The sequence below is a fragment of the Lepidochelys olivacea genome (genome assembly GCF_965140295.1).
Source record: "Lepidochelys olivacea isolate rLepOli2 genome assembly, chromosome: 13".
NCBI classification, from domain to species: domain Eukaryota; kingdom Metazoa; phylum Chordata; order Testudines; family Cheloniidae; genus Lepidochelys; species Lepidochelys olivacea.
In genome coordinates, this window is record NC_140423.1 from 8,720,091 (window position 1) to 8,844,265 (window position 124,175).

The window sequence follows — 124,175 nt, forward strand, 5'->3', positions numbered from 1 at the left end:
CACACAACAGCTAGAAGTAGAAGCTATTCAAAATCAGCACTTTTGCTGATGGATGAAACATCTAGTAAAATTAGTACTTTCAGCTCCTTAAGGAAGGCAGGTGCAGTTAGTAGAATTCAGTAATCTTAGAGAAAGATCAGCCCTCCCCTCTTTTAAAATGGTTTTAATTCTAGAGCTGTAATGCTGAAGTCATCTAGCCCACTTTCTAATAAAAATGCAAGAAAGCTATGACCAGCTGCATGACAATTAGAAGTTATGCATTTGCATGTGCCCCACAACAGGGTTTTGCTTTAAGTGTGTAGAGTAACTGCCTAGTAAGTAAAATAATCCATATGCTGTATTACACAACAGTAGCAGATGCGTCAAATAGTAAAGACACTATTCTAACCCCAAGGTGAAAGATTTAAATTAGAATAGGACTGACGCGGATTCCCTTGAGACTAGGGCATTTAGTGCTAAGAAATAAGTTTAGTATAAGCCAGTCCAGGAACCATTAGATACTTCTTCCCCTTACACAAGGCTTATGGAACAATTTCTTTGTTCTTCTCAAAGAGATTTTATCTGGCATGAGCCTCCCACTTCAGGGTATTTGCATGAAGATAGCTGAATGCTTCAGGAGATCACTTATGAAGTTTAAGCTCACAGGGAAATGCAAAGGAGAAAGCCATTAGATTTTGTGTTAAAACATAAGGATATTTGATCCAGCCAGCTGGCCCTCTTATTAGTACAGAAAATAAGTTAGTTCAGCTGCTGCTTCTAATGGTTTCAGATGCATGATGCTCGGCCATGAGATGCTCCATCAAAGATGAACAGTAGTCAAACCGACTCTCCAAGGATAAGAAGTGCTGAAGTCTTCATTGCCACTGAAGCAAGAGAAGTGGTCATCCAAAATGAAGGGATGGAAATATGAAGCTGTGGAGGAAGTACAGATCTGTCGAGTGGTTTCATACAAATAAGTTACACAGTTCTAGCTGTGATTAACACTAAGCCCACCCTTCATTAGATACTAGGTCTCTGGCTTATTTCAAAGCAGAGGTTTCAGCCATATAGCCACTGAGTAACGCTCCTGCAAGCAACCAACCGTTAGCCGTTTACAGGAACAAAAATAGGAGAAGTGTTAAACATACACGTTTATTTATTACAATTTACATTACTCCATAGCAATGGGGCAGCTCTGTTCTAACTCTTAACAATGAGGTCCTAACAAAAATAAATCCAAGCTTTTACAGTAACTTAGTCGATGCATAAACTAAAACTCTGGCTATGTCATGGGTTCAGTTATCAAAGTGCTTTTTCAACAAAATTCCCCATCGTGAAAAGAACACATGCCTATAACTTATAAGCTTAACCCACTTATTCATGCAAACAAGTTTATAACCCCTCCCCCCAATTTTCCCCACACCTCAACAAAAAACAAGAACTATTTACAGTTTGGGGGGGTTAGAGAAATTAAAAAACACCCATCCGATAAGCTTCATTACATGGGTTCCCCTTCCTTAGTTTAGGGAAAGCAACGTTTTATAGTGTTCCATCACAGAGCCTACTAGTGTACATAAAACTGTTTGCAGTGTATACTGTTTACACAATCTGGTACTGTTGGGGGGGCAATAAGTCATTCCTCAAATTGCTCCTTTTGAGAGGTTTCTCCGCCTTTATTCTTGCTTAGTTTACAGGTAAGCTACTGCAAAAGCATTTAACAGAGTATTGAACACTGCATGTAGGAGATCACTTGCTGTTCTAGCACTGTTTTAATGAGTGAGGATACACAGCATAGCACTCTCCCCTACATAGAGCCTGGCTAGTTAGAGGCTTTGGGCTCTCTCCTCCAAACAGGACTTCAGAGACAGCCTCAAGTGACTGATCTTGTGCCATTGCATGGAATCATGCAGTACCCCTGAAAGAATAGTGGACTTGCAAATAACTGTACAACCTTTTTTCCCCCCCACTATCACATGATCAGCAGCCACCCAGTATTCCCAAGTCACACTATACACAACCCCCTTCAGCACTGGAAATCTGTATTTCCAGACACCACATAGTATTGAAGTTATGCTGCCTTAATGAGCAAGCAGCAGCAGCAAAGGGTACATTTGGTTGCTCAGAACAAACAAGTTAGCTGGTTTACTTCAAGTATGCTTTGGTTCTGTTTTAAAGAAAGTTAAAATAGCATGATCTTCAGGGTACAGAAAGGGAGTTTTACTTTGTTTCAACTACAGCATCCTTTTAGAGTCCCAGAAAAAACCACCATATTTTAAGTTAGCCTGCACTTCGGAAAATAAAAAAAAAAAAGACTCCAAAAGATAATCCTGAACACATTCCCTCTTCCAAAAACATTCCAGCTCTTAGACACTGGTTCAAATTAAGCTGAAGCCCAAAATACTAGTTGTACATGAACTTCTGTAATTGACTTTCAGACAGTAAACAAGGGCTTATTCTTATCCCACATTGGTGCAGCAGTTAGTTTTCATCCTATATACATAATTTTCACCTTCATGGCAGAGGAATTTAGAGCCTGCAGAGAAAGAGAGTATTCGGTATCAAATAAAGGAGACCAATCCCACCTCCTTCCCATCCCTGCCCACAGAAACACTAATCTGAGATTAGTTCCCCTGGTCAAGCTACACTTGCTTAACCAAAACACAACACACTGAGATTGCATTTGCATTCCATTATCTTGGAGGAAGGCAAGGGCCCCTTTTATTTAGACTTGGTCAGAATGTCAGCCCCAGCAAAGAATAACCACGAGTGGCATGATAATGATATTAAGACTGCTCTATCCAGATCCCACCTGATATGAAGAGAGCATGAAAGGTGCATCCATAAGGAATCACCTTAGGTCTGCTTGCAAAACTAGCAGCCAAGTTAAAAGTTGAACAGATATTTAGACACAACATTTGCTACAAAACTTGCCTCCATTACACTCTTCCAGTACCAGCTCTGTGAGTTGTTTGGTTTCGCCGTGCTGCTCCACTACCCCTTCCACCTCGAAACCCACCACGAAAGCTACGTCCACGAAGAAACCTGCCAGACACGCCAAATGTCTCTGTATTAAGCTTCCTTTCTTCAGCCCATGTTGTACGCCTGGAACTGAACAAGAGTCAAGCATGAACATTATTCAGAAGATGGTTCTGGGGAAAGTCCATACCACTTGGGCAGGAGCAAGGAACTCATTTTACAGAGATCTAGAAAGCCTAATGTACTGCAGTCTGCTTTCTCTGCACCCTTACTCAAGTCACATATTAAGTGATAGCTCAACTGTCTTCTTGTTAGTTACCATTTCATCCTAACTGGAAGCTGGAACCACAAGTGCCTTAAAAGGGACTGAACAGTCCTGTTTCCAATAGTGCTGCAGTACCCTCCACCTGTTTTCCTGAAATGCTATTGGTACTTTTAGAGCAATTAAGATCTACCAAGTTTCAATCATGACAGCCAGGAAAGGAGAGACTGTTTTAGACCAGCTTTAGTAACTAGAAAGCACTAGATTCCTCCTTCCCCACAAAAACGGTAACTCTAGATCACTATACAGAGACAGGATTATATTTCCTAGTCTCATTTGTTGAAAGTGGAACTAAAGTTGGGTTTGAGTGCTGACACAGATAGATCCTTCACTTAAGTAAAGTCTCATAGTTTAAAGATTCAGAATTACAGTAGCCCCTAGAATCAATCAAGATCACGGCTGTTGTGCAAGCTGTACAAGAACAGTTCCTGAACTCAGGAGCTTGCAGCCTAAATAAAGGGAAAAGAGGGTACAAGGAAACAGCTGAAGTGATCTGCCTAAGGTCCACACAAATTCAGCAGCAGAGCCTGGATTAAAGCATTAGAGGTCTGACTTCTACAATAGAGCTCTACTTTAGACCTTGCCACCCCTCCCCTGCAAGATAAAGATGAACATTGATTACTTTGCACAATTTATATAGGAAGAAAAATAGAGTGCAATTAGCGACTCAGAGGGATAAAAATGCAACTGTTAACCAAGGAAGTGCAGCATACAGTAATGGGAGAGGAGTGGGTTTAGAACTTCAGAAACAATCTAGGACAATCTAGCCACCACTTGTCTGTAAAGAGACAGGAATGGATAGGTGACCAGGGGATTAATATTTTAAAACCCAGGATAACTTTTTTTAAATAGACATTTAAGGGACACATAGTTTAGAGCCAATGTTTTAAATAAAATCCTTAAATTAAGGAATTATCTTTAGGAAATTCTAATGGAAGCATAGAACAGCTTGGATTTAGCCTTTCCCCTACGAACACTGCAGCACTTTTACATGGAAGAACAGCAAGCAACTCCATAGTCTTAATGGAACAAATGGTAAAGACTAAGCAGAAAAAAATTGGGTAAAGACGTTTTAAGGATATTTTAAAACGGTTTCTAGAATGTCTAAAAGATAGTTTATGATATTCCAATAGTTTACCATTTGGATGTCTTGTGTTCACATCTGTGTTTAAAGCTTTTGGCATATCAGATGTGAACAAGTGTTAGGTCAAGTGAATCCCCCCCCCCAAAAAAACAAACCAAGACTGCAATTTGTTCTAAGATCAGATATCAGTATTTGAAAGTTTAGTAGCATCTAGTGAGCTGTCAAATTCTGTGGCCACATGCCTTTCAAAGGCCTGGTTACTGATCATCCAAAACTGAATAGAAGCAGCCTTTCAAGACGCAGAGTTTCATTTATCCATGTTCTTACAAAGGGCTAGGCATTACCTAGCCTAGGACCTCTCTAAGATACTGCCTGCACTAAGTGGCATAAGACAGGCTGAGCTTCAGAAAGCTAATTACCTGGATTTTAGTTCTGAAGAGATGTTGTCAAAGAAAGACTTTGATTTATCATAATAGCAATTGGGTCCAAGGAGGTCTTCATCTGCATTGCCATCATTCTGAGTTGCTACTCCAGGATCACTCTTCTTTTCTTCCCCTGCCTCAGCTTTGTCATCTGAAGATAGAAGATTAATTACACACTTCCTTGCTGCGTACTGAAGAGCCATCAGTTTTCTTGCTCCTTCAAACTAGATTGAGATTCTTCCCTATGTTAATCAATCATGTAATTTCTCAGAGCAAGAGGTTGTCTATACGCCATCCTTAAAGTTATCAAATGTAAATGGCTTTACTAAAGACACAAACCTTTAAAGTTCAGTTTCTTCTTGAATTCTTTATCAAGTTCCTCTCGGTTGAACTGTGCATTTGCACTTTCAAAATCAAAGTCACCTTCAAACTTTATTGTGTTTTCCTTCACAGTGGCTGGTCTATTTTGTCCTCTAGAACGATTCCTGGTTCTCCTGTTTCCTGAAAGCAGGAGAGTTTAAACACTTGGTAACGCGTAGGAAGGTTAATGACTTGGTCAAGGCCAGAGAAAACCAGGATTAGAACTCAGGAGTTTCTGGCTTCCAGTCCTGTGATTATGCCACACCTCTTTGAAAGAGACGTCTGCTCTTCACTGTAGAAACACATTATAGCAATACTTTTAACATCCAAGAATGTTTTCCAAAAAGTTAGTCTTACTGTTAAGTTAGATGACTACAGCCAATTTTCCCTGCCAGCATTGCATTCAACTACTATAAAGATAATGCCAAACAGTCTGTGGTGAAAAAACTAAACAATTAAAGTTTCCCAAGGAATCTGAAGGAATTTCAGTCCATAAATCCACACACATTGGGATATGTACATATTTCAGGAAACCCACACAAGGCTGGAACCAGTTACATGGTTCTCTACAATACATGAGGAAGACAACTTAGATAAGCTGTGATAACATGGTCTGGCTGGTTATGGCTACCTCAAATCCCTTTTGAAGATCCTTACACAGTACGAGGGGTAGCCTGTGTAAAGGCAATAATTTATAGCAAGTTTACATGCTTAAACCTGAGTTTCAGGGGAGATGCAACAGAGCAATTCTCCCCTGGTATGTTCTCTATGGCTCTGCAAGGTTTTTGTAGAGTAACCTCTGGAGCTAAGAAAGCATTACTTCTGCATACCTGAATGCTCTTTTGGCTGTGTTTTGTTCCCCCTTTATTTTATTTATTAACATGGTGCTGCTCATAAACATCTTATGTTAGCCATTATTCTCAATTATATGAGCAGGGAATTGGAGTTCTATACAGCAGTTTGCATGTTTAAGGTCAAGTTAGCCTACCCGATCTTCTCCTTTGAGGTCTTCTGTTTTCATCATTCACCTGGCCCTGAGTTTGCACAGGTGGTGGCTGAACTGTATCTAAAGCAAACAGGGAAAGGAAGACTGTTTATAACCCAAGCATACAAGAACAAAGTTAGCTTACCTTAGAAGTTGAAAGTTAACTCATCAAGCAGGCTTAAGGACTGTACTAAGTTACTTCAACATTTTTCTGAAGGAAGCTCTACCAAATACCCATTTGAAAACAAGACTTGTATACCATTTGTCTTACTACTTTGCGGAATCTGCCGACCATTGCGTTGGATACCAGAAACTACTTTTGCTGGGGGTGGCTTTTTTTGATTCATGTTATCAACTGGACCAGTCTGAACAGCCTGCTCCACCATGGGGCTTTTGCGTACTTGGTGAACCAATGGGAAACCAGCACCTGGAAAAACAAAGGGGTTATTACAATAACTAGTTTTTTAGTTGCATTCCAGGAAGTACTGCATGCAAGAAATATGCCAACATTGCTCCTGAACCTCCATGATCAAAAACAGATTTAACAATACCTCCGCAGAACCTCCTAGGCACTTCCATTATTCTGCTATGGGGGTTTGCAATGCGTCACTACACATTTGAGTAAGTGTTGGCATACAAGTTTCGCCCCATGAGCTCAGGGCCATAAACCAAGTCAACAATGTCACTCCTGAAGAATGCAAAGTTACCAATTTGCTATGTTATAGTAATAGTTAAGGACAAAGTTAATATGCATATCAAATTAAGAAGTCACTATATATGCAATAAGCTTCCAAAACGTACGAATTCCCATTTCTCTTCATTAGGTATTCTTGTTTGTGTATAATTTTACAGAATAAGTACATTTTTTAGCTAAAAGAAGCTTGCTTCAGACTTTTCCTGAAAGTGCTTCGTTTTCAAAGTAGTTGAGAATGTCTCAATGTGCATAACCTTTACTCTATCAATAGCTTGGTCTTACTGTACTCAGCTTTTTGATAAGTAGAACCAGATTAACGTGGCATCCATGTCAGATCTATTGTTAAAATAAATGTTTAATGGCTCTAGTAGTTATGGTTCATCAAGTACAAGTCATATTTACATGCATTTGGAAGTCGTTCCATAAGGACACTACATCAAGTAGCTAGGTACTGTTAAAAAACCACCAAGAAAACCCAGAAACACGTTAAAACTAGTCCAGTCTCTCAATGTTTCCTAGATATTAAAGCATATAGTACAGGAGTTAGAGGGTAACATTTCAACCTTAACCAAGCTCCTGGACTTTTGTTTCAAGACTTTTTTTATACTATGGCACATTTAGGAATGTATCTTGATGGTGTGAAGTATAACAAGCCACATTAGAAAGTCAGACTAAGTGTTCAGACAAATACTCATTCCCTATGATTGCAAAGAAGTGAATATTTGGTACTTTGAGACATCACACACTTAACTCTTTATATGAACATAAAATTTGATGAACAGAATGTTAGGTAGTTTTGCATAAGTGAGGATAGAGATATTTTCTTCATGCAACTGGTTCAGTTTAAGATCAAGAAATGCATTACACCATTACATGAGCCAAGCCATTGCTTATTTTAGTGCATCCTGAATCTGCATTCTATTTCTAGGGTTCTCTATTGTGCCACATACTAATCTAGTATACACTTAAGACTGCCACAAGAAGAAATAATACCCTTAGAGTATGTCTAGATATTAAGCCTTCCCAGTAGTTACTGTCAGCAAGCAGCACTTTGAAGCTTACTTTAGTTGGATCTTTGATATGGTTCAGAGAGATAGAGATGGGCCAAAAAGAGGAGGGGAGCTACATGCATGCATGCTTTCCAACTTGACCCAAGCATTTTTTTAAGTGTAGATTATAAGATTCATGACAGCTACCTACACATGTGGATTGTACCCACATTATTTGCCCTGAAAACACTGCAAAGCTCTTCAACCTAGTTTTCCCCTTAACCTACTTTTGAACTGGATTCAATTTAGTGCATAAAATTTAAGATCAGACGGTCACATCTTAGCTCAGATATGATAGTTTTCATGAATCCAGATGGTCAAACAAGACGTTCAATCAGTAAAGCATGAAAACTGCATTCATGGCCCATGTCAAGTGTGGAATGCATTCAAAAATTCCTCTCCAACAACAAATGGGAGAAGGTGCTAGTATTTCCTTAAGGACCTAGCTAATTAGCAGTTACCCCACAACTTAGTATCATTATAGCCCTACCCGGAAACAAAATTTGTATCTGCATCTGATCCACAAAAATTATCTGTGGATATCCAGAGATATAGAGCAGATATCCACGGATTTGTAGGGCTCTAAGCATCATTCCTTCCTCTACAGAAAGGAAAGGTCTACTTCATGCCATTCTGTAAGTTGGCAATAAATATCCATTGGTATGTCCCAACAAGCAAACATCTTCTGCAGCCAGCCTTCCCTGCGAAGACTAACCACTATCCTGTACTTGTTCTCCTTCCCCAGCCCGCCAATCAATTCTTCTAGAGTAGTAGTAAGCCAGAGCGCTAACAAATGGTCAACAAAGCAAGAACTAAGAACGATGTATCCGTTTTGCTATAGTTACACATAAGTACTGTTATTTTGAGAGGGTTAACAAGCAGAACAGAATGTTTTGCAAACACCATGCAGGTTCTTCCAAATATTTAGAGTCCTCAAACTGCTGTTACCCTTGGAAGAGAGCTGATGTGGCTCGGAAGACATGTCAGGCTCTGAAACAGGTTGTGGAGACGGAGAAGAGCTAGGGCTGGAAGCAGCTGCTGATGTTGGAGGGCTTACCAATTTCTCTAAAGATACAGAGGGGAGAAGAGAAAGCAAAAAAGGTACACAAATAAGGCAAGGTAGTTGAGACACTGTGAGGACTTGGAAAGAGATACAAGAAGTTACCTAGAATAGTATTGAGATGCTACATATTTGGAGTCAATTTTCTTTACCAGAGTGCAGTATATGCAGGGCATCTTAAACTAGAAACAGACTATGTCCTCATTAAGTCAATAACCAAATGTTTAAGCTTATATACAGTACTTTCAAACAGATGCTAGTAGACTCATGCTGTTCTTACTGTCTCTACACACACACACACACTTCTTAAATTAAGATTTTTTAGAATGAAGCCTCATTTCATAAGGCTGGTTGCTTTAACTGCTGACAGAGGATACAAACAGTCAATTCAGAAAAATGTAGTTATTAGTAACACTAGGGCACAAACCATTGTGTAACCACGCCTTAAAGACGGGGTTACAATTTCAAAGAGTACATCTTCAAGCTTTTACTCACCTAAACCTAATGAAGCTGCATATTGCTGGCTAAGTAAAGAGCTGGCAGCAAGCTGGCTGTAGGGTTGCATGCCTCTAAATGGACTATAAGGCACATGTGGCTGGAAGGATGATGTAGAGGCAGAGCCCAGTGAAGACTGCATAACAAGATAATAGTGTAAGTACATTTTCACTGACTACCCAGCAGTTTCTGAACTCTTGTATTTCCTGTTTCCCCACTGTCCTTGCAGTGGGGGATTTAGTGCTTTTAAGGTACTAAAAGTAACAAGGTTGTTTAAAATGTAAATGAATTTATGAAAATATTTAAAGATAACTTACTGTGGTGATTACACCTGGGTCTATTAAAATCTGGACTGCTTACCAGGTTTTCAATGCTGCAATACTTTGGCCACAAAGATTGAAGGGAAGTATTTGGTTGAAAACCAGTGTTTCCGCTTGAATTATGAAAATTCTTGGAAACATTTACACTGACCTTCAGTTTTGTAACACCATCTTTATAACCTGAAGACTTGTTTAGGTCAAGCTTTGAACTGCTAGTATATTGCCTCAAAACTTTCCACCATCATTTAAAACTGAAATTCTTACTTGGACAATGGCAGGATCCTGAGGCAGAGTATGTTGAGCTTTAGGAGGTTCACATACAGTAATGTCTTTGATGTCACTTCCCCGGAAAATTATGTATTCATAAATCTCTTCTCTTGGAGGAGCAGGTCTGTCTGTGGGACGGTCTTCAGTACCAAATGACCGCACTTCAGCATTTAAGAGAGAAAGTAATAGATATTAGCCTCTACTAGTACTGCAACTTATTTCTCCAACACTATATAGTTTCAGGTGAAGTTTAGCTTTATGCCACAGCAAAGGGCATGTACTCAAGGCTATAAGTATCCCTCCTATATTTTTATTTATATATATACACATACACACACACACACCCCCCCCCCCCCCAAATAAATCAGGTCACAATGTTAGAACAAACTCTTCCTGATCCCCACACATCAGATTTTTCTAAAGCACAACTCAGCAGTAGTCTATGTAAACAGGTGATTCTTAAAGTCAATGACTTGGGCTATTTTGTATTGATGAAGCCTGTTTCTAAGGTGAGGTGCCATCGCCCCCTTACCCAAGGCTGCTCTACCATCAGCCTCCTCTTAAACTGGGATCGAGCTTGAGTTCCTCCAACCACCACAACTGTGGCAGAATAGCACAAGAGGGGCCATCTCAAGCAGCAAGGTCCCAACTACAGTTGAGCAAATAATGGATTCTTGTGTTCATTGGCAATTCCAAAAAAAATTAAAAAATAGTTTGGGGCCAAACATTTGCTGAATCTTTCCAAAGAGTCAAAAACATCCCAGCTTGATCCTGCAGCCACAATTTGGGCAATCTGACAAAAACAAAGGAGAACTAGATTCACAGAACACCTAGGAACAGCAGCTCCCTTATAACCTTTAGTCCAGTGGTTTGGGTATTCACCTGGGCTGTTCTTACAACTGTCACTGGGATAGGGAAAAAGCGAGGACAACTCTCGTCTGGTGGCTTATGCACCCACCTAGAATGAGGGATATTCAAGTTCTAGTTCCTACGCCAATGACCAGTTTCTTTATTGAGAGAGTGAACAGCTGCAACACAGGAGACGGACAGGTTTCAGAGGAGCAGCCCTGTTCGTCTGTATCCGCAAAAAGAAAAGGAGGACTTGCGGCACCTTAGAGACTAACATTTATTTCAGCATAAGCTTTCGTGGCATGCATGCGATGTGAGCCGTAGCTCACGAAAGCTTATGCTCAAATAAATGTGTTAGTCTCTAAGGTGCCACAAGTCCTGCTGTTCTTTTTGCAGATACAGACTGAGAAAGCCTCATATCAGAATCTGTCATAGACCAGTGGCAAGGGTACTGGCCTGTGATGTGGAAGGCAAATTAAAATCTCTCCTCCTACCCCTACAAGTATTTTGTGACACTAGTTTTCCTTTGCTTTTGGCAAAATGCCTCCCCCACAAAAAAGTCAAGTATAGCTGAAACAAAACATTTTGTTGACATCATCAAGATAGAGGTTTTTAAAGATTTTTTTTATTACTTGGTCAAAACTATTTGATGAACTCAGCACAAATTCATTAATATTTGTGGTCAATCCAAAATTGTTTTCCATAAAAAGATTTCACCTAGCTCTAGTCCCACTCCATTTAAAGCTTTAGAGTTCAAACCATGACCTTATATTTAATTTAGTTTTTCAAGAAAGAGTGTGGTAGCTACAGGTAAAACACAAGTTAACGCACATTATTCACCTCTCTCCACTCCCAGAGCGGAATGCCATTCGTTTCATGATTAATACATATACTGCCTACCTTACACCTTAAGCAAAGAACTCAAACTCAATTGAACTTCATTTTGTGAACACTGAGCTATCACTAAACTGCAAAGTTGCACTGAATGGACTTCTAGATTTGCAGTTTCTTGAAGCACAGACTAAGATGTTGCTCGTATTTGAGCAGGACTAGCGTCAATCATATTCTCCTTACAGGTCAATGCAGAGTACTACATTACCTGGCACATCCTTGGAACAGGGCTAGGACACTAGTAACTGATTAATGCTCCTCTGTTCCAGCACTGCTGAGTCTGCAAAAGCCTTTTAAGCTACTTCAAACACCATAAGCTAGAGGTGCGATTCTCCTGATTGAGTATACATGCTCATGCTAGTTCTCAGTGAGCTGGCACAAGTACAAATAGCAGTGTAGCCACAGTAGCATGGGAAGAGGATGCACAGCTCAGTCATGCCAAGTACATCCCCACCTGTTCCAGGCAGGTTCGTATTTGGCACAGCTCAGCGGTGTCCACTGCCATTACCAGAGCTACTGCAGCTATGCTATTAATACTCACGCTAGCCCAGTGAATGTTAGTGCAAGCATGTGCACATACGTGGAGGGAATCACACCTCTAGTCTGTAGTGTGGACATAGCTTCAGTTTGAACATGTCCCCCCACCCAAAGGGCGGAATAGCAAGATTCTACTTTATACTTCTCTCATGCACTATTCATGCAATTTGGACACTTGTTATGTAGCAAAATTTTGCTACCTAAAACGGATCTTCAAAAGATTAGCACAAGCTAGAGATTTTGTATTTTTCATACTCAGGAAGAGCAACTGAGACCTCTTATCTCATCCCATCTAACAGCTTATAAAAACCGACTGCTTGTCCACTTCCAGAGAAACAGTCTCAAACATAAGTGTTTTCAACTTAATCCCAGCATATAACTGAACTCTTGTTTATGTTTAGAAACTAACAAGTAAGGTATGTCATCCACCTTTTCTAAATGTAAAAGCCAGAAACCATGCTAAACAAAGTGGTGATAATACTGCAGCTTGATGCTGACAATCTAGCTAATTATCAACCAGCATCACCTCTCCACAGCCTTTCCTAAAAAAGGGAAGATAAAGGCATCTAGATAATGAATTATCACCTTAACCCTTGATCAACAGGGCTCTAGACTGGTACAGTAAGACTTGTGATGGATGAAGACTAGGTGTCCCATCAGGCATTAGATCAGCTGCCTCTGATACAGCTGATTACAGCCTGAATTGTTGTCTCACCAGCTAACCCTAGCAGAATAGACAGTGCTGCTTGTCAGTGGCTTTATTCCTTTCTCAGATGGCTCTCAAGAGCTAGTTGTAGGAAACTGCTCCTCTTCCTCAGAAGCAGTGAGGAGTGCTGCAGGTTGTCATTTGTCACCTTGTCCAATGCGTATATGGAGCCATATTTGGAACAGGGAGCAGAACTTTCAATAGACTGATGAGACTCACCTGTACATCTGTCTTGTCCAACTCTGCTCACGTGATTCTGTACTTAATCTGGTGTTTAGCTGAAACTGGAGCATGGATGAGAGTAAACTGACTGATGCTCAATGCACATAAGAGGTGATGATGGACTGGGGAAGCAGCCAGAGGTAACATCAATCTTTCTGAGTAACGCAGTAACCCAGGCAGCTTACCATCTACAGCTAACTAGAAGGCTGCAACCCTTCCTTTCAGATTTGTACTTTGCCACTGTTCTCCATGCATTTGTTACCTCAAGATCAGACTACTGCAGTGCATTCTACATGGGGCTATACTTATCAGGGCCTGTAGCTGGTGCAGAACACAGCAGCTTGCTTATTAAGTGGGGCATCTCACTGGGAGCATATGGTACAAGAGCTCTGGGATCTGCACTGGCTTCCCATCAGTCTCCAGGTGGAGTTTAACGTGTTTTGATGTTTAAAAGCTGAAAGGGTCTGAGACCAGCCTAACAGAGGGACTGCCTCTCACCCCATGCCATACTATTATATGTGCAGTCAGCAGGGGCTACCCAAGCTGGATCACCTCAGAGAGGTAGCAGCTTGCAGCGTGTGCTGCGATAGCCTCAAAACTCTAACTTGCTCCTCCCTTGGTCTGAAATAGCCTGAATGTGGTGACCTTCCAGACACACTGCAAAAGAAATGTCAGTTTTAGAGAAAATTGAGGAGATACATCCCAAAACGATAAGGGGGTGCAAAAGAGTTTCTATAGATGTCTGGGTTAGTTCCTGCTAACATGATTTCTGTACTGCTGAGATCTTACTGCTCTAAAATGATGTTAGGACACCTAGAACATTGGACAGAAGTCTGTTATTGCAAGTCTTTTAAATTGACATTGCTACATTTGCTAGTTATCTGCAATTTGAGAGAACCTGTAAAGAGTTCAAAATGCTTCTCTACTTCTCCAAACAAATCAATGTCTTATTTATGAGCTACACTTCTGTCACAATGGCATGGGTCTAAGTATGACTGCAGCACTATTATTGTGGTCAGGCATCAGAAAACACTTTTGACATAAATCCTGTAGTTTAAGAAATCTTAGTCTCAGCTCAAAAGCAAAATTTGATCTGAAAAACTTATAAAGTAGCATTTTAACAATGGAATATGAATCTGCCAATTTCCCAGTTAAGAAATTAAGTTACAACACAGATGCCAATACGCTGCAGGCAGTGCACCAAATTAAAAAGTGACCAACATCCAAAATACTTTTAAGACTTATAGACTTCTAAGGCAAACAGCATGTATTTTCCCCCACTAATTTAATACATATGAAGACATTCTTCTGGTAGAGGTCCTGTGAAAGGCACTCACTCCACTTAAGCACTGAAGTAGTGAATGCTAGGTGGAAAACAAAGGCTACAGAGGAGACTGCTGCATCCCACTCATTACAAAGGAGGCTCTGAATCAGCAGTGTAGATAGGACATAGGTAAAGAAATTGCATTTGTGTGTGTATATATATATATGGATGCTAGGACCCGCGCTTAAAGGGAAAAGCAGCCGCAGCCATAGCCCTGCTGTTCCAGTTGACAGACAGCCTTGTTGGCATCCAAATGAATTCCATTCTCTTCTCCTAGCTTCCTTACATACAATATGTTACTCAGGCTTTGTAAAGCATGTGATGAAGTACATAGTGTTAGACACATGCATGCTTTTGGGGAGGCAAATCCTGATCAGCTACATCTCATTATTTGAAATTAGTCCGATATCGGAAATTCAAAAAACTCATTTTAAGTAGGTTTCAAATGTCCAAGTTAGATTCTCTTTATCTGCAATTCGGCACATAGGAACTGTGGACCAGGAAAGACTGCCTGGATCCCCTGAATACTTCCTAGTATGGTAAGATGAGGTCCTTGAATCTGATGCAGTAAGACATTGCTAGTGGAAGGATTAACGTTTGAGAGACAGGAGGAGTTCAATGATTTTAGAAGTAATATTTTCAACAGACTGGAGAGGAAGAAGTGATAGCAAGGAAAGTTAGACATGACAAAGGGCACAAAATCTTTTCCCCTATTAGGGAAATGAGGAGAGGGTAAAATGTGAAGAGAGAGAAAGCAACAAAACTAAAGATACAAGGCAGAGACGAAGGAAGAAAAAGCTTACACTGAGATAGCAGGCTGGGAATAAAAGGAGGATAGTGGAGGTGATGGTTAGAAAAGCATCATGGAACAAATCTGGTTTGAGAGACTTATGAGATGGCAAACAGACTTAAGATTCTAGTCAGAAGCAAGTTTGAGAGTCACTTGTGTAGGTGGTAGATGAAAATAAGAGACAGCGAAAGTCTAGGAGAGAATCAAGATCAGTATGCCCAAGGACAAATAACAAAATAAGGAGTAAGTGAAGAAGCAGTCTGCAAGATAGGAGAACCAGAAAAGCATGGAGTGTCAAAAACCCAGGTAAACAGACTGAAGAGTATACACAGGATTTAAGGGCACTGCACAAGAGATTACTATTCCAGAATATTATACAGTTTGAATGTAGTCCAATTCTTGATCACAAGTATTAAAATGAGGAATCAAGATTTAGGTTTTGTACCTTATTTTACTAAAAAAATTAACAGAATTTAAGATTCTTCCATTTCCACAAACACTCTGATCGGTTACTGACCCAATCCAAACATTGCAGAATAATGCTATCATCCAAGTAATAGAAATTATACTGTTACAACAATTTAGTCATAAAATTCTGTTCTAAGAGAAGGAAGTGTGGTTGTTTAAGACTAACAGGGAAACTTCAGATACTAGCAGCTCTTTCACATATTTTCTTCACAAAAAAGCTGAATTGCTGCACTATGCTTGAGAAATTAAACAAGTGTCCAAAAAAGGCCTTGTAATATTCCCACCAGCCTCTAAGTAAGGTGTAGTATATCCAGCAGTTAGCTCTCTTGTGACTATTTGACTTTCTTGCATTGGACCATTTGCACTACAGGCCAGGCTCACTATGCTGCACGCTGTAGCTCTGACACTGCGAAGTAATTAATCAAATGCTGAATCACGAAAGGGGCCACAGCGAAATGAACCAGCCCCGGCTGTAATTAAGGCTTTGCGCCTCACTCGGCCCCCACACTTGAGCTTGGGCAGGTTGGTATTTCAGAGCTGGAGTCCGAGTCAGCCATCCCCAGACTGAAACAAGAGGCGGGGTCCCTGGGGCTTTCGCCAGACCACCGCGGCAAAGCAGCTTGGCTCCAGCTGCTGCCTGTTTACACCTCCCTCGCCAGGCTCATTGTTCAGGCGGGTGGGGGCTGAAAGAGCCTCCCAGACCCCGGGAGAGGGAGTGAACACGGAGTGAAGCCGCGGTCCAGGCAACATCGGGAGGGAGCCGCCTCGGAGCCACGGCAGGTTTCCCGGCCCCTGCTCAGCCGTCTCCCCGTAAATGAGCCCGGGCACGTCGACTCCGCAGCCCCCCCGCTGCCCCCGCATCGCTGCCGTCGTCGAGGCGGGAGGCGACTCTCGGCGCCTCCGCTATCCCGCACCAGGGGTCCCACCGCCCCCCGGTTCTCCCCCGCGCAGCCGGACGGACGCCTAGGCCCGACTCCCCCGTCCCTCCCAGGGCCGGCCCCGCGGTCTGCTCCGTGGGGAGAAGCCGCCCCCGCCGTGCGGAGGATGCCTGGCCCGGCCGCCCTCACCTTTGGCCAGCGCCACGGTGGAGTTCTCGGTGTCGATGGTGTAGAGGATGCCCTCGTAGCGGATCTGCGCCTTGGAAATGAGACTGATCTTGCTCCCGATGTAGGGGGTGCCCGAGCTCATGGCTCCGCCGGGGCCAGCCGCGCGGCCTGGCTAGGGGCTGAGGAGAAAGCGGCAGGAGGCTCCGCTCAGTGGTATAGGCCCTGGCGAGACGCGGGGGTGAGGCCGCTCAGGTAGCTGCGCTGCCCGCCCAGCCTCGCCCCCTCACACACTGCGGAGTCGGGAGCCCCGCCGCGGCCGTCGGCGCCTTATATAGGGCGGAGGGAGACTGGGGGTGGGGGGGGGGGTCTGGTGCGAGATCGCGCATGCGCCTCTCTCCATCACTGACCGGACGGGAGAAACCGGGTCAGACGGCAGTCACGTGATCCAGCCGGCTGTGCGTGCCACGTGCGCCGCGGGGCGGAGGGCGCGTGCCGGGACCCCGCGCCTGACCCCGCTGCGGTGCCGGCACAGGGCAAAGCGTAGGGCTGTGCAGGATCCCACTGTCAGCATGCACTCCAGAGGCGAGTACTCCCCCCCACCCCCTTTGGGACCCTCCGCGCTCCTCCCGTGCTCCAGGACCGCAGGGTGAGAAGCCCACCCACCCAGCCGTCCCCCACAAGCGTTAAAACCGTTGCTGGTCAGGCCCCCCCCCCCCGCTCGTGAGATTCTTAAGAGGATAAGTTTGGGGCTCTGTTTGTTTGCCTTCTGGTGGTTAAGCTTTTTTGGTGACCCTTGGGTCACGCCCTCCAGCTTGTCTCTACAACCGCAAGGGCTAGAAACTTCCTCCTGGAAATTTAAATTCTCATCTTTTGCCATCGCTCCAGAAGCTGCATTAAGGATGCCACAAGACACGCTATCAGATCACCAGAGATAGCAACATGGACTGTAGGTAGCTGGACCCCCCTACCATACCAGCAGTGCACTCTGCTGCTGGGAGTACAGACCACTCCGCTTCCCACCCAGGGCCCCACAGTGTCCCCCTCCAGTTCTACAGCATAGCAAGGCCCCCGGGAGCTCTGCAGTAGAGACAAAACTGAAGCCTCTCCCAGAGAGCTGCAGGGCCATGATGGGAAGACCGAGACTTCTCAAGGCCCTGGAGCACCTCTTTGATTAGTCCTTCAGGATTCCAGTAAGCAGAGATCCCAGGGCTCTATAACAAAGAGAGCATAGACCTCACCTCCCTAGCCAAGGCCCTGTAGTGACTCCCATACTACCTTCAATGCCTCAGTAAGCAGAGACCTCCCCCAGAGCCCTCCACCAGGAAGAACCTTTCCCTCAGGGACTGTGGTGCCCTCCAGTGCCCTGTAATATGGAGTGACCTACAGTATAGAGTACACAGATCCCTGAAAGATCTATGTGGGACCCTGCCTTCCACAAGCTCTACAACAAGGAGGGGACCTGTAGGATCACATTAAATAGCATGCACAGATTTCTTCCCTTTCCCCAAGGCACTGCAGAGCTGTGCTCCATGGCTTGGAGAGCAGTTCTCCCCCTTTACCATAGTGCTTTATGGTTGATATAGCATGAAAAGCACAGACATCTCTTTTCTGACCCTGGAATACACATGTATGTGTGTGCATGTACACACACACCCACACACACACCCTTTTCACTAATGAAGCCCTGTAATTAAATGTTAAAATGTACAAAATAAAAAACCTGAATCTGAAATGTGAATTAAAAAAAAACATACTTGAAAATAAAAGTTACTTTTAAATTTGATCATTGTTTTCTGGTATTAATAACCTTTCTATTGACATTTTGATTAGATGTCCATAACCTGGCTCTAAATAGAAGATATAACTATACTGAAGCACAACAAGGCTGATTTTAAATACCTATATCCCTGAAAGCTACCAATTAGAAACTTCCCTCCATGAGGAAATTCATTTAACTGCCTGTTTAAGGTGCATCTAACTGAGGTCTGTGGAAAAGTTAAAACTGCAAAAAATAAGGCAAGCAGAAATAAAGAAAATTTAATAATGAAGTCAGTTCAGAGGCATCAGGGCTAATTATTCTGTACAAGATAGTGGAGAAAATGTAGCCAAGTCTGGAGAACAAGTATTTCCTCTTTCACTCTGTGTCCCCAAATCTTCACAATACTGTTGATCTAATAGTCCTCATTTCCAATCTTACATATTTTTAGAAGTGTGATGATGGCTTATGGGCCTCCAGTATTTTCAATCCACCTCCTTTTGTTTCTCATGAACATGCAGACACACACCAGAAGACTTCTGCCATTGTGATTCCAGACTTCATGGAAACTTGTGATTCCAGTGTTCCATCCTGTACCAGAAAAAGTGATCACAGTAGTTTTAAACTCCCTGTTTTAAAGCAATAGAGAGGAAAAGACCACCATTCCCTGTTAGAACAGGAATTGTCATGCAGGGGCAATAATTAAGGTAAAAAGGAATGGAACACAGTGGCATAAACTTCACACAGGAAGGGAGATACACAATAATAAACTCATGCACAGCATGGCCCTAAATTATGCATGGTTGCATCTTCTGGATGACAAAAGACAGATATCATAGAAGATCAGTGAAAAGAAATATGACAGCTTTCACTTGTAATGCCCCTGTAGGCTTAGTTAAGGCTATGGCTACCTTAGAGAGCTTACAGCAGCGCAGCTGCACTGGCTCAGCTGTAAACTCTCTAGTGTAGCCGCTTTAAGCCGACAGGAGAGAGCTCTCCCCCAGCACTTAAGACGGCATAAGTTATGTTGCTCAGGGGGATCTATAGTGTAGCCATTGGCCCCTTAAGTGTCAGAAGATTGGATAAAGCTCCCTCTCAGTGCGTAAAAAGAAAAGGAGTACTAGTGGCACCTTAGAGACTAATCAATTTATTTGCGCATAAGCTTTCGTGAGCTACAGCTCACTTCATCGGATGCTGTAGCTCACGAAAGCTTATGCTCAAATAAATTTGTTAGTCTCTAAGGTGCCACTAGTACTCCTTTTCTTTTTGTGAATACAGACTAACACGGCTGCTACTCTGAAACCTCTCAGCGTGTGTTGACGGAATATATCTGGAATATATCTGTGTGGAAGTTTGTGTCTGTTAAGAGGAGTTGCAGGGAAACCCATGATAGTGGCATTTGATGACAGTGGAGGGACAGTTGTGGCAGATGTGAGTTTGACAGGCTGGCATTTGGGACAGTAGGAAAACAACCAGTAGAAGTTGATGACAGAAGCAGTTAGAGACAGTGGAAGTTGGATATAAGTGGCAATTGGTGACAGTGTGGCAATTGGTGGCAGAGTTGAAAGGACTTCTGTGGCATTTGGTGACAGGAAGTGGAAGCTGGTGACTGTGTGGGTCCCTAACAGTAGTTGATAACAGCGTCAGTTGAAGGGACACGTGTGGTAGCGGATGACGTTAATGGCAGTTGGAGTGAAACCGGTGGCAGCTGGTGACAGTGGAAGTATGTAGGACACCTACGGCCACTGGTGTTAGTGGCAGTTGGAAGCAACCAGTGGCAGTTGGAGGGACATACGGTAGTTGATGACAGTGGCATTTAGGAGGAAGGCTGTGGCAGTGTGAGTTGTTTGGACATGGGAATTGCTGACAGAACGTCAATTGGAAAACGATCTCTAACAGTGCCAGCTGAAGGAACACAAGTGCGGGCAGCTGTTGACTGTCTGCTGGAGAGATACTTGTGGAACCTGAAGACAGTTGGAGGAAAACATATGGCAACTGGTGACCATGGAAGCTGGTGATAGCAGACGCTGAAGGGAAATCTGTGGCAATTGGAGGGAAATCTGTGGCAACTGGTAACAGTTACAGGCAGTTTGGCAGGACAACTGTGGCAGCTGATATAACTGGAAGGTCACATGTGGGGTTAGTAGTATATAATAATAATACCTAGGTCTTATACAGTGGAGAAGTAGCAATAGAGGGACAGTTGTGGCAGTTGGAAGAGAGAGAAGGCCATATATCATAGAGCCAGTCTCTTTCCACTGCTGCAGTATGGGGGTGAGAGAAAGGAGGCCCTAATTTCCTCAGGGCTGCTACATAGTTATTGGGAGGTGGCTGGGAGTAATTGTAGAAATGGCCCAGGAAAGGCTGGTGGTTCAAGGGGGGGTAGGAAGGGGCAGTTGAAAGTGAGAGGAAGAACTTTCTCTAGAGTGGGTGAGGGGAAAAGGGGACAGATAACATATAAAGGAGTAAAGAGATGTGTGAGCCTAAGAAGTAGAAAAGTGGGGGAATTGAGTAATGGGTTGAAAGAAATGAACGTGCCAGGAGGGAAGGAGAGCAAGGATGGAGAAACAATGTTCAATAGTTAGCTATGGAGTAGGGAATGGATAACAAAGTATAGGAGTGAGGGAGAGAAGTGAAGGGGAATGAAAAGAGATAGGAAACATGAGAAGAAAAAATATGCTCTGTCAGTCTGTATAAAACTGAGGATCTTTTTTTTTCAAAAAAAGAAATGCAGGGGGCAAAGATGGAATAAATAAAATGTAGATATACAGAGAGAATAGTAGTAATATGGAAGAAAGAAAGTGGAGGGAGAAGACAACACTGGAAGAAGGAGATTAAAGGAAGGAAATAGAAAAGTAAATAAAGAAATGGAAAAAAGGAAAAGAAAAGCCTCACACCACAGAGGCTATCACAGTGTCAGAGCCAGGGTCATATCTGAGTACTCAAACCACTCGGAATAATAATGTATTTAGGAAGGTGAAAACTTTTATTTCATATAGGCTGATAACACAGTAAATGAAGTCATAGGTACAGTCACCGGGCAGTAGGTCTTCGACTGGGGGCGGGGATTACATTTTACCTCTAGAACAGTAGTATAGGATTCCAAAATTCTATTAGGTTCTTGTACTGTGCTCATCATTGTAGTATCTGAGCACCTCTCAAGAAAAACAAATCTACAGCAGGTACAATTTGTAATTGTACAAACCCTAACCCAGCTCAAAAAAATAATTAAAAAAATAGGAGCATTAAACCAGATTACTATCCATACATGACATACTAAGAAAACTTGGTAAACAAAAACTGCCAAACTGGGTACATTAGCTAACCTTAAATAGCCCCAACACCTTCGTCATTTTATTTGTACAGCCACAGTTTATGTAACATGCTAGCAATTTTTTTCAGTGCAAAACTGGGCCCAGAAGAGGCTGGTTTTGCTAAGCTTACTGAAGTCTACTGTGTGCATTTTCATTGTCCAGCTTGATTTTATTTATGAATTCAGGGTGAGTCAAATTTCAGGTTCCTGACAATAGGAGCAAATAAGAGATTTGCGCTAATAAGAACCCAATTTTTCACTATAGCTTTCCCACAACTTTTTTTAAAAAAAAACCCCTCAAAGGACTATGAAACTATCCCTCTCTTTCATAGGGCAGAGGGGATTGAGAGAACCAATCAGCAAAGAACTACTGGTTCTAGACTAGTTTGCTTGTAAAGCAGTGAGATAACAGTGATAAGTTTAATACCTACCTTAAAGATAAGATAAATTTAGATAGCTATGAAGATGGTGGAATCTTGTCTAAGAGTGATTATCTATAAATAGGACAGCAGCTGCCCCACAAGATAGTTTATGTTGAGGAGAGATGGAAATGATGAAAACATGGTCAGGGAATTTTGGGACACAGTCAATTTATTTTTTTAAACCGACTATTATTACAAATAAACCCAGAGATTAGAGAGAAAATATTTATTTTCTAGTTTGTTTAATTTGTGGTTTTGGTGCCAGTGTATAGGAGTCTTTCACACATCAAGGAGGTGAGAGAAAAAGCTTTTATTAAAATAGAAAATGTGTTTGTACAACTACAAACATTGGCAGAGGGACTTGATTTTTGATACAGTGATCTTTTCTGACTTTGTATTTGTACAGTACCTAGCACAATGGAGTCCCAATTCCAAATGTGGCCTTTACACGCTATGGTGCTATAGATATTAAATAATAATGTCTGAAAATGGAGGTTTCTCACCTGAAACTGGTGGGTTTTGTGATGGACGTTTCACATTCACAGGGTATGCCAATGGTACATCCTAGACTGGTTCAGGCTGCACTGTTGGTGCATCTTATGCAAAGGAATATACAGAGACCATTCAAAGTAGAACTACTTATAACTTGTTCTTTGAAACTGTAGAGATTTCAAGTTAACTATGGTCCCCTAATGGAATGGAGAAAGGAGGGACCATACATTTACGTTATTTAACAAAAACAACACTTTTTGGACATACATGACACCTTTTGTCAGATGATCTCACAGTGCTTTACAATAATTCATTCTAACACACCTCTCTAAAGTGTTTATATTTATATTGCATACGGGCAGATAAGGTACAGAGTGACATACCCACCTTCAACTCAGTAGCAAAGCCAAGAACAGAACCTAGGCATTCTGATGCTCAGTCCCAAGTCTCTAAACACTGAACCATACCTGTTATTAAAGGCAGGCAAAAATATAGCAGCCTGAGCTGCATGAGCATCTTTTATGCTGAAGTTGTTCTGAATCAGGTGAGGCAGGATTGACTAAACGATTTTGGATATTTGGATGATGATTGTTCACAGAACTGGAGGCTGTTAGTTTAAAAGAGATCCTTTCAAGAAGGTGGGTTAATTGGTAAAATGAATGGGATATAAACGACTGACTCAGCTGAACATTGCTGTTATGGTGATACAAACTGAAGACAAAGAACCTGAGGCTGGAAATAATTAGGATACAGAGATAGCCTTTCAAGAACAGTGGGGAGTGCTGTGTCTAGGCCTAAAGCACCTGAGTACAAGGTGGAAAAACTTGCAGTTGTGTGTTTTGCTACATAGTTTGTGTTGCTTTGCTCTTATGATCTTAGGCTGCATAGCATTTCTGGTGTGAGTCTTGGTACAGTGAGCTGTAGCTCACGAAAGCTTATGCTCAAGTAAACTTGTTAGTCTCTAAGGTGCCCCAAGTACTCCTTTTCTTTTTGTGAATACAGACTAACACGGCTGCTATTCAGAAACCTTAGTACATCTGTTCTACTCTCACAGCTTTGCTGACTTAAAAGAAGATAGAATGGAGGCAGGATTTCGTGAAGCTCTCAGGCAGAAAGTGAGAAAAGAGACAAGAGTGAGAGAAAGATATGGTACCTAAGGTTGAATACTGAGAATTTACAAGATGATAAAATAGAGATGGGGTGGCCATGAACTCATCTGTGGGAAATACAATACTTCAGAAGATTAGTCTGTAAATAAAGTTTGAGGTTAAGATCTGCATTAACTGGGATGGCAGGAGTCCATGAACTTTGCCCTATAGCCAGTTTCCAATAGCTCCACTCTTTAGTTAAGATATATACAGTTTGTAACAGTGATAACTAATGCTCTAAATCAAATTCATTGTGTCCAGACTACAAACCCATCATCACACTGGACCAGCATTTAAACTGTGTGTGGGGAGGGAATGGTGTGTCACAAGGGGTCACAGAGCTGGCAAAAATGAAAAAGCAAAGTGGGTTGCTGAGGTATGCACTGTCTTACCAAAAGTGCTACATCCTGATTATGATAGGATGCCTCACCCCTTTTCAGACCCATTTAAACACTGCATTTGCTGCTAACTAGTGACCTTCTCAAGAAGCCTCAGTATAGAGACTAGGGAATGGAGGGGAGTGGAGAATGAAAACTCACTCCCTACAGAACAAGTCAAAGACATGTTAGTGAGCACATATATATTAATCTCTCTGGAACATCAACAGAATAGAAAGCTTTAGTATTCTATATAAATACTAAATTCTGAAAAACTTATAATTTTATCTGAAAACTCAAAAACCTTTCAAAGATCTCTTAAAAACAATATGGCTACTTCTCTTTCTACATTAGACCAATTTTTTGAGCAGGATCAGTCACAGTTGCATTGAACACTAGTTCCTTGGCACCAAGTTTTAAATAGAGGATGAAGTAGGATTGTGCCACCCATTCCTCTTGTTAGAAGAAAGCAGTATATACAATAAGTGTGAGTAAGGAGAGGACATAAGGGAAAGAGAGTTCTTTTGTTAAATGTTTCAGTGTAGAGACCTGAATAGCACTAATTCTCTACACTAGACTCAGTGCTGGAGCCAGAGATATTAATCTCTCTCACCTCACCTGCAAGTCACTAGTAGATTCTCTTCCTTTCTATTCAAGGGGGGAGCAGACCATCTTATGCGGAACGAGGTGGCATGCTCATTCTTTCCACGCATAACACCTGCTGCAAGATCTATAGCTTGACTTTTCTCTGCAGTAGGTCTTGGATGTGTTGTAAAAGGTAAGTTTCAAAAACACCTTTGAGGATGTCAATAAATTCTCACTGTTTTTCTGCCCGGGTGTTGGGTTTTTTTGGTATTTTATACTTACTAAAAAAATGCAGCTTATCTCTAAATGGGACGTGGATTCAAATTGTTTCTCTGTTACAAGGTGCTGGGAATAGCAGTAGCTCCCCAACACAAAAACCATAATAACAGGAGGGTTTTAGTGAAGTTTCAGGAGGCAGATTGTTTATTTTATTTAATTCTTACCTTTCAGAAGCCAAACTACTCTAGATCAGTCTCTGATTAGAATTGTATCCCTGCACTGTTTTTCTGAATTGTCAGCTGTGGCTGTTGTAGTGGTACCTTATAGTTTGCATGTGCATTTGTAAGTTGTGACCTTTACTACTTCAAAGTGTTTTGTATTATTGCACTTGTTAATACCTCGCTTTACTCTTACAGCTGGACAAGGGTCTTGTGGTTAATGACCATTAAAGTGCAGTTCTGCCCTGAAAAGTGGCTCTAATAACATATGAGATTTAGTATTCATATTTTTTCACTGCTTTCCATATCAAATTTCCTTAGTTTACAAGTAAAAGGAGGGGTTTTTTCCCCCTAATTGCCACCCACACAGATGTATCCTGGGTTCTTTCCATCTCACTCATAATCATCATCAGTAATTTACTATGCCCGTAATACTACCTGCGCCAACCTACTGAAAGCTAATTTGGATTCACAGTTGTCACTGAAGCATCATAGGAAGACACTTTTGCACAGGTGTAACTGAGAGCATTAATTGACCTGAATAATCGTAATTACTGATGATGCATGATCTAGAAAGAACCCAATTTGGCTTTGGCGCCCAGGGTGGTAATGTGAGTTAGACAAAAAATCTTTTTTTTTTTTTTGTAAACTGAAAGGAAAAATCAGTGAGAAACAGTGAATTGGAACCCCATAATGATGATGTATAGAATCACTGATCAGGCTAGAACAATCCTGTAATAGGATGGAGGGGAGGGATAGCTCAGTGGTTTGAGCATTGGCCTGCTAAACCTGGGATTGTGAGTTCAATCCTTGAGGGGGCCATTTAGGGATCTGGGGCAAAAATTAGGGACTGGTCCTGCTTTGAGCAGGGGGTTGGACTAGATGACCTCCTGAGGTCCCTTCCAACCCTGATATTCTATGAACCCATTAAAGTCACTGATGTAGGTAGTGTTCCTTGCTGATGTTTACAGTCAAAAGGTTACATTGATTCTATTGTCTCATTGAATTACTCCACCCAGGTAAAATAGAGGTGGGTGTGGCTCTACAAAAAGAGAAGATATGATGCAGGTTGAGTAATCCTGAGATAGAAACCTCAGAAGAAATAGAGCATAGGAAGAAGCCTTGAGATGAACTTTATTAATTTCTTTAATATAGCCAAACCTCAGGAAGCAGGTGAATTTTTGATTCTATACAACTTATGTTTACCTGCTCAGAAACACTGACAATCTCTGTATTATCAGAAGAAAAGTAATGATGAAGGGAGGTTGATGTAGCCTGTCAAGGTTTTTGTGGAACTAACATTCCAAAGTTGATGGTGGTATATAGTGACTTCAGTTTCTAGTGGACTTGTGGTCCACATCACAATTTAGCATAATTGTTGGGAAGCTCAGAGGGAGGCCAAGAATGGAGAGAGATTTATTCTCTAACCCTTTAAAGTGGTCCTTCCAGAGTTGTTGTGTTAGGCTGAACAGATAGGGGATAAGTAGCAAGAGTAGATGAATTCAAGAAGTTTTGTTTTTATGCCAGTCTTCCCAGTGATATAAGCAAAATGGTTTTCTAGAAAGTTATTTGAAGTTACCTAGGAGGGGTGTGACGCTGTCACAGGTAATTCAGTCACTATATAATACAATAAGTAATTCAAACTAAGCTTAAAATCCCCTTTGTTTACTTCGTCTTTTACATGTTTTGAAAACTTAAGACACTGGTCTTGGAAGCCTCGCTCTGCTTACCAAACTCTGTTTTACTAATGAATTTTAATTGTATGTAAGTGTTCTGTAGTATTAAGACTATTTTATATTCTCATGTTGCAGTACGATGCCATGGTAGACTTGACATTAACTTCTGATTTATAACTTTATTGTTCTTTGGGTACTGTGCGTTCGTACTTCAGCTGTGCCAGGCTACCAAGTAGTAAAATTGTACTTCACTTGCTGAATATTCAGTTCAAGGAATACTAAAGGAACAATAAAATTATTGGTTCACTGAACTGATTATTGCAGGAGAACTGGATGTCTGTTTTGCTCTGTGGACAATAATTAAGGGAAACAAGTTTTATAGTCTCAAAACCAACTTGACTTTCTGACAGAAGACTGAGGGATATACGTACACATTCTTTATTGCTACCTCCATTAGTATTCTTTTTAAAATAGTGTTGTATGCAAATTACCTCCTATCTGGTAATACATACATAGACTGTTTACACAAACACATGGGTTGGCTGTCCTCTCTGAAAAATTAACTAATAGTTAGTGCAGGTATTGTTGTGTCTCTGCAATAATGAAAGGGATATCATGAGCAGCCTCATGAAGAAAAGCACTACTATAAAGGGACAATTTAGAACATAAGAATCTAAATGTCCACCTGGGTGCATCATCTCCTTTGAATTGGCGTTTGTACCCCATTATGTATTTTGAGGGGTAAAATATTTGACTCCTTTTTAAACTTACGCTAGTTTCTTCTTTTGCTGCCTATTGTATTTTATTCTATATTTCGGTCAGTCCTTCCTTCTGGAGTTTTGAAAGCGTAGGTGTGCTAAAGCATGAAAAATGGGGGAAGGAAACATAGGAAGATCCTCAAACTCCATCAGAAAAGGAGATGATCTCTTAGAAAGATGGGGTGAAGGAGACATGTATGCCTAAATATGCAAACTTCAGTAGAGATCGGCTTAGAGTGTTCTAAGTCTGACCTGTTTTGTTATAATTTACTTGGGGCCAGATTCAGCAACTGTTACTCACAATGAATAGCACCTTACTCTGCAAGTTGGCCCACTGATTATTCTCCAACAGTCAGATTCGGCCAGCCTGAAAGTATGAGTTGTTCGTTTTTTTGCTTTTTTTTTTTTTTTTTTTTTTAAGAAAATTATTCCAACTACTATAGGTTAAGTCCACAAACATTTTAGACTGTTGCAAAGTTCAGAAAAACACCTGTTTAAAAGCCCTCTTACACTATGATGTTTTCATTGCGTGAGCCAGCTCTGTGAAGGAGCTATGACACTATTATTTTAATCAATTTCATGTCATAATCACATTTATAAAGAGAAGGCAGGAAAAAAAGGCAGAGTCTCAAGAAAATTGGTATAATGTTGCCATTGACTTTTGGGGTTCCAAATTTATAAAATTATTAGATACAATCTGCATAGAAAATCAGCAAATACCGTTCTCTCCCCCTTGCTTTCATCTTCTAGAATTGAGTAAAGTGATACACACTACACTCTTTACCTTAGCTATATGGTTCAATACCTCTTGCATCCACTTCTCTTCTTAAGGTCACTGAAATCAGTCTGGTGCTGCCATGAAAGATTCTGTAGTGGCCCATAGTGCTTGATAAAACCTTTTGCTAGGCTTATAGTTTGGGTCTTGAACATAGCAGATTGATGATTTAACCATCTCTGTCACTGTCTAATAAAGGGTGAAAGGCCTGCTCACACAATCTGCCAGTTCTTCCAGCTCAAAAAACTAATGGAGTCTGGATTTTGACCTAAGCATTGTAGACATGCTGAAAGCTTTGACAAAAGCTCTTTGGGACATTAGATACCCATCAGAACCTTTCAACAGTAAGCCATAATGTGTATTTTCAGGTACGAGACTCAGTCCTGCATACACTGCCACCTATTGCTCAATTTAATTATAAGATCTTAAGGACAGAGAATGTCTCTTATTTTATGTTTGTGCAATGCCTCCGTAAGTGTCCTAATCTTGATTAAGGCTCCTAGATGCTACTGTAATACAAATAATAAAATATCAGGTTCTGCTGAATGAATGTATTCATCTACAGCAACTATTGTTGATGCTGTGTCAGTTATGAAGCTATACCTGTTCTTAGATGCTGACCTAGGAAAAGCAAGTCAACTCTTTACCTTCAGTGTTTCCTAATTTTCCTCCTCCTTTTTTTTCGGTTGGGAGATATGTGGGAGGAAATGGAATAGTATGGTAGCAAGCAAATGGAATAAAAGGATGACCCTGATCTAGAACTGGCAAAATCAGTCACTGTCGCGGAGAGGTAGGCATGCATGTTGAGTCCAAGCTTTTCTAGAGGGGGAGATTGGTCCAGTGGTTTAGGTACTAGCCTAGGACTTGGGAAACCTACCTTGAATTTGTGCTCTATCACAGACTTCCTGTGTGACCTTGTGCCGCTTAGCTTTTCTGGGTATGTCTACGTGGCTGCTGGGAACTGCAGCCTGGGTTGACAGACTTACTGTAACAGGCTTAAAAATAGCAATATGGATGTTTGGGCATTGAAGCCTAGGGGAGGGAGCATGGACTTCTGAGCCCAAACATCAAAGCAAATGCCTCCGCAGCTATTTTTGTACACTGCTCTGAGCCCCACCAGCACCAGTCTGTCCACCTGGGCTGTGAGACTTGCTCCCAGCAGCTGCGTAAACATACCCTCTGTATCCCAGTTCCCCATCTGTAAAATGGGGATAATACTTCCCTAATTCCCTCTCTGTTGTACCTATGCATCTATAGACAAAGTTCAAGTGTCTTGTCAATTATTGAAAGTTTAAATTTTAAGGACATATTCTGCCCTTTTTAGGGAAGAAATGTAGAAAGGTTAAGATTGAGCTGGGTAAGGAATTGTATCATTCTGTCCTGAGAACTTTTTTTCTGTGGCAGTGAGCATGAGTAGAACCACAGAAGAGGCTGGGGGAGGGGACATGCAGAAGCTGTACACAACTGCATGCTTAAGGTTGCTTAAGATGGTGCCTCGATGTCATCAGGCACCAATTAAACCTTTCTATCTGGGTGCATCAAAGTTTGGATGTCTACCAATAGCAAGTTGATGGCATCATTAAAGTTATCAGTTTTAGGTAGTAACTTTGTTTTTCCAGCATTTTAGCCTGACAACTCCCACATTTCTGTATTACACATTCTGGGAGGTGCAGGGCATAGGAAGGGGAAATTACTGAATTTCTGCACTGAACCACTTTGATAGTTTTAATTGGTATGGCGTCATGTAGGAAGTTCCAGTTTGTGTGAGTATTTGGAGACACGTTTTCTAATATGCTGACGCTCTTTAGCACAAAAGTAATGGGAATATATCTATCCTAGGGTTTCACACTGTTGCTCATAACTGAGCAATAGTGAAATCCTTAGTGGACTTCATGGAATCTCTAGCTGTTTTCCTTTTTGGTGTAAATACTCTGCTTGGGGGTGGGGTGGAGTGGGATTTCTGTTGTGGACTGACCACTTTGTAATAAAAAGTGACCACATTCCAGCTAGAGTTCACTTTTTTTGCTGTCAGTCATTTTCTTGACACTCAGACTTCCAGCAAGGTAACCATAATGATTAAATGTTATTCTAACAGAAAATAGGGATCCCTTTTTGGCCCTTATAATAAAGAGTGCAAATTGGATGACTCCCTCCAATAATAAAGTGAGACCCAGTTGCATATGGGTGAGTGAATTCACTTCTTGTAAGACTTTATCAGTCAAGACAACATGGTTAAAGGATCACAGTTTGGCAAGACTGATTACTTTAAAGTTACCAGAAATTATATGAATTAGTTCAGAGGCAAATTATTTTCAGTTTGTCTAATACTGTAACTTGTCATAACCACCAATATCTGAAATTGTTGAAATCAGTTTTGGTGAGCTTGAGGACTATAAAATCCTGGCATACTTACCTGGATAATACTCTAATCACTTCCATGAAACATCTTGACTTAAGAAATTAATGGTGGATAGAGGACTTTCAAGTACACTATAAAACTCAAATCTTCAATGGCACAGATAGAATGTTGCACATTTCTAGTAGCCTACATTCCGGAATTGTTGAAACTTCTGAAACAAACAAAAAACCTAATGGCAGTTTGAATGTGTAGTTGGAATCCTTGGAATCTTCTCAAGCTGGCACTCTGCTTCTATCAGTAATATTCCCGGGCCCCTCCCTTGCAGATGACTCCAGATCTTGATACCTCCTCCCTTGGCAAGCAATAAGAGAGTAGAGTGAGGAGTTAAATTAAGAGCTGTTAGAAAAGAGAAGACCCCCAGACATTTGTGTGAACTATAAATCCCTGAAGGCCTTTAGGAACAACATGATAAAGGACTGCTCTCTAAATGAATTGCCTGCCATGATATTTTCCGTTTGAAGAGCAAGCATATGACAAAGTAAAATGGATTGAATATGTCCCCTAACAAGTAAAGGGGAGTTGGGTGCCTAGCTGCCCTTTTTGCCTTTGAAAAATCTTCCCTAAATTGTCAGAAGGACTCTTTCCAGCAGATAGTTACAGCCTCCATGCTTTATTTGTTTCTCAATTAGTCAAGAGGCCTTTGTTAGAGAATTTGAGTTTTCTGAAGAAAAAGGTTCTTCCCATACTTTCAAGAAAAACAGTTAGGTTGTTCTGTTAAACCACATCACATCTTATATCACTGCATCTAAATAGCCTTAATGTATATGGAGGATGGTTCTTTTAATGCCATTGCTGGAGTTCCACTGAACCTTCTGTCACTGGTATGTATGCTCTACTGGTGTGCATGAATGATTATGATGTACTTGCTACATCATAGCATTATGCTATATCTGTTGTACCTGACACATTCAGTTGCAATCTAAGGGTTAAGGCAGTGGTTCTCAAACTTTTCTTCTGGTGACCCCTTTCACATAGCAAGCCTCTAAGTGTGACCCCCCCCTTATAAATTAAAAACACTTTTAAATATATTTAACACCATTATAAATGTTGGAGGCAAAGCGAGGTTTGGGGTGGAGGCTGACAGCTCATGACCCCCCATGTAATAACCTCACGACCCCCTGTGAGGCCCCGACCCCCCGTTTGAGAACCCCAGGGTTAGTGGTTCTATAGCTAGTAAAGTAGGCAAGTGTCAAGATAAATGTTGTCTCTAAATGGCAAATGGGGATTGAGTGGGTGGGGTAAGATTACAATAGAAAGGGATTGCATAGTTCACTTCCAGGAATCTTCTGTATGTTCATATGCTGTTTATTTCACAGATAAAAATTTAGCACCTCAATGATTAGGAATGATTTGTCATATCATAAAATATGGCAAGACTGGAAAATCTGTCTGACCTAGGACAGTGCGTAGAGAAGCTTTCACCACACTTGCCTGGATCATATATAGCTCTAACCATTTCTATTTATTAATCCCTTATTGTTAAGAGCGATAATTTAATCAAATTACTTTTAAAGGGGGTAGAAAAAAAAAAAGACTAGCCAAAAGACATTGTAAAACAAAAATTCGACACTCAATTGAATTTACATAAGCTGGTACAGAGAAACAAGAAACCCAACCACCATTAAAGATTTGATTTTGCTATCCAATCAAGCTCTGCTCATGTGGTTGAAGGTCATGAGAGAGCCTCCAGAGGCATTATATCTTTATAATTAAACAGTTGCTTGTTTGATCTTGATGGGCATATCTGTAGTGTGTGCATTTATTCCTAAATTGAAAGTAAAATAACTCTTTTCCTCTAATTCTTCCTTCTGTGTATCAGTATAGGGTTCAGAGTAACAGCCTTGTTAGTCTGTATTTGCAAAAAGAAAAGGAGTACTTGTGGCACCTTAGAGACTAACCAATTTATTTGAGCATAAGCTTTCGTGAGCTACAGCTCACTTGAGCTCTGTAGCTGCACTGTAGCTCACGAAAGCTCATGCTCAAATAAATTGGTTAGTCTCTAAGGTGCTACAAGTACTCCTTTTCTTTTTTCAGTATAGGGTTTTATTTCTAATATATGTATAACAATATTCTTGGTGTTTGTATGGAACTGATCTGGACGCACCGTACACTTATTTGTACAGAGACTATGCCACTTGACTCATGTGCAGAAAAAATCAGCATGTGGATTTTCAGGTTGGCCAACGTGTGGGCATATTGATGTACAGCTGCATCATCTTCAACAGGAGCTTTATGTCCCTCTTGCTTGGCATAGCACACCTAAATTTGTTACTAGATCCTCTCTCTCTTACATGAAGACGTGAACAAAGTGTTAAGAATAAAGGTGGTGGAAAAGAAGTATTTCTGCAAAAGTAGATCCCTAATTCTGTAACAGCTGAACAGCATAAAAAAACTGGGACACTGAAATCAATAGGACAGAATATTCTCATACAGTCATAGTCTTTTGTTGCTAGGTAAAATACAGAGGCTTTTATAGCACAAACATGCTGAAGTAAAGCAAACATTTATTTTGAAAACAGGAGACCTTAATTCTATGACAGTTTTTTAAATGACTAAAACCCACTTCTGTGCTGCCTGCAACTAGTGAGTTGTCCTCTTTGTACTTATTGAAGTATTTGTTTTGCTGTAAATTGTGAAATAGTTATACTAGCCCAGTTTAAGAGAATGTTGTTACCTGGATTGATGTGCTGAACTTCTTCACATGAATATTTTTCAGAGTAGCAGCCGTGTTAGTCTGTATTCACAAAAAGAAAAGGCATCTTGCATCCGATGAAGTGAACTGCAGCTCACAAAAGCTTATGCTCAAATAAATTGGTTAGTCTCTAAGGTGCCACAAGTCCTCCTTTTCTTTTCACATGAATATGTAGCAGTAAATTCCGGCTAGGTTATCAGGAATTCTTAGTTGGCACCCATTCCATTTAGTATAATATAGCTTCTAAAGAATTCCATAAACCAGTACACACATCACAGGCGCAACATGTCTCAATCAGTGAGAAGCTGTATAGTCTAATAGTCAAAATAGAGGACTGAGGCAGGAGACCCCCCATTCTGTTTTCAGTTCTTTTGCTATCTCAGTGTGCAACCCTGGCCAAATCACTTGAGTGTGTTTCATAGTACTTATTTATACAGAGCACTTTAAGATACAGGTAATCAGATTTGAAGTGCAAAGTCTGACTTCATGATGTCAATCAATGTCAATATTAGTATACAGAGCTCATAATTTTTAAATAGAATATCTTACTAGAATAATTACACAATATATAAAGTACCTTGGAGTGGCTCAGATCCTTTCCAGTAGATGTCAGTTGGTATTAATGAGTAACTAGTCATCAGAACGAACAAAGTTTTTTCCAAGGGTTTGGCATATCACCCTTAGTGCTCAGTGTGTATTTTATAGCGTAGTTTGAGTTGTTAACGCTGATCCAGGTAGGTTAGTATGATCTAATTAGGGTAAGACTCTGTCAACTTCAACTGCATTTATGGACTGAATGTGTCAATGGTTAAAACCCAACTTGTGTATGTTGGAAGCACCAATGGGTGGGTTGGGGGAGTGAGTGTGTGGGTCCGTGCGTGTAAAACAAAGAAAACCCATCAGTAGTAGGTTGGCTGTTCCACAACTCACCCATTTATTGATGGGGACTTATGCTACAGCTATGATTGATCATGTGAGTAATGTGGGTCATTTTTCACTAGGCATTAACAGATATTCAATATGTTTATGATCAGAAACTACTCCCCCTCCATTGAAACACTTGAAAATTGCATCTTACGCTCAGAGATGTTCTCACTCCACTAACTGATCACTGTGTTATAAGATAGATCGTTATAATGAGCTTTAGGCCCAAGTTAAGGGCTCTTAAACAACTCCAACACCTTCAGCCTCATATGGTAACGCCTATGTGCCATGATCTTTGCAGGCTGTCTGAAGGGAACTTCCTATGTTATTTAAAGTTTTAAATACTAAAAGCATCAGTCTATCTACCATCAGCATGTAGATATAGCTGCAATTAAGAGGGGGATTACATTATAAAGGTACACTTTTGTGAGCACAAAACAAGACTTTCAGTCAAAGATGCAGGACTGATATTCCAGTCCTTCCCATCAACAATTTCCATGGTTCACCTGTATGATTGACCCTTGCAGACTAAGGTGAAGACCTTTCCTTTGTAATTGTGAGGTGGACAGTGTAGTTCTTACTGTATGTAGAATTTTGGACTTTAGGCAGTGACACCAAAAATGAGTAATGTATTACAAGGAAATGCCCACTGTGATACTGATTTTAAAGTCTGTTTATTGTTTTACAGCATCCAAAAGAGCAGAAGGCACATCACAGAACTTAAAGAAGGCATGGTTCCCTACACTGAAGGGCTCATACTCTAAACACACGATGTAATAAGTGGCTTCCACTGAAAAACCATGCAGGGAGAGTGAAAGGATAGGAGCTTGTAGGATTGCTTATAGAGTAATATACAAGTTAAATGAGTTTCTATAGAAATTTTGTACTGCCGTTACTTAAGAACATAAGAATGGCTATACTGGGTCAGACCAAAGGTCTATTAAGTCCAGTATCCTGTCCTCTGATAGTGGCCAATGGCTGGTCCCCCAAAGGGAATGAACAGACAGGTTATCATAAAGTGATCCATGCCCTGTCACTCAATCCCATCTTCTGGCAAAAAGGGCTAGGGACACCATTCCTGCCCATCCTGCCTAATAGCCATTAATGGACCTAAATAGGGTAGTTATTACCATATGATAGGAGCCTTGTCCAGTGTTTAAAACAAGCCTCTGAGAACGAAGACTTCTGGATTTTTATTTCTAATTCACTATGGGTGGGATCCACAAAGGGATTTACGGGTTGCAATACTGCAATCTACAAAGCCTGAGTTTAGGTGCACAGGCACCTAAGAATGTGATCCACAAAAGCCATTCCATTTGGTGGGGAACTGTCTAAGCTAGCCAATGGGAGATGCTGACCACAGTGGGTATGTGCTAAGCCCTGCTCCTCTCTGAGATAGGCATCTAAGTCTAGACTGCAGGGGAGGCATCTGGTTCTACTTAGCAATCCACAAATGGGAACCTGCTGGCTAGAATAAAGTGGCTTAGGTTCCTAAGCTGTTTCTTGAGAGGAGTGTGTGCTTCCCACCTTAACTTTTAGCCCAGTAGTTAGAACACTTAAATAGTATGTTCGAGACCCAGGTTCAATTCAATTCCCCCCTTTCCTCCAGAGGAGGTCCAGTGCTCTCACCACTGGGCTAAAAGTTAAGGTGAGCAGAACTGTTCCCTCTAAGCTGTGTGCGTGTGCGCACGCATACAGATCCTAAACCCCGCACACACGTCGAAACACCACGCTCACAAAAATTTGCACAACACAAAAACTTGCACAGAAATTTTTTGCACACACGGCCTGTCAAAAATTAGAGGGAACACTGGAGAGCAGCACTTCCTCCTATGGTCAGATTTTGAATGGGATCCACTCTGGTAAGCAGCCTCTGAGCATGCCTACTGGATTGGGCCCTGCCTGCAAGTTAGGCAGTCAAGTTCCTATCTTCCCCTGGTTCATGAATCCTTCTGGGGTTTAGGGAAGAGACAGGCAGCCAGATGTTTAGAAGAAGGCACATGTGTGTACGTCCAGAGACTGAAACACAGATGCCTAGGGAACTTTTACTTTGAAAACTTAAGTGCCTACGTGGTTTGACAGTAGTTTTGTGGAGTCAAAACAGGAACTTAGGCACCTATGTACCTTTTGTGGATCTGGGCCTATGTGACCATAAGATAGGGTCTAACTGCCCTAAAAACACTGGCAGTAGAAGAATGTAGAGTCCTGCTAGCTCTCAATGTCCTTAAATCAGATGTCATCTGTTCCTCCCTGGTTGCTGACCACAATACTGCCATTTAGTGATTCCATATGTCCCTATTGCTATTTTAATTCTGCCTTTACTTAAGCTCTTCCCTCTTACCCCACTTCTCCCCTCCATTGCTCATTTTCACCTTTTTCCATTATGGCGACAACCTGGGGCTCTACTCGGCCCAGGTGGGCAAAGGGGAAGAAAGGATGGCTTTTGGCTACCTTTGTCATCCTGACGTGATCAGGGCTGCTACAGTTTTCATCTGCTTCCTTTGTCCTTGGACCCATTCTGGCAGCTGCTGTAAGCTACTAATCACTATCCCACTTCTGGGATGTACTTGGACCTCTCCTCAAGATTTCCTGCTCCTTTTTGATTAACGGAATTGGAAAGAGCTTTGTGAGTAATGCCTAAATGGAGGTATGCCTACCTAAGGCAGCAACATGGGAAGGTACCATTCGCTTGTAAAAGAGGCACTTAAAAGGAGACCTGCCCTGCCACTGCATTGCTGTTGATAAATGCCACGAAATGCACATTGGAAAACATAATCCCATCTATACATATAAAATGATGGGGTCTGCTCCAACCCCTATCCACACCCCTGACCACCACCCTGAACTCCCCTGCCCTCTGTCCAACGCTCCCTGCCCCTTTACTGCGTTGCCTGGAGTGCCACCCAGCTGGAGCCAGCCACGCCACCACGCAGCACAGAGTATCGGGTCAGGCTGCGGCTCTGCAGCTGCGCTGCCTGGCAAGAGCTCTCAGTCCCACCGCCCAGAGCATTGCGGCCAGTGGCGCAGTTAGCTGAGGCTGTGGGAGAGGGGGAACAGCAGGAGAGGGGCCGAGGACTAGCCTCCCAGGCCAGGAGCTCAGGGGCTGGGCAGGAGGGTCCCATGGGGTGGATGTGACCTGCGAGCCATAGTTTGCCCACCTCTGTTGTGGATAGTTCTCTTCCAAACATCCATTCAATGTGCAGCGGCAGTCAAAAGAGCAAACAGAATGTGAGGAATCATTAAGAAAGGGATAGATAAGACAGAAAATATCATATTGCCTCTATATAAATCCATGCTGTGTGCAAATGTTCTTGTCCCCATCTGAAAAAAGATATATTGGAATTGGAAAAGGTGCAGAAAAGGGCAACCAAAATTATTAGGAGTCTGGAAAGGCTGCTGTAGGAGGAGAGATTAATAAGACTGGGACTTTTCAGCTTGGAAAAGAGACTACTAAGGGGGAGGATTTGATAGAGGTCTATGAAATCATGACTGGTGCAGAGAAAGTAAAGAAGGAAGTGTTATTTACTCCTCATGACACAAATGAAATTAGGTAGCAGGTTTAAAACAAACAAAAGGAAGTATTTTTTTCACACAATGTACAGTCAACCTGTGGAACTCCTTGCCAGAGGATGTTGTGAAGGCCAAGACTATAACAGGGTTCAGAAAAGAACTAGACTAGTTCATGGATGGACAGGGATGGTGTCCCTAGCCTGTTTGCTTTGATAGGGGATGGATCACCTGTTCTGCTCATTTCCTCTGGGGCACCTGGCATGGGCCATTGTTTGAAGACGGGATACTGGGTTAGATGGACCTTTGGTCTGACCCAGTATGGCCATTCTTATGTTTTTATTGCTGGAATTGAGCAACAAGCCCTAAGATAACACTTGTCTTTAGAATACTACAGCTGTTTAGTTCAACCAGTATTGATTAGTTCAGCCAATATGGATTAGAAAATAAAGCTTGGAAGATGTATGAAGAGGAAACAGGTCCTTTCTTTGCTCCTCCTTTCAAGCTGGTGTTGAAATGGTGGATGACAAGTTTATATCAAATCATTAAAAACAAGGCTAGAAAGATACATTATTCATTTTAAAGGCTAGTTAACTGACATGTTCGGCTAGGGGAATTTAGACACTGATTAATAAATTCAGATGTCTGAAGGAGTGAGACAACCACTTTCAATACTTTTAAAAATTCTCTGTGAAGAGATCAGAATTCTAATAGGGCTGATTGGGAGGGAAGAATAAGAACCACAGTATAGAGAGAGTTCTACAATATGAATACATATCTCCAACTATTAACAGGAGAAAAATGTGTGTCACTAATTTTGGAAGTAGAAGAGCAGCAGAAGCAAGACTTTACAACTATAAGCAATGTATTCCTGAGAGATCCAGTACCTCTTAAGGCAAGTATTAATTGCAAACATGTGTACTTGAGGAGTAAGACAGTTAATTATCTAATGTCTTTCCTTCACATGAATTTGGATAGCTGACTTTACCATTTTATAGACTGGCCAGATGATTTTAGGGAGGGGCATTTGTGACTAAGATATACAAGGGGGTTTTCTGTACTTTTTTCCTTCTTGCCTCCTAACAGCTAAACATTGCTCAAGTGACTCACTTCATGTAACAGAAGTGCTGGCTACATGGATCACAGCAGATGTATAATACAGAAAGTAATGATACCCTAATACTGAGGGATTTATAAGTATACAATATTTTGTCTCTAGCCTATTTGAAGTAGAGAAGCCTTGGAGAACCTTTGAGTGTCACTGACATGTCTCCATCTTTGCAGCCCATCGTGACTCATTAGGACACGAAGATTCACGCACTGATGAACTACACAGGATCTGAGTCCTATCCTACTGCAACAAAAATTTCAACATTAAGTTCTAGCCACTCCAAGTGAACAACAAAACAGAGGTAAGGCAAACCATGATCTGTAATATTTAAACAAGTTGTTACTACCTTAACTTGCCTTCGGTATACCTTTTTAATGAGTGGCAGCATAAAAGTGACTGGACACTATAGCAGGAATTTTATCTTGCACTTAATATTTGTTACTCTGGACAGTGAAGGTAGTGTTCAGTAAATAATTCATCACTGTTAAAGGACAGGCTACATTTTTACCTTCACTGAGCCTCCTTGCTTCTGATGATACACAATGTTCAAATGCAATTTCTAGTATCTCTGTAAGATTAGTGATCACTAAGAAGCATATCTACTACTATTCAGCATGGCTAAAGACTGCTGTCCCCTCAAGCACTTGTGGGAAGAGTTTATAAACTAAATGGGTACAATCCTCTGCAGTACAGTTCAAAATGGAACTTAAGTTCAATGCATTTCTCGGGCTGTAATTTGGAATAGCATTTAAAGTTTGATTGTCACAACAGTGCATTCTTTGTGAAACTGTAGCTGCTCCGGATTCAGAGTTTCCTCTGAAAGGCTGAAGTTGTGGATAAGATGTTTAACAGCTGAGGTATTTGACTAAGCCCCCCCCCCCACTTTGCTGTTGAGCTTTCAGCACAGCCACCTCCCAGTTTCTTTTTCCAGGATTTAAATCCAAGCACCCCACTCCCTTCCCCCGATATACGCATTCGCGGCGCTCATTTATTCTAGCCTGTCTGGTTGAAGGGACTGCCCACCCCGAGGCCCCCAGTCTGCTGAGTCAGTTTCCTAAATTCACTGTCAGGGAAGCGCGACAGCACCTGGCCGTTGCACATCGATTTGTGGCGCCCTTGCCTTCCTAAGACGCCGTCCTTCGCTGCGTCCCACTCCCAGCTCCGGGAGCGCAGCCGGCCCAGCCAGCGGGGCAGTTAGCTGTGGTTGGGAGCCGACGGGAGGCGTTTGAAATCCGCGAGGGGAAAAGACAAGGGGTGGTTGGTTTCCTGTGGCGCCCAGGGCAGAAGCCGCCGCAGAGCCCCGCGCCTGCAGCCAGGCTCGCCCTCTCCTCAGGGCCGCTCCGCCGCGAGGGGAGGCAGGCGGCACAGGCGCGGGAAAGCGCCTGCCCCAGCCCAGAGGAGAGGGGCGCAGGGTCGCGGCTACCCGCCCTGCCCCTTCAGCGCCCGCCTGGGCTACGCTGCCTCTCCGGGGGCTCTTTGCCCCCGGCCCCCCCACGGCTGCTGCTCGCTGCCCCCTCCCGCGGCTGGGCGTGGGGCCTGAGGCCGCGTCTCCTCCCCCGCCCTCCCGGTGGATCAGTTACACGCAGCTGGCACAGGTGTGGGGCGCCCTTCAGACTCGCTCCAGCGACAAGGGCCAGACGCAGGGAGCAGCAGGGAAACATGCAGCCATCTTGGGCTCAGGCGGACAAAGAGCTGCCTTCTCCACCTCCCGTCCCCTCCCCGCGGGCGCCCCCCGTCTCCCCCCCGCGGCACGAACTAGCCTCGTCACCCTCCCTGGCCAGCCACCCCCCACCTTCTGCCCCCGCTGCTCCTGCAGCGTCGCGTCCGGGCCGCCGCAGCCCGACTCCCAACTAAGCCTTCGCAGCCATTTGCCCAGGCTTTTATAGGCGGCTGGCGTCCAATCATTGGCGAGCGGAATCCCTCTCCGGCCGGTGATGTGAGCCTAGGCCTGTGCGCCTGCGCAGTGAGAGGGCAGCGTGTGTGGGGGGGGTGGGAGGGAGGAGTGAAAGGGGAGGAGGGGGAGGAGGGAGCAGCTCACAGGAACCCTCCAAAAAAAAGATGGCGGCGGGCTCGGATCTGCTGGATGAGGTTTTCCTGAACACGGAGGTGGATGAGAAGGTGGTGAGCGACCTGGTGGGCTCCCTGGAGTCCCAGCTGGCGGCCTCCGGTCATCACCACCAGCACCACAAGGCGCAGGAGCCCCTCAGGGCCGCTGGGGGGCTGCTGGGGAACCATGTTGTGAGCAGCAGTAGCAGCAGCAGCAGCCCTAGCCCTAGCCCTGGAGGAGTAGTAGTAGGAGGCAATGCTAATGTCCAAACAGAGAGCAGCAGCAGCAGCAGCAGCAAGATGGGACTCAGTGCCCCAGAGATCACAAAAGCAGGTAACCTGGACAGGGGTGGGGGGCTCTCTGGGAAAGGGGCCTCCCCTCCCCCCACTCCCAAGCTCTGATTGCCTCTCTCCCTTACTGCTTTCCCCCCTTTTCCCTCTCTCCTCCTCCTTGTTGTTGTGGCAAGAACTGGAGTGCAAGGGTGGTATAAATCATATTGGGGAGCGCCCCCCCACACCAGGCCCTTTAGTATATGTCTGACTGTGCTCCTCTTCCCCCCCCCCCTTGCTCCTGGGGTGTAGATGAGGTGTTTCTTGTCATATGGGGGTACTGCCCCCCATGATAGAGCCATATACAGACACTGATGGGTTATCAGTCCCTCTTTTTTCTTCCCTTGTTGCTGGAGTGTAAAAGGGTACTATTAATCATAAGGGTGGGGGGGAACTAGTGGGGGGTAAGTATCCCTTTGATAATGGCTTTCCCCCAGTTTGTTTGAATGTTCCTCTGCCTTCCCTGTTGCTGGTGTACATTGGATGGTGGGGTTTATTGGGGGGATTCCCACTTAATAATCCCTTCCAATCTCTGAGTGCTCCTTCCCCTCCCCCTTCTCTGTTGCTCAAGTGCAAAGGGGTGTTATTAATCATGACACCCGTTTCCTGTATAGGAGGAAGTGAGGAGGGATTTCATGGGAAAGAAACCCCTAAAAATGCCTCCCTCCATATCTGTCTGGATATTTCCCCTTGCCCCTCTTGTAACAGGAGCTTGGAGGGGGCATTCAACACCTTTCATTCCTCTTTCTCCCTCAAGGGGGTGTTGTGGCAATACAAGGCCCTAGTATTGGGGGGAGGGAGGGGGGGAATTCAGGGCACAACCCCTATCATCCTCCTTAGAAGGTCTTCTCCATATTGATCTGTGAATGTTTGCCCCCTTAATAGAGGAGCTGGGTTAAAAGGGAATTATGTTAATCATAATATTAGATCTCACGTTGAGAATGGGTGGGAGGTTGTTTTTAGGGAAGGGACAAATATCCTGATCTGCCCAGTATCTATCTGTGGCTCTGTTCCCCCCCACCACCACACTTTTCTCTGCTTCTTGTTGCTGAAATGTAAGAGGATGCTGACCTTAATAATAGTAGGTCTATAAGGAGAATCTTACAGGAGGGTCCTCTTAGCTACCGAGACACACATTATAAGGGTTATCTGTGACAGCTCCCTTCTCATTTCTCTCTCCTTAATTCAGGACCTGGACTGCCAAGGCTGGTGTTAATCATGATACCAGGCCTCATTAAAGCAGGATGAGGAGGTCTCAGGGCAGGAGGCCACATTGTAGTTTCCTCAATGCCCAAGTCTGTTTTCTCCTCATATTTTTCTTTATGGTTGTGGGAGCTTGAGGCACAGAATCACAACAGCAGGCCCCGGTATGGACAAAGTCCTCTTATGGCAACTTTTTCTTTGTCAGATTGACAGCTCTCATCCCCTGCTTTTTACATTGTTGTTGTACTAGTTGAACTGCATGGTACTACTAGGTCCTGTTATAGGAGATGAAAGGATTGGGGGTAGAGTGTGCAAGGTATAGAGGGTACAGGGAGAACTCTTTATTGATGTCTTCCCCACTCTTTTTTTTTTTTCTCCTCCACCCCCCCTCACCCCCCTGTCTAGTTGCAGGAACTGGAATGCAAAAGATGTTGTTAAACATAATGTCAGGCCTGGAATGGGGGAGAGAAGGAAGTGTAGGGAAAAGAAGCACCTTAAACCCCCTTTAGTGTCCAGATCTTATCTTGTTGTGTGTCTATCTTCCTTTTTTCTCTTGTTTTAGTGGGTTCAAGGGGGTGCTAAAATTAATATCACTGCTGCCAGGTGTCAGTATGGGGGATAAATGGGCCTCAGGGTAATCTCTCTACACAGAGGAAGAGGATTTGTATTTTCAACCCCTTTTTTCTTGCCTCATTGCAGGCAGTATGGGGTGTGTGTATGTGGGGGGAAGGGGGTGAAGAAGGATTTGGAGGGCAGAGGAGCACATTCCCTCTACATTTGTTTTCCCCTCCTGCACATTCTCTCCTTTGAACCTTGTTGTTGTTGTTTCAGGAGCTGGAGGAGTGCAAGGGGGCGTTATTAATCATAACACCAGGTCCCAGAGTTCAGCTCTGGATGGAGTCACTACAGCTAGCACCACCACCACCACAACAGCAGCAGGAGGATCTGAAGCTGCTGCTGCTCCAGGGACCCTCAGTCAAGGCAAATCAGTGGTTATCAGTACCATGGCAACTGCCTTATCCACCAGGAATGGCAAAATTGGGACCACAACGGTGCAAACTTTGAATGGGAGTAACGTCGTGATGAACTCTCATCATTCGGGAAGTGCTGCTTTCTCTGGGACTCCTGCAACTGCTAATCCTGCTGCTGCACCTGCTGTTGCCCCTCTAGTTAACAATGGACCTGGATCTGTGGGGAAAGGAAATACAGTTAATGCTGTTTTGCCATCAGCTTCTAACACTGTCATCCAGACTTCTTTCCTCAGCACTGCTGTGTCCTCTGCCTCATCCCCATCACCCACAGTAATCTCTTCGCAACCGCCACCAAGCATTGTAGGTGGGGGGCCTACTGTAGCACTGGTGAGGCCACCAATTCACACAGCAGGACCCACGGTTGCTGCAGCTGCTGCAGCCACCCAGAACGGGAGCAATACTGTGATCAATTCAGCCATTGGTGTGGGGAGTTTTCCTGCTGTTGCTGCAGTCACTGTGGGTTCTGGAGTTTCCCTCCAAACATCACTTGTGAACAGCCAGCCTGGTTCCAGTGTGCCGGCAGCACCCACCACACAGGTCATCAAATCAGAGTCTCCTAAAACTATAGGGCATGCAGTATCCCAGCAGCAGACACTAGTTGCTAGTGGCCAGCCCAGTACTACAGGGGGTAACATGATAATTGGGCAAACTATGCAAGCTGGGCTCTCCAATGTGGCCCCCAATCCCGGTGGGATACCTCCTGCAGCTCCTGGTACCCCTACAGGAATGGCTAAGGGCACTACCAGTACAGTGGCACAAAGTCTGCCAAGGACTCCAACAGCAACTACAAGTGGTATCAGAGCAACTTTGACTCCTACAGTTTTAGCACCTCGTCTGCCTCAGGCACCTCAGAATCCAACTAATATTCAGAACTTTCAGTTACCACCAGGTAAGTAAAGACTAGAGATTTTTAATTTGTGGCTGTATATGTTGTTGAGAGGAAGATGAATGACTAATATATCTAGATTTAGTTGTAAATCATGGGGAAGTTCTTATTCCAGATATCACTTGTTTTTTGGACAGTGGCATGGGATGTTTCATGATTTTTATCCTATTTCAGGTGACAAAGGCATGTTGACAGAATTATTTTAGAAATCTTACTATTGTTTAGATTTTCCTTTTTACTAAAGTGCAGGTGTGAACAAAGGTGCAAACCAACACAAATGCTATTGTAATGCACCGTGCGGTTTCATTTTCACATGATGCATTTTGACTTTAAAGCAGTTTTGTCAGTAATTCATATAATCTAGCATGCTGCTCTTTTCCCTGTCCCTGCATGCCCCCCTGTACCATGCAAGGATCATTGCTTGGTAGTGCAGCAGCAGGTACAGCATAAGGAGAGAAGCTGCCTTCTTTTACCATAAATACATTAAAATAATATTAGAAATCTGAGTTATGCTTTCAAATTTGAAGCTCATGATGATCTTTTATCACTGGACTACAGTACAAAGGCAATCATACTCTGTCCTTACCTTACCCTGTTGTGTGTAGGGTTGCAGCTCCTGTAGTAACTAACATCACGCTTAGTCAGGGAACCAAGCCCTAGACCAGTAGGGAGTGAGTTAAAGGCAGAATAAAAAACCCTTATGTTCTGAGAACTGGTCTATGCTCTGTCAAATATCCTTGATTATTATTTTTTTTTGTCATTTTGGTAGGTGATCTTACTATACAAAGAACAGCCAATTAAATTTTATTATTACTACCTAATGAAATCAATGGTGTGCATATGCAATTCATTTCAATAGGTCTTAGAACAGTAAAAATGATATCTGTTGAAACTACTACCCAACCTTAGACTGATGCATTATCCCATAAGATACCAGCAACCATATCTTACTGTACACTATATTTATGTATAATACTCCATTTACAATATGTGACACTGCATGGTTCCGTGAAATCTGTCAAACATTCTGTATATTTAAATCACAATTGGGATATTAAAAATCTACATTTTTTTCTTGCATAGAAAGATATTGCCTGGCAAGAATAATGCATATGCTGAAGTTTCAAAACTGTTTTTAAATTTATCAAAATTTTAATCCTGAAATCCCTGTTTTTAAGTTGGAGCCTGTTTAAAAAACAAAAAAAACACTAAACTAAAAATGTCATACTTTCCAGGATTTTAAGATGTTCTCTTGCTCCAATATTAATCAAATTGCCCTTATGGTTTGCAGTTGATGTTAGTAAAATTTAGGTATATCGCTCCATAGTGGCAATATGGCAATACTACATAGTATAACTAATTATGGAAGATATTGACTGGACATGATCAGCCAGTTTCTAATAAAAATATTAGTGGTTTAAAAACACTTTATCAACTTACTAAAATATGCCCCGTTTATCAACAAGGGCCCCAATCATTAGGGCTTGAGCATGCATAACTTACTCCTATGCATGGTCCCAGTGAAACAAAGTAGGGCTTTGCAGGATCTAACCTTTCATTTTTAAGACTAAGTCCTTTAAATTTAAAAAAGATCTAAAATTTTTTTTAAATGGTTGTGATATTAGAGACTATTGAGAGGTGAGGCAATTATATTTTTAGGTATAAAGTTTCAACAGAACTCAGTTCCCACTTAAGCACTTAAATGAAATGGCCACATTTTCACAAGAGCTCAGTGCTCAGCAGCTTCTATAGAGCACGGTGGGAACTGCTAGATGCTGCTGCTGGATGCTGTTTTGAAAATCTGGTCGCTGTTACGGATGCTGAGTACTTCAGAAAATCTAGCCCTAGATGTTTAGGCTTCTCCCTCTCTTCCTCCATTTATACTTATAAGTGCCATTAACTTTAATACGGTTTACATTCATGTATGAGGGGAGAGTAGGCTACTATACAAAAACATAATGAATTAATTGCATTTCAAAGTACAACACAGTGACCAAATTTTCAAAGGAAGTTTTCCCCATCTCTAAAGTTGCACCAGCAAAGTTTGTACATCCAAGTTTTTGCATGTACAAAACCTCAAATAAGTCTCTGCAAGCAATATTTGCATGTAAAAATTGGAGAGCTGTATGCTAATACAGTTTGCTCATGCAAATCTGAGGAATTTATGCATGATATAACTAGAGAACAAAAACTGCATGTGCAAACTGTGTGCACAGAGTAACAACAATTTAGCATCCACTTCTGAAAGAATTGCCTATTGTGTAGCACAGTGGCTCTCAACCTTTCCAGACTACTGTACCCCTTTCAGGAGTCTAATTTGTTTTGCGTACCCCATAGTTTCACCTCACTTAAACTATTTGCCAACAAAATCAGATACAAAAATACTAACGTGTTACAGCACACTATGACTGAAAAATTGCTTCTTTTCTTCTTTTTACTATATAATTATAAAATTAACTGGAATATAAATATTGTACTTACATTTCAGTGTATACTATATATAGCAATATAAACAAGTTATTGTATGAAATTTTAGTTTTTACTCACTTCACTAGTGCTTTTTATGTAGGCTTTTGTAAAACCAGGCAAATAGGTAGATGAGTTGATGTACCCCCTGGAAGACCTCTACGTACCCCTGGGGCACACATACCCCTGGCTGAGAACCACTGGTATAGCATATGTTCCGTATTTATTTTCCAAACAAAAATAAACTAGTTGTTTAATTTCCAGGCTCCACCCCCACATGTCCAATTACTATTCCACATAAATGACACTGAATATAAAAATGTCAATATTTTTATTAACCTGGTGTCAAGTATCAGAAGGTAGCCCTGCTAGTCTGTATCCACAAAAACAACAAGGAGTCCGATGGCACCTTAAAGACTTTAAGGTGCTACCAGACTCCTTGTTGTTTTTATTAACCTGGGTTTTCACAATGCTTGTCTTTTTTAAAAAAAAAAAAAAAAAAAAAGTGTTTTTGAGGTAGTCTACCTTTACCTTTTAAAACAGTTTAGTTGATTTCCACTTAAAATATATTGCTTTTAGAGTGTCACCTTAATGGTGTATGCTGTATCAATTTTTAGCTAGCTAGAATTTAAATGGCCAAATTAGAAATGTGTGAAAGCAGGGAGATTAATTGTTGCGGTGCTATTGGATTCTGCCACATTCTTAATTGTTTTCCTCCTCCCCAGAGAAAAATGGTTATCAACATTTGTTTTGGTTAATAATGGCTTCATTTCTGTTTTACCAAAATCTTAGGAGGGTGGGAGAAGTGTGTGTGTGTATCTGCACTTTGTCTTTTATGTAGCAGCCCAGATTTAGAACTTGTCGCCTGAACATTTGGAGCAGTGCTATAAAATTCCAAAAATTGCATAAAAGACCATCTTTTTGGCTTTAGCAGAGATGCTGGAAATACTCTTGAATTGACTTTAGCAAGGATGATTCTGTCAAATATGCAAGGAGTTTATTTAAAGATGACTTATTTTGATTTATAGTGCATTTTATGAAGTTGTGTTAGGTTTTTAACTACTTGCATTGTTCTGAAGTAAATAGTGTGAGGAGATCTTTTATGCACTCATCTGGTAATAGCTGGGACAATTGATATTAAAACATGACATTTGGCAGTTGTTTCAGATACACAGAAAAGTATCTTGGTTTCTCATAGATGGAACAGAAGTTTGCAAGTAGAAGAGAACTATGCAGCATACATGAGATAGTAAAAAGTGACCAGAAGTCATAATTGGCATGTGCTGCAAATGTTTTTTTAATGATTTTCACACTTCTGTACATTTGATTTTTCCCCCCGAAAAAGTTAGTTTTTGGATTAGCAAAGCAGTATTTTCAATTGCAGTGATATATAACAGGTTCTCAAAACGAGCCACAACTGAAATCTGCAATCTACTTACCATAACTGTATTGTCAGCCTCGAGAATTTAACAAAAGACGAAACAGGTTTCTCTGATCACAGGTATATTATACTGTTACTCTGTTCTGCTATTTTCTTATGAAAAGGCATTCTAATGAATTGTCTTAGGCTAAGTCTACAGTATGAGCTAGGGGGTGTGGTTCCCAGCTCACACGTACATAGGCGCAGTAGCTCAGTGACAGCTGGCACTGGTGTAATAAATGGAAGTGTAGCTGCGGTAGCATGGGCAGTAGCAGCGATGGCACAGTTTAGCCATGCTGAGTATGTATTCGGAGGGTTCAGACAGGTCTGTGCACAGCACAGCTAAGCCGTGCTCCTGCTGCCCATTCTGCCACAGCTACGCTACTATTTATATTTCAGCTAGCTCTCATTGAGCTACCATGAGTATGTCTAGATGAGCTGGGAATCACAGCCTCACTTGTAGTGTAGACCGAGCCGAAGAAGCCTGCTAAAAGGTACGCAGCGTAGTGGAGGGGGAAAGTACTATATGCATATATTGAATTAAACAGTAAAGAGCTGGTAGATCTGGGGAGTTTTCCCCCTGTCTCCCACCCCCCCCCCCCAGCCTAGGCAAAAGTGAAATATAGACCCCCCCCCTTTTTTTTTCTTTTGAGTAAGTTTTAGTACTTATGACAATTGCTGAGGACTTTCCTCCTTGTCCACAGAATAGTACAGCAAAATGTAGTGATCGTTAAAGCTTCCCTACACACCAATCTGGAGGGATCGCCTCTAGGTGATGGAGGAGGGGTAGATCATTCTCTGTGCCCGTTTAATCCTCTGTACTTCTGGCTGAGACTGCCAACAAGGATATCACAGTTGTCCACTAGTCACTGAACTGATGCCACGACCATAGAGGCTGGATACTTAATTTGTTTTAAATGGAGGTTTAAATTCTACAGAAATGTATGGGTTTTGGCTCTGTCACTTGCTGGAGGAGGATTCTTACTCTTCTTGTTTTTTGTTTTGTTGTTTTTTCCAAACTCTGCTTATTGTGGTCCCATTTAGAAAAGTACTTTATGCCTCACCTTAAGCATATACTCAAGTCTCATTGACTTGAATGGTGATGTTTTCCTGAATTGGAGCCATTTAAAAACAGTTTGCACACCTGTAGTGTGTATTTTTTTTTTTGACAAACAGTCTTCTGTGTATTTAAAAATCCAAACGTTTGTCACCAAAAATCAGCTGGGCATGCCACAATAATTAAGTCATAAAATTGGCATGAAGGCACAGAGATAGACTTTGGTCCCAATCCTGCAAACAGTTTATGTACATGTAATCGTACTCAGATGAATGGTCCCACTGACTTCAGTAAAGATATGTATCTACTAATGCTTTTCCAGGATTGGCATCCTAGACTAGTAAGCATAAGAGGGTGGAAAGAAAAAAGGGAAAGCTAACAGATTTTGAATAAAACAATTTAAATAGTTTTTTCCATTGTAAAGCTCTGATATTTGTTATAGCTGATATTTGTTATTGCTTTTTGGGTCCATTCTCTTTTTTTCAAGTAGGCATCTCTGAAATGCTTAATTGTATATTTAAGTTTCTGTGAATGTGAATACACATGTGAAAACTTGCTGACTTTCAGGTGGAAAGATACATGCAAAGTATCTGAGGGAAGAATGCTAAATATTGAAATATATCTCCAGTTCTAATTCCCACCAACTTGTGAGCAAGTCCAAATGTTTTCACCTGCTTGCAGCTTTTGTCTACTACACTACAGCCTACCAGTGTTATGCCTGCTAACTGTTAGCATGGCCATATTTTTTGTGTGTGGGTTTTTTTTTAAAAAAAGGTGTCTAACAAGCAAGGATAAAAGCAGCTTACTGTAGTACTTTTCACTTTCAAAGCATATTACAAATGTTAATCCTTTCACAACCCCTGTGTGGTTGGAAAGTAAGTGTATTACCTCAACTTGAAAGCTGGGGAAACTGAGGGAGAAAAGTTGTGACTTTCCCATGGCTGGGGGTGGGAGCGGGGGTCGGCGATGTCAATGTCAAAGCCAAAATTAAAACTTGGAAGTTCTGTGCTCAGATCACTGGATGATATCTGTTTCCAAAAGAGAAAATTATGGATTTCCTCTGTTCTACATTTAAAAGGGTTGGGGGAAAACGGCTCAAATTATTTTCTCAGCAAAAGGAACATTTTGCTTGATTTGAAATGTCTTTTTATATGTAGATCCATCAGGTTTACCATATATTTCAAGACTAAGGGGGGAAAAAGAACTTTATAGACTTGTTAAAATGTGATAAGGTTATCATAATTTTATTATATTTTAAGTTTTGCCCAATAAGAACTTAAGGTTGAGAGGGTGATTATTTATTTTAAAACAGCATATGATGAGGCAGAGCAATAAATTGTTTTACATGGCCAGTAAAATACAAATTGACACTTTCAGTGACCAGGCTTTATAGGGAGTATAATTGTGATTCTTCAAAACTCACTTGTTGAAAGCATTTTGTTATCTTGAGCTGTATACAGTTCCATTTTAGGGTTAGAGTAGTTATGCAAAAATTTGTATTCATGCCAGTCTTCATAACAAATTCAGATTTTTTTTTTTAAAATGCTTAATTTTGGTTGAGGTTTGGTGTTTTGGGGATTACTTACCCCTTCAGTTTAAGGGCCATGCAGATGCGTATGATCAAGGCAGTGGCCCAAAAGCTGTGGATATGGGTTAGTTGCTGCTTCTGAGGTATTCTGCACACCACTGCTAGTACAGGAACTGTCCAACACAGTGTGTTTACTCAATGAGTCACCATAATTTTCTATTTCCATGAATCTAAGTGGGCCACTTCTGAAAGGCACTGAAATTATTTTGGCCTGGGGACCAAAATTTTGGATGCTTCTCTCAACTTGAGTTCACAACTTAGCTGCAGTACTCTATTTTAGCTAAGCTGGCAATGGAAAATGTAAATGTCAGCACTTCATATTAATCGGAAAAAATGTGCATTGGTCAACCAACATGGTGATAAGACAAGTCAGTTATTACAAAACACCCTTGAGATTGCTTTGCTTTTTTGAGTATTTTGATCACCTTCAGTTATAATTACCAAAAAGTGCTGCTTTCGATGCTTGTAAATAAAATTTTAAAGGAGGTTTTTTTTGGTTGCCTGGGCTATATATAGAATTCATTTCAAATAAAGACCCAGAATGCCTCTTTACACTACTTGACGTTTTTATTAAAAATATTTTAATGTGAAAAGGGGTTAGGTTAAAATACTCTTGGCAGTGTTAGTCACCAGGGGTCAAACTCAGCCTTGGGTGGGTAGGCATATCTCTATTTGCCCATGTCTGAATTTGATCAATATTGTTTGATATTGAGACACTCAGTTACAAAGTTATTTGTCAGTCATGCTAATTACTTTTTCAAGAACAAAATATAAACTAACTGAAGATATAACATTCTAGAAACAGTTGGTCACTTGAAAATAAATATAGGAAAACATTTTTTACTACTGACCTTAGTAGTGGAGAAAATATCTTTTGACAGTCTTTATCAGCTAAAACACCTGATATTATCAACTGTAAAGATTCTGTGTATGGTCAGGTGTGTACCCCTGCTCCTGATGGAACCTCTGCGGTGTCAATAGTGTTTACCTGTGGCCACATGGGTACCCTTGTGCCAGTCACTTGTGGAATGAGGACCTCAGTGAACACTGGTGAAATGAGGATGCAGTTGAAATAGCCTCCCTTCTTCTGAATAATTTCCTTCCCTGATGCACGTCTTAAATCAAAACTAGGAATCCGTTCTAATATCTGACCTAAGTTCCCTCTAAGCTGTGTGGCTGCGCAGCTGCCTATTAAGCCCCGCTCAAGGCTGTAGTGGGGAGAGATGCCTCTCCCCCAGCACAGACCTGCCGCGGTGGGGAGAGGTGCCTGCATGGACTAGCCCTGGACTTGGTGTGGCTGAGGGAGAGGAGCCCAGCTCCCTTGGCCCAGCCCAGCTCTGCTGGAGCTTTCGCAGCAGGGAAGAGGTGCCTTTCCCCCAGCCCCAAGCTACTGCAGTGTGAGAGGGCTGGGGGGAGTCATCTCTTCCCACCGGAGCAGCCTGCACCCCAACCCCTCATCTCCGGTCCCACTCCAGAGTCTGCACCTCCCATACCCCAACCCTCTGCCCCAGCCCTGAGCCCCCTCCCACACTCAGAACGCCTCAGCCCCACCCTCAGTCACACATCACCTCCATATTGGTGCACATAACAAAATTCATTCCGCACATGGGTGTGTAAAATTAGAGGGAATACTGTATCTGACCCCTGTTACTGAACCTTTAGAGTGCTAATGCTCTACATGATATGTACATGGGTTTAATTAATTTTTTTTAAACTGATTTAGATCTTTTCTAAATATCAAAAGTTGTACTTTATACCAGTACAGTAAAGTAGTACAGCCTCCCTAGTGAGGGGCACTGTAAACCTAATTCCCGTAAGGGAACGTGATGGGACCTATTATCTATACTATTGGTAAGATACATTTTATGGTATAACTATATCCACAGTAGGGATTGTACCAGTATAACTATTCTTGTTTTTTATTTATTTTTTAAATCACACACTTAAATAGTTTGATTATACCAGTATGAAAACTCTACAAACCAGGCTTTAGCAAAATCAGTGCAAGATGCTGTGTGGACATATTTATTTTGGTTAAGACTTAACCTACGCTGGAATAAATTGAAATAACTGTTCACACAGCCTTTCACACTGGTTTAACTAAATATGTTTAAAATGACACACTTAGCTAAACTGGTAAAATTTTCTCATGTGTATACAAATTCTTTCTTTGACTAGCTCTATATGCTAAATGTTTTTTTACTGGAAAATACTAATTGATTTGAACTCAGATGGGATTGAAACATATAGATCCCAATCCTGCAAGGGATTGAAATCTATAGATCCCAATCCTGCAAAGAGATTTGCACAGAATGCTCCTTGTACTCTCCCACAGCCCCTCTGAAGGCAGTGTACAAATATAGAGTAAAAGACTGTTCCTGCCTATGTAATGCTGTCAGGTTAAAATCATAATTTTAAAAGATCAGCCTCCTTATCTGTATTACAGATGACTAGTAGATTATTTACATTTGAATGTAAAGGGTGTCTTTATTATTAATTTATTGGATTTTGATCATCTTGGGCAAACAAGTCAGTGTCACTTTTTGTTTCTGTTCTTTCACTTTCTGGTAAGCTGGCATTAGCATAGTTCTGCAATAGGTTAACGCTGTAGGGATGTGTTCAAATAAAGTTCTTCTGGGCGAGACTGTATTTACTCTTTGTGGAGTATCTAGCACAATGAGGCTGGGATCCTGATTTGGGTCTTTATGTAGTTCTGAACCACAAGTAAATCCAAGCAAATAACCAAAGGTAGAAAATTATATCAGTGACACTAGGTAATTTTTTCAAATAAAGAACCAAAAATGTATATTTTGAACATCATCTACCTGGCAATCTCCCTTTTAACTTTACAGCATTGGTTCTTGACAAAGTGTTGCTGAGAAACATTTTCAGTGATACATTGTACCGAACAAAACAAGCTCTCTCTTGAATTTGTATTATGTAAGAAGTTTGTATTATTTTAAAACACTGTCATGCTTTGTATGGAAGAGTTCATATGGATTCATAGATATAAGGCTGTCCTCGGGAGCGAAAAAATCTTTCTGCGTTTATAGGTGAAACTGCTTTATATCGAACGTGCTTTGGCCTCGAGCATTTCCGTTAATAGTCCCTTCCCGCTCCCTGACTGACCCCTCAGAACCCCTGACCTATCCAACTCCCCCGCCACCTCTCCCTGTCCCCTGACTACCCCGACCCCTATCCACACCCCCGCCCCCTGACAGGCCCCCCGGGACTCCCACGCCTTTTACAATGTCTCCGTCCCCTGACTGCCCCGCCCCCAGAACCTCCGAACATCCAGCCGCCCCCATGCTCCCTGTCCCCTGACCACCCCCTGAGACCCTCTGCCCCTTATCCAACCCCTCAGCCACGGCCCGGCACCTTTAACATGCAGCTTAGAGCAGCGTCTCGGAGCCTGACATGCTGATCCGCCGAAGCGCACAGCTCCACCCCCCAGAGCACGGCTTTACCGCATTATATCCAAATTCTTGTTATATTGGGTCATGTTATATCTGGGTAGAGGTGTAGTTTATTCTTCTAGTAAGAGCAGTCTATATAACTTTTAAACATTACTGTCCTAATATACGCCCTTGTGAGTTGCTGAATTATGAAACACATAGCATCAGTTTATTATATAGAATTAAAAGTATGCTAGGTACTGTACAGACAGCTAAAATAATATTATCCTTGTCCCATAGTGCAATGTTTCCTAAATGGTGGGACCTGACCTACCAGTGGGTCGTAGGAAGGTTCTAGGTGGGTTGCCATGTGTAGGGCTGGATTAACCTATCACTAGGCCCTAGGCAAACATCCACTTCTCTTGATGAGGCCTGGAAAGGTGATTGGGGATGGGGGTGGAGTGGTTGGAGAGCAAGCTTACCCCACAGCAGCAGCTTCAGTGCCATTGGGCACTCTGGGCGTTGAGATCTGTGGCACAGAGTTGCGTAACCAGTCAGGTTTGTACTGGCTGCCCCTCTATCACACAGAGATGACCTCATATGCCCAGGAGTGGGCAGCCAGCCTCATGGGACGGGAGCCATCGCTGCAGGTTGAGTGGAGGGTGGGCTCCCTCTCTGCCCCCACCCCGCCCTGGGGGCCTTTCCTTTACACTGGGCTGGGATTAGGGTTTTGGTTCTGGGATGAAAGGTGCACATATGTAATGGTGGGTTGCAAAAAGAGAGAAAATACAATTGGTGGGTCACCTTAGTAAAATGTTTGGGAATCACAGCCATAGGGCATACCATCTAAATATCAGTGTAGAAAGAAAGGCTAGGTGATGGGACACAAACAAAAAGCAGGTTTCAGAGTAGCAGCCATGTTAGTCTCTAAGGTGTCACAAACAAAAAGCAGATGACTGAACAACAACATTTAACATTTGAAAAGTAACTATTAATAATCCAGTGTATGTATTTCCGTGAAGAAAAGCTAGGACCGGTAAACCTCTTAGAGGAAATATATTTTCAGGGAGGACTTGAAAGAAATGAGGGTGGGTCATGGTGGACGTGATCAAAGAGGGTGTTCCAGTCATAAGGAGCAGAATGGAACAAATCGCAGTGACAGGGAAGAGGAAAATCTAAAGAGGGTGATTAGTAGAGTGTTTTAGAAAAAAGGATGAAGTGATAAAAATAAAACCCCAGAGGAAGGAGAAGTTGCGCAGCACATTGTAGAAGTACTAGGAGCTCAAATTTGGTGCAGTGGTGGTTACTTTCTAATAAAGATATACACTGACACACACATAGGTCCTAGCACAGAACCAAAAAGGGATCCTGTCCATGCAATATGTGTCATTCTCAAGTATTTTGTCTTGTTCCTCTCTTTCTAGTACGCAGCTACTTCTCTTTTTCCATGGTCCCTTTTAAAAAAAAGAAAAAACTAAGTCTTATTACTTGTTACCCCACATTGTTCCCTTGTTAAATCTAGGTTTAAAAAAAAACTTAAGGTTTCTTAACTGATGAGTTGTTAGAATGAGAAACATTTACAGAAGTGGAGAGATTTTATGTTTTTGGTGAGGGTTTTTTTTCCTTTATTAAAATTAGTGCTGTTTGAAAAAGAGATGGTACTGAATAATGTTGCTGTTATGAAAAAGACATGTTTGTATCATGTCCATGTGCTAGTTTAATTTTACTTCTAATTGCAGAGGGCCTTTTGGTTTCTCTTGTATCTGAACTTCCAGGAGCAGTATAGTGCTGTAAATCTCTAAAATAGGAAATTCTGTGCCTACCTAGGGAACTCGAGGCAGGAAAAAAACCTCAGTGGTGCCACCACTGGTTCAGCTATGTATTGGCACGGTGGTAAAAGTGCCACAAGTCAGAGGAATCTTTCTGCATTATGGCTCCTGCCACTGCAACGGAACAAGTAGCACTAGTGGAAATTTTTCCTAAGACTCTCTAATGTAGACAAGACTTCAGCATGGAATGAAAACTAGCTGGTTTGCAAAACCACAAGTGCAATTTAACATATTAAAAAAATTGGTGACCCACTTGTGAACTTAATTCTTCCTTCCTCAAAAAAAATTAGATTCATATACCACTGGGCCATATTCCCTCATGTAACTCTTTTGAAGTTAGTGGCATTACACCAGGGATAAATTTAATCCACTTTGTTTATTGAGATCAAAATTATTGAAGAAAAATTTGGTTTACTACTTGATGTTGCAAAAAGAAAAGGAGTACTTGTGGCACCTTAGAGACTAACCAATTTATTAGAGCATAAGCTTTCATGAGCTACAGCTCACTTCATCAGATGCATGCAGTGGAAAATACAGTGGGGAGATTTTATATACACAGAGAACATGAAACAATGGATGTTACCATACACACTGTAACAAGAGTGATCAGGTAAGGTGAGCTATTACCAGCAGGAGAGAAAAAAAATCTTTTGTAGTGATAATCAAGCTGGGCCATTTCCAGCAGTTGACAAGAACTTGATGTTGGTTTTCCTTCTAAGTTCTTGCCTTCTTGGACTTTGCTAATAATGTACAACTAGGCCATGTTAAGCATGAAAAACCTGCTCTGTGAATTTCAGACTAAAACCGAACCTGCGTCAGTTTGTTTATAGCTTGACAGAAAGGTGTTTGATGTTTTGGCTCTTCACATACAGACTTGAAAGCATGTTTACACCTTTGCAGGTAACATAGCTTTCTAGAGAGGTGTTAACATAGTTTCAAAGCTGACTGCAGTTGGGGCATTTGTTACTTTATTATTTAATTTTGCAATGGCTACCAACACTGCTCCCACATCTTAAGACTTTTCAAATGAGTCCACCATCAAGTGTGGTCATTTTTTGGCACTTTGACATTGACATTTGCTTTAACTGTTAATTCTTAAAATATTTTCATTAGCAGTTCATACTTGCTTCACCTGTTGAATTGGTAATCAATATAGTAATTTAAGCTGTATGGCTGCAATGAAGTTCTTGTGTAGGGTTAGTGAGAAAAAGCCTTTGGCATGAAATTAGTCTTACCTTTTATATATCGAGCAATTAGGAAAAACACACTTATGAAAATTACTTTTGCATTATCCAAACTTGTCTTTATTTAATTTACAAAAATTAGACCATGAGTGAACTATAATTGGGGCCCTATGTAATCTCTCATTCTGTGGCCATAGAACTTGCCACAGAAGTCCTACTAATGCCACAGAATTGTGCACCAGAATCCCAGCTTTCATTTTTAAAGAGCAGTGTTTCTAACCTTCACAGTTGTGAAATCTAAACTGAGTGTAAACTGATGTGGTTGTATCTTCCCGGGTTTGCATAGCACCTGAAACAATAGTTCGTAGGGGTGTGAACGGCCCCATTCATTTGTCAGTCAGTCTCTAGTTTGCCATAGATTTTTTCCATTTTGCTGTAGCCGGACACCTGGTATCCTGTTTTTATATATATTTTTCGGTGTCACTATCTTTCTGGGACCAGCTTGCAGCTTCCTTTTGCTTTCCAGGTTTCCCCACAAGAGGGAGTTAGATTCTAGTACATGCTCACTGCACTGTTTTACCTAACCAGGCAGAAAGAGGTTAAGGGGAGCTGGGCTGCCTGGAAAATAGCTGAATAGTCAAGGCTTAGGGACTGGGGAGATAAGCTGCAGAAGTCAGCTATGAGTTTCCTCATTCCCTGGGGGGATAGGGAGAGAAGCCAGGCTGTTTGGAGAGCATACTGGAAAAACATATCCTCAGAAATCACTGTTGAAAATTTTTTTATAACAATGAATATTTTTTCAATTATGAGTCACAGTTGTGTATGTTTGCATGGGTTGGGGGTATTTTGAGCAGTACGATAGATTAATATTGCAGCATAATTTAGGAGTTGTTGAAAAATTTGGTCCATTGTGCCATGCATGGAGAGCCTCAACCTATGTAGCGTTTTCAAGTTCTTCCCAAGCTACTTCAACATGCCCACTGTAGTCCAGTTGCCATTTTATGCCAATGTGATGGCAAACTAGGTCCTGAAGGGTCCTTGAAAGCCTCTCATTGATCTGGTACATTAGAAAATTCATTCTTAGAGAGCAAGACCTTATTTATCCAAGCAATTCAAGAGGAAGTTCAACCCCAGAGCTGACTGGCTAAGCAAAAGACACGTTCAACTGGAGATTGGGAACTTGACCAGAAAATGTTCATTCATGTATCAAAGATGTATGGTTCCTTCCACAATGCTTCCCAGGGTCACCTGGCCTGAGGCTATTGTAGAGCCAAATGTGGAGAACAAATATTGTATCTTGTGTCTCTCTCCCCCGCCCCCCCCCCCCCCAAAAAAAAAAAGTCTATGGACTTTGCCTTCCAGCAAGAGTAGCTTGGCGAATCAAGGAAGACAAGACCATAGTCCCCAGTTCCCTCATTTGCTGATTGTGTCAATTTATGGCCCATGGCCACTTGCTGCTTATAAGGATCTGCTGAAGGAAAAGCCCACTTGTTCCGTGCCTCCAGAAGCTCAACTTGTTGGCCTAGAACTTGAGGCAAAGGCTCCAAGAGCATGGTTACTCATGAGAGCCAACTGACTTTTATCCTTCCTGGATTTCAGAAATAGTACCAGAGTAATTTTTTTGTGTGGTGGTGGTGCAATAGGGATGAACAAATTATTTTGTAGACCTCCATGTCAAATATAGAACATGCTCTTTTCATGTTTAGAAAACAGTTGTTTCAGCTGTTTTCAAGTTCCTGTGCACAGTCTTGGCCACATCAAATTAAGTGACATCTTTGCTGTTTATCCTTGTATTTCATGAATTCTTTACAGAAGTAGCCAGGCTTTGCTCCTTTCAGTACTCATCAGATGACTAAGAAAACAAACCAGTGGAATCTTAACTTGGTCCTCTGAGACCTGATGAAATCTCCTTTTTAGCCACTTTGCACAGGTGTCAGACCATTTCTGAACTCTGAAAGTAACTTCTTATTTTGACTGGAGCTGGGTGAAGTGGGGACAAGACCCTCCCCATAAAACTTCATGAAAACTTTGTTACTGTTTTTGCACCCCATAAATTGTGGAAGACTCCATGCTTTTTTGCAGCAAAGCACACAGGACTTTGAAGTCCTTTGCCCAAAATTTCAACCAGGGGACTAGTGTAAGTTCTACAAAAGTCTTAATTTTTTTTTAAAAAGGAGAATCCTCCTCTGTGGAAGACATATAGCCCTAAAGGAATGATAGGACTGGCACACTAAGTGTATTGTGTATGAATAGTTATTTTAACATTAAACTGCCCCATTCCATATGACTCCTTTGCAGGACCCTGATCTAATTCCAGGTACCTGTTAGCTTTACTCTGATGTGTGTAGCTGGATAGGTTTCATGGCAGGAGAATATGATTTGTAGACTATATGTTTAACTAATTCAGTGGTGGTTTTTTTGCAGTAACAGTCTAGTGGTCAGATGTTTATTTTGTGAGGCTTTGGTAATATAATGGATACAGTTTTATGTCATAATTAGTGCTTGAGAGCAAGACTTTCTTTTTTAATATGAAATTTTTATGGGTTCTCTACACTATCTTGTCCTTCTGACTTTTTTTTTAAGATTGGCTGGAGAAGTAGCTTTAAAAACTATTTTTTTCCCCGTCTGTTCCTCTGTGAATAGAAATCAAAGGCAGTTATTCATTTAAGATGTTTAAAAGTCATGGTACTCTTCCATTTTAAAATAGAAATGTAGGGTTGGAAGGGGCCTCAAAGGTCAATGCGTCCAGCTCCCTGCACTGAGGCAGGATCAAGTTAAACCTAAGCTATCCCTGACAGGTGTTTGTCAAACCCGTTCTTAAAGTCCTCCAATGGTGGGAATTTTACAGCCTTGCTTGGAAGCCTATTCTAGAGTTAACTACCTTTATAGTTAGAAAGATTTCCTAATATCTAACTTCACTCTCCTTTACAGCAGATCAAACCCATCACCTCCTGTCCTACCTTTGGTTGGCATGGAGAACAATTGATCCCTGTCCTCTTTTTATAACAACCCTTTACATATTTGAAGACTATTATCAGGTCCCCTACCTCAGTCACCTTTTCTCAAGACTACACATGCACAGTTTTTTAACCTTTTCTCATAGGTCAAGTTTTCTAAACCTTTTATCACTTTTGTAGCTGTCCACTGGACTCTCCAATTTTTCCACATCTTTCCTAAAGGGTGGTGCCCATAATTGGACACACTGTTCAGCTGAGGCTTCACCAGTACTGAGTTATCTCCTGTGTCTTACAACATTCCTGTTAATACACCACAGAATGCCATTAGCCTTTTTCACAACTGCATAACATTATTGGCTCATTCGATTTGTGATCCATTATAACTCCTAGATAGTCTTCAGCAATACTTTCATGTGGCCAGTTATTCCTCATTTTATAGTTATGCATTTGATTTTTTTACTTCCTAAGTGTAGTACTTTCACTTGTCCCTGTTGAATTTCATTTGGTTGAATTCAGTCTAATTCTCCTTATTTGTCAAGGTCATTCTGAATTCTAATCTTGTCCTCCAAAGTGCTTGTAATCCCTCCCAGCTTGGTGGTCTCCAAGTTTTAAAAGCATATTCTCCACTCAATTCTCAAGTCATTAATCAAAATTATTGAGTAGTACCAGTCTCAGGACTGACCCATGTGGGATCCCACTAGATATGCCCTCCCAATTTGACAGCAAGCCATTGATTAACTATTCTTTTGAGTATGGTCTTTCAACTAGTAATGCACCAACCTTACAGTAATTTCATCTAGGTTGTTTGAGAATGTCATGTGTGATTGTCAAGTCTTACTAAATTTCAGGATATCATGTCTGCTGCTTCCCCCACTTTCCATTAGGTCAATAACCATGTCAACAAGGAAATTAGGTTTACATGGAATGATTTGTTCTTTGCAAATCAATGCTGGCTGCCCCTTATAACCCTATGATCCTCAAGGTGCTTACAAATTTATTGTGTAATAATTTGTTCCAGTATCTTTCCAGGTGTTGAAATTAGGCTGAGTGGTCTGTAATTCCCTGGGTCCTCTTTATTTCCCTTTTTAAAGATAGGTACTATATTTTCCCTTCTCCAGTCCTCTGGGACCTCACCCATTCTCCAAGAGTTCTTGCAGGTGGCTGCTAAGCATTCCAAGATTGTTTCAGCTAGCTCTTTAAGTATTCTAGGATTAATTTCATCTGACTCTGATGACTTGAATTCATCTACCTTATCTAAATATTCTTTAATCTGTTCTTTCTCTATTGTGGCTTGAGTTCCTTGCCTCTTGTTAATGTTAATTGTGTTGAGTATGTGGTCACCATTAACCTTTTTAGTACAGACTGAAGCAAAATAGTCAAACTCCTTAGCTTTCTTGACGTCATCAGTTATTAGTTCTTCCCCCGCACTAAATATAGTGACGTACACTTTCCTTCATCTTTCTCTTGTACCTGTTTATTTAATGTGTGCATAGTCATCTGGCCAAGTGATGGCAGTTTTTCTAGGCCACGAGTGAATCTAGTCTTATACCTAAGGTATCTAAAGAACCTCTTATAGTCTCTTAGGCTAAGGCACAAAATGAGTTATGGCTAGCAAGGGACCTTTCTGATTTTGTCAATAATGCCAATAAGGGTGGTGGTTATAATATCAGGATACTAGAAAGTTGTCGTACTTGCTCCTTAATGTTATGGATTTCAGAGTTGGATTGAGTGCATCTGATTAGTATAAATACCATTATAAATGGTTTGGTGTCTCTTGTTGAAAAGAATCCCAAGCACCTTACAAACTGTAGGCTCAATCCTTTTTGGAGAGCCCAAAATACCTATTGACCTTAGTGTATGTGGGAAGGTTCTCTTTTATGGAAATCCACTGCTTTATCAGGCTTGGAAAACTGTTGGGTTCCAAGTGTTGTGGGCAGAGCGGCAGGTTAGCCTTGTACCTTGTTTGACAGTGCTCTCTAGTAGTGTACCTATGGAACTGCTGTCATATTTCCGATTTTCTGCCTCTATGATCAGAAGCGGAGATTCCTCTGAACTTCCCTCAGGCTTCTTCCTTACAAGACAGACTTTCATTTTTTTTTTCTTCCTCCGACTAGGTTGGCTTACCTCTGATAGGAGGACAGTCTTTACACATGCACCTAGGACAGGGTTTGGGATTAGGCCCCTGATCAACACTGGCAGTGGGTAAATTGTTCCAACAGCAACTTCAAAGGGCACGCCTACTGTGTACAACTTAGCTTGTCATACAATATAGGTGCCTGGCTTTTTGGCAAATGTTGAGCCAAGGTCTTGAACGAAAAAAGCTCAGTGGGGGAAAAAGTTGCAAACAAACATCATGGCCACCAACACAGGCTGGTCAGTCGTAGGGCGAAGAAAGGAGGGTTCTGTGGGACAACTTGTATTGGCCCAGTGGCAGGCCCCTACTGCCCCTGCCACAGTTTCTCTGGGAAGCTCTCTATTAACTCTGTCCTTTCTCTGATTCACTACATTGAATGTTCATCCATTGTGCAACTCTATGTAGTGCTGTCAAGTCATGCTATAGAAGAGAACTTAGTGAAACACCTTGGCTTTGCAAGTAAAAATTGGACACCAGGCCATTATTGGCTCAAGTTAATTCAGTCATTCTTCAGTCCGTCATTTCTGAACTCACACCCCCCCACCCCCCGGTAACTTATCTTTTGCCTTCTCCATTAATTTATTCATTTAGGGATGTGTTCATCTCAGTTCCTGAACATTATGGATTGATGATGACTTTGTTTATATTCCTTGTGTAATTCAGAATGCTGCTGTTCCCTACCTCTGCTTTGTTCTCACATGCATATGGCTTTTAGCCCTTTGTGGTGATTGCTTATAAAGTAGTTTTTCTTAAACCTGGTCTACACTTAAAAATTAGACCGAACAGCTATGTCACTCAGGGTGTGAAAAATTTTGCTCCCTGGGCACTGTAGTTAGATCGACTTAACTTCAAATATAGATGGCATTCTTTTATTGACATAGTTGTCTCTGACAGGAGGTATGGATTAACTACATTGATGGAAAAAGCCCTTCCGTTGGTGTTGATTGGAAGCACATACACTATGGTACTACAGTGGCACAGCTGCAGCGATGTAGCGTAGACTTGTCTGTAGTTTAGACTAACGGGCTCTGTCTAGACTAGAAAAAGTTGGGTTTTTTTCCAATTAAGTTTGCTCTGTTGAGCCAGTTTAACTTGATTGAAAACCCCACGCCACACTTATGTAGACAGTTTTACACCTTCAGCTTGATTTTTAGCAAGTTATAACAACTAGGGTCCTGTTTTGATGAGTTAAGCTAGTTCAATTAAAAAACAAAACAAAACCCACACTTCTCTCTTAGCCAAGACTCTATATCAACGTAAGGTATGCTAGCATTGTATTACTGATTAACTTTATTTGGAGGCTAAGATTTCCACACTAAAAGTTTTTTCTTTGAAACGTCTTTGAATAATTTTGTACATCTTCTTCATAAATTATCAAAATACTAACAATTTTTAATTTGAGCAATTTCAGGCACTTAGATTTTAGTATAGGATTGTAGCAAGGTTACAACCTGATTAATCTTACAGTATTTTTCTAGTCTTATGTTGACACTGGCTGTTTCTGTAATTTATTATTAACATTATTAATTTTTATAGCACCATAAGTGAACAGGACAATTTATAAATAATCCTGTTATAACCCAAATACAAGGAGGATTAACTTGTATCAATACCACAGTATATGTCTCTCCAGAGTAACTATCTACCAACTAGATCAACAGACTAACTTTAGATCAGTAAGTTTATTTGAATTACTTTAAAAAGATAAACTATATTAAACTAATACAAAAACTATATTAAAATAATTTATATTGTTACTTAAACAAGCCCTTTGAATTTGCAGTTGAGGATCAAGCTTTCAATAGCTAGGTAGGGTGGAATGTAATAGAAGAGATAGTGCTTCTCCATTTTTCAGGTTCAAGGTTTTAATTGCCAAATGTGAATTTCTAGCCTTTTGTACAAATTGTGCCTAAAATTTATTTTTGCCTCCATCATTCCAGAGGTCAAACTTACTTGGTATGTATTCTATTGCCTGTTTGCAGTATGTTTCACAACTGTAGGTTTCAGGTAGTTAGTATAGTTATTCTATATAATGCATATGCATGTTCCAATTCTGCTTGTTAGCTCTCAGAACAAGGAATTATACTTTAATGGGCTTGATCTTCAGGTGGACCACAGCTCCATTTGGTGTCTGTTTCTCCCTCCCTTCTTTCACCCATTTTCTGTCCTGTGAGTGTGAAATAGAGAAGCCTTAAGGTGGTTCTGACTTAGTTTGACAGTAGGTCTGTCGATTAATCGCAGCTAATTCACGCGATTAACGATTAAAAAAAATAATAGCGATTAAAAAAATGAGTTGCAGTTTTAATAGAATACCAATTGAAATGTATTAAATATTTTTGGATATTTTTCTACATTTTCAAATATTGATTTAAATTACAACACAGAATACAAAGTGTACACTGCTCACTTTATATTATTTTTGATTACAAATATTTGCACTGTAAAAATGATGAACAAAATAGTATTTTTCAGTTCACCTCACACAAGTACTGTAGTGCAGTGCTTCTCAAACTGTTGTACTGGCGACCTCTTTCACATAGCAAGCCTCTGAGTGTGACCATCCCCCCTTATAAATTAAAAACACTTGCTTATATATTTAACACCATTATAAATGCTGGAGGCAAAGCATAGTTTGGGTTGGAGGCAGACAGCTCGCGACCCCCATTTAATAACCTTGCAACCCCTGAGGGGTCCCGACCCCCAGTTTGAGAACTTCTGCTGTAATGCAATTTACAAATGTAGTTTTTTTCATTACATAACTGCATTCAAAAACAAAACAATGTAAAACTTCAGAGCCTACAAGTCCACTCAGTCCTACTTCTTGTTCAGCCAATCACTAAGACAGACAAGTTTGTTTACATTTATGGGAGATGATGTTGCCCACTTCTTATTTACAATGTCCCCAGACAGTGACAACAGGTGTTTGCATGGAACTTTGCCAAATAAATACCTTGCAATGCTGGCTACAAGATATGCTAAACGTTCATATGCCCCTTCATGCTTCGGCCACCATTCCAGACGATGTGCTGTTGATGCTTGTTAAAAAAAAATGCGTTAATTAAATTTCTGATTTAACTCCTTGGGGGAGAATTGTATGTCTCCAGCTCTGTTTTACCCACATTCTGCCATGTATTTCATGATCTAGTAGTTTCAGATGATGACTTGGCATATGTTGTTCGTTTTAAGAACACTTTCACTGCAGATTTGACAAAATGCAAAGAAGGTACCAATGTGAGATTTCTAAAGATAGCTACAGCACTCACCCCAGGGTTTAAGAATCTGAAGTGCCTTCCCAAATCTGAGGGACCAGGTGTGGAGCATGCGTTCAGAAATCTTAAAACACTCCAATGCGGAAACTACAGAACCTGAACCACCAAAAAGAAAATCAACCTTCTGCTAGTGGCATCCGACTCAGATGATGAACATCAGCGTGCGTCAGTCCGCACTGCTTTGGATTGTTATTGAGCAGAACCCATCCTCATTGTGGACACATGTCCCCTGGAATGGTGGTTGAAGCATGAAGGGACATATGAATCTTTAGTGCATCTGGCATGTAAATATCTTGTGACGTCGGCTACCAACGGTTCTGTGCGAATGCCTGTTCTCGCTTTCAGGTGACATTGTGAACAAGAAGCAGGCAGCATCATCTCCTGCAAGTGTAAACAAACTTGTTTATCTGAGCGATTGGCTGAACAAGAAGTAGGACTGAGTGGACTTAGGCTCTAATATTTTACATTGTTTTATTTTTGAATGCAGTTTTTTGTACGTAATTCTACATTTGTAAGTTTAACTTTCACGACAGATTGCACTACAGTACTTAAGTGAATTGAAAATACTATTTCTTTTGTTTTTTTACAGTTCAAATATTTGTAATAAAAATAAATATAAAGTGAGTACTGTAAACTTCGTATCCTGTGTTGTAGAAAACCTCCAAAATATTTAAATAAATGGTGTTCTATTAACAGTGCGATTAATTGTGATTAAAAAAATTAATCGCCTGATAGCCCTAATTGACAGTAATGTGTCCTAGGTGCAGTTCTGCCAGCCTAGGACCATAAAAGTACAGCACACTCCAGCCATGCAATGAGCGTGGCCCCTATACCAAGGTGGGGCCTAGAACAAGTGGGATAGAGCTGGCTATGTTGGCTCTGTACTGTCTGGAGAGCCCCCCCCATGCAAGGGCACCATCCCCAACCCACCCCTTTAGGACTGTTTTAAACCCTCTTTGCACTAGTAGGGCAATGCCAAGAGTTATGGCATTATATAGGTGGAATCCATTATAGGGTGGAATCACTCACGGTTTCTCTTTCTGGGGGGAGGGGAACAGAAGTTTAAGTTAATTTTATATTTTTTTGGATGAATTCAAAAGTTGTGAATTGTAAGAACTAAGTCCATCACATGCACATGCAAGGTAATGGCCTTTGTCACTGAAGGATTTGTAGTTTAATTTTTACCAATTGATAAGGCCGGATGAAATTTCCTAATTTGTCACAATAAACTGCATTTGTTTTGAACGTGGCACTTGGTGTGTTTATAAGTATAGCAGGAGTTTGATTAAAACTGAAAATAATCTTATTCAATTCTACTGATTCAATGTTTCTCTCCAGATCTGATTAGTGTAAGATGTGACCAAGCAATGGGTGAAATGGATTTGTTGCCCAATATTTCACATTTACACACTGGAATAAAATGTCAAGTTCAGTTTGTGTAGTGACACATTAAATATAATATTTATATATAAATATTTTATATATAATACTCATTGAGGATGTGAACAAGTTTGTATTTTATCATTTTCTACTCATTCAAAAACATTCTGAAATTGTCCATTTTTGCAGTGATCAGTATAGTATATAAAGGGTGATAGAGAGGAAAAATTCAATGGAGGTTCTGACAGCAGTTAAAAGTGAACAGAGAATTTGACCCGGTTGAGTATTCAAAATTTTCTGTACTGAAGTAATGTTGCTTTATAAGATATTACTCGCATGAAAGTTTAGCGGTTGTTTTACCATGTCTCTAAGCTCCGCAAGCATAAACATAGCAGGATAAAATCTAAGTAATGACACAAGTGAAAGGTTTTATGCTGCTTTTAATTGATTAGCTAGAAAATGTTTTTCTTTGTAATCTGATGTAGAAACTAAATCCAATTAAAATCCATGATATGCAAGATTATATTCGTTGAAAAAACGAGTAACTTTTCCTCAGGAAAAATACACTTAAAATATTCATGTTTTGTGGTATAACTCTCATTGTGTGCAGTGGTCATAATTGGACACTAGTTGAGGGACGTCATTTAAATTGGCCCCTTGTTGATGAAAACTATCTTAAATTCTTTTTGTATTGATTTGCTTCTGTGAAGAGAGGTAACTGCATAACTCTTGGAGATCAAAGATGCATCCGATGAAGTGAGCTGTAGCTCACGAAAGCTTATGCTCAAATAAATGTGTTAGTCTCTGAGGTGCCACAAGTACTCTTTTTCTTTTTGTGAATACAGACTAACACGGCTGCTACTCTGAAATCTTGGAGATCAGTGTTTTTTAAATTGCAGTGTGAGGATATATAGGGGAAAACCAGTCTGAATTCAATATGTCATCTTTATCTTTTGAAGTCCTCTGGTGGAGAAATTAAACAAGTGTGTTTAGTTTGAGAGCACTAGATTGAAAACATGCCAAGAAAATGGTGTGACATCTTTGTCCATATACAGATGTGTTGAATTGTTTAGAAAAGCAACCTAGAGCATGACCATTTCAGAGTCTCATCTTCTAAAAGTGCCTTAGAACAGATCTTCAGCTATAGATGGAGATCTAGAATGCTCTAACTTATTTGCTGAGTGACACGTAAGGCTGAGTCTACACTACAAAATAAAGTTGACTTAAGTTACGTCAACGTACAGCCACCATAGTAATTAAATTGTTTTTGCATGTCCACACTACGCTTCTATCGGCAGTGCGTATCCTCACCAGGAGCTCTTGCACTGATTTCACTGTCAGTGTGAGGTGCTGACAGTCTGAACCCCGCCATTGTGGGGTGCTGACAGCCAGAATAGTCTGAAAGGGAGCAGTGTGATGTAAGCAATATGGTGTCTATATGGACACTGGATTGACCTAACTAAATCAACCTAAGTGCTACACCTTTCACAGAGGTAGAGTTATTACGTTGGTGTAGGGAGCGATTTATTGGTAGGGAGCTACATTTTAGTGTAGGTGCTTAGTTAGGTTGATGTAAGGCAGCTTATGTCAACCCAACTTTGGACGAGGCCTAAGATTTAGTTTTCTGATCTTAATAACACCTCTATTTTTTGTGTGCGTGCAAATAAATGTAGGTGCAGTTTTTCACTTAAGCCAAAACTTTTAGAAATGTTAACTGGTGTTGTTTATTTGCCACTATTTTTGGGTCCCCAACTTGACTCCTTGGGCTTCTTCAGAGGTGCTGAGGACTGACTGCTCCTGTTGGCCTGACTGTAGCACACAAAATTAATAAGCACTGGGGAAATGTTTTGGTTAGATATCCCAGGCCCTGGTTACAAAAACAAACATAGCAGCTACCATCTGAAAATCGAACACTTAGTCTGGTTCTCCACAACTATCCAGTTGAGTTAAGTGTTTGGATATGTGACTGAACAGGGAATGACTGCCTCATTGCCCTCTCTATTTTATTTATCTTTTGGGGTGTAATGCAGCACAGTACCATCTGTTACAGATGCTCTTGAGAGGGATTATGATTTTATAACCATTTTCATTGCTAAAATTGTTATGGAAAATTAATTTAGAAGTTAGAGAAATGTGTTGCTGTTTCTGATAACTTTTTTTAAGCCAGGCTAATGGGAATCTGGTTTAATGGCAGGATTTTCTTTCAATTGAAGCACTTCATAAAAGTGAATGCCTTAAAGTCAGAAAAGAATAAGTAAGATATTTTCAGGATTACTCGTTTTAACCTCTTAGCCATGTGGAATGTTTATGGTATTGTATGTTATGCGCATGTAGTATTGTACCATAACTTGATAGACTGACGACAGAAATGTTCTTTAGTTTTAATCGGGATTTTATGATGAGCGTTGGGATAGTTAATTTTTCTTTATATAAAACTTTATAAACCAGTTTTGTGCGAATCCAGACTATACGCAGTTGGATATACATTCCAGTGTACCTGCTAATTTCAAATGTGTTGGGCTTTTTAAAGATATTTAGAGCTGTTCCCTTTTTGTTCTGTAGCCATTTGCGTGTGCAGAATATTTCTTGACCTCTTTCTTTTTTCGCAGGCATGGTCCTTGTGCGTAGCGAAAATGGACAGTTACTGATGATCCCTCAACAAGCCTTGGCACAAATGCAGGCACAGGCACATGCCCAGTCCCAGCCCCAGAATACCATGACTCCTCGTCCTGCAACGCCTACCAATGCACCACCAGTACAGATATCAACGGTGCCGGTGAGTTTCTCACTTTACATAAGTAAGAAAATCATTTTCCTTAAATATGTCTGTGAATGTAGTCCTTAGGAAAGCGAGGGACTAATAATGCTGGTTCTAGGCAGTAATAAGTCAAGGCAGTGCTGTACAAGCTTCCCCAAACAGCACCGCCACAGCGCCCCAACCCTAGTGTGTTACACTTCGGCTGGTTTTCACTGAAACTGATCTTCACTGCAGTTGGCTGGCAGTAAATTTAAAACTAATTAAAAGAAATACTTTTAGACCATGCATAATTAACCCATGGAGCTCATTGCCATAATAAGACATTGAGGCCAAGCGCTTAGCATGATTTTTTTGTTTCAAGGATTAGGTATTTCTATGTCTGAGACCACCATGGTTACATTAAATAGGGTAAAAAAAAAATCCTATTGGCAGGTTGTTCCATAATAGCCCACTATGGGGTTTCTTGCACCTTCCTCTGAAGTTTCTTCTACTGGCTGCTGTCAGAGGCAGGGTACTGGACTAGATGAACCATTCCTCTGGTCTTGTATTGCAGTTCTTATGTTCAAACTCTAACATAGTTTGGATTCTTTTGTAGGCTCCTGGAACGCCTATAATTGCACGGCAGGTGACACCAACTACTATAATCAAGCAGGTGTCTCAGGCTCAGACAACTGTACAGCCCACAACAACGTTACAGCGTCCTCCTGTAGTGCAGGTGAGTTTGTAGAAACATACATATGAACAATGAAGTTATGAATTGCAAAAATAACTTGGAGTAAAATTCTGTTTGGGAATATCTCTGGGTGAGCACTTAGAGTACATAGGACACTTTTCTCCACTCCCTAAAATGTCTGATAATCTTCAACTATGTCAGATTTTGGACTTCAGCTACTCAGCAACATTCCTTTCAAAGTCAACTTTCTTTTTGAAAGTCCTGTGTTTGTTTAAAATACCTTCTGTGCTTTCCTCCAAAGGAACAGACACACGTTTCTCTTTGGATTTGAAACACTCTTTGATGCTACAGGACTATAGTTCCATTATTGTCTCTGCTTAAGCTTTTTAAAGGGTTCTTATTCTAAACTTCCTCCTCCCCTGTAATTCTTCTTTTACCTTTTCATACCATTGCTTTATCGTCTCCCGCCTCCAGCTCTTCTGCTTTTGGTTTTTATGTATCCACAGGAATTCAGTATGCCTCAAGGATGTCTCATGGTGCCTCCTCAACTTGGGGGACTCTGTCCTAAGTTCAGCCTGACTGATAGGGTGACTCACACTTTCTAACCACACCACCAAGAAAATCTGAAAGTAGGGATGGAATGTTATATGCAGTACTGATACCATCTGATTCCTACATCCTAACCTTCATTTTTTCATGCTTTCTTTCCCCTTTAACCTGACAACAGATGAATCAATTAAGGGTTTTCTTAAACGTTCCCCTCCTTTACACTGAGCACCAAGTGCACAGTTCTTGTTCCCCTTTAACCTAATTTTAGCCTATACTGAGGGGGAAGAATCTGCAGTGGCCTTTCCAGATTTGAGCCTTCTTTTATGCAATAGTGCCTCCCTCATTTTCACAACTCTTGTGCTGGATGAGCAAATTCACTCTGTCTTCATTGCCTTTTGGAGTGAACACACAATGGTTTTCACTTCGTTCTTCTATTTTCCTAACAGCGGTGTAAGTTGGGTAATCTTCTCCTTCCCCTCCTCCCAAAACACAATAAAACATTGCTTTGAAAAATCTAGAGTGCCTTCTCTTGGGTACCTTGTATAGTACAGAAGAGTAACTTTTGATAAATGGGCTATTAATACAAATGCTGAAAACTAGTCCTAATGTGCAATTATTTTCTTGATGCAAAGGCATTGTCATCAGTAGTTTAGAAATACACCTTGAAAGCCAACAGGCAAGTAGTATAGACGAAAGAAGGATCTAGTTATAATTTTAGTTCTTTAAAGACGTTATTTCTGCATCGTTCGCTGTTTTGTCTGTTTAAAACATGCTTGGAACTACTAAATTGTTTGAAAGAGCTCATCTCCCTCTTCTGCATGTTCTCCCTAAATTTCAGAATCTGGCTGAAGGGTTCTACCACTACAGCCATTTTTTTAAAGGAATATTCAAATTAAAAATAATATTATACAAAAAAACTTGGATTTTTCTGTGCGTTAGATTAATATTCAATGAGTTTTGTATAACTTTATGAAGAAAATTATTCTCTCCAGCTATTCAACCAAAAGGTAATAGAAACAACTGAGAGTGAAGTCTTTACCCATTATGCCTTCTAAAAAAACCAAATCCTCCTTTCGGGAGGAATGGCAGGTGAGGGAAACAGGTAAACAACTTTGGATGTCTAGGTAGCAGAAATATAGCACTAGCTTAATAATGCTTTGGGATTTGAGCATGTTTTCATGCTCAGTGTTATACTTTCTTTTATCCTGTAACCAAAACTCATGTATTCTTTAATCAACTTTCAGTATTTTCAGTTTTAAATATGTAGTGTGTTCTGCCATCTGGTGGTTCTTTCTTTGAACTGCGACAGATGGCTGATACTATCAGTACCAGTTTTGGTTTTTTATAGCAGCTGTGAAGGATGTTCCATAGTTTGGTTATTCCTTCTCCTTCGGTTATGTGGTACAAAGACAGATTTTCACACACTCCAAAAGGGATAACCCATGTCTGTATTCTCTACAGCCTCAGATTGTTCTGGGTGGTACCGCACAAACAACTGCATTAGGTACAGCCACAGCTGTACAGACTGGAACTCAGAGAACTGTGCAAGGAGCAACAGCAACCTCTACTGCTGCCACAGTAAGATCATGGTTACCAGCTCAAACTATACATATGTTTAAAATTCTGTGCTACTGTTCTCATTATACACCTGGTGTACATACACGTAAGTAAATGTAACATTATCAGAGTAAGGAGCAAATCAAGACTGAGTTCCCTTGAGTTATTGATCTTACAGCAAATAATGAAATTTAGCAGAAAAAATATAATTTAGGATACTTGTAAGCAAGAATGAGCTGAATTTTGATTTATAACAACCTTTCTTTATGGTTGGTAATGTAGCATTTATATAGAACTCTTCAAAGCACTTTGACTGCCCTCTGGGACATGGGCAAATTACTATGATTTATTTAGTGTCCGAATAGGATTAGAACTCAAGAATTCCTGGTTCAAGATATATATCAAATATCTTCAAGATAGGCAGTGAGTGATGGCATAAGAGACAGAATCAAGCTGGAGTGCCCTTTGTTCTATAAGGAGATAAGCATCAATACCTACTTGCTTCTCCTATTATAATACACTATTTAAGCATGAGGTTACATGGTGTGGTCTTGACTTCCATTCTCTAAATATCTTATATGCACACCAACTTCAAACATAATTGTAAATTACTATGTTTTCATAATTGAAATATAAAATGTTTCATTGCATCACACCTGCAAGCATTCTGTCAATTTTATTATACACGTCACACTATCTGATATGTAAAATCTTAGCTAATATTCTGTGTGTTGTGGGGCTACAGCAGAAAGATCTAAGGGGTCAGAGGACCTTGCACCTCACAGACCACAACCAGGTCGTAAGCCAAAGGAGTTCTTTCTTTGTAAGCAACCATTAGAGCACGCAACCACTTTGGAAGCACCCGGCCTTTGAGAGTATCACCTGTGTGGTGCTTTCATATTTCAGGGTAGCGGGAACTGGAAGTCCCCAGGTCACTTTGAAACCAGTGCTTCCCATATGACAAACTTTTTGGTAGGAATAAAATATTTGCTGCTTATTTTTTTTATACCATCATGTAAAAAAGCATGTCCGGTAAACTTCCAACTGAAGAGGCACATCTTGCCTTCCTCTTATTCTGCCTAACTTTCTTTTCCCTCCCCAATAGGAAACTATGGAGAATGTGAAGAAATGCAAGAATTTTCTATCCACATTAATAAAACTGGCTTCATCTGGAAAACAGTCTTCAGAGACTACAGCTAACGTGAAAGAGCTAGTACAAAACTTGTTGGTAAGAAAAGCTCATTAAAACTACTGAGAAATCAAGAGATGCTGGCTAAATTTTTAATTCACTAAATTAAGTTTTACGAAAAACAGGGTTTTATAAAACCTAAGATAAGTAGATATTCTGCATATGGTTTCCCTTGTTAATTAAAATGGACTTTTTAAAACCCAAAAGTTTCCTGTAACATTTGCAATGCAGATATCCTACCATTGTACTAGAATGGGGTTCTCAATCTGGAGATCGGAACCCCTTGGGGTTGTGAGGTTATTACATGGGGGGTCATGAGCTGTCAGCCTGCACCCCAAACCCGCTTTGCATTTATAATGGTGTTAAATATATAAAAAAGTGTGTTTAATGTATAAGGGGGGGGGTCGCACTCAGAGGCTTGCTATTTGAAAGGGGTCACTAGTGTAAAAAAAAAAAAAGTTTGAGAACCACTGTACTAGAATGTGCAACTGATTAGCCTACTGTCATGATATGAGATAAGTGGAATGCAAAAAGAATGCAGTATGAATGGTGAATATTTAAATTAGAGTTTCAAATTCTAAACGTTTTACTGATCTAAGGTGGTATTAACAAGTATAAGGATTTTTTAATTAAAGGCCCATTATTATGCTCTGAGTATGAAAATTCATAATTTCTTATTTATAGCTGTATTTTTGGACAATAACATTACATACCAATATTAAAAAAGATGAAATTTTTAGTATTTGTAGAATACCTGGCAAAATTGTATAGCCTATGAATTTTTAAAACTGAATGTGCTTTTTGTGGACCAAAAGGAAAGTTGTGTGTTAGGATCTATTCATAATATTAAAACTTTCAAGTAATGTTGCAATTCAGTTTCCACTCTCTAAATCAATCAGGGCTGTGGAATTTTTGATCTGGTCTAGGTTGGTTAATTGTCTGAGACTGGTGTAACTTGTATTTCAGAGTTGCACTCTACAAAATGTATATGACCATAATACTCCTGATAGATAAAAATAGCCAGCCACGATGGAAATGACAACTTACTTTTAAAAAATTAGTTGACCTTTAGAAATAGGTGTGGGCCTTAATGTCCAAAGTTCATTTATTTGGTGAATTTGAATATCTATTTTGTTTCATAGGATGGAAAAATTGAAGCAGAAGATTTTACCAGCAGGCTGTACCGAGAACTTAATTCTTCACCTCAACCTTACCTTGTGCCTTTCCTGAAGGTAATTCATAAGTTCCATATTCTTTTATTATCTTTCCGTGCTTATCTGAGCAGGAGCACATCAATTTAATGAGAAAGATGCTCTTCTAGAACAATATGCGTGCATGTTTTAAATGTTACCTGATCAGATTTTTAAAAAGATCCTTTAAAATACACAAATACATGTTTTGCTTCCCAGTCTCCTGAGATTTCTGCCCCCTGCACCCCTCCAATATTTTAACTGTACTAAATGAACACAGGTTCCACTGTAATGGCTAAGTTATTTTTGTGAGAAATCTGGAACGTAATTATTCTTTTCAATGATCAAAGCCATTTATCTCTGCACGGTGCAAAACCCTTCAAGCAGTTTGCACCTTAGTGTGCAGCCCAGCATGACCAGATGTCCCAATTTTATAGGGACAGTCCCAGTTTTTGGGTCTCTTTCTTATATAGGCTCCTATTACCCCCCACCCCGATTTTTCACATTTGTTGTCTGGTCACCCTAGTGCAGCCTTGGCAGGTAGACCCAAGGATTGAATAGCATGGAGACTGATGTATTCTCTCATTCGTAGAAGTGATCTCAGAGGAACAAGCTTGAAGCACTCTGATGGAGCAGTATGGGGAAACTTGCACTGTTGGTGCCTCTGCTGTTGTGTTTTATGGATAAACCAGAAAATATACTTTCCAGGGCTGTCTAGCTGGTACTTTTCATAAATACTTATGTAATCATGATTATTGTCTCTGGAACCCAAAAGTGTGGTAGGCACCTCACAGAACAAGTAGAACGTCACTATACTTGCCCCAAAGGAACTTGCAAGCTAAAATTACACAAAGTGCAACAAGGAAAACTACAAAGAGAGGAGGCTTGGGAGGACAAGGAGCACACAATAACAATGTTTGACTGTATAAATGTTTAAGGGGGGCAGAGTTAAGGTTGCATGTGCAGCCTGCACTTTGGCATTTCCTGTCTCTTAAGGCTGCATAGCTAAGCACTTAACATTGTTATTGCCTTTTCCTGCCTTTGATATATAAGGAAATCTCTGACCTATGTAGCAAATGGAAAATTGTGGTTTAGGATTCTAAAATCTTCGAGCAGCGTTACCATACTGTGATGCTTCACTGCTGGAGGAGGGGATACCGAGATGTATCAGTCCACTCAGCACTAGATGCCCCCCTGTGGCCAGGCATGGTGTCGCAGCTCTCTCACTGGGCTAGTGCACCCTGGCAACTGTTGCTCTGGTGCTATAGTAATTCCTCTTCCAGTGACCTAGCCCTCTGGCTGGGTCACCCTCTTAAGTCAGAACTGTCCAAACTAAAAACAAAATCTCAAAGTCTTAACACAAAACAGATCCTTCTGCCCTCTCTGGGGCTGTTTCTTAGTCTGTCTGAGGTTCAGCCTGCAACCCCTTTCACTGGGGCTGGTAGGGGAACCCTGTCCCACCTTTGCCCTGGGCCCAGGGCCCTGTACTGAACAGTGACATCTGCTCCTTTACCTGTGTTGCAGTTTTTACTGGGCCACTTCCTACCTTGAGGCTTTTTGCTTTCCGTCTGGGTCTCCCAGTCTCTTTCCTGTCTAGTCAGGTTCCCTCCTTGCTCGAGCGCTTTCCTCCCTACTCTGAGCTTCCTATCCTGCTCTGACTTTCTGTCCATCTCTTTCCCTATCTGCTCTTTATTACTACTTTAATCCTGGCTCCTTTTTACACAGGAATCACTTCATTCCTCTTGGGTGGAGCCATTCTTCAACCAGATTGGTTTAGCTCCAGGCTCACCAGCTCCTGGGGCAAGTCACCCTGTTAATCCAGGTTGGCAGTACTTTGCTACTACCTGCCCTTAACACAGATAAGACTTCCTCTTGCTGACTCCATCAGCCTCTGGCAACACATGCTCCACCTTCCAGGCCTCGCTATCTCTGTATCAGATAGTGATTAGGCACGCCAGGACTCCTAAGTCCTCAGAGCATCCCTTTGGCATGCTCAGCCCCTATTCCACTGAATACTCACAGAACTCTCAGATCCTCTCCTCCCAAAGAAATAGTACGGACTAGCTTGCAAGATTCAACTCTGGATCTATATTTATAGTGAAAGCAAGAATAAACTTATCAAAGAACAGTGATGTAAATGACAGAAAGAATACTGGAAACAAATGGTTATATATAAAACAAAAGCCTAACTTTCTATAACCTAAACTTAACTCAAGACAATCTCCTGTCTTCTACAAGATACCCCAAGTCCTTTTCCCAGCATTTTCAACCAGGATGGTTGAGGTTGCCCCTTTAGTCAGATCAAGCCTGCAGGCAGTTTGTCTTCACCAGTGGAAGTGTCTTTTTGCACCCCAAGATACACTTTATAAGCCCTTTGATCTTCATCTGAAAAACAGGATTTCCCACACTCCGTGTTTTACTCTTCCTGTTAATTTCTTTCTGAAGTTTCTGCAAGCTCTCTGTTAGCATTTGACTCAGTATGCTAATAGACTTCCATTGTGAGACATACAGTGGTCCACCAAGGAGATGTGTCCCACTTCCTATCTGGAGAATTTTGTCTCAAGGTAGGCTACTGTTGAATGGTCAGCATTTTAACTTCAATGCCTAGAGAACATAATTTTCAGTGTGTGTGTGTGTGTGTTTTTTATATATATATATAAAGTGTGCGTGTGTGTGTGTATGTATATATGTATGTAACTTCTCACATTCTCCATATATACATCTTACAATGATTATGATGACCAGTATGATACAGGCTTTTATTAGACCTTACATTACATTTTCTTGATGAACCCAGGGGATCCTTATACCCGTGTCTTCTGTTAGATGGTATCCAGAGGTCCTTGGGTCACACGTATGATGTTTTAACTGTAAAACCAGACACATTTTTGACTGTTTGAGATTAAATGCACTGATTCTTTTTTTATTTTTTTAGATAATAGCTGCATAGTTCCTGTTAGAGCTCCATGGTGGTCTAGGATTTCTGTGCTCAGAAAAATTTTAACTGAACCAGAATTCACCATAGTTATGTGAAAGTAAATTCTTTCATTCTCTTTTTTTCTTCAGAGGAGTTTACCTGCCTTGAGACAGTTAACCCCAGACTCGGCCGCTTTCATTCAGCAAAGTCAACAGCAGCAGCCCACAACGCAAGCAACAACTGCGCTGACAGCTGTGATGCTGAGCAGCTCAGTTCAGCGCACAGCGGGGAAGGCCACTGCCACTGTAACAAGTACTCTCCAACAGCCTGTAATTAGTCTAACTCAGCCTACGCAAGTTGGGGTTGGCAAACAAGGGCAACCTACACCACTGGTACGTAAACCGAAGTGCATCATGTATTGGCTTTTGAAGTGTAATGACTATTCTTCACAGTTTAGCTCAGCCAGAGACCTTTCTGTGAACATTTAAAGAAGGTAACTGCTAAGAAGAAAATAATGTATTATTTTAAATACAGCAATGATCAAAGTCCTCTATCATTTCCTAATTATTAAAAATAAAAAATCAGCAAATTCTTTCAGTCAATGCAGAGCCAGGTCGTAAATTCTTAGAATTGTTTTAAATAAAAACTGATGCAGATTTTAGGCCTGTGTAATGATAAAGTATTGTAGGATTTTTTTTTTTTTTTTAAATCTAGGTTACACGATTTGTGGCTTTTTTAGGAATGTAGATCATTTGGTAGCTTGTATTAATCAGAGATGGGAAAGAATATTAATATTCCATTTAACAAAAGCCCGTTATAACACAATTTTGATATCATTCTAAGGGACTTGATCAACATATTGTAATAGACCAGTCTACCACGTGCTCATGTTAAACTTTGAATTGTCCAGAGAAAATACAAAAGTATTCACATCTATTTTGAGTACTAACGTGGCACTTATCACCATAATATGGTTACAGTGATTAAAATATTATCCTTGCAATACTTCTGTGATGTAGGGAAGTATTACTGAGGCGCAGAGGGGACGTCTACACAGCCCGTGGGAGCATGCCTCCTCTGGTTTGACAGACTCTGTGCTTGTGGGGCTTATGTTAGTGCTTTAAAAATAGGTGTGTAGACAGCACTTCGAAGTTGAGGGTTAGGCTGGTTTTGGGCTTTAAGCTGCAACTTCAAAGTGCTGTCTACATATCTATTTTTACAATGTTACCATGAGCCCCACTAGCTCAAGTCTGTCAAACTGGGCTGGGAGGCTTGCTCCCACAGGCTGTGTAAATGTAGCCAGAGAGATTGATATTTTGCCCAAGGTCACACAAGAAACTTTGTGGCAGAGCAAGAATCTGGAGGTCTCCAGGCCCAGTCCACATTAACACTAATGACAAGGCCGTGCTTCCTCTTTTGCTTTGGTCAATTTTCTGGAATGCACATAAAGATAATAGTAATAACAGAAAAGGAAGAAACCAAATGTGATGATGTAGAATCCCTTCTCCTTGAGGCAGCAAAGTATTGTTCTGTATTTATGGTGGTTTTTCCAGATGGGTTTGAAGATTATTTAGATAGATAATTTATATTTAGTAGTGTATTGGCCAGTATTGATATTTATTGTCATGTCTGCTTAGAAGCTACTTTTGTCCAGAATTTGAGGGATTGAAGGCAGGCGGCAGAAACTGTAATACTAATAGCATCTTTGTAGAAAGGCATTATTTGTTTATTTCCTTTAGACAAATGAATTCATCCGGTCTCAGTGCAGGGCACTGGATTTAATGACTTCTCAAGGTCCCTTCTAGGCCTACATTTCTATGATTCACTATGACCTATCGGCAGTCTGGGAAAGCATAATGAAAATTAAGCATAATGTGTGAATTATTTTCTTCTTTTGTTTAACGGGGCACTGACCATATTTACTAGAATGGAACAATTACTAGTTTACTAGAATATATGTGCATATCAGTTGTGTGGTCTTCACACCAATATGTAGCAGTGTGGGATAACTTGTGGAGAACTTGAGCACATCTAGCAATAGAAATGTGGAACTAATTATCTACAGGGGATGCCTTTGCAGTGATTAAGATATATGATTGATTTTTTAAAAGCTATCCCGTAGATCAGTGGCAGTAGATTTGATACTTAACCAAATTCTCTGGAGAGGGCCATGATAGACCATCATTCTCAAAAACTTTCATTTGATGATGGTGATGCCTTCTGATTTAAAATCCACTTTGCTTTTTGTGCCCTGGGCTCTTTTTTGGGAAGGTGGAAGCTATAGCAACTTCATCTTAACAAATAGAAAACTATCTCTTTCAGATGTTAGTTTGAATACCAAAAGCATCTCTTGCTGTCAACTATCTACACTTGGAAAAAGGAAAGATTATGGGTGGTTCTGGGAATAGGACATAACTCCATGTGGATGTCTTAGACTCTACTAATATTTTCATAGACAGGTGGAAAAATTAAAAAATAGGCTGGAATGGATAGATGGCTTTCTCACTGCTTAACTCCTGAGATTCCTAAGAGGCAGATTGCAAAATTAGGGTATTGCACTCTGATCAGAATCAGTATTTTCAGCAAATATGTCCCTCAACTAATGATCTGCCTCCAACTCTCTTAGCCTGTACTCCAAACTTCCTTGCAGGAGAAAATGGTAAACTCTTAGAGTTTATCCAGTGGACTATAGATTTGTTGTGTGAGAGAAGAATCTTTGATCCTGCTATACTCTCTCCATTTAAATAACTGGTTTTCCTCTGTTCAAGAAAGGTCTGACTTAAATGCCTGGCACTTCACATTTTCAAAGAGATTTCTTAAATTAAGTAATCCTCAGAACTGACAAGGAAGTAAACTTGACTATAACTGGTTTTACACACCAGAAGACTGAGGAACAGTGATGTTAAATGACTTGTTGAAGGTAATAGCAAATTAGTGGTAGGACTAGGTAAGACTTGGACGTTCCCAGGGGTTAGACCTTCACTTGATACATTAGAAGGTCTTTGCTATTCAGAATTTTCAGTAAAAAATCTAAAGGGGAGTCGCTTGTAACAATCCAGTAAAAAAACCTAGTGTTAGGATACCATCTTGAAAGAAATATTTAGTAGTCAATAGGTTCAGTCTGACTAATGTATAACCGGGTGTGTTGACTTTCTATTAAGGCATTTGGAGCCTACCGAAGAGAATTCTAAATCTATCATTTAGTCCTTAATACTTGTTGCTGACTTACAAGAAGTCAGACTACATGCCCAGTAACTGTTTATAAAGAAACATATGGGGCAAAGGTAAAGCCAGAGTCACAGAATTATGGAAGTTATGATCTTGGGTCTGGAAGGAGTTCGTAAACTCTCTTTTTGTGGCAGTTTGGTAGTAAAGGATTACTGAAAACTGAAGAATTCTAGTTGCGGCAAAAAAGCTCGTTCATGCTAAATCACTTTCTTTAGCATCTGTGGTAGCATTGAATCACAATTTGACAGGTTGCAGTTAGCAGGTGGGCTAAAAAGAGAAGCTTCCTGTTAAACTCGTCTTCAGTTCATGAATCCACCACTTGAAATGTTTTCCCATCTATTTTTGAGAAGGAGACAGTGATTCTGAAAGGTAGACATGAATAACTGTCTTAAAGTCAAGTTTTTATCTAAGGGTCAAATTTTCAGCTACTTTAACCCTTATCTGAACATGCACATGGAGATTTAGAGACTTTAGCTGACCATTTGACCCTAAATATCTTTAGAAGTTGGCTAATTTTGACTTTTGCCTATAGAGAAGAAATTTAACCTGCAGCAACTGGACTGTTAATTTTCCATGAAATAGGGTATATCTAAAGAGGGTTAAAAAATAAATACTTGAAGATTGTATTGATTATAATTTGCTTTTGCTCAAACACGTCTATTCACCAGTCTAAAGGTTGGCATAAGGATTTGGTTTATCCATTTGATTAACATCTTGTGCATCATTGTTCCTCAAATAGTTTAACATTATTTCCTCTCAATCTATTGGCAGGTTATCCAACAGTCTCAAAAAGGAGGGGCATTGATAAGGCCTCCACAGGTAACGTTGACACAAACCCCTATGGTAGCATTGCGGCAACCACATAATCGTATTATGCTTACAGCTCCTCAACAAATTCAACTGAACCAACTTCAGACAGGTAAGAAAATATTTTTGATACTCTGATGTTCTTTAATATGAAGGGTCTTTTAAAAAATGACCCTTAATACACTTCTAAAACAGGATTGTTACATTATTCGGGAATGAGTATAGCTGAAAGGTTTTACTTTTCTATTAATAATACTTCGCTATTATGTAGCACTTTGCATCATTAGATCTTGAGGGGTTTGACAAAGGAGGGTTTTAAAGCTGGGGATGCTGAGCGAGACAGAGGTGAAAGGACATTCTGAAGATTACCCAGTAGGCCAGTGTCAGATTTAGGAGTAGAACCCAGGTTTCCTGAGTCCCGGTGCAGTACCCTATCCACTAGGCCAGTGTTTCTCAATGACTGGTCTATGGATTGGCACCAGTCCCTGAGATCTCCCTGACATGGTTTAGGAAGGCAGCAAGCTTGTATCAAAAATGTTGAGAAACACTGCACTAGGCAACACTGCCAAGTACTGCTGTGTCTCATTAAATCATTCAGAACCAAATGTTTTCCTTAGATATGTGTGAATCTTTTATCAAGTTTAGAGGAAGCCACTAGATAAATGCATTCAAAGTCAGAATTTGGTTGTTGCTTGTTAAAGCCTCTGTCTAGTTAGAGAATAAAACTAGAGGTCAGCAAAGATCCTGGTTCCTAATTTTGCACAAGGCACTGTAGTAAATTCATGTTGCTATAGCTAGTGGTTTGCTTTTGTTTCCAATAAGTCTCCATCTTTCTTACACAAAATACACTTTTTTTTTTTCCTTAAAAAGCTGACTCAAGTACTCCTTTTCTTTTCTAGCAGTGTTGCCCAATCTTATTACACAGGAGGGCCACATAAACCTAAGCACAACTTTGTGTGGGCCAAACAGATTTACCTAGTTTAATAAGATTTAAAGTCACTTGTATTGATTTTTATATTTTAAGTTCAGCTTGTTTTGTATGTATTAGACAATACTGTATGTATAAACAGCCTATTTACAAACTTGTGTAAGCTAAAGCTATGTCTGCACTATGCTGCTTTTAGTGACATGGCTGTGCAGCTACAGCCACGTTGCTAAAAGGCGCGCAGAATAGCCGCTGTTTGTTGGCAGGAGAGACTCCTGCCGACAAAGCACTGTTCATACTGGCACTGTTGTTAACAAAAACTTTTGTCTTTCAGGGGTGGGTGTGTGTGTGTTAACACTTCTGAATGACAAAAGTTTTGTCTTTCCCTTGCCAGTGTAGACAAAGCCTAAACTGATGTAAACCTGATGACAAAAGGCTGATGAATCTGCTGTTAGTATATTGTGTTAAAGCAGGCTGCAGGCCTTATGAAATGCTCTTGTGGGCCATGTAGGCCCGCAGGCCATAGGCTAGATATCTCTGATTATCTGTAGTATAAATAGGGCTTGTGGCAATTAAGTTTCTTGTGTGAACATCAGTTTAAATTCTCTGACTGAACTGAAATATCTGTTGCTTCTAGACTGTTTCATGTGTGATGCTTTAATGCTCGGGGTGGACACGCTTCAGCAAAAATGGTTGGGACAGAAGAGTAACTAAAAATGTCACAACCCTATTTTTTTACTTTTGTACTGCTGCCGTTTTTAAAAACAGCTTTGTGCCAAAGCTGACAATGAACCCACCGCAAAAGAATTAAAAAGTTGGGCTAAAATGTGAAGCTCCACCACAAGTGATGTGGAGAAAACAAATATTGACTTTATTTTCTTGCAGTACCTGTGGTAAAGCCAACAGTATTACCTGGAAACAAAGCTCTGTCCACTGTTTCACCACAAGCAGCTGCCGCTCAAAAGAATAAACTGAAAGAACCTGGGGGAGGTTCTTTTAGGTAAGGAACCAAAATCCTTGTTTCTGTACAGAGGGCCTGAACACTGAAACCGCTGGGGGGCTTTCCAGTGACTTCGGTGGTGCATTGGGTCAGGGCTGTATAGATTTGCAGAGCGGGGAAAAAAGGATTTGAGGAGGCTTCTTCTAAGTGCTGGTTTGTCCCGCCCCCCGTTGTTGGCCTCATAGCTTACTGGTACCTAAAACAACTCTCTCAAATGTTCTTTGTCTGGGCAGCAAATAGAAAGTATTCCTCTCCTTCTGTCGACTATGCTCAGGCTTGCTCCACTCCACTTTATGCTGAACACATCTGCCATCCAGCCTTTTCCATAGTAGTAACCTCATTCTGTTGCTGTCTTGTGGAAGCAATGTAATCTGGGTTTCTACAAGATGTGAAAACCTCCAGGATGATGGAAGAGAGGACTTGTGAGAGCAGCCGGGCAGGGCAAGGCTAAGCTGAATGAGTGTTTAAGGAACAAAAATTTTTTTTGCGTACTTCGTTTTTGTATGATCAAGACAAATGTACAGGTTTACTTTATTGACTGAACATTTGCAATGTTCTTACTTCAGTAAACGTGGTGTGTATCATTGTATGTACTCACGGGGAAAAGACTGCTATAACTTTTGACCTATTTCTATATGTTTTGAAAGTTGTTGCTACAGTGTCACAGTTCAGGCCAACTGCACCTGTATTTCTCGAGTCTGTGGTCCTGAGGACACCCAGGCTCCCCAGCAATACCTGTCTTGGGCAGAGATGTATGCCTCTCTCCCTCTTGACTGGGGTTTTTCCAGGTTGCACAGTTCCCTGCCTACACTGTATTCCCAAGCAAGTCAGACTGCTGAAACCTGCTTTTATAGCCCCTCAGAGGCTATAAACAGCATAGTTGCCCATAGGTATAAGTTACCACACTTGCTTTTCTTAAGCAAGCACCTTTATTCTTAAAGCGAATGCATTACGGAGAAAACATTTTAAAAACAATAAGAGACTACACGCATGCTAATCTTACCAGTGATCATGCCTCAAATCCAGAAGGGGCTCTGCCAGGTGATCAGTCCTTCAGATGCCACCAAGGGGTTTTTCTGCGGTTACAAGTTCATAACCGCCTTGGCCCAGAATAAGCATACCCATGGATTTGAGAGTTACTGCTTTATACAGTTTGGGTTTTTGATCTGGGAATAGGTAATTCATAGACAGTGGGTCTCTCCTCAAGGCATAGCTTCAAAAGGCTGCGTTTTTGCCTATCCAAAGGAGTTATATTTACATATACCTCCCCCTAGAGATTTCCTGGGAAACCCACTTTAAAAGTTCACGTGATTGTAAATAATCTTTTGAAACTCATAACACTTCCCTGTAAACTGTTTACATTAGTCAAGTCTTCTCCCTTGAGATGTTACATAAACATTTGCATTTTTAATACAATGAACTCCTAAAATAATTGAACTTAATTCAGTAAGATTTAACTTAATTCAATAAGGTTTGTCCAGAATATTGCAGGAAATTGCCCTGTCGGTCACAGGGTGTGTGGTTAATATGAGTGCGCACACAAAGCTCTGTCCGCGGAATCAACAACACTAGCTTTTGGCATCCACAACTTCACACACACATTCTCCTTAGATTAGTAAGGTTTTGCAAAGCTGCAGGAACTCAGTGGCTCTCAGGTTTCTAATGAACTTACAGAGCACTTTAGATTCCTAATAGCTTTTTAAAGTTTTTTTTAATACAGATAAAAAATTAAGCTAAAACTAATCATACTGCCCAATAGGGCATGTACATTTATATTGTGCTGTCACAAATCAATTTCTCTTCTCATTTTTCCCTACGAGCACCCATTTCTGTGTCCCACCTTTCTTTGAAACAGCAGTTTTTCCTGTGGTGTGTAGTACCGATGTGTAGTAGGCTAGGGGAATCATGACATGTATGGTGAGATGGATAGGTAGAGAGTAATTCTGAAGGATATATTAATTCTAAGTTTGACTTCATTAAGCAGCAAGAAAATGAAGTCTTCTAAAATTCTAATTTTATTTTGTGAGGTAGTAGAATTGATTAGGCATAGGTATTGACAACTGAAGAGCTTTTAAGTCAGTCTCTTATGCAGCAGAGTTGTTGAACTTGTGTTATACACAATTGTATTGAGCAGCATGTCTACACATGCCCTAAGTATGTTGTAACCATTTTTCTCTTCCCAAGGGATGATGATGATATTAATGATGTTGCATCAATGGCTGGAGTCAACCTATCAGAAGAGAGTGCACGGATATTGGCAACAAATTCTGAGTTAGTGGGCACATTAACAAGGTCCTGTAAAGATGAAACCTTCCTACTTCCAGCATCTTTGCAAAGAAGGATACTAGAAATAGGTATGTTGACACCTGCTAATTTAATTGTTCTAAACACTAGTTTCAGTAAATGGGTTTAAAAATAATTAAATATGCCAGAATAGTTTTATGCACTTTCTGATATTCATTTGCAACTGCTATAACCTTGATGTTAGAAAAAATAACACGTGTTTGAAAAGTTCCTAAAACTCTGGCTCCAGGGTAAGTGTTGCTTATTTTATATATTAAGATAAATATATCGCTAGATCTGATTGAAACCCTTTTGCTGAATTTTTTTATACTATAAGCCGATCAATAACCAGCAACAAATATTGGGGGGAGGGGGAACTGGAAAAACATTTTGACCAGCTGTATAATAATTCACACTAATTATAAATTGCTTACTTTTGTAAATTAGTGAGTAAATAGAGCAATGATACAACATCATAAAACTTCATTAATTTTATTTATCTCTAATACTTCATAGCATACTGGTAAATCTTCTATGGAATATTTTGCAGTGTCTATGAAAATTTAGTAAAGTGAGACTTTCTCTACAACATCACGTTAAATCTTGGCTGAGAAATACATAACAGCCTCTATTTTTTGTTCATGAATTACTTACAAATTTGTGAAGTTGGGTTAGCAAAAGTCAGCTGTATTGTAAAATGTCTTTGCAACCGAGTGGTTACTAAAAACTTCATTTCAATTTTAACCACAGGTAAAAAACATGGAATAACGGAAATCCATCCTGATGTAGTTAGCTATGTATCACATGCAACACAACAAAGGTTACAAAACCTTGTAGAAAAAGTATCGGAGACTGCCCAACAAAAGAATGTTTCTTATAAGGTAATTAAATTTTAATTGTGCAAATGATAGTGTTCCACAAATTGTGCTTTCGCCCCGGGCAAATGCATTCAGATCTGATCATGGACTGCACTGAAACTTGGGGCTGCTTATAAGGAGCATTTCCAACCTCTAGAACAAGAATGGGTCTAGACAAAAGCTCTAAGTAATATTATTTTTGAGTGCCCAACCTTGTCTACTATTACAGCTTTTGTGGAAACTGATATCAGAGGCGGTAAGATGGCAGCTCCCAATATACAAAGAGGACAGAACAGAGGACAGTCGGGAGGAAGGCTGCAGGGTGGTGATATTGCAAACTAGCTTGCTTAGGCTTCCATGTTTTTTGAGGACACTGCCTTGAGAATTTGAGGTTCTCTCTTGGCCGTATGCCATGGATCATTTGAGTGGACAAGATAGAAAGCTCTGTTGGGTGGCTGAAATTTATTACAGAAAGGTTATTTATTGCAGTTCCTTTTGAAAGAATCATATATATTTTAGTGTACAAAAAGTTTAATTAGACCTAGACTAGTTTAGTTTAGAAAAAAATAAAGTTTGAGTGTTCCCTGTGTAGACCCTGGTTAATGTACCCGTTCAAAACAATCAAAAATACTTATTCTATGCAATAGTCTTTCTATAGAATTTAAAAAGAATGTTCTGTGTCTTTATGATTTTTTTTAAAGTAGGAGGTATAATATGAAGCCTGTCAGAGTTGAGATTTCCTCATGAGAATCTAAATAAACTGGACTAGAGTATGCACATAGTGATATTTTCTTTTTTTAATATGAAGAGATCTTATAAATTTAAGATCATCAACAAAGGAGAATGAAGACCCAAACAAGATATATGTGGGTGGTTTTAAAGCAGCAGGCTTCAACTTTATAAACTTTTTAAATGAACTGATGAGAGGAAACTGTCCCCTTCCCACCTGTCACACATTAATAGGGTCCAGCGTGGGATTAAGTGGCCGAAAACCATACAGCCACAAGGAAAGGAGGGAAGCCTTCCCTCAGCCTCACCCTCCATACCTGGACATGAGATTCAGTCTAGCTGCTGAATCCCAAGAACCTCCCAACACAAGGGGGAATTATGGTGCTGGTGAGGTGCTCTAATCTGTACAAGATTTAAGATCTCACCACCACCACCTCACAGGCTAACAGGGTCTGTGCCGGTCATCTCCAAGGTCCCATGCTCAGGTTAACTCCAGGAGCTAGCCTTTAGAGCAGCGGTGGGCCATCTATGGCTTGCGAGCCCCTCCCCCGCTGTCCTTCCTCCCCCGCAGCCTCAGCTCTGGGTGGCCAGGCAGCGCAGTTGCGGAACGGTGGCCTGACCCGGTGCTCTGGCCCGCGCAGCTGTATTGCCGCCAGCCACCAGTGCTCCATTGGTGCCAAAAATAGCTGAGTTTATCAACTTCTGCCTCTTCCTTTCAAATTACGATCCTTCATCCTCGCTATTCTAACTAGCGCTGCCAGCCACCAGTGCTCCAGGCAGTGCAGTAAGGGGGCAGGGAGCAGGGGGGGTTGGATAGAGGGCAGGGGAGTTGGGGGTGGTGGTCAGGGGGCAGGGATGTGGATAGGGGCGGGGCCATCAGAGGGTGGGGAATAGGGGGGTTGGATGGGGTAGGGGTCCTGGTGGGCAAGTCAGGAATGAGAGAGGGGTTGGATGAGGCGTCAGGGGGCAGTCAGGGGTGGGGACCCGGGGGTTATCAGGGGACAGGGAGCAGGGGGTGGTGGATGGGGTAGGAGTTCCAGGGGGCGCATCAGGGAACAAGGAGGGGTTGGATGGGGCAGGAATCCCAGGGGAGCCTTCAGGGTGCGAGAAGCGGGGGGTCATTGGATAGGAGGCAGGGGCCGGGCCACGCCTGGCTGTTTGGGGGAACACAGCCTCCCCTAACAGGCCCTCCCTATAATTTTGGAAACCCGATGTGGCCCTCAGGCCAAAAAGTTTGCCCACCCGTGCTCTAGAAGTCTCTTCTCCACACTGGATGCTAGTTGCATGTTGCAAAAATAGCTGAGTTTATCAACTTTTGCCCCTTCTTTTCAAATTATGATCCTTTATCCTTGCTCTTCTAACCAGCCAGGCCCCCAAGATGCTGTGCAGAGTATGGGGGGAAAGACCACACTGGACACCTTTCTAATTTTGCCCAGGAGGGAAAACTACTTCCTCTCCTCCCATTGTCGTCTCCCCTCCCTCCAAATAAAAAAAGTAGCTGTCTGGACATATACCCAGCAAACCTGGAAGCCTAGCGCTTGCATCTACAACTTCCTGTAGGGCAAGTCAGATGGGGCAGCATCTTGGGGCACTAAATATGGTGGGCCTACTCTGGAAGGACTGTGATGGAGCCATTCTGTTCCTTTGCTTTACTCCAGTTGGACTCTGAGCAGCCAAGGGAGGTGAATATTCCTGTTTGTTCCCTCCCACCTCTACCCCTACCCATGTTTGTGCTCCAGATGCATTCTGGGTGGGAAGGTGCTTGAAGGCTGAATGATCATCATCGTCCTTCCAAGCAAGTGATCATCCCCTGCTGGTCTGATCAACATCCTTCATCTGTCACTGCTGCGATGGGGTTGGGAGTGGAGATAGCAGTCAGTCTGTAATTCTCCATAAGAGACTATCAGATAAATGTGAATTCCATATATGATTCATGTAAGCACTGATAGAACACTGTGCCTCACAGAGCACAATTTAAAAAAACACCTCTGTGAAACATGTTTAAAAGGCCAAAGTTACGCGATGATATTACTTAAGTCAAACCCTGATGAAATCACAGAACAGTACAGAGTGCTTGTTTTGGTTTTTTAAAATGGGTTTTAGCTGGTTTGACTGGTTTAAAGATAAACTTGGTGTTTGAAAAAGACTAAGTGAGCATTTGAACTTAAAAGTATGGGATCTCCTTAAACTGTACAGGACAAGCTACTAGCTTTGTTTTTAAGATTTGTAATGAAAAGCGTTTTTACTGCATTTTCAGGATGATGAAAGATATGAGCAAGCAAGTGATGTTCGGGCACAGCTCAAGTTCTTTGAACAACTTGATCAAATAGAAAAACAGAGAAAAGATGAACAAGAAAGGGAAATTTTAATGCGTGCAGCAAAGGCAAGTGCTTCGATTTTACTTAGATTTACAAAGTCACTTTTGACGTCAAAAGGACAGGGTGCCTTTCATTCTATACGACATACAGTGAAAGAGAGGACTCTGTTTCTAATCTCAGCTTGGAGAGCACATACTTTAGCTAGAGCTCTGTTTTCCACTGTAAATCACGTAATGTAGCCCCCTCCCTGCCCCATTTCATTCCCATAAATAAAAAAAATAAATAAATAAATCTAATTTTTTTTTTGCACTCCTCTGAGCAAGAGAGACTTCTACAATATTTTTATAGTCATTGGTCCTCCATTGTGGACTAATCTCCACACTTGCTTTGAGAAAAGAAGAAACCAAGAGAATAAATCTGCATGAGGCAATATTTGAATTGGAAAATGAATATTTATAGTTAGTGGATAGAGGAAGGGATTTGCTGACTCTTAGAACCTGGTTTTTCTGTTTCTTTAACCGAGCAGTTCCCCAATTTGTGTAGGCAACTATAGTAACTGCTAGTGCAAATGTGCAGTTAGCCATTTAACTGGTCATTTGTTCAAGCAGTTACCTGATTTGCATGGGCAGTTGTGGTACCTATGTTCATAATTAGGTGGGCAATTGTATGCCAAAGGGGTAACATTTCACAAAGGTCAAGGTCTAGTTCCTTTTTGCATGCATAGATTTAATCCGTGTTTGTGAATACAATAAATCACAAGCTCTAGTGTGTGTGGTTTGGACCCCTACACAGATAGCCAGAGACATGAATATTCAGATGCTTGGGTGCCATTTGTTTCCACTAGAAGAGGGATGCTCTTTTTCCTTGCTGCATGGTTACAGTGAAGTAGAATTTTTATGGAAGCAACCTATATACTTAAGTCAAATGCAAAATATGAACTGTTTTGCATTCATTGGATGCTGACTCTGAATAAAGAAATTAAAGAACAGTGATTTTTCAGGTATCAAAGTAAAATACTGGAACAGTGAATGTAGCAATGATTTTTGGATTACTAAGTGAAATACTGAATGAATGTATATTATCAATAACTGTACCTTCTGTGATGGGTACCTTAGAAATCCATAGAATCTGGGTGCCATGTGTGTAATGATTCATAAAGTCTTATAGAGACTTGCATTAAGAGAAGAAATTCCAAACTTGGGTACCCTAAGTTAGACATGTAAAGCTATTTTTAGGTATCTACAAAGTGGTCTGATTTTTCAGAAGTGCTGAGCACCCTCTACTCCCATTGAACCCAACGAAATAATTTCAAGAAACTACATATAGTTAAGTGTCCACTTCTTTTGCGATTTTATTAATTTATGTACTACTTTCTCCTATACCCTTTACCAATATACAGTCTCGGTCTAGACAAGAAGACCCAGAACAGCTAAGGTTGAAACAGAAGGCCAAGGAGGTATGTGTTCAGATGAGCATGTCCTTAAACAATCTAAATATTCTCAGAAAATCAGAAGGGGGGAAAAATAATTGTAACTTTTGTTCTGAAAAACATAGATGCAGCAACAAGAGCTAGCACAAATGAGACAGAGGGATGCTAACTTAACCGCATTAGCTGCGATTGGTCCTAGAAAGAAAAGAAAAGTGGATTCTCCAGGATCTGGATCAGGGACAGAGGTAAAGTATAATTATAACTCTTGTATGCAAATATGCTATGGTTTTGTTACCCTGTCCTCTGCAACACTTTCCCTTTTATTATTTTCTTCCCTTGTTGCTGAAAGTTTCCTGAGCAGCAGAAATTATTTTAAAGTGCAGTGAGACTCATTTGATCCAAAGACTAGGGCTAATGTTAGCACTGCTTCCATGAGCAGAACATAATAGAACACAATGGATCAGGCCCAAGAAAGGAAACTTCGGAACTGCTGGCCTTGCAGCATGCTTCCCTCCCAATCCCAGCTATGTTCAGCCTCCACAGCGTTGGAGGAGGCAAACTGGCAAGAAGAGGAGGTAGTGGTTCCTTTCTTTGTGGTCATTTCTCTCTTTACCAAGAGGCATGTGCATGTTAAATAAATAAATAAAATCCTGTAACTTTGTCTCTCCCATAGTAGGATGGAATCCCCTGAAAGGGATTTGGGAAGGGAATCTTCCAGAAGTGAAGTCTATGAGGTTCAGTCTCTAGGAGGATACATGTTCCAATGATGCAGAGAAGAGACCAGGGGAGACAATGCAGTCAGTTACCTTGGTAATCCATATAGGAAGCTGTCTTTAAGCCTATAGATAACTGCAACAATAGCCAAACTGTAGACTTTCTTTACTGCTCAGCTCTTTGGGTATGTCTACACATAAGCTAGAAGTGTGCTTCCCGGTGCAGGTAGGCAGGAGTGTTAGCTCTGCTCGAATTATCATGCTAAAAATACCAGTGCAGTCCAGAATGTGTATTCGGATGGCTAGCCCAAGGTGCCATCCATTCCAGTCCTGTCTACACTGTTCCTCTCAGGGTGCTAGTTGGAGCAGAGCTAGTGTGTGTCTGCCTATCCACATAGGAAAATATGCTCTCAGCTACAGTGTAGATGTACCCTGCTTCTTTGAGTCCCTATGTGTATTCCACTGTGGGTATGCATATGCTCCGTGTGTCTGGAGCTGGAGAATTTTGAAAGCAGTGTCCGTTGGTCCACACATGCACCCTGGCTCACCTCATGCGTCTGACTGAAGAGATAAAGGAACCAAGCGGGCAGACCGACCACCTCTCCATTTCCTTCTCACCACCATAGGATCCGGGTCAGAACCCCCAGTGTCCAAAGCTTCAGCTTTCTCCTTTATCTGTGACTATTTAGATATCTGTAAATAGTGTTTATAGTACTAAAGTTTTAAAGGTTTTTTTAAATCTGATAGTTTGTGTTTTACGGTTAGTCAGTCTCCCTGATCTGGTACCCATTGGGTATCAGACTATGCCCCTAACTCCAGGCTTCAAAATTTTTGCGTCCGGTCCATGATCCTTCTCAGTCACTGACAACTATCAGTGCTGCTCGTACTGCCTTGGGGAAGCCCATGTTGCAGCAAGGTGCAATATCTGCCCTTTGTTGCCCACTTGGAAAGGATGGAAACTTTGCTGTAGGAAGCACTTAATGGAAAAGGCCATGAAGCCGCACTCAGACCCAGGCTGGGCTACCCTTAAAACCCCCCACCCCCGCCCATCAGCTTGAGTCAGTAAAGAGTGCATCTCCTGCCGCCAGGTCCAACTCAGGAGTGAGGGATTCTACCCCCACAGATTCCTCAATGAAGTTTTACCAGGAGAGCAAGGAGTATTCTCACAAGCACAAGGCTAAGTCTTCCCCCAGATCCACTTTGAAGAAGTTGGATTAAGCCCTGCCTGAATCAAGCAAGTCTTTTAAATTCAGGCTCAAGGAAATTTAGGATGTACTAAGTCTCAGAGGCATGATAAGAAAGCTCACATATCTAGGGCACCATCAACACCTGATCACAATCCAGCGGCAGCCTCCGGTACACTGCAAACCCTGGGATCTGTGGGCACCAGTGAAGACTGATCACCAAGAGCCTCCTTTATTTGTGGTACTATCTTTGATTTTAATGGCTGTGTCAGAGACTCTCTCTACTGCATCTCCAGTGGTTCAGGCGAACAGGGCCCCTCTCACTCTGGAAAGAGCGGAGACCTACACTCTTCCTGAGGATGTCTTTGCTTTCCCAGACCTGTAGTTTCCCGCCCCACTGGGTCTCTCCCTGTTGAGAGAGGCTATAACTCCACCAGGGGAGCTGGCCTTTGGGAGGAGTTTGCCTCCCATTCCATCTTTGAGCTATGATTTCCTGCCAGTACCACTGTTGGAACCAGAATTGGTTGTCACCTCACTGGGAGATTGTCTTGCCTGATGAACCGTTATTCCCTCCTCCAAGACACACCTTCCCAGTCAGAAGACCTAGCCCAGTTTGGGACCAGCCTCCATCTCATCACCTGCCTCATAGCCATTGGTACCCCATAGCATGGGGATTTCCTCATTGCCCATTTGATCCATTTTTTTGGCCATACTGGGGGTTGTGGGATCAGTACCATCCCTCAGAGTTGGTCTGGTAGGGAGTCACTATAAGCAATTCCAGGAACTACTTTGCAGAATTGCAGGGGAGCTGCACGTTCCACTTGAGGAGATTGAGAATCCTCAACACAAGCTCCTGGAAGTCCTTCAGTCCTCCGGCTCCAGTCAAATAGCGCTCCCTGTTAACAAAGCCATCATAGAGCTAGCTAGAGTGACCTGGCATACTTCAGCTACTGCGCTCCTATTCCAAGAGGGCAGGGAAACAGTATTGTGTCCCAGCCAAAGGGATGGAATTGCTGTTCTCTCACTGCTCCTAACTCTTTAGTCATCCAGGCTGCAGTGGAGAGATCTAGGCAAGATTGCCCTGATCTACTGTGACTGACAAGGAGGGCAAGTGCCTTGACTTGTTGGGAAGAAAAGTCTTTTCTTGTTCTAGCCTCCAGTTCATGATAACTGACTATGAGGCACTTATAACTACGTATGAGTTCCTTAACTATTCCAAATTCATGTACTTTACTGACACTCCCCCACAGCAGGACAGAGCTCATTTTCAGGCTCTCAAAGAGGAAGTCAAAATGGTTGCCAGGACCACTGTACAATCACAGTAGATATGGCTGATGTATCTTCCAGGACAATAGCTTCTGCCATTGTAATGCTCAGGGAGTCATGGCTCCATATCTTGGGGTTTCGCAGGGAGGTCCAGAACACTGCTGATGACCTACCCTTCAATGAGACTTATCTATTTAATCAGAAGACAGATGAGTCCTTACACACCTTTAAGGACTCCAGGACCACTTCTTGGCTCCCTAGGAATATTACACTTGCCCCAAAGAGAATTCCACCAGCAATCATACAAGCCTAGACTAATGGTTTAACAGTTCTTCCATCAGAGACCTTATGAGAACCCATAAGAGGCAAAGGGTTCAAAAGACTCCCTTCCCCACACCACCTGCAGCAGGTTCCTTATCCCAATCCCAGCTCTCAGCTAAATGTTTTTGACAGTAGCTTGAGATGCAAACCAGTAAGTACAACACCTCCTGATTCCAATGTACCCTTTGGGGGTAATCTAATACTCTTACAGCACCTATCCATTGTTATTGCACTCCCAATGTTGAATGTCATCCATTTTTGCTATATGATAGAGTAATCATCCCCCTCCAAAGCCCTCATCTCCACCCCCTCTCAGGGGCTGCTCTCACAAGAACATTATCAGACAAGAAGTGGAATCTCTCTCTTATAGCAAGGAGTGATAGAGTGGGTTCCTCTTCAGTACTAAGGGAGTAGTTTTTACTCAACTTACTTCCTATTACTCAAAAAGAAGGGTGGTAGCTGGAGGCCCATTTCAACCTCTGCCATCTCAGCCCTTTTATTTGCAAACTCAAGTTTTGCATGGTCACACTGGCATCTGTAATTTCATCCCTGAAAAAGGACCTGTAGTTTACAGCTCTCAACATGAGGAATACCTACTTTCACATGGTGGAAAGGCCTAATCAGAACCTTTCTGCCTATAAAAAGCCTGTTCCTCAATGGGACTTGAATCTTATTCTCTCAGTCCTCAATTATCTTCCTTTTGAACCAGCTTTTTGCTCCATGTCTCTCCTGTCCATGAAGGTCTCATTCCTGGTAGCTGTCACCTCAGCCACAGGGATTGATTAGCTTGGAGTGTTAATGGCAGATTCTCCTTATGCTACGTTCCATAAGGATAAAGTCTCATACTGTTTTTACACTCTAAATTCACCCACAAAGCAGTCTGTGAACCCATTAGTTCACACTTGTGTTCTTTCAAAGACCTCTCTCTTCCTCAGAAGAAAGGAGGCTCCGTTCCCTCAATGTTCAGCAAGCCTTAGCCTTTTACGTGGAGAGAACAAAATTGATAAGGAAGTCTCCTAGACTATTTGTTGCTGTAGTGGAAAGGGTCAGGCTAGATGCTCTCAAGGAATCTTAAAATGCATCGCAAGCTGTATTTTGCTCTATCGACTGTCTCTAATCTTCCACCTCCTCTTGGGGTAAGAGCTCATTCCACAAGAGTGAAAGTGACCTCTGTGGCATTGTTTCAAGAGGTGTGTCTACTTGACATTTGCAAGGCAGCTACATGGTGCTCTATCGGCACCTTTGTTGAGACACTGTGCCTTAGTACAGGACTGCTCTGCTGATTATATCTTTAGGTATGGCAGTCCTTTGTACTCTGCCATTTACAACCTCACACCCTCCTCCTGTTTGAGTACTGCTGGTCAGTCATCCACAGTGGAATACATGCAGGGACTAGAACTTGAAGAGAAAGTTATTTACCTTTATAGTAACTGGAGGTTCTTTGAGATATGCGATCCCGATTTGTATTCCACTACCTGCTGTCTTTCCCATCTGTTTTGGATCTTCTCTGGTTTGTGGTAGAGAAGGAACTGGAGTGGTGGCTGGCCCACCCCACACCTTCATCTACTGAGTCAGGCATGAGGTGAGCCAGGACGTATGTGAGACCAACATACACTGCTTTCAAAATTCTCCAGCTGTGCGTGCATGGGGTGCATGCGTACAGCTAGGGGACTACACATCTTGAAGAACCTCCAGTTACTATAAGGTGAGTAACTACCTCTTGGAGCAGTTAATGCATTGGGAACCACTGCTATGCAAAAATGCTGAAGCAAGGTAGTTTGAAATCATCACTGAATTAGGCAGCAGGAACATCTATAAAATCGGTATGGTTTCTAAACATGTACTAGCCAGTTTTACAATTTTGGACTAACGCTAGTTTTTGCTGACATTTAAGGACAATCGATTCAGTGGTGGAGATTTTTTTTTAGTTAAAACTTTAACTGTTCAATTGCATTTTCTGCCAGGCACAGTTACTAGGTTTGGGGGCGGGAGGGGGGAGAAGTTGCTGGGGAGAATTACGTTTGACTTTGTCAGCAGTGTACTCCATTTTTGGTAACTGTGTGCTTTATGCTCTGGTGCATTTGCAGACTTGTTAATAAACAGGAAATGGAGTCAGTGTTTCCTGTTGAAAGTACAATTTCTGTAATTCTTTTAAGTATTACAACTTCTTGGAGTTGGCAGAGTTTTAAGGGTTTAGTCTGTAATTTTTGACTTGTGGATGGCAGAGGTTGCTCGCTAACTGTTCATGCAAAACTGATAGCAGCATAGAAAGAGTTAAATAGTTCTTCCTGTATATCACTTTCTGTATTAAGCATCGTGTATTCTTTATTGGTAAGATAATTTGCATGAGACCTTTTGTTTCAGAATAGTTCATCTTATGTATTTTATTCAGCTCTTGAAGTAATAATTCTATGACATGCTATGTTATAACATGGAATTGGTTATGCAACAAATATATGATAGTAGTAAATGACATTTTGACCCATGAAAGCGTACAAATAAAAGTTGCCTGTCTAGCCTGTTGACAGAAGTATATTAGTGTTCAGGATTATTAAAATACATGAGGGAGAAAAGAATTTATATAAAAATCGAAGCCGGTAAAGAGATATGGGTCAATTATAACAGTATAAACACAACAGTAAAAATTGCAAGATGCTACATTCTTATCTAAGACTATAAAAATTCATGTGCTCTGAGAAATATGGAATTAAAGCCTGATTGTCATGATATGCAGGAAAAGAGTCACTGGCACATGCAGTTACAATATAGGCACTACCTATTTCTACATGCTTGACTGTGCAACCTTATTCTCTTAGTGCCATCTAGGCTATGGGATCTATTTTACATTCACTGGGAATGCCTGATGTATTCTGACTAAATCTGGCTAATTTTGTTGTCTCAGATTAATCAGTTACTGGTTAACCAATTAGAAACAGGTTCCCTTAGAAATCTAATCTTTTGTCTGATTAATTAAGAACCAGCTGCTTTTTATGTGATAGATTCCCAGCTGTGCCTTTGCTGTGTTTCACTTGACATTTTTAAATTGAGTTCCACTTGTCACCATTTTTATACAATTTGTAGTTAAGGCATATTACAAGAAGTGTGGAAAATAAGGTTTGTCACTACTTAGACACAGATTTGTAAATGTGAGCTTTTGATGTCAAAGGACTTCTGAATCTTAATTACATGTAAAGTCATCTCTATGTAGTAACTGTGGTGGTTCAGAATTCAATAATACAGATTGCAGTCGGTTTAGGTATTTCATACCTGACTAGTTCATTTAATTAAAAGTTAGCAAAAAATGCTCTTAATGCCTTGTATGCCACAACTCAAACATTTGTGGCCACACCTTTTACAGTGTTAATCTCTATATATTATGTAATACAGGTGTCACTTTCCTTACCTTTTAAAATGTGGTCCTAAGTATTTAAGAGTCTAAAGATGCAGGTAGGCACCTACTAGGAACTTCAGAAGTGTCCAACCTGCACTAGGTGCCTATCTGCATCTTAAGGCTCCTAAACACCTCTGAAAATCCGGCCCTTTAGTCCTGTAATTAGGATAATTATTTATCTGGTGAGCCAATGAACATGCTTAACCTGCTTGAAAAGCACAAGTCTGATTTCATGATTAGAACTGTATGGAACTGGGAAGAGCTGCACTGAACAGTATAAAGTACCTGCTAGGGAACACTAATCTCAACCACATTACTTTCTTAATCAATAATGTAGTCTGAGCATGAATATATTGCTTTGCAGTCTAGAGGATTGTATTACAGTCCATTTCTCAGTATCTCATTCACATGGCGTTAAATTACTGTAATTTTTCTTGAATCTTTATTGTACTACTTTTTCTCCAGAACATACCCTATAGTTTCATTTTTTTAAAAAAAGGTATAGCTGATGTTTGAGCTCACCAGTGGAAATACTTGAGACCTTTGTGATGTGTCATTTGGTGTTAAAGTGATATGGAAAAATATGACTATTTACCTATGAGCATGTTCTAAACAGAATGTGCTGTTTGCAGTATTCCAATAAAACATTGCTGCCTTTCAAATAAAGTAAAATGAAATGGTAACAACATAGAAAATGAAAATCAGCTCTCTGCGTTTTTTTAAAATTCTTAGCAAAACAGACGTCTAAAAGTGGAGTGCATTTCCATCCCACCTGCAAGGTTATTTTGACGTCTTTTAAAAGCATTTATTATAAAGCAGCAGTACCAGTCAAGACAATAAAGCCTTTTTAAAATTAAGGCACAAGCAGACTTCTTGGCCTGTGAATGCCATCTGCTGGTCATAGCACTTCTCTACATATATCTGAATTAGCCTGTAACAAGGAAACACTTGACAGCCATCCATGTGCACCAGCCTGTTTTTCCAGTCTAGTTATTCAAACAAGCTCCAGTATTTTATTTCTATAAAACTGGTAATATTAAATTAATTTGACAAATTTCTTAATAAGGCATTTTATGGAAAATTGTGTTTGCTTTTGCTGTTCATATTTATGCTGTCAGCATAATGTAAATCAGTGAGCTTTAAAATGATGTATTGCATTTTACTGTGGCTTGCTGTAACATTTTAAACACGTGACTACTCTGGTCTCAGTATTATATTTAATTATAGCATAACGTTTCCCCCTAATTTCTTCTCTACTTCTGTAGTTAATGTAATTTTGCCTTTAAAGCCTCTTTACATTGTAGCATTGGCACTTTCTCTGCCATTCCCAGGCTTTCTCCAATGGGGTCCTTAATTTTTACCTTACTTCTTCTTGCCCCTTTTTCCTATTCTTATTACTATATATGTATATGTCTTCATGTTGTCTTAGGTCTAAGAAGCATGCTCTTCCCACTGCAGCCAAACCAGTATTTAATCACACAGAAACTCTCTTGCAGAGAGTTAGTGCAACAGCCTCTCTCTCCTCTCTGGAGACTTGTCTGTAAAATAAACTGATGTTCTTCTTTGAATATGTGTTATATGGATCCCAGGGTAGGTGTGCGTGCGCGTCATGCATGTGAGATTGTATTTTTTTGAATAGCAGTGTCAATTGGAGCCTGATATGCATCCAGTGCAGCCCTCTGTGTCGATTCAAGGACTTAAGGGACAGAGCAGCCACAACCCTCCTGCGTTTCCCTTTTCCCATTGCACTGCCACAGGCGGTATCTGGTGAGTGTCCAACCTGCTACCTTTCTTAGCTTCAAACGGAATCTAGGAAATGAGGTTGAGGAAATACTACTTGACCATCCTCTTTGATTTATTCACTAATTTGGATGTTTTCCACACACACACAAAAATTTACTTCCCTGGACAGTGGGGTAAGGCATCTCATGCCAACTGCCAAGGTAGTCTCTAAACCATCAGGATTTAAGCCCTATCTGACATACAGTGGACTCATTCCTCTGATTAAAGCGTGTAGCCAATGCCTTTTCTGTCTGGGAGAGAACCACCTGCTTGAAGAGCTTGGTGTGTAAATCTTTCTTGTCAAGGGACACGTGGCTGAAACTACACCTGCTTGATCAATTGATGGACGTCACCTTAGACCCAGTTTCAAGGAACCCAAAGGGTTATACTCAGCAAGTGCTCCTCCAAGCAGACACACACCACTGCATGATCTAGCAATGAAAGGAAGGTAGGCAGGACAATTCTGGCAAAACTGATACCAGCCGCATCCATGACGATCACACTAGTACCAGGGCTGTCAGCATCAGGCACTGCTGTTTCAATACCGAAGCAGGCTATCACTTCCACACTAGTACCGTCAGAGTTGGCATTGGCCCTTCTGGGACTCACGACCTCATCGGATCTGGCACTGGTGCTCAGTATAAGGATGAGACCGAAAGGAAGGGCTGAGTGGAGACCACACACTATGCCAAACATTAAGGAGTGATGCATCATTTCCTCTCTGAGATAAAGGCACCTAAGTAATCTGCCAAGGGAGTGGCAGTGAGTAAGCTGGCACTGTAGGCATCAGCACTGATGAAAGCACCAGCAGCTGCAAGGATTATGGATTGAGGTACTACCCTTCAAGATCCCCCCCAGAGACATCGATGGTATCAGTGCGGTGTCGAGCTCACAACTGAAGCTGGATATCACTCCTCAGCACAGCTATTTGAGGAATACCATTTCTCATCACCAGACTGCCCTTTCTCCCCATTGTTGAGCTGGGATGTCTCCCCATTACAGTCTGAGAGCAACTCTAGACCAGGTACTAGAGATCCTCTCCTAGCACGGCCACAAACAAGACAAATGACGTTGGGCTGACCAGCTGCAGCTGCACCAGTGAACAATGTGAAGTTGCATATGAACATCCTGGAGCTCAGAGCTATTGGACTGGCCTGCATAGGGTGCTCCTACCAGTCTTCTGAAATTTGTTCGTGCTGATCTTCAGACAACACAATAATTAATTATGCACTACATAAGCAAACAAAAGGACACCTGCCTTTTGTGTCTGGAGGCTATCAGGTTCATCAGAGTGGGTTGACTCGTGATCTTTCTTATCCCAGGAGTCAGCAACGATCTGGCGGACTTCCTGAGCAGACAATCTTTGACCAACCACAAATGGTCCCTACACAGATCCCTCATAGAGCCATGTAATGGGGTGTACCAGACCCTTGAAGGCCCTGTGGTCCTGCCATACCATGTCCCAGAGAGGAAGAGAAAAGAAGTCCTCCAAGTGGCCTAGAGTGGTTGTGGGGAAGCAGCCAATGAGGGAGGCCACAGGGAGCAGCCAATCAGGGTCCAGCAGCCTCATATAAAAGGAGCTGTAGGGTCAGTCAGTCAGTCAGTTCCTGGCTGGAGCTGGAGGAGTGTGGATGGTGTGCCTGGCTGGCTGAGGAAGCTACAGGACCTTGGACAGCATGGTGCTGGCAGGGATCCAGGAAGCGAGAAGGACCTCCAGGCTGGCTGCTGGGACTCATCCAGAACAAGGCTCTGAAGTAAGGGTGAAGAATGTGCTGGGACCGTGGGGAAGTGGCCCAGGGAAGTGTAGCCACTATGCAGTTTAGTTAAAGGGTTGTGGTAGACGACTGCTATGTAGAGGGCCCTTGGGCTGGGACCTGGAGTAGTTGGTGAGCCTGGGTCCTCTTCCGCGTCCGTCCCCCCCCCTCGCCACATTAGCCATTGGGAAAGTGGCCTGGACCTTGTGGGAAATTGTGTGTGTGTGACGGGGTGGTTAGCAACTACAAATAGAGCCATTTGGAAGCCAGCACCCAGGTCACTTAGCTCACTAAAGGCATCAGATGTGGTTAGAGTGGGAGGGAGTTAAGTAGTTTGAGCAGGATTGGAAGAACAGAAGTGATCATTTGCACCTGTAGAGAACCTGATAAGCTTGTGAGGTAATTAGCTCACCACCTGGGTAGCTGGGAGAAGAAGGCAGTATAAAAGGCTAGAGGTGTTAAAGAATAAGAGGGACAAAACACCTGTCAGGGATAGTCTAGTTTACTTGGTCCAGCCTCAGTGCTGGGGGATGGACTTAATGACCTCTCAAGATCCCTTTGGGTTCTACATGTCTGATTCCTGCTGGATATTGTTTCAGGCAGGAGAGTGAGTAAGGTTCAGGTACTTATGGCTGAACCCACCGCTATAACATGTTCCGTAGGGACAAAGTAGTGCTGAGACCTTCTCCAAAATTTATTTGGAAGGTGGTCTTGAAACCTGATCTAAACCAGTCAGGTAAGTTTATTTGCCTTCTACCTGAAACCACACTTGACATCAGGAGGAAAAACTACATGCACTTGATGTTTCCAGGACTTCACTTTATTATATTAACAGGACCAGATCATTTAGACTGTGGGCAATAAACTGCCAGGATGTAGCCAGACATTCTAAAGGTCAAGCCATCTCTTCACCGGGGATATCACAATGTATCTCACTGTTAGCAGCTGGCTGGTGACGTTTAGTAGGAAAAGTACAAGACCACTCCACCAGAGCACCAGCAACACTGTCTGCTTGCTTCTGGAATGTGCCAGTATTGGAGATCTGTAAAGCAGCAACATGGAGTAACTCACTGACAGTTTGTCAAATACTGTGCCTTGGACTTGTAGGTCAGATGCCAACATTGGGAGAACAGTACTACACTCATTGTTCAACTGATGCAGCTGGAGCTCCTCACTACCACCATCCTGAGGGCATACGTAATGCTTTCTCATCACCCACTTTCAGTGGGATCCACACTGACACATACTCGAACTGTTACCCTACAGTAACTGTGGTTCTTTGAGATGTTTGTAGTCAGTGTGGATCCTACAACCTGCCCTCCATCCCCACTTCTTGGAGTCCTCGGCTACCATGGGCATCTAACTGAAAGGGAACTGGGGTAGGGTCATGGTCACTTTGCTCTTTATGTCCTCACATGGGAGCAGGGATAGCACCAGATGCATGGGTGCCCTGCTGGATCATGTTTAAAAAAAAAAAAAAAAAATCCAATCTCATGCACCTGTGATACATGCACTCCAGCAGGGGGAGCCCTACTGACTACCGCATCTTGACGAACCACAGGTGCTGTGAGGTAAGTAACTGTTCTTGAGTTAATTCTGTCTTCTGTTCCCCACTTTTGTGTTTTAAGTAAATTCCACCTGACTAATCTGCACACAGGAGACCAAACAGGTTGTGCTATTTGGTGGGAAGAGTCGAAGCTAACCTGACAGTGCACTTTCAAGAAAAGTTGATCTAAAAACCAAAAGCACCTGCGTGATTCGAGCCTAAATCCCATTGAAATTCAGTAGGAATTAATGTCCTACGGGTGAGATTCTGTGCTGCACCTCAGGGGAGGAGGGTGGCAGCAGCAGTGGGCTAAGGTGGTTTTAAAGCACATTTGTGCCTTCCTGATCATGGGCTGTTCTCGTGTCCCTGGGGACATTTCTAAGTTATGGCAGTTGTGGGCCAGGGCCTGCCCCTGACACACCCTGCCTTCACCAAGGCTTGTGAAGGGGTCCTCAGAAGGCAGCTTTTATGGCAAACTTCCACAGTCCCTGCATTGGGGGAATTCTCCCCCTGCCAGACACAAGTCTTTAGGGACCCTTTACCATAAAAGTCCTTTTACTCTGTGTAAAGGTGTTGGAGTGGGGGTCAGGATCTCATCCTAAGTCAATTTTTAAATGGGGACTGAGGAGCCTAAGTCCCTCAGGCACTTCTGAAAACTTTACTTTAGAGCTACATCTGTGCAGTACCAGTATCCACTAAAGAGTGTTAAGGGACATGATTTGAACAGTTTTTCCCAACAGATGATGTGGACAATAAAAACTAGATTTTTGCAGGTTGTATAGTAGAACAATGGGTGCTTCAGTCTAACTGAGCGATGCTGCTGTTTGAAAATAAAATATCTCCCATGTCTAATTGTTATCCCAAATTTGACATTCCTACATGTACCCCAGAATTTGAAAGTACTGCAGTCAGCAACTTTGTATGTTTAGCCAGCTACCAGCTGAAAACCAAACATCACATAGTTGGGAAAATCTTAGGCCCTGAGAGGCCAGGCCAAATAGCTGCATGTTTGCAGTTTTGCTATCAGAATGGGAGTATGGGATAAAAAGTGAATGTATTGTGAGAATAGAAGGAATGTTTGGGTGGCCAACGTTCGTCTTAGGCACCTCTGACACTTCTGATACGTAAGTTTTTTTTATTGTTTTTGATAAGCGATGAATAGCTTTGCTGAAATTAACCTATAGTGACTCCTATATGCTTTGTTTGAAGTTAGCTATAAAAGATTAGATGAAAGAATTTGCTTTGGAGCAATCTGAAGAAGCTTTCTTTGGGCAAGGATCTGACAACTAAGTTCCCCAGCAGTTAAATGGAAGGAGGGCCCCCTGAAGCCTGGCTGCTGATCCCTCAAAATCATCGAACTTTAGATAAATACAGATGTTTTGAAATTCTCTATACCTACTGCAACTGTGTCTGTGTGTGTGCTTAATATCTAATAAAGCAGTTTTAGGTAAAAACACTCTGGCTTGCATCAATTATCTGTCAGATGGATGAGCTGTGCCCCCGTTAATTTATTCCTGATGACGCCTGGAGAGAAACAGTAAAGTTACCACTGCTTTAGGTTCTGAAAACCTTGGGTGACATAGCATACAGTACTTTCTATGAGAAGTCCCTTGTTTTGTATCACACCTGTTTGTAGAACTGTCACAAGTTCTTGTCACAAATATTCTCTGTGGATGTTTAAACATTCTGACTCTAGCTTTTCTTCTCACCTCCAGGGGTCCAGTACAAATACACCAGTCCCAGGCAGCTCTGGAGTTGGAACAACCAGACCATTTACGCGACAAAGGATAACGCGGGTGAACCTCAGGGACCTCATATTTTGTTTAGAAAATGAGCGAGAGACAAGCCATTCACTATTGCTATACAAAGCATTCCTTAAGTAAAATGGAAAAGATCAAGGTATTTTTGACAGAGAGACGCCTGAGGACATTTTTTATAGATTTGCAGATTACGCCTTTTTGTAACAAGCAAATGGGATATTGTTTCAAAAACAACCACCTCTTTACATGGAACAGTTTTTTATTCTTGTTTATAAAAAAAACAAACTCTTCAGTACAAGAGAAATACATTTCTGTAACAGTGAGGATACTTACAAGGCCTGTGGATACTATAAATGGACAATTAAACTTAACTCATCTCTTGATTGAGTGGCCTTCTTGCCAAACAAGCCATATATAAAGACTGATGGAATCGTTTAGCAAATAACTAGCTACCCTTTGTCATACCTGTAGCAGTTTCAACATTAATTGTGCATTTTAGTTCAGTTTTACTTAACTAAATTGATTATATAGGTATATGTCTACAGCAGATGACCTCATTTCATTTTAGCTTTTTTTAAACAGTCAGTTAGCAAAGCAAACTGATTTTTAAGAATATTTATCTTTCCCCAACATGTTCAAATTCTAGAGGGATATACAATTAATTGAAACATAACCTCAATTTTTAATCACATTATTGCTTATTAGAGGCCCTGAAATCCCATAAAGGAGGGTTACTTCTGAATGTTTTTATCAGCATCTGTAAAAATGCATTTTATTTGCTATAGTTTGTAAAGCTGTAAAGTTTGAAAAAAGAAAAAAGGAAAAAAAAGAAAAAGAGAAACCTTTTCAGCATAAATATATTTTACTTGCACTGTGTTTTTAGCTAAAGTGAAAGCTTAGATTAAATAAAATCAAAGTTGAGAGGAATCATCAAAAAGACTCTTTCTCAGTGTGAATCAAGTGTTGAAAAATGGTTGGTGTATTTTGTCAGTAATTGTACATAATTTTTGGCACATAACATAAAAAATGGCTATGTAAACTATAATTATTTTGCTAAAAGACTGTATGCAAGCTGTGGGCCTACTTTAAAGATGTCCAGAGCAAAGTCCCTTCTTTGTACCTATTTTTTTATTACAAATATACTAATTGGTTCTTTATATTTTCAGAGGTTATTGTATTAAATTGTCTATTGATAGTACTTTTATGACTGTAAATACTTTGGCTTTCTTCGTGTGAACTCTCATGTTAGAATTTAACTCTCTTGCGTGTAAACTGAATGCTGATCAGTATTTTTTATCAACACCTGACAACTGTTACACCTTTTATTTTGTCTTTTAGGAAATCCTGTCTTTCCATTTTTTTCATGTAAATTTTGCACAGTTACTTGTTCATATGTAAATATTTTACTTTCAAAAATGAAGTTTTTAATTGCTATTGTTTTATATAGGATTGAAAGAAAATTAACTCCTTTATTAAAAACAAATTTATCTGTATTTGCTAATGCATTTTCACTCTCTACATCTTTCCTCCTCCTGGATTTATTTTTCTTAGCACAGTAATAAGATCCTTCTCTGTGAGGGGATGCTACCTTCCAATGATGCACTTTATTTCTTTTAAGCTTGCTTGCTTTAACCAATATTTTGAAGGCATACAGCTACCCTTGCTATGAATACAGAAATTTCACTGTCCGCCTAAGGCGTTCTGTATAAAGATCAAGGGTAGAATATCTGTAGCAGGGACGTCTCCTATAGAGTGTGTGACATTTTATTTTGACTTAATAAAATTCTTCATAAAATACTGTGTTCACACTGAGGGCCAGACTCTGCCCTCAAATGCACATGTGCTACTGTCTTTGACATCAATAAGAGGCATGTGTGTATCTCAAAAGAGAATTTGGTGCTAAATTGTAAAGGGACAGTGTCAGGGAATTTTTTTTAAATAGCTCAGTTTCTTTAAGTGTTTTTCTGTGCTGTAGGTCATTAAAATCTATTGTATTTTTCACTATTAATGCTGTCCATTCACTTTTTGGATTTTATTCAGATTGCTCACACATTCCCTTTTGTTTCCATTAGTGAGGCCCAAGTTCTGCCATCAGACCCATACAGAGTCCTGTTCATTTCAGCAGGTATCCTTGCAGGTGGATGGAACTGCCAGTGCAGATAGGATTGCTGGCTACTGTCCCAAACTCACTATTGGCTAATATCAAATTAGGACACAACCCTGCAGTAACTTAAGCCTGTGAGAAACTATTTGCGCATGAGTGTAGTGCCATTGAACTCGATGGGATGACTCCCAGGAGTAAATTTCTCCCCTGAGCAAGTGTCTGTCGGATTGGGGCTAACGCGGTACCTCTTGGTTCTTGTGCTCTGTTGTAATGCTGAGTTCACAAATACTGGTGGGAAATCAAACCAATCCAGACATCTGCTTTCACTGCAATTTTTTTAAATTAGTTTTTAAAAGCTTTGAAACTTGGTTTTAGAGCCAAAGCATTATTGAAACATTCCTTTACACATAAAAACACCTCTTCTAAATGTTAGATGCCATTCAGAGTAGCAAGGAAAAACATAGAAGCTGGAATTTAGGTCTTGGCAGGTAAGTGGAGAAGTGATATTTAAAAGTTAGTTTCCATGTTTAATTCTTAAAACACAGTATGGGATGGTAAGACTTGGCCCAAAGTTTTACTGGTAGGGGTCTGACATGGCCATGTGGCAAGTGGCAAATCCATATTTGAGTAATGAAAGTCATCACAAACGTGCCTATACCAATGCCGTAGCTTATTTTTATATGCCATATTTAGCAGAGAAAGTGTTGTAGAAATATTCTGGAGAGACTTAAATTGTATTGGGGAGGGAAAAGAAGTTACTTTATCTCTCTCCATCCATTTTGCTCCCTAAGTAGCATAAGTCCACTTATACAGACTTCTGAAAAGAAATTTTAAAACCATCTTTTGAAATAACAAAAATCCTTTTTCTATATATCAAAAGTAAATATCTTAGGACTTCTCAGGGCTAGTAAATGCCAGCGGGATAAATGGCACAATCTCCCCTTTCCAATAGTGCAAAGCTAGCCCTGGGATCTGTGAACTCTTGTAACTGAGGTACCGGACTTAAGCCTGTCACGAGTGCAGAACTGAACACTACCTAATCAGGATGTTGGGTTATTAGTCTTTTTTTTGGGGGGGGGGGAATAGGAAGAAGAGGGGTTGCGGGGGTTTTCAGAATTGGGAGGCAAATGTTTTTTAGTATGTTGATTACTTTATTTAAATAAGTGGCAACTGTATGAAGTTGCTCAGAAATTTGGAATATTAGGGGAAAAGTCCTGCTTGAGAGGGATTAATGGAGAAGCAAGCAGACAAAGTTGTCCGAGTTGCCTAATGAATGTGACTTTAGCTCAGGGACCCACAATTTAGCATATGGCTATTGCCCCATGTATGTGGCACATGTGTGCGTGCATATGCATATTTTGGGGATCACTTGGTTGAATGTCTTTTTAGAAGATTTTCTGCTCCTGCATAGGGATTCCAGACACAATCTAAATAAAGATAAGTCATCTTTGCCCCTATGGATGGCCTCTACAATCTTAACAAAGGAATGATGCAAATAAATATTTTGCAATTCCTCCTTAGGTCTCTAGGTGTCATGTGATGGAGATGTAGGAAAAAATAAACTAGGGAAGTTTGAGTTCAAGTAACTGCTATAGAGAGATCTGTAATGCAATAAAGAAATTATAGAATGACTGACTTTATTTTGTTAGCCCAAGCAGCACTCTGATACTCTGTGATTATGTTTCAGAAGGCAGTATGTAGCTGTAATGGACCTGAACTATTGATATTATTCATCTGGCATGAAAAGTCAGCAAAACAATTAGAATATAATAAGGTGCTCTGAATTCAACCTGTTTTTCTATTTTGCACCTGTATAATAAAATAAGGGTCCCATGAACAAACCTCTCAGAATGAGACGTGTGAAACTTTGATAATGTCCATAAAATTTGCAGTAATCATTTTATTAGGCTTTTTAATATGATCCAGAAAGTTTGTGTCTAAGCCCTGCTCTACACGGGGGAGGAGGGGGGGGAGGATTGATCTAAGTTAAGCAAATTCAGCTACATGAATAACGTAGCTGAAATTGACATACTTAGATGGACTTACCGTGGTGTCTTCACTGTGGTGAGTCGACTGCTGCTGCTCCCCCATCGACTCCGCCTGCGCCTCTCAAGGTGGTGGAGTCGAGGGGAGAGCGCTTGGGGGTTGATTTATCACGTCTAGACTAGTTGCGATAAATCGATCCCCAGTGGATCGATCACTGCCTGCTGATCTGGCGGGTAGTGTAGACATACCCTAAGTTAGACACTTGGCTGAGCTACTGAGTAATACAATGATTGTAATATGACTGTTTCCATATTCAAATATCTGCCCAGAGAGTAAAGCCCTACTTTTCTGGGGTGTGTGGTATAAGGTACTATGACTTGGTTATTTGCTATTCAAGTTCCAGTATATATAAAGGCCCAAAGTTCAGCACAATCAAGCATGGGTTTTTTAATGTGAAGATGGAGGCAACTATGTGCCAAGCTTCAATATTAAAATTAGTTATAAGGTGCAGAACAAATTTTAAATGGAAAAGAGTTCAACCTAATCCCTCTGACTTTTGAAAATATAGCACAGACCTACATTTTTGTGAGTATCTTGTTTTTCAGTTAAGGGAGGCAGTGTGGTTGCATTGATAGAACACTGGTGTGGAACCTAGAAGAGAGGGAGGGCCTGGGCTCTCTGGTTAACTGGAAAAGGGAATGCAGAAACCTTCTCATGCAAGAGGGAGAAGGACTATTGAGTTTGGAGCTAGGCCTCTAGGGAGAAAGCCCTGAGGGGCATAGCTCTACCCAAAAATGGCAGGATGACCCTGCAGAGCCTGGGATGGGGTGGAGAGTCTGTGGAGCAGTGAGTGAGCCTAGGTATGGGGTCAAGTTATGTTTGCGTTTAGTTTATTGGACTCCTTATTTACCTAGAAGGGGTGGCACTAAATGTGACCTGGCTGGAGGGCTGAGTCAAAAGAAGAGGTGGACCACTTGTTGCTAGAGAAGTGCCTGCAACGCCATGCCTAGTGACAAGGGGATGCTCCAGCACTGAGTCTACTCGTTGACACCCCTATATGCACTGTACTCTGTAGGAGGAAGTGAGCAATTAGACAGTAAAATTTATTTTCACAGCATTTGGTCTATGTGCTATTCCATCCAATAGCAAAATTAAGCTATTGAGAGCAACCTTAGTAAATTTTCTCTAACTTATTTCAGCATGCACGGAGCAGTGTGATTTCTAGGACAAACCGAAACATTGCCCTTGGCTTGTAGGCTAAGCTGCTGAGAACAAATACCTTCAATATTTCAAGGAGACCAACACTCCACAACAATTAGAAGTTTGGCCCCTGTCTTTATGGGAGAACATGGTTTTCAAAATAACATGTCATCATCCCCACACACACCACCTGATTCTTTTACTCTAAGGACATTTTACACCACCTTGGCATGGCAAAGAGGCTGTAATGTGCATATAATACTCCTGAGGGCATTCTGTGCCAAAAAAAAAAAATTAGATTCACCAAGGACAAGTCATGCCTGACTAACCTGATTGCCTTCTATGATATAACTGGCTCTGTGAATAGCGGGAAAGCAGTGGACCTTGACTTTAGGAAAGCTTTTGATATGATCTCCCAGAGTGTTCATGTCAGCAAAAGTATGGATTGGATGAATGGACTATAAAGTGGATAGAAAGTTGGCTAGAATGTCAGGCTCAATGGGTAGTGATCAGTGGCTCAATGTCTAGTTGGCAGCCAGTATCAAGTGGAGCGCTCCAGGGGTTAGTCCTGGGGCCAGTTTTGTTCAACAAAGAGGTATGTAGGCTGGAGGGTAGGGATAGGGTCCAGAGTGACCTAGACAAATTGGAGGATTGGGCCAAAAGAAATCTGATGAGGTTTAACAAGGACAATTGCAGTTAGGATGGAAGAATCCCATGCACTGCTACAGGCTGGGGACTGACTGACCAAGCAGCAGTTCTGCAGAAAAGGACCTGGAGATTACAGTGGATGAGAAGCTGGATATGAATCAACAGTGTGTCCTTGTTGCTCGGAAGGCTAATGACATATTGGGCTGCATTAGTAGGAGCACTGCCAGCAGATGGAGGGAAGTGATTATTCCCCTCTATTCGGCATGGGTGAGGCCATATCTGGAGTATTGCATCCAGTTTTGGGCCCCCCACTACAGAAACGCTGTGGACAAATTGGAGAGAGTCCAGCGGAGGGCAATGAAAATGATTAGGGGGCTGAAACACATGACTTATGAGGAGAGGCTGAGGGAACTGGACTTGTTTAGTCTGCAGAAGAGAAGAATGAGGGGGGATTTGATAGTAGCTTCCAACTACCTGAAGGGGGTTTCAAAGACGATGGAGCTAGGCTGTTCTCAGTGGTGGCAGATGACCGAACAAGGAGCAATGGTCTCAAATTGCAGTGGGGGAGGTCTAGGTTGGATATTAGAAAAAACTTTTTCACTAGGAGGGTGGTGAAGCATTGAAATTACCCACCCTCTAGTGAAATAGTTAACTAGGGAAGTAGTGGAATCTCCCCCCTTAGGGGTTTTTAAGGCCCAGCTTGACAAAGCCCAAGCTGGGATGATTTAGTTGGGTTTGGTCCTGCTTTGAGCAGGGGATTGGACTAGATGACCTTCTGAGGTCTCTTCTAACCCTAATCTTCTATGATTTTGTGACCCTGTGGCCAGTAGCTGATATCTGCTGTCTCATTTGTGGGAGGGGAGGGGAGGAATGGAAGACAGTGGAGCATACAGACCTACGAAATGGCAGGGGCAAAACAGACCACCTTGCTCTATAGCAACCAATACTGCTGCTCTAGGCCTTTCCTCTACTCTGTAAACCAGCAGGGTACTGCTGAATCCTTCCTTTCTCCCTGTAGCCACCTTCTCATCTGGGCTTCCTCCCTTTATACCCAACACCCAGCTCCTCCCCACAACTGGGCTTCATCTTCAATTGAGTCTAGCCCATACACCAGGTGCAACCAGCTGCACTAATTGCTCTCTCTCCCATTAACTCCTTTCATTATCCATATGGAGTATGTACCCCATTCCAAAGGAACCAAATGCTGCTCATTAATTCATACAAGTAGTCCTACTGATTTGTAAACAGGAAAGCTCCCAGGGATAAGCCGAACAAGATTTGACCCTAGCTGCTTTGTGAAAAACAGGAAGCAGTAGTAAATATGCCACTGAAGAAAAAGCAAAGGGAAAATACCATTTCATGAAGGAAGCTATTGCTGAAATAGCAGATCATACATAGAGTTTAGTACCAGCTTAAAAAAAAAAGACCCTCCCCCTGGGCAAAATATTGGCTGTAACATAAGCCCAAATCTCTCATTCACCAAGAAAGTGTGTAGATCAAGAGTGGTAATTCTTTAAACAAATTTTACAAAGTCAGGAAGTTCTGTTAAAGGGATAGGAGTGAAATTCAATAAAGGAATATTGACTTTCACCTCTAGCTCTCTGGTTCAAATCTAGCCCAATGATGGTGAATGATAAGAGTTATATGCAGGCTGGTTGGTGGCCTATGTGAAATGAGCTGGTTGTGGCCTCTAGTCATTTACTCTAGGGCACGAGTTCATAGCATAGAAAGCCCCAGTGGGAGTACTGTCCTATTTTGCACATGTAGGACAGTCTCAGTAGAACCAGCAAGGAGTGACTGACAGTCACACCCACAGGTAACACCTCCGGGGCAAGGATGAGGCAGAGGGGTAGGGTAGTAAAAACTGTAATGCTACTGCCCCTGCTCTCCCCGCTCGTTGAATAAATAAAATGCTGGCCGCTCCAGGTATGGCAACTGACTGTCTTTCACAGACACCAAAGTCACTTACCAATAATAATACCTAGCTCTGATCTATTGCTTTTCCTCTGTAGTTCTCAAAGCACTTTAAAATGGGAGTAGTGACACTGACTGCCTTTTATACAGATTTTATACATCTGAGGGAGTCTACACAGCACCAAAAAACAAAACAAAAAAACCTGGCAGCAAGTCTCAGAGCCCAGATCAGCACACTCAGACTCACGGTCCAGTCGCACTGTGGACAATAATACTTGCCATTCCTGTCTCCCGGGTGCGAGCTTACTTAATGCTGAGGAAGCACTTAGAGAACCTGTGATGGAAAGTGCTATACAATCTTTTATTATTTATTATCCTTTTATCTCCCAGGTAGAAAAACAGAGGTACACGGCACCTATTCAATCTCTGCTTGTTTTACCCATATCTGGTATCCAAATGGCTTAGGAATCCAATATTGGCAGACGTGCTGATCGGATGTGATCAGAGGAAAGAACAGAGGCCTGTGGATTTAAACACCAGCGTTTCCTGTCAATCTGACAGCTCAGATTAGAGTGATGAGCACATTATAAACACCTATATAGACAAGAATAGCTCATGTCCTTCTTTGGACAGCAGATGGTGCTGTCAGCCTATGTAAAATAATGAAATTCAGTATCAGGGAATGAAGAAATAAACTGTGATTTTACAGTCCCTCTAGATCGGTCTTTGGCGAAAAAAAGTCCTTTTGAATTTGCATGCAAGGAAAAAGCTTTTCTATTTTATGCAAGATCTAATGTAAATTATTCATCTAACTTGCTCTAAATAATAGAAAATAGGAAGGGGAAGAGGGGAGGAATTAGTTTAGTTGGCAAAAATCTTCAAATAAATAAAAAGTAGAATTTCTCTAAGTACTTCAGCATGCTTGGATCAAAAGACTACTTATTTATGCATTTAAATCTTTATGCAGGTTAGAGTAGCTGAGTTTAGCAGATGTCTGCGAGTTTACAAGTGAAACCCCCTTTAAAAGCTAGGGGAATTGATAAGGGTGCTGACTAAAGGAGTGCCACAGGAGTACAAGCATCTACAAAACAGGACGCAAACACTGAAAGGGGACCCTTGGTGATGTAGAGATGTAAGGAAATCAATGTCAAAATGCACGGGACTTACAAGATCAACATTTTAACCTTCATCTTTTAACACCTTGATTCCATTTTCTTTAAACTAATCTAATTTCTTCAAGTTTTGCATCCGTCGGGTTGGAGAGAAGAAAATGCAAATTTCCCCTACAACTGTTTTTCTGAGGTTGGGGTTGAGCCAAATGGAGCTTTTATGGCTGTCAGAGATGGAATGTAATTTCTCTTCCAAATGTCTCTGGCCTATCTTTAATAAAGGCTTTTAAATGTAGAAGCAGACAAAACCCAGACACCCAGGAAAGACAAACATGCTCCAGACTCAGCGCTATTGAGTGCAGCTCTGGGGACTTTTGGGAAGTTTGGTCTTCTTGGAGCAAAGCTGCATTTTTCTTTTCGTTGATTGTTTTCAAATTCCTTTGCAGGTTTAGATTAGTGGGGAAGTACCAGCCAGCCTCTGTTTATTTTGAATTAGTTTAAATGCTTCTGTTTGCACTTACTGTGTAACTGGGGTGTGTGTGAGAGAGAGAGAGAGAGAGTGAGTGTCACACAGTTATCTGTAGGCTCTTTGCTGTATGTCTTGTTCATATGAAAACAAAGATCTCTGTTGTCCCCTCTGTGGGAATAAACCCATGTAGGAAAGAGGCAACTCACTGGAATCTCCTCCACAGTTGTGTTGATTTATGTTCTGCAAAACTGATCAGTCTCTGTTTTAAATGCCTTTTTTATCTTGGTTTTAATTCATTTTCCTGTGTGTATCCTAATCAGTAAATTCCACTTTGGCATGAGTTGTCCAGGATCTTTGCCATGAGGCTAAGCAGGCTGAGGTCTCTTTACTTGAAAGCTGTGTTGTTAACATGACCCTGTAGCTGTATGCCCTTGATGCTTTCAGCTCACTTATTCCATCAAAATGTTGTCTGTGGACCACGTTGATGAAATCAGGGGTTCCCTCTGCCCCTTTCCCAAGGATCCCCAAGAATTGCAGAAAACCAGGGGTATCCATATGTATTCCTGTTGCCTCTACTTTGCTGCCCATTCCTCCCAGATCCTCCCAGTCCTACAGTTCCTGTAGGAGTCATGCTTTCAGGGGCTCCCTCTAGTATGGCTGTTTCCAAAATCACCTCCCAAAGCTTCCTCAGCAGAGGGATGAAACAGCAAGTTACCACAGCGTTGTTGCTACCCAGCTGGCTGGTAAGGGGGAGAATCAGGAGGAGCCTGACTAGCTAATTACCCTGGCATCCCTCTTCCAGCTGCTGAGCTGGGACCCTCGAGTGAGAGCAAGGGGAAGCGGAGCATGCAGCAGAGATGACCCCTCTCTTCCCTCCATGGCTGTAGGATCCCATCCCCACACACAGCTGGAGAGGAGCTGCGGCCCGAGTGCTCCATCTTCCTTCTGCTCTTGGGATTCCTGCCCTTCCAACACCGCTGCCAACCTTCTGAGTGCGCACAGCTCCTGCTACACTAGTGTTAATGCAGGTCAAAAAGATGAGAAAATACTGTGATATTCCACAACAGCTTTAGGACTCTGATCCAACTGGAGCTTTCTGACTGGCTGCAACTGCTGTCATGCCTACAGCCCTAATGCTCTACAGATGCATGAATTCCAGTTCATAATAGCCCCAGGGTCAGTACATTGTTAGGGAATTATTTCATTCCCCAGATTAAGGTCCCTCACTCTTTAGTTCCTTACCATTTACATATCCCCAAGGTGTGTTATAAGCACCCCAAAATGCAAGGTCTATTGTGTCCTGTTCCCTTGCAGGTGGGAAGAACAGAATCGGCATAAATCACAGTAATCAAGATGTTCTCTAACAAATAAACTCCAGCATCTCTGGCGGTGAGGAGGCAAAGGCACCGTCTGGCTCTCTGTAAAGGGCCGTGTTCAGCAGTAATCTTATTTGTAATGTAATCAATATGTTTACTGAAGGGGAGAATATCATCAAGTATTACTTTAAGATACTTAGGAGATGTGACACAATCCAAAGAGGAACCCACAACTCGAAATGTAAAGGTATTAGCCTGACTGAATTTGCTAATAGAAAAAAACAGCTACAGTTTTATCAAGACTGACAGAGGAAGAGAGGTTTATTAAGCCCGCTGATCACATAGCCTGTTTTAGAGAAGAGGGTAGTAGAGGGAGAAGGAACATCATTGTCAGTAAGTGAAAGAGCATTGTCGTCTGCATCCATAAATCATTTTCAGCAGGCCTGGAGCCTGCCGTTCTCCTGCGAGAGCTTGAATCCTGTATGAGCAGAGCAACATGTGGCTGAGTGGAGGTAGAGGCAGCTCAAGAGCTGTAAATTGCCATTCCTCCATGGACTTCAATGGAGCAACACTGATTTACATCAGCTGAGGATACAGTCCATTACGCCTGGAGCTGGGAACTAAAATTATGAAACTTGTTATCTTTTAACCAAGGAGATCTTGACTTCAGGTTTGGAGCCCGATTGGACAATTGGCTTCAATATGATCCTTATGCGTGTGCTTAGCTTTGCTTATGTTTCTTGTCTCATTGAAGTCAATGGGACTGCTCATGTGAGTGAAGGAAACTCATGTGCTTAGGTCGTCATAGGATTTAGGTGCGTCTTCATAGTCCTCTGGCTCATATCCTCAGCCAGTGGGTGAAGAGACCAGTGTCATGCTTGTCTACAAGGCATTTTCTGCTTTCTCTAGTGCTTTGTCGGCAGATTGCCTGGGAAGAATCGTTTGACTCATGTAAGAGCAGAAGATTTTGAACTGAGAAATTCACACCAGCCAGCCATTTTTATTGAGCTCTGTTGAGCAAAGAGGACTACGATTTCTGGGGCACTTGGAAGAGCAAGCTCGTTAGGCGGGAGACCAAAGGCAAAGTGAAGAGGAGGTAGATATCATATGACGTGGTGGGGACAAATGAGTGGGCATCTGGCATGATGGACAAAATCTTCACTGGAAGCCAAAGAAAGTGCATGACCAGGGTCGTATGGAAGAGGTGGGTCACCTACATGAGAGGAACTAAGTTTAAATAACTTTCTTTTTTGAAGAAGTAGAATTCTTCATACCGCTGAGAGGAAGAAGTGCTTTTGAATGCGGAAAAAAACCTTAGAAAGTCCCTATGGAGATTTTTCTTAAGTCATTAGAGAGGAGAAATTCTAGTGATATTTTAAAGTGAACTTTCCTAGTGCTTCTGTGTGAGTTAAACAGCAGTGGGTGTTAATTTGCTGGACAGCAGGACCAGAATTTTCAGAAGGGCTCAGTGTCCGCAATAAGTGTCACAATGGGAACTCCTGGGTGTTGAGCTCTTCTGAAAATCTGGCCCTTATTTGGGTTCCTAAATGGGAACTGAGTTTGGAAAACTATAGGTTCTCTGGAAAAGCTGACTTCCACCGGCTTAGTCCAGGGCAAGGACAGTTGTTTTGGAAAGGCTAAGATGCCTCTTTATAAAAAGACTATATTTGTACAGTATGTCACAAAAATACCTGAAACTACAAGTAACCTTGTTCAAGTAACTGCTAACAGGCTAAAACTGTTAATCTTAGAAAAGAGACAACTAAGGGGTGATATGATAGAGGTCTATACAATCTTGAATGGTGTGGAGAAAGTGAATAGGGAAGTGTTATTTACTCTGTCACATAACGCAAGACCAAATTAATTAATATATTAGTTTTAAACCTGCTGCCTAAGGAAGTATTTCTCAGACAATGCATCGTCAAGCTGTGGAACTCATTGCCAGGGGTGAGTTGGGGAGGACCAAAGTGTAACTGAGCTCAAAAAAGACTTAGATAATTCATGGAGGATAAGTCCATCAAAGGCTATTAGACAAGATGGTCAGGGACATACCCCCAGGCTCTGGGTGTCTCTAAACCTCTGCCTGCTGGAAGCTGGGACTGGATGTCACAGGTTGAATCATTCAGTAATTGCCCAGTTCTGTTCATCTCTATGAAGCCTCTGGCACTGGCCACTGTCAAAAGACCAATTATTGGGCTAGATGGACCATTGATCTGACCCAGTATGGCCATTCTTATGTCCTGATGCTACATAAGAGCCATGTAATAAGAATAAACAATGATGTAAGCCCAAAAGAAACGATGCAAGTTCAGCCCACCATTTTCCATCAGAGTGACAGCAGGATTCATTTGTTCTGAACATGGAGGTACAGTCTGGCAGGTTTGACATATTGACACTGGCACAGTTGATCATGGCACCTGTGTCGAAATGTCAGTCTGGGTATGATGGTTTTCAAATACAGATTCTTGCCTACAGGTTTGGAGGGTGCAACAGGGCTGGGGAAAAGGAAGAGGCTGTTTTGAACCTAACTTGCCAGTGCTATCTCCTTCAAATCACCTTGTGGTGCTATTTGTTTTGTAGACATTCAATATGCCCTAACTCTGTTGGAGTATGTTTGGGTTCCAGACGGCGTGTCCATTTGAGCTGTGAAGGTCTGGCCCAACTTCTTTTCCTTTCTCGAGTTTCAACTGCCATTTTTCTGCCTGAGTAATAGTGATTACTCTTGCATCTGTAAGGCTTCTGGATCAGACTAGTGATCTTTCTATTAGTATCTTGTCTCTAACAGTAGCTTCAGAGGAAGGTGTAAAACTTCCATAATGGACAAGTATGCCCATGGAGGAAGTTTCTTTCTGACCCTAGGGAGTTAGTAGTTGGCTTGTATCCTGAAGCATGAGAGTTTATATCCCTTATAATTTTTTTTATCTTATCTAATGGATCCCAAAGCTCTTTAAAAACTGAAATACAAACTTTGTAAGGTTCAGTCTAGTGGGTTACCTCTGTGGTGAACCAGGCCAACTGTTTAAACATAATAGCTCAGGACAAGACGCGAGATCCTGCATCCAGCTGAACATGCAGTGAGTGAGAGAGGCTGGACGTAATTGGGCAGGTGGAATTTGACCAGGAAACTGGGGTTAACACTCTGGCTCATGCAGAAAGTGCTCTAGGATCTTTCCTGGTCAAGAGGACCTTGTGTTCATATCTCAGCTGGAGCACAGCACGTCCAATAGCACAGCCCTACCCTACCCCCATGCTGGGGTCCTGAGCACCTTCCGCTTAAGCATGCAGATGGCCTTTGGGGTCACCCCAGAATGCCCCTGCAGCAGCAGCCCGACCTATACACGAGCAGAGGCAGGGCTGTATTCCTGCTCTATGATCCCATTGCACCAGCTACTTTGGTGTTAAAGGTATGTCTGTGCTGCAATAAAACACCCACAGCTGGCCTGGGGCAGCTGACTGAGGCTTGCGGAATTCAGGCTACGGGGCTCTCAAACGGCCGTGTAGATGTTCAGGCTCAGGCCTGGGACCCTGTGAGAAGAGAGGGTCTCGGAGCCTGGGCTCCAACCTGATCCTGAACATCTACGCGGCCATTTTAGAGCCCTGCGAGCCTGAGTCACCTGCCCTGAGTGTTCTGTTGCAGCATAGGCAGACTTAAAGCGTCTATCGGGCAACACTGGCCCTGGGCCTGAGAGCGCAGAGGGAGCAATCAAAATCTGGTTTTGTCTGGGTCCGTGCAGAGCCTCCTACTATCACCCCGCTGCACACAGCCTGCATCAATCAACTTACACCTGAGCTAAACGGACAAGAAAGCTGGTAGGAAAATAAAAACAACACAAAAAATAAATGACACTCGTTTAATTATTTAAATTAAGACTTATTTGAAAGACGTGTTTCCAGCAAACACTCCCTCTTTACTTTTTAATGAGCTGCAGTGCATCGAAAGGAAAAAGCCAATAAACTTCCTACTGCAGTTTCTTAACATGTTTAATTAAACAGGTGCTGCGGGGGGAACCATACACTGCTCCCAGAAATAATGGCATCAGCATCCTTCCTGCACAACACGTGATGCACAACCAGTAGCAACAGCGCCGTAGGGTGTTTCTTGCTCTGTCTAGCAGGGCAGAGCTCCCTCTCTTTATAGCTACAGCTACTTCCTGTCTCACTGGCATGTTGTACAGTGGTAATTTAATCTGAGACTTTTGCAAGTGCAAGAAGATTTGTTTTTTTATATATATATTTATTTCTGTGATTCACTGGCAGCTAAGCCTGTTAGGGGATGGTGATTGGACTGCAACAGAAGCTGATACACACCTGAACCACTATATGTAGGGATGCAAATACTGTGCTTCTATAGTGCCCTTCTAGATAGGGATGTCTCCATAAATAGATATAGGCCTCCTGTAGGAAGGAGGGAAAGGGAGCACAAATAAAGTCTTGTTGTCTACGCTGAGAAATTAACTAGGATTAAGGTTGTGGTGTGAATTTAAAGTGGAAGAGCCTGTGTGGATGCTCTTATTTTGGAATAAGAATGCCTAATTCAAACTTAGCTGAATCTACTTCAGCCAACACTGTTTTAATTTCTCCAGGTAGGAAGATAGTGAACTCTCCTCCTGGGCCACTGAGTCTGGACATGGTGGGTTTTGAACCCTAGTCCTCTGGGGCTAACCCTGTTACATCATAACCCAGAATAACCCATCAAAAGAAATATCTTCCCGTATTCCCACAATCAGAATCCCAGAGCCTTCTTAGGTGTCCATATTGACTCAGGCTACAGGATTAGAGACGGGATTCATCAGAGGAACTCTTACCCACATCTGTGTGGCTGCCAAACTCTTACTCTGGAGTAAAAGCACCCACACAGGGAGATGAAAGCAGGACCGAAGATGGTTCTCTTAGTCACATGCTTCCACTTTCCTCACCCAGCACTATCGCCTCAGAGTTCTTCGGTCCTGCTTCCATCTGCAAGTCTTTAAACCACGATTTGAGGACTTCAATAGCTCAGACATAGGTTAGAGGTTTGTTACAGGAGTGGGTGGGTGAGATTCTGTGGCCTGTTGTTGTGCAGCAGGTCAGATGAGACGATCATAATGGTCCCTTCTGACCTTAAAATCTATTATTCTAATCAGTAGTAGTTATTCTGGTATAACTCCCTATGTAGACAAACCCTAAAATCCCTTCACCACTCCTGATGTTAAAATCAATGGGACTACTCACACATTTAAAGTCAAGCACATTCTTAAGTGCGTTACTGGATTGGGCCCTTGGTGGGCAGCTAGTGCTGGGAAGGATTCTTGGAAGAAGTGAGGATAAGGAGGGATCAGAGGAAGGAAGGAAGAGAGGGGCAACTGGAGGTGGATGGGGCAGTAGAAAGGAGGCACTGGAAGTAGAGGGATGAAATGCTGGGAGAGGTCTGGCAGCAATAGAGGGTTTAGGGGCAATGGAAAGATTGTGGTGTGGGGCCTAGGGAAGGAGGTGACATGATGGAGAAACTGGGCTTTCCTGAGAGACCAGAGAAACCCCCAGGAAAAAAGGCAGATGCAAGCTCAGCTGGTGGGAGTGAATCAGCAGGATGTCCTCAGGGAGACTCCAGGTGAAGCCGGCCACGGCGCTTGAGCCATCTTTGAGGCCTTTGAAAGGAGCATCACTGATAGGGCTCTGAAGGGTTGTGGCTGTGACACAGGGCGCTCAAGGACCAGGGCTGTAAAGCAGAGGAGAGGGCTCTCCAGGCTCCACCAGAGAGACAAAGTCTCTCCCAGGGAAATAAAATACACCAATGGCCTGATCTGGGGCAGCCAGAGGTTTTCCGTCATCCCTGACACCAACACTAGTGAGATAGGCTCATCCTCTCCTTGACTAGAAAAAAACCCCACTGTGGGAAACATATGTCAGCTCAACCCTCCTTTTGTCATTTTAATTGAATTGTGTCACATTGCTTTACTTTTGCTAAAAATCATAATGGAGAGTTAATTAGCAGTTCACAGAGTCTGTGGGACGAGAGCACTTGCCAGCCGAAACAGGGAGATCTCATGTAGATGACACTAATGCAGTAACTGCAGGCTTCTCTAGCTATGTAAGATGAGGGAGGAAAATACAATCACAAAACATCCAGCATAATAAAATTCTCCAGCCTTGTCATGCACAAGGGAGAGGGAGGTCACACACACGACTGGGAGCCATGACCCTGCATGCTAATGGTTACCACCAGTGTATCAATGCAGAAGGGAGACATTTTTAGGCGGAATTTGCAAAGGCAAGTCAGTGTCGGCCTAGCGCTTGCCACACTGAAGTCAGCGGTAATGGGAGTTTTACTGGGAGTAGAATATAGCCAATTCTGAAAGCGTCTGAAAAACGTCATTCTATGATTTGTGGTTTTCATCCCTTTTTTTTTAAACCTTCTGTGGGTGGAGAAGAATGGATTGCTGAAGAGACTGTCTCTTACTATGTGTGTGTACAGCGCCTAGCACAATGAGGCCTTGATCTTGGTTGAGGCTCTAGGCACTCTTGTAATACAAACAATTAAACAGAAAAAAAACCCTTCTGGTCTTGCCTTCCACTTTGTCAGATAAAGAGGAGTGGTGAATGGGTGGGGTCTTCATTGAGCTGTGAATATGAAAAGCAAAGGAACATACTCCTTTATATCCTACATGCAAAGAAACTTTTTTTTGTGGCATATGGTGGTTTAAAAGCCAGTTGAGAAAGAGTGGTTATAAACCTGCAATCCACCAGCTTTTCAGCTGTGCTTCAGCCCCTCTGCACGTATTATCCCAGTTAATCACTGAGCCTTAGGCCTGGATACTCCGTGTTGTGTTTTTAATTGAACTTGAGAGAAGGGGTATAAAATGTGGCAAAGGGCCAAATTATAAATGAAGTGCAACTCCATGGAGTTAAAGGGAGGTCACTCACTGCTTACCCTTTGGGCTGAATATGGAGTAGCAAGCTCAGTTGATTGGCTTGGAATGCAAACATCAAACATAGGAGCTGTAAAATGGAAAATGGGCTGAGGGAAGGTCATTTCCTCATGTCAGTCTGAATGGCAAAGCCCGAAGGACGGTGCGTGGTTGTTGGTGTTGTATGGACAAAGGGACACAGTTGGCCCTGGTAGGATTCCATTAACCCCAGTGGAATTCCACTGGGGCGAATCTGGCCCATTAAGCCAATACAAAATGTCCTTTCTGCACAGCTTCAGTATTGTGGGTTCTGGCTGCAGGTGTTCTGATCTGAGTGCAAGAAAAACCATCAGGGATAAGCGTGTGGCTGGGAGAGCCATCACCTTAACACTTCTCCAGCTAACCATGCACAACAGTACAGTCTGAACTGTGGTGTCCAGCTGTGTTAGACACTCTCATTACTCTCCCAAGTTGCACTGTAGCCATGTGGCTGTGACGGGGGCTAAAGTTCAATGTGTAGCCTTGTCTTCACTGTGGAGAAAGGAAGGGTTTTTCATCACATGCTGGTTAAGGTGGGGTAGAAAGGCAGTTTTAGCTTCAACATATGTTAGCAGGTTGAAGTAAACTCTAGAATGCTTCATTTAGTTCATTTCCATATTGAAGGTCACCATGTCAACCATCTGCTAGTGGAGGCTACATCTTTTCCAAAGGGCTCACTGCTGCATAACTTTAGCTTCTGTGAGTAAAACTGGGCTCATTAGGACAGTGAGAAGAGTGACCAGCAGTAACTCTCTTGCCATGTCCTTGTAATGGAGACTGGAGATGGTGTAATGTCTCCTCAATAAAAGGAAATGAGAAATAAAAACGAACAGATGGGTTTGACCATGTAGGCCCAATTCTGCAAACACATAGACAGATGTTTGACTTTACCCAGGTGACTAGTCCCATTAAAGTCTGTTGGATTAGTCATGTCAGTAAAGTTAAAGGTTTCAGAGTAGCAGCCTTG

General features: G+C 41.5%; 2 protein-coding genes across 5 annotated transcripts; one reads left to right on the forward strand and one right to left on the reverse strand.

Annotated features, from left to right (window-relative positions):
- Positions 1 to 1,112: 1,112 nt before the first annotated feature.
- On the reverse strand, positions 1,113 to 17,190 carry LSM14B (LSM family member 14B). 3 transcript variants are annotated; one of them, XM_084645170.1, is made up of 10 exons: positions 16,868 to 17,190; positions 10,011 to 10,174; positions 9,427 to 9,562; positions 8,820 to 8,936; positions 6,400 to 6,555; positions 6,132 to 6,209; positions 5,123 to 5,284; positions 4,781 to 4,934; positions 2,911 to 3,087; positions 1,113 to 2,512 (listed from the first exon to the last, which is right to left on the reverse strand). In XM_084645170.1, the coding sequence occupies exons 1-9, from the start codon at positions 16,986 to 16,988 to the stop codon at positions 2,916 to 2,918; spliced, it is 1,260 nt and encodes a 419-aa protein (XP_084501296.1). In that variant the 5' UTR covers positions 16,989 to 17,190; the 3' UTR covers positions 1,113 to 2,512; positions 2,911 to 2,915. The 3 variants fall into 3 exon arrangements, with proteins under 3 accessions (XP_084501296.1, XP_084501295.1, XP_084501297.1); XM_084645169.1 differs by having other exon boundaries at positions 6,388 to 6,555; positions 16,868 to 17,189; XM_084645171.1 differs by lacking the exon at positions 8,820 to 8,936 and having other exon boundaries at positions 6,388 to 6,555.
- Positions 17,191 to 39,409: 22,219 nt separating this feature from the next.
- Positions 39,410 to 106,379, forward strand: TAF4 (TATA-box binding protein associated factor 4; the record flags this gene model as incomplete). Of its 2 annotated transcripts, none has more annotated exons than XM_084645329.1 (16): positions 39,410 to 39,539; positions 43,649 to 44,737; positions 70,023 to 70,189; positions 70,767 to 70,886; positions 72,855 to 72,971; positions 74,056 to 74,178; positions 75,282 to 75,371; positions 78,396 to 78,638; positions 82,246 to 82,393; positions 84,092 to 84,206; positions 86,391 to 86,560; positions 87,240 to 87,370; positions 90,333 to 90,458; positions 91,793 to 91,849; positions 91,948 to 92,067; positions 105,495 to 106,377. In XM_084645329.1, the coding sequence occupies 15 exons, from the start codon at positions 43,822 to 43,824 to the stop codon at positions 105,660 to 105,662; spliced, it is 2,811 nt and encodes a 936-aa protein (XP_084501455.1). In that variant the 3' UTR covers positions 105,663 to 106,377. The 2 variants fall into 2 exon arrangements, with proteins under 2 accessions (XP_084501455.1, XP_084501454.1); XM_084645328.1 differs by lacking the exon at positions 39,410 to 39,539 and adding an exon at positions 41,297 to 41,618 and having other exon boundaries at positions 105,495 to 106,379.
- Positions 106,380 to 124,175: the final 17,796 nt, after the last annotated feature.

Bases quoted from the DNA above. Each gene is read 5' to 3' on its own strand.
- LSM14B (XM_084645169.1), bottom strand. From the start codon at position 16,988: ATGAGCTCGGGCACCCCCTACATCGGGAGCAAGATCAGTCTCATTTCC. The intron at 9,563-10,010 runs GTAAGAATTTCA...CTTGTTATGCAG, and splicing joins AGGATCCTGCCATTGTCCAA to TCTTCACTGGGCTCTGCCTC. The intron at 8,937-9,426 runs GTGAGTAAAAGC...CTGTATCTTTAG, and splicing joins TGCAGCTTCATTAGGTTTAG to AGAAATTGGTAAGCCCTCCA.